Raw genomic sequence first — 144,179 nt, 5'->3', positions numbered from 1 at the left:
TTGTAGGCTCTTATTCATTGTAGGAATCTTTTACCAAGTTGTTGCAAATCTCAAATCAATCTAAGGATCCTAAACTGCAAATTACGTATTTTTAATATCTTGTTCTAATACAAAACCTAGTACTAAATTAACTATGGAAAGGACAAAATTTGAAATTCTAAATAAGTACCAAATTAAGTATGGAAATTCTGTAAATTGAAATTATGAATAAGTACTATATTAGGTAGGAATTCTTTTTTTTAATTATGAATATTGAAACATGTAAAGAAACCAGATTTAAATTTGTTTGAATCTTAGCCCTTAGAAAAATAAATTTGAATTTAATTGTAACATGTTATATTAGAAAATATAAAAATAGAGAAAGTGAATTTAGCAAATCTAAAAACTGGAATAAAACATTAAACAAAATCTGCAATTAAGAAAACTAATTATTTTTTGAATATTACTCTACTATACAAATAAAAATCAGGATGTTACCTGAGTCGAGGGGCCCCTCCTGACCTGGGAACATGCATAGATACTTATATTAGAATAATGTGCAAAGCTTCAACAATTAAATCTTCATTACAATAGTCTCAACTTCAACTTGAAAACAAAAGTTCAAATCTATTGCAAAAGATCAACTCAAAATAATGATAACCTCTATGCGCCCTCCCTCTCTTGCTATGCAGATCTATTCTTTATACTATAATGGAGAGGAAGTGATGGTCCAAAGAATCATATCAAATTCCATAAAACTGTAACTCCCATACTATAATTGAGATAACAAATAATATTTAAAAATGCTCTTCTTATGATTTTGGAATGTATTAGATTATTGTTGGAGATAGAGATGATGCCACTTGGAATTAGTTTTACTTTGATCCAAGTTTGGACATAAATATAAATATAGACCTAACATGTCATAGTTGTTGATGCACATGTGCAGATCAGGTACTCAGTTAAGTACCAAATTTCTATAAAATTCCAAACTGGTACAGAATTAAGCACCGAATTTCTGTAGGTCGAATTTAGGTTTGAATGTAACTTTGAATAATGTCTTGAGCTCCACATGTGAGATAGGTGTGAACATAAATCCATCCATAAACATGTAGTTGCAACCCATGTGATCTTGCAAAGTTCTAATTTGTTAACCTTTACTTAGTTTCAAAACTGACATAAGTAACGAATTCTCAAATTATAGCACTAGAACTTGTTGTTTGGGAACATGAACATATTAGTAAACTTTCATTGTAAAACCGTGATAAAAATTCACTTAATGATAGAAAACACAAGAAATCATTAATAATTGACCAAAAGGTAAAATGAATGCATTTATTGAAAATTGGTAATATAATAGTTACATAATATGTTATAAATGTATGAATATGGCTTGTAAATGAAAGATTTGGATAGCCAATATGATAACATATATAGGGTCCAACATGCCCCGATGCCTAATAATTTGGATGCCCTCATGCAAATAGAATATGGAATAGGAAGGAATGATGGATGGTATAAGGTGATAATGAAGATAATGGCTAAATAAATATGGTCTTGGTAACTTGTAAGACCATTACTTATTTTGTGGTTCTTTTCTTAAATAAGTATCAATGACTTCATCCTTATTGATAACATTTAGATGATGCTTTTGTGAATTCTTTATGATCTACAAGGAGAATACACTATAGATATTCATGTACCAGGGTCATTCTTATGTTCTTTCTAGAATATGCATTAATAGATTTTGAAATTTGGGTTTAATGGTGGTTTAATAAAGGTGAAGAAATAGGAAGTGGTTAATCATCAAGTTTCCTTAAATTTTAATAAGCTAAAGAGCCTTTAAACATGTTTTACCTTAAGCTACACTGGAAGTTGTATGAAGCTGAAGATGAGGCAAAGTAAGGCTCAGAGTCCTAAATGATCTAGAAAAGCTGGAGTTGATGGATGTCAATATGATCTTCTGAAGGAAGCTAAAGAGAATGAATTGAAGATTTTGAAAAGATACCAACAAACATTTCCCCATGCCTAAGGTTTTGCATGTCCTCATACAAAAAAAGTGAGGTACTAAAGAGGTGAGGACGACTTCTCTTAGCCATATCTGTTAGGCCTTTGTAGTTCATAAAGTATCATTTTAAAATTTTGTCTCAAGTTACACATTTTCTTTACCCTATAATGACAAATTTTCAGTTGGTTGATTTGTAGTTTCAATAAGATTCTCTATTTTCTAATGTTTAGCTCCAATAGTGTGATCTATAGTACAATTTGAAAAAAGAGAATTTTCCTCTTCTTATCATACAAAAAGTTATGTCTACTTTTCACCATCATTTGCAAATTAGAATTTGTGGAATATGTAAAAGAAATGGTTGACTCAAACTATTCAACAAAGTGGACAACCCTTTGAAACAAGGAATATATGTAAATGTGATCAAATATCGAATATACCTTCACATTTTCATAGTGACAACAAAAATAAACAATTGGCTCATCTAAAAGGATTTGCAGTTGTCATCTAGACTTATGGTGCATGCTTCAAAACAAAAATCCTTAAAGAAGAAACATTGGGCTTAACATGTGTCCAAGCTTCCTTTCAAGTCATATTCAACACTTCCCTAAGAGGAATGCAATTCTAAATGTAATTTACATAGTTCATTGTTTTAGACTAGAAAGAATGGGTTGCGTTCTTGTAGTTGGTTATTCTTTTATTGACTAGTTCTTTCTTAGGAATACTATTTTGTGGAAGAGCATCCACATTAATGTTGAGTACCATATTTTCTACAAAATAGTTTAGTGCTTCACTAACATACTCCCCACAATTTTTGTGGACATTTTCTTCATAGTAGGGATAATTGTTGCTTAGTAAAATCCTTAAAGGTATTAAAAGGAGCAAAGACATCGCTCTTGTACATGAGAAAGTACACCCAATAGAGACATAAGTCATCATTAAAGGTGAGTGCATACTTAGCCTCTGAAAATGAATGAGTCAAAAATGGGATAATATAATTATGTACGATCTTACAACATTTGATAGAAAACAAGGCGTTAACATTTGGAAAAGGATCTTGATGTAAGAAAATTTAGGAAGACAAAGCACCAAAGTTTGTGGTCTCAACTATTGCAGATACCTACAATTCATATGTCCAAATATTTTATGCAAAAATATGCTCAAGAAATCAACATGTGCAATAATGGAGGAACCTAAATAAGGCTCGAAACTAATGAATGTGTATAACCAATAACTATGATCAACTCTTCCAAAAAAACAATAATTTTTCAATTTTTATTTCCTTAATGACCACATCATGAAGAGAAAAGTGAAAACTCTATTGTCTTCCCATCACCAAAGTGACAAATCTAATAAAAATAGAGTAGATAGGTAGAATTTTTAAGAGTAAAGAGAACATTATTAATCTAGCCACTACCTAACTAGACAATTCCTAAACCTAAAACATCATGTCAAGAAGAATATCCAAGTATAAGCCTATAGAATTCACTAGATAAAAATAAAAATATATTTGATGGAGCTAATCCATTACTCATATAGGAACTTTCCATTGTGTTTGAGTTACATGTCAAGAAGAATATCCAAGTATAAGCCTATAGAATTCACTAGATAGAAATTAAAAAAATATTTAATGGGGCTAATCCATTACAAATGCAAGAACTTTGCATTGTGTTTGAGTAGAAGTGAGTTGCCCGGATTTTCCTCCAGCATTTTATGATAGTAAACTTTTTTACAATCATAAAAAAACATCACTAGTGATTTCTTGATTCCCACCATTAATGTCATATCCTCTAGCTATATACATGCCTTCGTCAACATTCTCCAACAAAATTATGAATTTCACATCATGGGATTCGAACGAGAACCCTCTTTTCCTCGTCGTCTAGGCCTCGAAACTTCATTCTTTCTTTTCAAGATGGATGGGTTTTCACTTCCCATATGATCAACAACTAGAACCCTATGGGTCAGTTTTAAACTCTATGGGGAGATCATATGGAGCTCGCGTTCCAAGTCCTAGGCCCCTGATCCAAAAACAACAAACTTGGACAACAACTTTGCATATTTACAATGGCTGAGGCTAGAATCTGGCTCCATTAGCTTCAGAGTCTTAATCAAGCTCATAATGGGACTAGAAGAGCTTCGGAGCAACATTTTTATAGAGAATAAAAACAAAATCTAGATGAATGAATGCTAATATATTATTAAACTTAGTTCAAAATCATTTTCGTTCATCTAAAAACCAAGGAATATTGTAGTCTCAGATGGAATATTGCTACCAATTTTATCTATTTAAGTTCCATAAATTCACATGACTAGATAGTTATTTCCAGAAAACTTTGTCATCATTTTATAATTGATTCGTAAGAAATGAACATTCAATCGATGGAATTCCTTGGCTCTGTAGTTTCCATTATGAAGCTTGGAATCAAGTGATCTTAAAACTATGTTTCTTTATATTTTTAAAATCATAGTTGACTCCATATGAAGTGTTGTGTTACTTTTATTTGATTTCAGATTGGGGATTTAGTAGAGGCACGAGTGATGCATGGGCAAGTGGAAAATATTTAGAGAAAGATGTGACAGATGATATCGCAGCCTAAGCTCCCTCTTTGGATGCAAGTGTTGTGTTCACCTCCAGTTACTTTAACATAAAGTTTCATTTCAAAAAATTCAATACGTTATTGAATTTAAAAATTCAATTCTGAATGAACACGTTAATCTCATGTGTAACAAAAATATGAACAAAATCAATGAGGTTTTTTAGTGATATTTTGATCATCTATAGTGAATTTTATTAGTGAGGATGAGGTCCAAACTTCACAGATATTAATATAATATTTAAAGAAACATACTAGGATTCTTTTCATTTTATATGCAGTGTGGATATTATTATTTTGGCCACTAAGGATTCCATTCATGATAAAAATTAACTTTGTGATGCTTCACTCTATATATATGTTTATTGAGTAAGTTGAATTCAAATTTTTTTAGCTTTCCATTATTCTCTACTACTCTAACCTATGCTACATCCTTACATTTTTTCTTTTGGAACATCAGGTGTAATTGCTAGTTTATGGAGATGGCCACAATATTCAAGCACGAATTTGGCATATTTGTGTAATAACTCATAATGAGGTAAATAACATATTTACCATCAGTTACTTCTAACCAAAATTTAAGTAATTATTTGAATATGATGTAAATAAATATAATTATCATGAGTTCAACTTAATTTATGTTTGTATTGCTTAGTTTTATGTGAGAGTAAAATTGTAAATGTACAGTCTTACTATAGGTTACTACCTACTAGAATTTATCATAGTACTTGCTCCGTATTAAGTATTTATTTTAGGCATTTCACATCTCAATTTACTAGTTCCTTCAAACCAACATTATAGGATTCTATTCTCCTACTAATCATTGTTAATTTAACATCGACCAGTTTGGGTTATAAATATTAATGGAATTGAACGAACTAACCTACCCTTTGTTTAAATTTATTTTAATATGAAAAGTGTATTATGATTTATCTTGGAAATAAATGTTTGTAATTTTATTAATAAAAACAAAATTACAATACAACATCTCCCATATATTGGCTATATGATGACAAAGTTTACTTTTGTGTGTGTGTTTTTCGTATATATAATTTTTTCCTGACATATAAAAAATGTTCACATACTTTCTTGCATTACACTACACATATCCCCTACACAAAGATGTAAAGCACCTATTGACACAAAAACAAAATTTTAAAACACCCTAGAGTATGCTTCCCTCATAACATTTCTAGTTTACAATTTGCATCTCCATTGGATCTTTAGTAGTGCTACGCAATTATTCTAAAGCTCATTGAATTTCCCATACATGATGCATAAAGTGTGTACCTAAAATAATCCTTCATGCTCCAAATGAATAATATTCCAATCAATAATTTATTATAGTTATATAAATTGTTTTTCAATAATCAAACATGAATTAACTTATGCACATGCATATATATAGCTAATGTAAGCGTGTACACAATTGCTTCAATTTGATTGAGTATCTCGATTAATACATAGAATATGACTTATAATTTCTTACACCTCTCCAATTCTAGTGGGCTCCCTTTTGTCCTCACTTTCAAAAATACATGGTTACCAGCTTGAAGTTCCCTAGATATTTTTCCCTTATCTACATAACACTTTTACATATTTAGGATTCCTTCATAGTTTGTTTGATTTATATAACTTGTTCCTACATTTTCTTAGAATTTCTGGGATAAGAACCACATTTTTTACTTTATGATGCCAACTTACTAATGTGTTAAATTTCCTACCACAAAATGTATCAAATGGGTTATTTTTAATGATGCCTAGAACCCATTATTTTACGCAAATTCAATTAAGCATAAATAATACTCCCATTCAATGGGCTATCTATTACATGATTCTAACCATATCTTTAATAACTTGATTATCACTTTCTATTTTCCCATTTGTTTATGGTTGATAGGCTATAATGAAGTTCAAAAACTTTTCCATCCCCTTAGTAATCCCTTTCAATGATTTGAATTAAATCACAATTCTCTATCTCACACAATACCCTTGTGGAATCCATTCAAAATAACCACTTCTTTCATATATTTTTTTTATTGTTTCTACTACCTTATGATTCATATTAGCTAGAAAAAATGATCTAATTCAGTTAATTTTGTCATTACTACCATGAATCAATAACGTTGCTTTAATATTTTTTGTAATTTAGTGATGAAATTGATGATAATTATCTTCCATTTCCACTTTGAAATGGGATGTAGCTATAGAAAACTAGTTGAATTTCCATGCTCAACTTTCATTTTTTGTCATTCCATACATTTATAGATATAGGTAGCTACATATTTCTATATCATTCACCAAAAATAATGTTTTTTATTGTTGCAAGAATCCTCTAGTAAGTTAGATGTCTATAATAAGGAACGTCTTGAATTTCTTATGAAAGTAAATTTTTTAGCTATTGTCACTTTGGAACATATATTTTAATTATATGCATGAGGATAACATATTCATTCAGCTCATATTATTTTATGCTTCAAATTTAGCTTTCCTTGCTATAGCTCTTCTTTAACTTGCACACTCTTTTAGGCTCCAAAATATTGATTTAAAAATTTGTGCCATACATTATTATGGATATAGCATGAATATCATGTATTTATATGCTAAGTGCATCAAATGCTTACTATTTTTCCTTTGATATGTTTTATCTCAAAATTATATTCATTAGGAAATTATAGCCATCCATATTTCCTTAAATTATGTTCGTTGTTCAAAGAAATAAATCAGATGACTATTGGTTGCTCATAATTCAAGTTTCCTTCCCATGAGGTAGTGGAATAGTCAATGGAAATCATTTGGATAGAATAATCCAATAATGGAATAAAAATTAGGATCTCACTCCCCAAAACTTTTAGGTAATTAGCGAAAATATGCTTGTGGCATTATTGGAACAATTGACGAAAATACGCTAAACTATGAAAGGCGATAGCTTGAGGCTATAATGGGGCATGTGAATAGTTGTTGTAAAAACAAAGAAGAGTAGAAAGAAATTAACCACCTAGAATTTCAAATGAAGTAAAGAATTTTCTTGGAAATTTAGAATATTTCCAATGGATGACTTAAAGAGAATAAAAGGAAGTGTAATTTTTTATTTTAAAAATTATTTATAAGTAACATTATTTATTCCCTATAAATTTTGTAGAATCATGAGGACTACAAGAATTGAAGATCTCGGCAAACTCATATCCATTAAGAAGAAGTGAGGATCATGAATGCAAACATGAGAAATGAAGAGAAATAGTCTAATATGAATAGGGATATGGAAAATCCAATTGACCTAATATATACTTGGAAAATTCTTAGAATGGATGTGTACAAATACAAGGAAGATAATGAGAGGATAAATGGAGACTATGTGATCTAGGAGGATCTTAAAACATTAAATTTAAAGTTCTTAAAAATGTAGTGAAACAAACCTCAAATCGAGGAGCTCATAATTCTGGATCCAATGCTGTAAACAACACCTCAATCCGACATTGTATGAGAAAGTTATGGCCCGCTGAAGTTTCTGGGAAATAACTAAAAAAATTTACAAACAAGACCCACAGGGATTATGGCATGGCAATGAATTCATCATTACAGATGGTGACATTAGACGTATGGTTGCTGACATTAGCAAGGTGACATGGAAATACGATTGGCGAGCATCCAATCAAAAGGTGATAAGTTGCAGGTGGCATCAGCATGATGTCAGAAACCTAGTTAAGGTCCTGGTTGGCAGTACAAATGAATCAGATTGCACCACATGGCACTCAATCAACAATAGGCTAGTTTATTGATGGCGTGAAATTTTACACTTTCGTAGTTGTTGGTTGGAACCAAATTTTCACTAACTTAGTTTGTTTGGTAACCCAAAAAGTTTCATCAAACAGATTTGGTAGTCTTCTAATTTCAAATAGCAATAAAAAAATAAATGATCAGTGGGCCACCAGACCAGCGAATCCTTCGGCCTCGTTTGACCAACATATATGTATTATTAAAAAACGTCAACACAAGTTGAACCCACCACATAGGGTCATCGGCTAGACCGCTGGTAGTGCCAGAAGACCAAAAAAAACATCTAACCACCCGTGCCAATTTATTTTAAACGACGAGCCAAAAGTAAATACAAGTGGGGCATGACGGGGCTTGAACCCCTGACCTTCCCCCAACCAATTATTTATTATATGATCAGTTACCATTAGGCCAATGACCTTTGGTTGGAACTTCCTCCAAGGAAATCCATATAAAATCATACGAATGTCAAGCAAGGGCAAGGGAGGCCGAAGTGGAGATGACATATAGCCCGACCATACCAAAACATACATGCGCGAGGACTGGGACAAGGAATACTCTTTGTTATATTTTGAGAATATTCCTAGAATATTCCTATGAGGGAATCTCGAGGGAATCTAAAGATTTGGTAGAGATCCATAGGTCACTAACACAGAAAATGGTTAAGTGTATACTCATCCAAACTAGAATTTAACCATGAGTCGAGCTCTGCAGTCCATTTCTTCATCTAATTAGTGAATTTTTCACATGTCACCAAGAGAGAATCTTGTGAGGAATCTACAATATTCTCAAGGAGCCCAGATTTGACAAAGGCAGAAATGGGTTGAGTTTATAGTCATTTTTCACAATTTTTCACAAGGAATTAAATGGTGTAATCCATTTCTTCAGTACAGGTGTGAATTTCTAGGCCATCCCTAAATGTAGAGGTATAATATGTCCTTTGAAAATGTATGCAATATTTATTTTCACTGAATATTAATGGAAGAGGCCTCCCCACATCGAGCAAGACTCAGAGACATAACCCACACTGGGTGAGCTCCATTAAACTTGTTGTGCCTTTGTTTCCTCATGGTTACCTTTTATTTCCGCTTCTTTTATGCAATATGTTTTCATGGTTGCATGCTCTTTTATATGTAATTTTTTATGTGCCTTTGAAGTGAAAAGATCTAAATCGAGTTTGGTATCAGAGTGAGTCTTATGTTAATGTGAATTGCAAGTGTATGATAACTAGCAGAAAAATCCAAAAATGTGAAGGAGAACATAATTCCTTTGATCCATAAGTGGGGTGTGAAACACGAAGAATGAAAATGGTAGACAAAGATGCTCGATTGGAGGAGAAGATAAATTATCACAAGGTCTTCTACACCGTGACAGAAAAAGTGGACAATTTTTCTCGACAGTATGAGAAGACAATGGAAAAACTAGAGAAGAGAGAGGGACCAGATGATCATGTCCTAGTGAATCATGAAGGAGGAGGAGAAAAGCATCCTAAACCTCCCTCTCCATCTTCCATTGAAAGTTATTCTTCTTCCTCTTCTCATCATTCTAAAGGTAGAAAAGCTCATAAAAGTCCTTTTTCAAGTTGGATGTCAAGTTCGATTTACCTATGTTTAGTGGAGAATTTAATGCATAAAATATAGATAACTGGGTCAGACAGGTTGAAGTATATTTTCGCATGCATGGAATTACAGAGGATGAGGAGAAGACTTAGTTAGAATCCATTCAATCGAGTGGCACTACTCTCATATGGTGGTAAAGCAAGTTGCAAAAATGTTGTAAGAGTAATCATAAACTTCTTTCATCTTGGTTCAAGTTTGTTTCTTCTTGAAGAGGATAGTTTTACCCATTGGGATATAGACATAAGGCCATGATGGAATGGAAATATTTGAAACAAAGTAAAGGTCAAAATTTCCATAATTTTACAGAAGAGTTTAGGAAACAATATTTAGCATTGAATATTCTATTACACTCTCCTTAGACATTGACTGAACACATTGGCCCTTTGCATAACTATTTTCATAATTCATTATTATTATTTGAACATAAAACCCTTAATGAAGTTTATGTGAAGGATGTACATCTTCAAAGAAGGGGAAACCGTGAGCAAGATGACCAGAAAAAGAGGAAAACAACAAGTAAGAGAATGGAAGAAAATCCCTTTTGTACTCATTATGAGAAAAAAAGGGCATGATGAGGAGCATTGATAGAAGTTGCATCCAGAATTAAGGCGAAAGAGGAATGGAAGAAAGGAGAAGCAGAATATGGTCATAACCGTGCAACAAGACCAAGAATATGAATCAAAGGATGAAGAGAAGGTCACAATTGTGGGATTGGTAGGCGTTGGACCAATCGTCCTAGGATCAAACTCAGGTGTTGAGATGAATATTCAAACTATTAGGATTGCAAATGATGGACCTATTGACTTAGGCTCTGATTTAGATGATGATACAAAGGTTTCAGTAGATGTTGTGTGAAAGATGAGAAGGAAACCAAAGAGTGCATGGCTCTAAGAACTTGAAAAGATCAACCATATCCTTCAAGTGAAGAATTATGAACTAAGGAAACTCGTACGAGAAGCCGGGAGGAGAAACAAAGATCACAATGTCAACTACAAGCTAAGGACGAGGCCTTGGAAAGGTTGCAACATAAAATTCCGAAGGTAAAAAGTGATTCTTCAATTTCATGTTGTCTTTATGATGATGATTTTTCTTCTATTGAGAAACATACTATAGGAATTAGATCAAAATTGATAAATGAAATGGGGTATCAAGGAAAGATCCTTGACTTTAATGGTCAGGGCATTGTGAATTGCATCAAAGTGGAGGAATTGCCTCGCTATGTAGCACTTGATTATGTCAGAAAGGAGGATGGAGAATTCTCCAAGTCAACCAGTGACCAATCAACGACAGATGATGGGAGCACATCAGAACATTCTAGTGATAGTGAGGATTCCACAAGAAGTTCTCCTCATCACAGACACATCAAGAACAAGCATTCAGAGAAGCTCGAAGAAATTCGAGGAGAAAGAATCATTCTAGTCACTACAACAAGGATGAACATCGGAGAGCCACATGTCAATTACTCCACTATATGAAATAATATATGAAGGAACTAAACGATGAAGTTGTTCAACAATACAATTAGCCATAGGGAGGTGAACCATTCACTTTGAGAGATGGTTTTGTTAGATATAGTATCTTGTCATGGCTACATTTTGTAAATCACATGTTGCGAGATATTAATATATGAAGGAACTAAACAATGAAGTTGTTCAATAATACAATTAGCCATAGGGAGGCGAACCATTCACTTTGAGAGATGGTTTTGTTAGATATAGTAGCTTGTCATGGCTACATTTGTAAATCACATGTTGTGAGATATTTGTAATGAAGTGTTTTCCATCACTTATGAAGGCAACATACTGATATTTTGGGGCCTTTTTAATAGTTTGGGTGTTGGATTTTGTTGTGATTCTATTGTAAATTTACCAAAGAATGCGTTATCAACTCTTCGCAAGTATGGGGATATTTGTGTCATGATTGGTCTTGTATGTAATTTTCAAAGAATGTACTACATGTTTGCATATAGTGTAGTTGTTGGTTCATCACTTACAGCTCCAAAGTACAAAGGTGAAGGAGAGGGAAGCTTTGCTTGACAAAGCACTTGTGTAGGGGGAGTGGTAGCAGGCTATAGGTTGTGTTCATGGTTTTGGTGGATCAAAAGTTCCACAGTGGGGAGAAATGATCTCGGAGGATCCTAAAAGGCCAATTTTTTAAAGTCCTTGAAACATAGCAAAACTAATATGAAATCAAATAGCTCATCATTCTGAATCCAATGACATGAACAACAGCTCATTCCATCATCAAATGAGAAGGTTATGGCCTACTGAAGTTTTTGAGAAACAACTAAAAAATTTGTAGGCAAGACCCACAAGGATGATGATGTGGCATTAACATCAGCAGTGTAAATGTTGACGTCACTCATATAGGTGTTGACCTTAGTTGTATGGATGATGATGTGGTGGTATGGTTAGTGAGAAGCTAATAAGAAAGTGAAACGTGACAGGAGACGTGAGCATGACATCAACAACCCAATCAGTGGCCCAGTCAACAATATAGATGAATCAGATTATGCCATGTTGCAACTGGTCAGTAGCCATTCATTTTATTAATGGGGTGCAATTTTTCACCTTCACAGTTGTCGTCGATGAACAAATTGTCACCTACTTAGCTTTTCCGGTAACCACAAAAATTTTGGTGAATGGTTTCAGCGGGCCTATATATTCAAGTAATAAAAAAAAATTAAATTACCGGTGGGGCGCCAGATCAAGGGACCCACAGGCCCCATTTGAACAATATTCTGGCAGTAGTTGAACTTGCATGGTGGGGTCACTGAGCTGACTTCTGATGGTACCGAAATATTGGCACCAAAACCAACCAATGGAGACAATTTATATTAAACTAAGGGCCAAGAAAATACAAGGTGGGGGGGTCATGGGGTTTGAACCCTTGACATTCCCTCAACCAATTCTCTATTATATGATAATCGATCGTTGGGCCAACAACTTTTGGTTGGAAGGTTTTCCCAAGGACATGCATATCAACACATACGAATGTCGAACAAGGGGAGGGGAGGTCGAGGAGGAGTTGACATGGAACCTGACCCTGCAGAAACCTCCAGTCAGGAGGACCGAGATAGCGAATATTCTACAATAAATTCTAAGAATAGTCCTAAAATATTCTTGCGATGGAATCTAAAGATTCTCTAGATCTCAAGTAGTCACAAACATAGAATAGGGTCAAGTTTATAGACATATGACCTAAAAAATTTCCAGGACTCGATCTGCGCACTACATTTCTTCACCCGAGTAACAAATTCGTCACTCGTGATCAGAAGAGAATCTTATGAGCAATCAAAAAGATTCCTAGGGAGCATAGTTTTGACTGAAGTAGAAAGGGGTCAAGTTTAGAATCATCTTTTAGTATTTTCTACCAAGAATTCAATGGTGTGGTCCATTTCTTCATTATAGGTGTACATTTCTAGACCATCCCTGGAAGTGGAGGTATAAGGTGTCTTTTGAAAATGTATGAAATTTTATTTTCACTGAAGGCCAATGGAAGAGGCCTCCTCACATTGAGTAGGGCCTAGAGACATAACCCACGTTGGGTGAACTATTTTATCAACTTGTTGTGCCTTTGTTTCTCATGGTTATCTTTTATGTCCACTTCTTTTATGTGATATGTTTTCAGGGTTACATGATCTTTTCTATGCAATTTTGTATGAATATTTAAAGTGAAAATATATAAATCACTATGAGAAGGAAAATAACATCAACAGTTACGTGCTACAGAGTTTAAACCAAATTCAAAGGGAAGCTTAAATTGGATTAAGTTCAACTTATGGAGAAGGAAAAGCCCATGAAAGAAGAGAGAATTATAGAGAAATGAAATATTCAAGGAGTGATAGTAGGGATCATAGACCACATCATTCACTTCGTTAATTTGTTAGAATATCAAATTCCTTTAAATAATCACGAAGTGACCCAGAGATATCTCCAATCAAGCATCAGAAGAGAAGGCATGGGTTTGAGAATTTACAAGGAGAACTCAGGGACTGCAAGCCACTAATATTTGACGAAGAGAATAATAATTAAGAATAGGTTGAATCTTTGTCACTTAATATTAGGAATTGATTGTAGCTACATAACTATTCATCCATGTTCGAGGATATAAATTTCATCTATCACTTGCAAGGGAAGACTTCTACTTGGTAGGATTAGTCTGTACAAGTTAAGAATCTTAATGAGGAGAAGATTACATGGAATAAGTTTGAGAAGTATTCTCAAATGTAATACCTATTTATGATCCCTCAATGACTCCCTTAATTTTAGAAAAATATAAAAGGACCCCCATTACAATTTTTAAAATCATTATCTTCATTATGGTTTGAATTTACATTTCTTGATTTTAAAGTATGGTTCTTTTCGCTACACAACATTTTTTTTTTTTCATATTTTTTATATTTTTATATTTTATTTTATTTCACATGATATTGTGATTGATTCTTTTAAAGTTTCATAATTTCCCATTTTTTAGGTTTCCATCATTTTCTACTCTTTGAGAATATTTTGGCAATATAAAAGTTTGCTTATTTTGAGCATTGGATGAAAAGTTATGGTCTTAAGAATCTTTTTACTATCACTCCATTTTGATGATGTGGTAGATGATGTGTTTGGTAAGTAAATGTGTAAAATCATTCTAATGAATGTGATGACATGGAAACAGATGTGGTGGATGATATGAATTGATGATGTTTCCTCCAATGTAGAAGTTTTAATCTTAAATTAGTATAATTTTCATTTATTATTTAGTATTTATTTATTTTATAGCTTGTGTGTTTTTCATTTATGTTAGTTTAACTACATTATTATTATTTGTATTACTATTATCATTCAAATTTATTTGGATACATCAAGGAATTTGGGCATCTATACACACACATGTGTGCAATACAATGGCAAATGATCCACATAAGACACCTTCCATAACCTCCTATACAACCTATGATGTGAGGAAATAACAACAAAAAAACCATAAATTTCTTCCCACAATGAACATGGGATATATAATAAATTAATAGATCAATGGTTAATCATTAATTTAAAAATAAAATTAATGGTTATTGAGTGTTGTCTTCTGGGAGCCATATCTTGAGTTGTAGAGCACCAAATCAAGTAAGAAAAGACTTGTTTTAAAGAAAAGAGTATGAAGAACATATCAGAAGATTTTTTTTGAAAAATTTATAGCAAAAATTCTCAAGAAAATTGAAAAAAATCCGTAACTATTTTTTATTTATTTTTTACATTTTATTATTTTTGGTAAATTTATTATCTTCATTTATTATTAATCCTATTTTTTGGATTTATTAATGTATAAGTGTGAATTTAAATTGATACGGAAGTAAACCTAATGGGGGTGGATAATATGAGTGTTAGTGGCACCAATGCTAGCCATCCCACCAACTCCCAAGTCTAATAAAGGAGGTCACAATGTGAAATGACCCCCCCAAGGACCAAACATGTGACAATCAAGTTTAAACTAAGGTGGGTATCACTTGATGTCTCAAGACTTATATTTTCTATTTCCCATAGATGTTAGTGATCTCGTCCATTCAAGGCCGCAAGGGTCAACCTAGTGTAGGCCTTGTAAGATTGGCCTTCAGCCTTTGTGATGGAAACAACTTGGTACATTGGACGTGTTCTACACAAACTCATGGATGGAAAGCTCTCAATAGTAATGCTAGGACCGTAGTGCTATAACAATCTCAAACTCTCAGGATTTATTGGGCACAAAGGAGGCATGGAAAAAGGTTCTTCACTCATTTGTGGGACTACAATAGATCCTTCTTCTTCACAATCAACAGGTTCAACTAGTAAGTCACGGTCCTAGGATGGACTGGTTCTTAGTCTTTGTTCTTGTGTTTTGATAGATTATCTTTGGGTTCTAGCCCCTCTCTCTCTTTTGGATTTTGTTTATTATGGTCTATATTTTTTACTTCAATTAGTCTATATTGTTCTTTTGTGGTTTAGATCTAGTGGTTTTGGCCAGGAATATATGTCACTAGCCCCTAACACTCCTTTTCTTCTTTATACCATCCAACAATATCATATTAGTCTTGGAGGGGCCACAATGTTAGCCTTGATTTGTACCTGTGTATGGGCATGGTGCTTGAACACCCTCTTAATTCTTTAGGATCATGGAAAACCACAACCCATAGAATCCTTTGATGTCAATTATTTTCTCAGATGTTTCTCCTCCACATTGATGCGGGAGGACATTCTCCTAGAACATTCTTGTCAATTTTGTAAATTATGGATATTTTGGTTTTTGGCCAGCCCCACCAAGCCATGAGAGCATGATTGTTCCCATTTTGGGGCTAGTTAATGAGGCTAGTCTAGTAACCGTCACCCTGACGCTCTACCTATGGTGGAGCCAACAACCTTCCAAACAACAAATTCACATAGCATACAACAAGATAATTATCATTAAAAGGGGTCACCTCATAGAAATAAGAAACTATTATCTAAATCTAACCTACTAAGTACGGTACTCATGCTACATAGAAAGTAAAAGACAATACTAAAGCAACTCCTCGCTACATGGCATGATGATCAAAACACATTTATTTATTTCATGGATGACATAAAAAGGAATTAATGCCATATATAGGAAACTGTTGCTTCTCTTAAATAGTTCCAAAGGTGAATTCAAGAAATATTAGAACATTTAGATGACAACTTGGGCCATATGGAGAAAAATGTACATTATGAATTTTATCCTCCAACTATCCTCACCTCTAGCCTAGAGAACCTAAATTTCATAGCTCCATTTTATTCCTAATGGCAATATATGGTGCCTTTGTTCTCATGGACTTTTGATTTTATGTTTGTAACACCCCCATCCACCCCAATGACTATCCTAAGGGGAAAATAAGGCATTATTATCATTCACCCCACCTCCGTAGTCCTATCATGGAAATGGAGCCTTAAAAATTCCTCATGTTTTGACTTTCTTGAGACTCAAAATGAACGCCACCATCGAGTTTGGCTTGTTGATATTTTTATAATGATATAATTTGTAATAAAGCCTAACTCCCACATTAGAATATATGCCCATTTAAAGTTCGTCATTAATCCTTATGACATCAATAGAGTACTACGATGTGGATCCCTTATGGGTCCTACATGGAAACCCTCAACATTACCTATCATGGCTGCATTAGAGTGGTTACATATATTTATTCCCATGTGCCATGTTCCAGGTAATAGTCCCATCTCACCTACATTAAACCATCCCTACATAGGTCAAGCAACCAATCCCCATTATACGAGAACTTAACCTTCAGCCTCACTTCTCTAGTTATCGTGCATTAACAATTATCAAAATTCTAGGGCAGGATGGACTTATGATACCACTAGAAAGGAAGAGCCTCCCATTTATCAGCCTATAAATCTCAAAATCTACTCACGTTAATCCACTACACTACAAGGTTACCCTAAAGTTTGACCCTGAGGTCTCAATACACATAAATATTTTCCACTTGAAGGAGAGACATTCCATCCCTTAGCCCTATCATTCTCTCCTGGATCTCCCTTAGTGCTACTACACATGACACAATAGTTCACTCAAGCTCAAGACCAAGATGACATTATTTACATCTCATGATTAAATATCTCCCCATATACCATCTCCCACATTGCCTTGCTTCATCCCTCTCAAAATTGTGAATGCTACGAACCCTGTGGATTTCTGAGGGACCAATGCCATAAGATGACATCAAACTAATGTCTTCCACCATGTCCTACTCCCTTATTGCAGACCTACGATACTAAGAAAAGCTTGTGTTTTCTTGAGGGAAGATAACCATATACCATATATATATATATATATATATATATATATATATATATATATATATATATAATGAGTTAATATTTCTCATAATGATATGCTTGTAAATTATGGCCCTGAGCTATTCAATTCTTTAGCAGAACTATGCCCTTCTGTGCATGTAATATGAGAAATATTAACTCATTAGCGAAATATTTTTCCTCGTGCCTCTAAGAACGTGGCAATTATATCTGCATCACACTCATTGTTGAACACAACAACATTGACTTCCTATTAACATACTCAGGAAATCAACTTTCTTTGTGATTGGCTTATGTAAAATAACAAAAACATTAGGCATATAAATATATATTACATTCTAGAGATATGGTAAGGAATTATTTCAACATTAATAATAGGAATTCCACCAAAAATATATTTGCATTCATACAAGAAGCCTTGCAGCCATATAGGAAAATCATGCACCTGCACATTCCATGACACCTACTTCAATCTAGTTATATGTTATTAGGAGTGCGTACATAGCCCTCGTTAGGGAATCAAATGTTTTGACTGAACATATGGCATTAAAAATTTAACAACCAATACCATGAATGTCAATAAATACTAATTTTATGGTTGATACCACAAATGATATTCCTCATTGGCATAGACATTTCACAACAACGATAAGAGTATTGCATTCACACCCACGTGAAAATACATTCCTTATTAACTACATATGTATTTAAACCATATCAGTAAGAAGATAAAATGAATTAATATACAGGAATAAGGATTCCTCATCATAGACATAAAAATTTTAATGGTAACAATCAACATTCACATTGTATTCATTTACATAGTAGAATAATAAGCAACTTATCTAGTAGTTATAATACTAGTAACTGAAATTGGAACTACAACTCTCCACCTAACCATAGGTTGAATGAACTATAATATTTCTTATAATCAATGAACCCTCAGGAATTTTCAATTTCTAAGGAGGAATGTTCAAGGAAAATAAACCAAAACAACTAACTTTTATAGGGATTCTAGGGACCACATTGCCTCCACCCCCTTAACTAAGCAAGATTTCCTCTAGTGCTTCCACACAGAAACAGGAATCTAGAACACATTGTCACAACTACATCTATGAAATGAATTGATGAAATAAAGAGGATTCCTTTGTAAGCCATGAATCTATAGGATTTTAGAGCCTCCGCCTAAACCGACAGTGCAAAGAGTTATACTCCTACGCATGAACAATTCCTTCAATAATATTCTACGTGCACCCATAGCATAGTCTTGTGATATGGAGTCTTTTTTTCTACTCCTGTGATTTTACTAATGTGTTATAGCCTCCCCATCCATTATCAAAAATTTACCTGTTGTATGGAATTATTGCATATTTCCTAGTGTCTGTCTCCTCTACTTTCCTCCATAATGTTTTCCATTGACTCATTATATCCACTATTCACATTTGAGGCCCTTCTCTACATTCTTTGATGGACAACACTTCCTACGCATATTTTGTTGAACATTTCATGTTTGTGTTAATCACAATAGAGGGCATCTTTCTAGTGCTCTTCAACCTACAACACGTTTTGTGCCTCCCTCTGAAATTAATTCCCTAAGTGTCCCTTTGCATGCATGAATTCCCTCACCCTCTTTTTGTCAGCTCTATTACTCTTACATTTTGATAGTGGTACCCCCCACCCCCCAATGTAGAAAATAAGTATGGGATTATCCTCCTTGTGGAAACCCATACTCTTTCTTCAAAACAACAATTAATTTTAGTCATATTTATTAAGATCCAACCATCCAAGCCATGGTTGTCATTAATGATAATTTAAAAATTTCCCAAGCACTTTCCTCCTGAAGGAAACTGAACCTTTGTCACTTTATCAACCATTCCATTATGTTCACATTTCGACAATTTAATTATTATAATGACTCATGAATATTTAAAAAAGGGATTCTAATTATAAAAGGATGTCACAAACCCCCACCCCTTAGATGAACATCCTCCTCAATGTTCTATACCTGAACATAATTAATAACATGCTTTAAACAAAGCATAAAAGTTTATGATAAGATTTATATATTCATCTCATTATAATTATACTTTACATCCATAGTTTATTTCCCAAAAACTCAAGGCTATAACATCCCACTAAATCACTCTTTTGGTTCTTAAAATTCATACTGCTTTTTCCACGACACTATGATTTATTTTATGTTGTTTCTATTTTAGTCGCAACTAGCTTCACACACCCATATTGGGAAATTCATTGCTCTTCCCGATTAGAAAACTTTTTCATGAGATTAACCATGCAATTATAATTCAATTTGTATTACAACAAAGCCAAATTAGTTCACAAATTTAAACATTGCAATTTGGAACTTTAAAGCAAAACTAAACCATTGGCATAGCTAGAAGTTTCATTAAATTAAATAGTTGCAGATACATAGCTTTAGTTTCATTTTTTATTTTTTCTCCTATGATCGACACACATTAAGTGATTTATCAAGATATACTAGCACACAATTATGTCCAAACTACCCCACGTAGACCTTTCCTTCTTTGTATTCATTCCAAAAACACTCAATAGTGCTGAGGGGAATTGAAATCAAACCAATTAACCACTAACAAGAATCAAAAACTAGCTTGTCTCTGCCCACATGAACTAGGTCCTACTATCTCCAGTGTATCCACCCAATATTGGGAATCTAGAGAACAATATTGTCCCATTGCGAACCTCATAACCATTGTCACTAGGACACCAAATACTACCCCATCTCCACCCATATGGTCTAGGAAATATTACCTCTAATGTCTCCACCCAATATCAAGAATCCATAGTAAACTAATATACCAAAGTGAATCCCATAGCCATCTCTAATTGGAAATCCAAAGAATACCCCAGGTGAATGCAAGAAGGTGGGTTACAGTTTTCGGCCAAATGTGGTAGTGAAATTTCAAGTTGTTCCTCTTTTATCGAATTCAATCCCTCAAAATTCATATAATCATTATGAATTTTTGTTCAGAGTAAAAAAGAAAATATGTGGATGATTATGTAGTTGTACTAATGATATTTTTTTCAAAAGAAATTATTTTCATATAATCTCTCAATGTTCCACTAAATGAAATACTTGTCCTGGCACATTTTCACACATCTTAAGAGGTATGCATGTGTTCATGTAGCATAACTTAGTCTAAAATCTGTAATTTTAAAAATACATATAAATGAGCATGATATACACAAAGATAACTAAGTTTTACATACTAAAAAATTATTTTTTTATGCAAAATTATATTTTTTGTTACTTTCCGAAGTTGGTGAATAAATACTTCAATTGCATTTTAGATACATGTGTTGATGTAAGATTATTTTCAACTCTTTAGATAAATTGAAAAACCAAGAGTACCCTTTTGAAGAGGACTTGTAAACAAAGAGAGTGGCATTTTCTGAAGAAAAAAAATTACTCTGCATATTTTAAGTTATTGATATTTTATTTAGCCCATTTGAAACCGTCCCAAAAAAATTCAAGTATTATGTTTAAAAAAATAGATGAAAAATATCATATTAATTTGAATGTGTCAAAAACATATGCAATTGGATAGAGGATTCCTTCATGAATCCAATATGATCAATTTCACCACTTAAGGAAAAATTCTTCCCTCAATCTGCTAGGGTACAAAATGGGGTTGAAGATAAATTTGTAGAAAGGGTGCTAAAGTTGTCATTTTTAGGACCTCAGGAGCTCTATGGAGTGTTGAAAACACTTGATGGAGCACTTGATATTGAAATTAAAATAGCATCATCAAGGTTTTACTAAAACTTCGATAGATCCCTTAACATGGTTATAAAGGCTCGATCTATATTTAAAGCTTTATCTAGCCTATAGCTCGATCCAGTTTTAAGGCTAGATCTAGCCTATAACTAGATCTAGATTTAAGGCTAGATGTCACTTTAAGGCTTGATCAAGTCACTTTTTTAATTCCATGACTAGGTTGTATTGGTGGTAAATTTTGAAAGAATTTCTCAATCAATCTCCTAAATAACCTCGGGTTATATTGTTAAAGCCCTCAAACAACTAGATTGAGGGCTCAACGATTGCTCGATCGAGTGCTTAAAATGGCTCAATCAAGCTTTTGTTTGTCACCCAAAATGTGCCCTCTCTTGATAAAAAGTGTAGCCCATCTCCATGCAGTCACCCCCTCATCTCCACCCATATTACTTAGGAAATACTACCTCTAGTGTGTCCACCTAATACTTGGAATCCATAGTACCCTAATGTATTATTAAATAACATATACATAATTGTCACTGGGAATCTAGAGACTACCCGATCTACACCTAGTTGATCCCGGAAATACCACCTCCAATGTCTCCACCCAATAATGGGAATATAGATTACTTTGATATACAAATTCACAACCCATAGTAAACTTTCATTAGGAATCCAAAGACTACTCTGCCTCCACCCATTATTAGGAATCTAGAGTACATTGATTTACCACTATGAATCCCACAATGAATTATCATTTGGAATCCATAAAATACCTTGTATACGTCTATTTAATCTATGAAATACCAACTCAAGTGTCTCAACCCAATCTCAGGAATATTCTTGACACTGATATACCACTACATAACCCATTGTAGACTGAGAAAAATATTATCTCTCTCTAGATACTAGGAGTCTAGAAAGTACAAAGTCTCCACACAATACATAGAATTGAGAGCACTTTACACCTCCATTTATATACCTTGTCCTTGTTGCATTGCATTCTCTCGCAATCCAAATCCTAAGTCTGTGATTCCTACAACTTGTCCATGGTCATCCCAGCATGTTATAGATCATGTTGATCTGAAGATGAGAAAGCCCCAATTTCAAGCAGTCTAATTTCCATCATAACCTTCAACAAGAACTGATCATAAACATGACATAAACGTAAGTGTCATATCACATGAAAATAAAATTATTAATCAACAAAATTCCCTCTTGCTCAATTGATTTGTCACACAACTGGGACTCTCACTAGATAAATTTATTATGTTATTCCAAACATGTAATTCATATATGTATCAAATTCATGAGTATAATCAACAATTCCTCCATAAGAATGATCTTTGATGACAACTTGGCAATAGCAATGGCATTACGTACATTCATTTAATCATTAAAATGTTCATGAATATAACTACACATACGTCAAATAAAATCAAGTTCAAGAGAAACCCCTATATCCATGAAAATAATTTGTTCGTTTGGAACAACATTTTTTGAAATTTAGCCAAGGAATTATTTACCTTCCTTCAATCACCAAGATCATTAGCTGATATTATTGTTGTTGTAATACCTTGCAGTTTATTGGACTAGATATTTATTTACTCATGTTGTTCACACATAGTCAATTTTCAACCTGAATATATTTTTATTTATTCATCCTCAATGCAAAACTCATGAACATCATTAAAACATAATTTTTGGCAATGTCCTTTCCTTCTCACTTATCCAATTGTGTTATATGTTACATAGAACCCATTATATAGTCTAAACATGTTATCCAGACATCAAAATCATTACCTTTGTTTCCATTCCATCACATAGCCATGATTTTTTTTACATGATTAGCTTAAATTTCCATTATGATGATTTTCAACCAAAGTACTATGGGATTGAACAACATATTTTATTCCCTATGTGCATTATAAAACATAGAATGCATATGTATGTACCTTGGCCATGCATTTCTCATTTCCATCCTTTTTCACTTTACACTCATGCTCATTGTAATCCTCATGAACATTATTACAACAAAAATCTCGGTAGTGGCCCATATTTCCCACTTCCCAAACGTGTTCGAAATTATCCAAAACCATCAAATAACCCTACTAGTTTTCTTAACATGGAAATTGTGGTTTCTATTTCTCTATCTTCACATAAGTCATAAATTTTTAAAAAATAAGTTGCTTATCTTCCTACTATGATGGTTCTCAACTATAGCCTTATCAAAGAAGCAAATATTTGTATTCCTTCATTTCCCCATAATGCAAGGAATGCATATATATATACATTAGTCATCTATGTAATAATATATTACTCATCTATGTGATTTTGTGGTTAGAAATTCCACCCTCCCCACCCCCCGTTACTTTTCTTTGTTCCATACTGATTGTTGTCATATTATAATACATTTTATTCTCACCATCCTCGCCAACCTTCTTGCTATTTTGTTACTCTTTTCTTACCTTCCACTACACTTTTATTTATGTACGTGGCTTCACCTAGGTTTTATACTACCTATTGGTTTCCAGTCAGCTCTTCCGCAAAGCTCCATTACTCTTCAACCACACCCAACAAATTTCCAAAGACTGCAAAACATGAAGGGTTACAATAACATAAATTAAGGACAAGAAAAGATGATAATACCAATACAAAAATCACAATCGAAGAAACTGTTGTAGCGCTACAACCACCCTCCAAATTTTTTCCTTAACTTTGTTTTGTAGCCTCCCTACCAACTTTCACAGTAGCATGTCTTGCTTCATCAAGTACACAAGATCCACCGATTTTCTTGCAGAAAGACAACCTGTCGATCAAACCTTGATGCATTCCCCTCACAAGTTATTCATCTGGACTTGGTCGAGTAGTAGGATTGGAAGCTCCTTCAAGAATTTACGCAAATATGGAGGGAAACCAGAATTCCCTCCAGAAATTGCGCAATCCTGACTTGTAGCCTGCTGGGCTGGTCAGCTTAAAATTTGGTCAAATATGGGCAACAATCAGCTGCTCTACCCAGAAATTGTACAAATATTCTAAGCAGCTAGCCCAACTCCCATGTAGAAATGTGCATTTTCTCCAAGTAGTTGAGTAGCCTCTTGCATGTGTAGCTGAGTTGACTGGTTCCCTCCGAGACCAAGAAAAACAAACTTGCTTGCATGGGCTGCTTCTCCCAAGGTAGCATGCAAAGGCATCCCTTGTTTCAGGGATCCATTTTTGGCAATTGGAGGTTACATGCAAGGATCATTTCAGAAACCTCACATCAAGTGTCGCTTTCCCTAGATTTGTGGCATGCGCGTCACAACCTTGATTTTATAAAAGCTCTTCAACTGGATGCTACAGAGCTCATTCCTCATATCAACCTTGCTACTATGACATCGCATGTCGCAACGAGGAGTTGTCAGCACATTCAAATCAGCTGTTTTGGAGTAAGTTCGCTTGTGTTTCACTTCGTATAAGCATTGTCTACTTGACTTCAGTGAGCGCTTGCTATCATTTTGATAGATACTAGCTTTTACTAGGACCGTTTCAGTTTTTATTAACATCTCACTACTATCGCATGCATGAAACCCTTTTTCATGAATGACTGAAGATTCATCAACTCACCTCACCCACATGCATGTTGTTCAAATTTATGAATTTTTCATTCAGTGTTTCCATGCACAATCATTCGCTTATGCTTACAATCAAAATCTCCATGCATTCTCATTCACATTTGCTTTCAGTTGCCCGTCGGCAAGTCTGGGTAGTCTTGACCTGGACTCTGCCTCACCGAGACTGCATTATGCAATCTTGAGAGGGAAGGCTCTACCTTCCTCTCAGGAAATGCACATTTCTACCGAGTGACTATCCTCTAGTCTTTCATTGCACAATTGTGAGGGACAATGACTACTGGCCTAGAAGATTATGCAATGTAGTCACAAAGATTCCGACCATTGCTAGCTAAGATTACGCATTGTGCAATTCCAATAGTTAGCAGCTAGGTCAAACTACGCATTTTCCAGTTCCAATAGTCAGTTAGCCTCCCAGTAGCCCGGACTGTGCTTTGCGCAGTCTTGGCATTCAGTCTCCCGACCTCCTCGAGGAAATTGCACAACCTTCATGATCAGTCACACAGGTATGTTTCAAGTCAGTTCTCAAGTTCATTTTGGTTTTTGACTAACAGATTGCTTTCCATGAGTGTTTCAATGTCTCCGAGTATTGCAGGTGTTCATCTTCCTATCAGCAACAAAGCTACAATGGTTTCCAAGAGAGCAGTGTTGAAGACACTTTTCAGAGCACACTTGGATATGTAGTCGATCAAGTGTCTATGAGATTTCCTACTCATGGAGACATCAAGTTGTTCATATACAAGGACATCAAGATATGATAGCAGCAGCATCACAGTGAGCAACATCATGAAAATCCACTAACGGCAACATACAAGATGCAATGAATGCAAGAAGAAGGTTGTTGAGAACACAGAGATGGAACAAAGTTGCAAGCTCAAGAAGATCCACTGGTGATGAAAGTAACTTTGGAGACTCAGGCTATGACGTGATGGTGTGATTGCACGAAGAGAGAGAATGGAAAAAAGAAGGAGTTTCATGTGTTGAAGCAGCAACTCAACGAAGAACATGAGCTACACAGATAAGAAAATGAGTTGCAGAAGGAAGAGGAATAGCAGGGGGTGCAACATGCACTCACGGATGAAACTCCACCCGTACACGTTATAGATCCATCCCAGTAGGTGGCATGGAGCAGACATGGTGAGTAGTGTTATTGATCGCATGCAAGAGATTCAACAACATGCATGTCATTATGTGCATGCATGCGACCCAACCCATTCAACACACTCACCAAGGTAAAGGCAAGAAGCAAGTTTGACTGGAGCTGAGCATCTAGTTGATAGTTGATGTGCATGAACACCATCAAACACTAGAAGATCAGTACAAGAAGTATGCATTAATGTGTTTTTGGTTTTCTTGCACCATGAAGACCATGTGCATGCTAGCAGACGAGTTGGATGAAGTGGCCACAATAATGCACCTGGACGTAATGGAGGCAAGAGTTTGCTTCAGCAAGATGTCAGCATGGGGTGCATGTGCACCATCACGAATGACCAAGATTGGCATGAGCTCACCACCTTCACCATTAGAAGGATGTCAAAGGGTTGGTCTCACCACAACGTACTAAGTCTTAATGATGCCTTGCATGGCTTTCTCAAGTCATTTTATCTCACATGAGCACATGTGCATTGTAATGTAGCATTCCGTCAACTGGAAGTTCAAGTGTCAATAGTTGGATGTAACAGTCATAGAGTAGATGAAGAGTCATGAGGGTAGATGAACTATTAGAAAGGGGAATGTCAAGGGTCACCCCACTCTTTGCTATAAATAGAACCTCATAACTCATTATAGAGGCTTTTGGTGATGCAAGCTTCCGATAAGACTATCTTGGAGAGAGCTTGGATAGTACTTTAACGAGGCTTGGCTTCTCCACTGCATATAACTAGTACATCTCCTTGGAGGAGTAGGTGGTTGTGGTTGTAACAGTCCACTTTTGGAACTAGTGGTTGGGCATGGATTTGATGTATGACACGAACTTACACTTCTTAATATAACAAGAGCTAGCATGTTTCATGCATATGTTGTATTGTGTTCTATGCTATCTAGTTCACTCTAAATGATATATATATTTTCTTTCTTATGCATGCATGTATAGCCTATTCTGTATAAGTACGTATGAATCTTTCTGAAATGTGCTATTGGTTTAACCATCACTTTCGATTTCTCGCTAAATTGCCTTCCATGTTGTGATATATCCTTTCTCATGTGTTCGCTTCCAAGCTGAGTGCTATCACATGTTTCCAAGGGGCGCACTCACCTCGCCCTTAATGTGTTAGAACCTCTCATGCACCTTCCTTGTCTTAGTATAGCTGTCACACCCTTGCTACCAATAGAGTTATCTTACATGCCTTTGTGCAAAATCGTGGTCAAGGCATTACCATATGACCCACTATTGGAACTCCTACACCAAATGGTCTGAGGTCTAATTGGGACTTCTTACCAGGGAGATCCCCTTACATGTTGGCGGGTCCAGAACTGTCAACATTTTGGTGTTAGAAGGAGGGATAGATGAAAAGCTGAGTCCTCACATCTGTTTTGAATCTCTACATATCTATCATGACTAACTACTAAGTTTCTCTTCCAGAGTGTATGTCTTATGGGAATGATTTCATTATCATGGAAAAGCCCGCGGATAATTTATCTCATAAAACATATGATGGCGGAGACCATGTAGCCTTAGTTAGACATGCGACTGGTATTGTAGGCTCATGCGAAAGACATGGATTCTTTGAAGAATACACAAGTTGCACGTTGTTCGTCTACATGCCTCGAGGGAACCCAATGCACTGGTGTGCCACGCTGCCTGAAAAATATATTCATTCTCTTCCTCATTTGGTCACAGATATAGATCGTGCTTTCAATCAGTTTGACCGTGAAGCACTCAACAAAGGAATTATGAAATTACAAAATGGACCCAATGAATCCATTAAACAGTTGCACACACGCTTTTGTAATCTTTCATATCGATTCCCCGAAGATGATATTGATTGGGAATTTCTCAATGGGAGATTTGAGTATCTTCTTTACATATTTGAAAATCAGAAATTCTTGAAACCACTCGAATCATGCTCATACTCTAGTGATGGAATTGAACAATCACGAGCAAGCACAGTCGCTGTCACAAGTGACTTTCTGCCTTCACCTCATCAAACACATCCACTATCGTAGAGTGATGTCGGAGATCATGCACACACCTCTGTTGAAATATCACATCATTCCACCCCACATGCTCTTGATATCTACATAGATTTGGCTTGCAAGCCTCTTGGTTGTTACGTGGATTCATTCCCTCAACCTCTGTCCTCGAGTTCTATTGATCCTCTGAATTGTACTATCTTGTTCTCTTCCATTCCAAACTCCTCACCTTCTGTGAATGGGGATCAAGTTGTAGATGGAGTTGTTTTTTTGAAACCAACCTGTGCCATCACTCATGATGAGTGTGTGCGGTAATCGAAAGAAGAACCAACGTTGAAGGATTACTCCCTTCCAATTACACCTCATCTACTTTATCCTGATATCCCTTATGATTATGTCACTACTGATTTCCCTTGTGAAAACTCATTTCCAAATATTTCTACTTCTGATCATTCACAAGACATGTTGGATGTTAGTCTTTCATTACAGTGTGGTGAGGACACATCTTCCTCCGAAAATCCGTCCAATATGTCATGTGTCTTTTCTGAAAACACAAAGGTTGAACATATTTGCTTCTCATCTACCCCTTTGACCGATTCACCAAATCATGAGGATGTCGACAAACATCCTAAATTTTCTGATATTGGCTGTCATGATCTCTCTAAGTACTTCTTCATCTGATCACGATGTTGATTCAATCATTGTTAATCTATCTAAGGCACTAGTCTACAATGATCTATCTGTCATGAAGTCGAAACCCCGTAGACTATCAAGGCACTTCAACCCGAGTTGATGGTTATGTTAGGCCGTTACTCTCCTGAGGTTGGTTTCACTTCCGGTCACGAAATTGTTGAAACGCTCAAGGCTCCTCATCACTCTCTCCTTTGCATGGAAGATCAACCAAACTCCTAGATTTCTCTTCCTCCACTCGAACTACACGATACCATTTCTCATGCATTGGAGGAGTCTTTCAGAGCACGCACACATGCACAACATAAGTGGTCTACTTTTCTCACGTTTGTTTGCATGTCATAGTCAAGAGAATGCACACACTCAACATCTACATGCAGTGTAGCACAACACCATGGAAGCTCCACATAGTGCATGTCATGCACTCTCAATCATCTTTGTTATGTGGTCGCTTGTAAACATGGAGTGTAATTGTCTTGATTGTTATATATTTCTTGTTTGTTGGTTCACAGAGATGTCTTGTTCACGAACCATGCCTTCACCAACATGGGTCAACCAATGCGTTAGTGGCTGCAATGGAAGTATCACCTCATGTGAGATGACCCATGCACAATTAGCTTAGGAGTAGGAGTATTGTTTACTTTCAGTTTATTTTCTTGCATGCGTGTTCTCTTACCTTCTTTGTTCATTTGTTCGTTTGCTTGCTTGTTTTATTACTTACTTTGCTTTCACTTTTGCTTCTGCTTCTGCTTTGATCATTTGTTGCTTGTTTTCTTGTTTGGCCGCAGGTTAGATTCGGATAAAACCATGTATGACACTTGAAACAAGCTGGGTATAATACAAGAGGACTTGTACAACTATCAACATTTGGTTATCTGTTGTCCACTCTCTTATGTAAGAACTTTTTGTCCTTAGTCCATGATACATCAATGGAAAAAACGTATTGTTCGAAGTGAACCTTGATGAAAACACAAGTTTTGCACACTCACTAGTATCACCTACTCTAGTCATTTGTTTTTGGGTTAATCCTTGTTAGCTCAGTCAAGTAGAGTAAGGTGAGGGGGAAATCCTTAATAGGCATGTCAGAGATAAAATGAACTACTTGTCTATAATAACAACCTCTTCTACTCTCAATAAGTTAGGATCCCTCTTCTGCCTCTGAAATGAATAAGTGTTATGCACAGTTATGAAGATGAAAAATGAAAAATGAAAAAGGGAAAAAAGTTTGAAAAAATGAAAAATGAATAAGGAAAAATAAGAGAAAGGCTTCCTTTACAGAGAGGTGATGCAAGTAACACCACCGGGGTACTAACCATGCTCACTGGCAGCAGAGCCATGCTTGTGTTCCTGCATGACTCTGTCAAGGTACCATCCAGGCCTCCTAGTAGCGGAGCAACACCAAAGATGAAACTAAGAATATGACAACTATATCCCTGTGCATCAATATACCCCTCAACCTCAATCGAAACAACTGTGTTGACTGGGCTTGGAATGTGCGTCAATTGACCAAGAGATTAGTGGATGCTACATCTTACAATCAAGCAAGTGTGAAACTAATATGAACTAAGAACTGAAAAATACTTCTGGAAGTGTTAGGCTTGCTTTTCACTAACAAGGTCCATTCAAAGAGCAGGAGTTCTACCAGTGTTTCACCAAGTGTTGTAGTGGCTACAACCACCCTCCAAAATTTTACCTTAGCTTCAGTTTGTAGCCTCCCTACCAACCTTCATAGTAGCATGTCTTGCTTCATCAAGTACACAAGCTCTAGTGATTTTCTTGCAAAAATAAAACATGTCGATCAAACCTTAATGCATTCCCCTCATAGGTTGTTCATGCAGACATGGTCCAACAGTAGGCTGAGAAACGCCTTCAATAATTTGCGCAAATCTGGAGGGCAACCAGCCTTCCCTCCAAAAATTGTGCAATCCTGACTGGTAGCCTACTCAGCCCCATAGTTGTGCAATTCTATTGAGCAAGCTTCACTTAGAAGATTGTGCAATTCTTCCCAGCTGGGTTGCTTCACTCCGAGTTTGCACAAATATGGGTAGCAGTTAGCTTCTCTACCCAGAAATTGCACAAATCTTCTAAGCAGCTAGCCCAACTCCTAGCCAGAAATGCACATTTTCTGCCAGCAGTTGAGCAGCCTCTTGCATGTGTAGTTGAGTTGGCCAGTTCCCTGTAGGACTGAGTAAAATAGACTTGCATGCATGGGTTGTTTCTCCCAAGGGATCTATTTTTGGTATTTCGATGCTACATGCAAGGATCATTTCAGAAACCTCCCACCAAGTGTTGCTTTCCCTAGATTTGTGACATACGAGTCACAAATTTGATTTTATCAAAACTCATCAATCGGATGCTCTAGAGCTCATTCCTCACATCAACCTTGCAACTTTGATCCACATAGCATCTAGGAGTTGTCGGCACATTCAGCTTAGTTGTTTTGGGGCAAGCCCATTTTCCATGTCTTGAGCTACATTTTTGGCGCTTTTTGTGTTTCACTTCGTATGAGCACTATCTACTTGATTTCAATGATTATGCGTTGTCGTTTTGATACATACTAACTTGTACTAGCATCGTTTCAGTTTCCATTAACATCTCACTGTTGTCGCATGCATGAAACTATTTTTCACGGTGGCCGATTCGGTGACTCGCCTCACCCATATGCATGTTGTTCCACTTTTTGAATCTATCATTCACCATTTGCATGCACAATCATTTAGTTATGTTTACACCCATAATCTCCATACATTCACATTCACAATCACTTTCAGTTTCCCTTTGGCAAGTCTAGGCAGCCTTGAACCATACTCTGCCTCACTGAGAGTGCATTGCACAATATCAAGAGGGAAGGCTCTCCCTTCCTCTTAGGAAATTCATATTTTTGCCCAGTGACTATCCTCTAATCTTGCATTGTGCAATTCTTAGGGACAATGACTGCTAGTCTTGAAAATTGCACAATGCACTCATTGAGCCTCCAACCACTGCGAGCTGAGATTGTCCATTGCACAATTCCATTAGTCAGTAGCCAAGATAGACTATGCATTATGCAGTTCTAGTAGTTAGTAAACCTACCAATAACCCAGACTGTGCCTTGCATAGTCTCGGCAGTCAGTCTCCTGACCTCCTGGTGGAAATTGTGCAACCTTCATGATTAGTCACATAGGTATGTTGCAAGTCAGTTCTCAGGTTCATTTTGGTTTTTGACTAACATATTTCTTTCCATGAGTGTTTCCATGTCTCCAAGTATCGTAGGTGTTCATATACCTCTCAGTAGCACAGGTACAATGGTTTCCAGGAGAGAAGAGTCGAAGACACCGTTAAGAGCATACTTGGGGATGCAGTTGATCAAGTGTCTACGAGCTTGCCTACTCACGAACACATCAAGTTGTTCGTAGAAAAGGAAATCAATATATGATGGTAGTAGCATCAGAGTGTGAAGGATCATGAACAACAGTTGAAGAAAACATACTCGATGCAATGAGTGCAAGAGGAAAGTTGTTGACAACATGAAGGTGGAACAAAGTTGCAGCTCAAACAAATCCACTAATGATGAAAGAAACTTTGGAGACTCAGGCTATGAGGTGACGACACGATTGCAAAGATAGAGAATGGAAAAAGAATGAGTTGCAGCAGTAACAAGAACGGTAGGGTGCACAACATGAACTCACGGATGAAACTGCGCCCTTACAAGTTATAGATCCATCCCAGAAGCTGGCATAGAGTAGACATGGTGAGTAGTGTTTTCAATTGCATACAAGGGATTCAGAAACATGCATGTCATTATGCGAACGCATGCGATCCAACCCATTCAACACAATCACCAAGGCAAAGACAAGAAGCAAGTCTGACTGGAGCTGAGCACATTGTTGACAGTTGATGCACATGACCACCGGCACACACTGGAAGATCAACATGTATAGTATGCATCAATGTGTTGTCGGTTCGGTTGCACCAAGAATACCATGCGCATGCTAGTAGATGAGTTGGATGAAGGAGCCACACCAATGCACCCGAAGGCAATAGAGGAAAGGGTTTGCTTCAACAAGATGTCACCATGGGGTGCATGTGCACCATCATGGATGACCAAGCTTGGCATTAGCTCACCACCTTCACCATCATAAGCATGTGAAATAATTGGTCTCACCACAATGGACCGATTTCTAGTGATGTCTAGCATGGCTTGCTCAAGCCATTTTGTCTCACATGGGCACATGTGCATTGTAATGTAACATTGTGTCAAGTGGAAGTTCAAGTTTCAATAGCTGGATGTAATAATCATAGAGTAGATGAAGAGTCATGAGGGTATATGAAATATCACAAAGGGGAATATCAAGGGTCATCCCACCCTTTGCTATAAATAGAACCTCATAACTCACTGTAGAGGCTTTTGGTCAGTCAAGCTTCTGATAAGACTATCTTGGAGAGAGCTTGGAAAATATTGTAATGAGCCTTGGCTTCTACACTACGTAGAGATAATACATCTCTTTGGAGGCATAGGCGGTTGTGGCTGTAATGTTCCACTATTGGAACTAGTGGTTGGGCATGGATGTGGTGTATGACTAGAACTTACACTTCTTAATATAACAAGATCCAACATGTTTCATGCATATGTTGTATTATATTCTATGCTATCTGGTTTATGATAAATGATATATGTATTTTATTTCTTACGCATGCATTATAGACTATTTTTTATAAGTATGTATGAATTTTTCTGAAATGTGTTGTTGGTTTAACCATCACTTTGGATTTCTCGCTAACTTTCCTTCCATGTTGTGATGTATCTTTGCTCGCGTGTTCCCTTCCAAGATGAGTGCTATCAAAAGTTTCCAAGGGCGCACTCACCTCAACCTCAGTGTGTTAGAAACTCTCATGCACCTTCCTTGTCTTACTGCAGCTATCACAGCCTTGCTACCAACAAAGTTATCTTACTTGCCTCTGTGCGAAATTGCGGTCAAGGCATTACCATATGACCCACTTCTAAGACTCCTACACCAAATGGTCTGAGGTCTAATTGGAACTTCTTACTAGGTAGATCCCCTTACATGTTGGAGGGTCCAGCACCATCAACAGATTCATGGCCATGCTAACATTCAACAATCAAAGAAACAAGATGTAATAAGAGGAAAACACCAAAGCACAAAACATGTAAAACATTCAATGCTCCCACATCTGACTCAATTCCCATGACTTTTAGTGCTTCAAACATTTTTACACCACTATATTGTTGTTCCTCTTCAATTTATCCAAGGAGGGGCTTTCAATTCTTATGAGAGGGCCTTCGGGGAATTTCCCTTACCCCTTTCCCTTATGCTCCATCATTATACAATACTAATTCAAGTTCCTAATAGCTAACACAAGTTTCTCTCTTCTTGTTGTACCAATTCTTGATGTGATACTATATATACCTGGTTGTTAGTGACTTCAATGCATAAGAATTACCCACTACCACTCAACCATGTTATACTAACCATGTTTCCCTATAGCTACACACACACACACATCTCAAATTTCATATCAATCACATGTGTCAAAACTTGTGACACCAATACTATATATATATATATATATATATATATATATATATATATATATATATATATATATATATATATAATATTTAGAATAATCCCTTTTCATGGCATTATTCAGTTCTAACATCAACCTCTATAACTAGGAAAACACATTAATGAAAATCAGTTTCCTTACCAAAATCAACATGATTAATAAACTTCAACTTATTTAGCAAGGCTAGCAATCATCAATCTAATTTATCCTCTTTACCAAGGCTAGTAACCATGCCACCTAAAATCTAAAAAGGTCAGTTAGAAAAAATTCTAACACATTAGAATTTGTCTTATTTACTTCACAATTATAAATAATTATGGATATGCATGTAATACTCAGTCTTTAATCAACACATAGCCATCAGCCATAATTCTTAGTCCAACACTCACTTGCACAAGTAAGAAATTCATCAATAATGCGCTATAATAGAGTCACAAATATCTCATCTTCCCAAAGGTACATAAAATAACATTTTCCCTACATCAATCTACTCCAAGCATTTAGCTTGGATGCTCTGTCATTACACTATAATGGCATTTCATGATGATATTGTACTACCCTTCAATCCAAACTTTATCTCTGAGGTCCACTGTTAAACATTTTTCTTTCATTCCACTCTATAACACCCCCATCCACCCCATAGAATATCTTAAGGGTAGAAGAGGGAGTTAATATCAATAACTAGAATCCTATGTTCTTGTCATGAAAATGGGGTCTTCAAAATTCCTCATTGTTTGGATTCCTCAGGACTCAAAATAAACACCACCATCATGTCTAGCTCATAAAGAGCTTTCTAGAGATATATTTTGTATAAAAAAATTGACTCTCATATTAGATGATATGGAAGTTAAAAGTATGCCATTAATCCCTTGTCATGTCGAAAATATGCTGCCACATGGCACCAACATGGTCCCCAAGTGGTGCATAAGTGGAAACCCTCAACAAAACTTGTTATTGCCACATCACTTTTTGTATACAAATTTATACCCACATCACATTTCAAAATTCTCTCCTCTTTTTGTACCAATTATCTTATGTTTTGCCATATAGCCTTGGTCGTTACTAGCTCCAATGCATAAGAATTACTAGAAGCCACTTAACAATGTTATACTAAGCATGCTACCATATAGCTACAAACACACACATCTCGAATTTATTATCAGTCACATGTGTCAAAACCTATGACACCAATAATATATATATATATATATTATTTAGAGTCAACCATTTTCATGGCATCATTCATTTTTAACATCAACCTCTCTACGTAAGCCAACACATTCATGAAAATCATTTTCTTTAGCAAAATGAACATCACTAATAAATTTCAACCTATTTACCATGGCTAACAATCATCAATCTAATTCAAGCTCTTTAAAAAGGGTAGTAATCGTGCCACCTAAAATCTAAAAATGTTAGTTAGAATTTTTTTTAACACATTAGCATTTGTCTTCTTTACTTCAAAATTATAAATCACTATGGATATGCATGTAATACTTGAGTTGCAATCACCAAAAGCCATCAATAATAGTGCTTAAGCCAGCACTCACTTTCACAAGAAAGGAATTCATTATAAATAAGACTCTATAATAGAGTCACAACAATCGCATTCTCCCAAAGGTACAACACAGAGAATTTTCCCTACAACCATCCACTCCGAGCATTAAGCATGGATGCTCTATCATCGCACTATAAATGGATTTCATTATGATATTGTATTTCATTTTAGTACATACTTTACCTCTAAGGTATATTGTTTAACCCTTTTCTTTGATACCCCTCTGTAAAAACCTCATCCACACCATAGACTATCCTAAGGGTAGAAGAAGCAATTACTATCATTGACCAAAAGTCCACAGTCCTATCATGAAAAGGGATTCTTAAACATTCCGCAAGGTTTCACTTCCTTAAAAGTCAAAATAAACATAACCATAATGCGTGAGTCTTCAAGAGCTTTCCAGAGATATAATTCTTAAAGAAATATGAATCTTAGATTAGAAGATATGGTTGTTTAAAGCCAACCATTAATCCCTTGCCATGTCAACAAGTTGCTACCATGTGGCACCCACTTGGCCCCACCATGATGTATAAATGGAAACCTATAAAAACACTTTTTTTGGCCACATCATTGTGTCTATACAACTTTATTCTCACATGGCATGTGCTACATCATAATCCCATGTCGATCCCACCAAACTGGACCTACACATTCAAAACCATTCCCTATTATACGAAACCTCAACCGTTGGCCTATCTTAGCTTTCGATGAATTAAAAATTATCAAAAGGTCAAGGTGGGAAAAATTCTTAACACCACTCAGTGGGATGACATTCCTAAATGGGGACCCATCAATCTCACGCTTTCTTATGTTAAGCCATTTTGTTATAGGGTTGCAATGCGATTGAGACCCTGAGGTCAAAATACACATAAATATTTGCCACCTTCCAGAGAGACATTCCATCTCTCAACGCTATCATTGTTTACCAAGTTTCCCCCAATTCTACCACTCAAGGCGCAACATTTCACTCAAGCCTGAGAAAAATATGACAATATTTATGTTTCAAAATAAAATATCTCTTTGTCAACCACCACCCATCTTGCCTCCCCTCACCCATCTCATGAATGTGAACACTATGAAACCTAGTAAGGTCTAAGGGCTTGAGGCCCCAACATGACACTAGGATGAGGTCTCTCAACTTGACCTACTTCATCCTTTTGGAATTTCGATATCAAGGAAAACTCTCATTTTCTTAGGGCGCAATTGGAATCTACCATTATATATGTATATATGAGGAGCTCTCATCTATCAATTCCTAGTTGTGATCCCTCCCTGGCTCTCTTGTATATATATATATATATATATATATATATATATATATATATATATATATATATATATATATATATATATATATATATATATATATATATATATATATATATCAAGGCCTCCCTTGACATATCCAAGTAGCTCACCCCCCCAGGGAGCTTAAATAAATGCTCCAACTAGCTCGTCTATCTATGTAGACATATATATGTTTATATATAGTTAACCATCCTTATTGAGGTTATACATGTGCATAAAGGAAGAGTTCCTCTAAATAACTCAATAAATCGGGGCCATAACTAACAAGCATATACCAATATTAGAACTAATAACTCATTACACAAGTATTCTTCCCTGATGCCTCTCAGACTATGACAAATAGACGTACATCAAAATTATTATTGAATACAATACCATTCATTTCCTATGTACTTACTGAGGAAATTAGTTTTCTTCATCATTGTCATATGTAAAATAACAACAATGGTAGGTCTATACATATATGTTACATTCTAGGAATATGATAATGCATCATTTGACCATTAATCAGAGGATTTCCACCAACAATAATACAAACAATCACATGGGAAGCCTTGTAAACGTATAGGAAAAACATACGCACTCAACTCTCCTTGAGGAATCAAATATTCTAACTAAACATTCGGTGTCACCATGTAATTAGCCACTCACATTCATGTCAATAGATAATAAAATAGTGCACTTGAGACCATACATAATATTCCTCCTCGACATACACATTTATCAAGAACAACAAGCATTGGCATTGAATTCGAATTCACAGGAACATACATTCCTCATTAACTACATATCCATTTCAACCACAGTAATGTTGGCTTCATGGGGCCTGACCCAAGTTCACTGTTTAATTAGCCAAACAAATCCCTACACTATTGGCCCTTTCGGCATCAGCACATGGAGCACAGATTGAAGTCTCACCCGAAGCAATATGGGGGGATGCTAGAACCAAGTTCTTGCACCCTAAGATGGTTATGATGTCGTTTGATTCCATCTATCCCTGCCTTCATGTAGGTCACTTCACTCTAGGGCTTGCAAGACGAGTCCTTTATCTTGTCCTTCAATACCTCAGTGAAAGGGTATGAGCGACCTTCGTGTAGCCCTAGCCCGCTGCTCAGGTACTTTCGTGCTTCTATGGCAGCATGCCATACAAATTCCCCAATTAATCTAAGTGACTTGCTTATCTTATCAGATAATTATATTTAACACTACGTAAGTAAATATCCTTGATCACGTTCAATTATCCAATGTACTTGTATTCATCCGTGCATTATATAAGCATATTAAAGGAAATTCATACATAACATATTAAGATGCAATAACAGATCGAAGACACAAAAATTGCAGAATATATTTCTTTATTAATATCTTCCAAGTGGTTACAAACTCTCTCCACCCTGTGCACACAGCTGTAGGGCTCTCCACACTCAGTTGCAAACTTCTACCCTAGGCCTCTGCGCACTCAGCTATAGAGCCTCTACCTACACTACGACCTAAGACTTAGAATTCTTACTTTAGAGCTACGATTCTTTTACATTATTCTTCATTCTATCTCTCCTTAAAACTACTTAAAGCTTAGCTCTTTTTATACAATCCCATGGTCCGTAGACCATGGGTAGATATCTTACAACCAACTTTAGTTTACAAAACTAAGGGCGGACTACCCTTTATGACACATAATACCTTTTCATTTCGTGACCATAAATTCCAGAGTATTTAAATTTTTATTACAAAATTTGACTCAAACATGGGCTTTTAGACGCAAAATTGCCTTGGGGGATCCCACTCGCAACAGGCCCCCAACACAAACATCGTGACTTGCGCTCAAGTCACTGGGTAGGTGTGGAGATCTTTGAGTGAAGCCCATCCAGCTCAACCCGTGTGACCGCTACCACGGTTGTGCACTGAGTTGCTCCCTGCTTTGCATCTTCCACTGTCTTCTCAGTCACTGCTCTTGCGTTGTCAGCCTGAAGGTTTTGTTGTGTCGCTTGCAGAGTCACAAGCTTTCCTTCAATATTTTCTATGACTGTGTAAGATTCCTCCTTCCAAGGCTTTAGTTATGCCTTCGGCACTGCTTCCTTGTGTAGCGCTATTTCCACCTGTTCCTTTAGCTGCTTGGCCTCCTACAGCTTGGCTAGCCTCTGTCTCAGCGCGACGGTTCACACTATGCCCTTAACTTCATCATAGCATTGTTGTAGCTCATGCACTTCCATATCTAGCCTCTGTACATTTGGGTCCTCCTGCAATCTTGTTAGGACCTCAAATTATGCTTTGAATAGCTGTGTGTAATCTGCTACTACACTTTCCACTGCCGTGACTACCTCTGTGACAGTGGTCACCCACTGTTCCTTTACTTCTGGTGGTGTTGAAGGCTGGGCCCTCAACTACATCTCTGTAATCTATAGGTTCAACTCTAGTTGAATGCAGGCCATCTTAGTTCGAGTGTCATGCACCCCTGTGGCCAATTTGTGGCTGTGGACCTCGACTAGCTCCTCCTCCGGAATGGCCAACTCTGGGACCATTCAGCATGCCTCCTTAATGACTTGCGTGATCTTCTTGCTCTGGTTAGTGGCCTCTATCTCAGTAGCTATGGCAACATTTCTCTCTAGGCCTACTTGTTCATTCTTGATTGAATGTTTGCTGATCACCTAGAGGGCGCGGTTCTCTCAAGCCCTCATTTATGCAATTACTCCATCCTGCAAGAGGTGGAGTACCTCGTGTGGGAGCGCTGCCTAGTTCAGCCAAACTCTATTCAAGGCACTGACACTAGGCCTGTCAGCCTCATTTTCTGTGGGCAGTGATCGATCCAGCACCATTATCGCACTAGAAGCCTTCATGCATAACATATTGGCAGCCTCTGAAGTGCCGACGGTCAAGCTGGTAGACACCATACCAGCCTATGACACATGGTTTTGCAACTCCTGCAACCCAGTTTGGATAGCCCCTAGTACGATCTGCTACAACTGTTCAGATTGTTGTAGGGCCTCCGTGGTGACATCTCTAACTATTTCACCGATATCATGTAAGTTGCCCTTCTTCAATGTGATAGGGTCTAGTGAGGTCTTCATCACCTTGGATTTCTTTCTGGGCCCTCCCTTCTCTAGCTCTCTTAGGTGCTTAATGCGGGAAAATGCCTCCTAAGGGTCCCTGTCGTGTTGTTCTATTTCTTCCTCTTCTATCGCAGGTGAAGGAAATCGCGTGCCTTCATTAGAGCTAAGCTCTGTTCCCCCTATCTACTTACCTACCTGCTTTTCTGCTTGTTCCATCTAGGCCTTCTTAGTGGCTTCCTCTTTCATATTCTTGACAAGCTGCACCATCTTCAGCTTGGCCTCCTCCTTCTTCTTCTATGCGACGGACTTGCTTCCACCCACCGCCAAGTCCGTTGTAGTGCACCACTCCACCGGCCATGGATCGAGCACCACATTGATGCCGTCATTTGTGGCTAGGTACATTAAGTTGTATCGCTTATGTGCAGGGTCCTTCCATGCCCTAATAGATACCTAATGGAAATTTTCTTTAAACTCGGTGTAGCTTTGTAGGTTAGCACACACCATGGGCAGCAATCGCAGCTTGAAATTGACAACCATCCTGATATTCATCTCCATCAAGATCCAGAAGATCTTGTTGTGCCAAACTCACATGCGCATCCTCGGTCGCCCACAACGAAGCATAGTTTTATGCTTTAGGGAGGTCTGGCATGGCGGAAGTGAACTGGTTGTCCTCTAGTAGCTCCCATGCTACCAGCACAATCGACAGCAAGAGCCACGCATAGTGGAAGGCCTTGATCTTCTCTTGTGCTTCGTGGTAGTTTGCCAAGAACTCTCTATGAAGGTAGTCCAACTAGTTAAACTGGACTCATTCCACACACTGTTGTGTGAGCGTGACTACAGGTGTGGACACCTCATTAGCTGGACACTTTCGAATCACCATCCCTATAAGGATATACATTGATACCTTCATAGCAGGTTTCAAATGCTGGAGATATCTTACCTGTGTGACTTCTTCACCAGCTTGAATTTCTCCTTCATTGACTCTGCGAGAAACTACTCGCCACCCTTGCCACCAAAGATCATCATTGGATTCTTGCCTATATATAGCAGGCGCATTATCCAGTGAATCAACATATCTGTGATGGGTATCAGCTCCTCCACTAACAAACACCCATCATGCACCAAGCACAACAACTGCTTGATGACCAAACCTGTCACTGGGGTGTAGTTATAGTGCGACACTAAGAGCAGGTTGAGCAACCCTGCCTTCTCTACTCCTTTGAGCCACCTCTGCGGCTCCAACACAGACATTCTTTTATTTGTGTCTATGATGTGGCGCATCAGCTGCTCAGTCGCCAGGTGTGGGAACTTCTCATGGTCGACCAAGTCCCATTCTTCTAGCTTTAGTATCAACACCCATGCCAAATGTAGACTGCCGAAAGAAATTTCACCCGGTAGCAGAGGGGTTTGTAGTGGAGTCTTACTCTCATCAATGTCCTTTGGGACCTTGGACTTAGGCTTGTGCAGAGGGACATACTCCAGCAATCGTGTAATAGGGTCCACACCCTAGGTTTCAACCTCATCTACTTCAACCTCCACATCCTCATCATCCATCAAAATGCCTTTGATGTCCTCCTCCTCTCCCTCTAAGTTTATAGCCTTGCCTTTCTCCTGTATAGTCGTATTTTGTGGGTTTCACCTTGGTGAGGCACAACACCAACATGGCAGGCTGCTTGCCCTCCTAGTGTCTCCTTGGTTGGGGTTGGCTTCGGTCTCGGCATTCTCGGTGACTTAAGGACCTCTACCAATACTTCAACAACCTTTGGGGAAGCTTCTTTAGCCTCCATATCAATTTCCTACACATTCTCCTCGGTTGCCACTTCTTCGGTGTCTATAGCTTTTGTGCGTGTCAATATGATGCTATTCACTAGTTCCCGTGTCTCCTTTGACAACTATTCAAACGCCAGACTCACTATCGGATCTTGAAATAATTCATGGTTCATGTGCACCTAAGAGCGCAACAACTCAATTCTCAAAATGCCAAGTGTTTTTTGTTGGGCGGCCACTTGTAATTTATAGGGCATTTCTAATTCAAATCTGATCATTGCCCCAAAATCAGTTCATTAATGTCGGATTGGAAGCAAATTTTCAAGGATCTAAGCCATAAATTTCATCTTAAATATCAGTCGCCTGCTGCATTTGGCCTCACTTTCTGGTTGACTTCCTCCATGCTGTCGTGGACCCAATGGCACTTCCTTGCTTCACACCATTTGCCAATCACATTGCTCCCCAACCCGAGGAGTGCAGTTTATATTACTGCACCTCCTTTCAACTGACTTGAGTGTTAAGACTACGCTACCTTCATTTAGTCACATCATTAGACCGCCGGTGTATGGCTTCAAGCGTGCCATTCACCTTTCTTGGGAAGGGTTCTCCATTCAATTTGACTAGCTTTAACGTTTCTCCATTGATAATCTCCTTAATAACATAAGGCCCTAGCTAGTGCATCTTGAACATCCCTGGAAATTTATCAAACTTACTATCATATAACAAAACTAGGTCATTTACCTTAAATGTGTGTAGCCTGATGTGTCGATCATGCCATGCCTTTTTCCGCTACTTTTGGACCTGCCGGTGAAATATAGCTAAAAATATCTCTTCTTCGACCTTTCCAGCTATGCGAGCCTCTCCTCCAGGGCTCCGCGATCCATCATACCTGTGAGCGTTGTTAGGCACAGACTGGGCACAGTATACTCCATAGGCATTAACGTTTCAATGCCATAAAAAAACCTAAAATCTTTTTGTCCACTGAACTTCTTGCATGTCGTTCGATAAGCCCATAATACTGCAGGTATGCATAGGTCCCAATCACTTCTCTGAGAATTATAAACCTTGGTCAGCATGTTTTCGAGCACTTTGTTGAATGCTTCCACCATCCCATTAGCCTGCGGGTGATAAGGCGTGCTCTTTTGGTGGTATACCTGAAATTCCTTCATCAGAACGCTGATCGTCTCATTCAGGAAGTGCGCACCACAATCACTCATCAAGATCTTAGCAAAGCCAAATCACGTCAATACATGCTCAAATAGGAACTTCATAGCAATCGCGCTTGTGTAATCCTTTACCAACTGCACCTTCGCCCAATGAGTCAAATACTCTGTCACGGTGATAATGTACCTTGCTCTTATCTTTCCTTGTGGCTGAAGGGTTGCAACGTCATTTGTGTATTCAAAGGCATCTCATCTCTCCTCGCTGGTCTACCAGTCCTTTGACATAGATCACATGCCTTGCAATATGATTTTGAGTCCTGATGGAGGGTTGGCCACCACAATCCTCCATGTAGAATATTCTGTATGGTCACTTTCCCTGCATAATGTCCTTTCGCGGCACCCCCATGAGTATCGGTAAGGATGCTGCTTCTTTCGAACTCTGGTACATATGGTTGCAATATCTCATCAGTCCCCATTTTGTACAGATGCCCAGTAATGACAAAGAAATCTGCCACGCACACCACTAATTCCTTCTTTTGCTAGACAGTGTATCCGTCCGTTGCAGTACCTTTCATTAGGAACTATATTATATCCTCGGAATGATCATCTGTGATGCGCACTGCAAATAGCTACATGTCAAGCAATCCCTCCAAATTAGTGGGTTCCTCCCTTGTTTCGATGCGCGACAGATGGTCTGGTTCCACGTTCAATCGTCCAGGCTTCACAACAACTTCAAAATCACACTCCTGAAAAAATAAGAGACACCCCCAGATTATCCCCCCCAACATAGGCTTATTGACTAGGTACTTCAGCACGAAGTGATTTGTATACATCTTAAAATGGCCTCCCAGCAAGTAGTGCCTATACTTCTGGAGCACATACACCATAGCTAGCCCTTCACACTCAGTGGTGAAATAGTTCTTCTTCACTTTTGATAATCATCAACTTGCGAACACAATAGGATGGTCCAAGCCTTCTCTGCCAACCTGTGTCATTACTGCTCCCAGTGCTATACATGACGCATCGACATGTACATGACACTCTTTTCTCCAGTTCAGGAAGACTAGAATCGATGCGGTGACCATCTTCTCTTTCAATATATCCAAGCTCTTCTGGTAGTCAGCGTTCCAACAAAATGTGACATCCTTCTTCAACAATTTCTCCACAAGCGTGGTGATCTAGGCATAGCCTTTGATAAACTTTTAGTAATATCCCATATGTCCCAGAGTAGCGCGCAGCTGCTTGACACTCCGTGGCACTTCCAAGTTTAGTATCACCATGATTTTCGTGAGGTCTACCATTAGTCCCTACCTGCAAACCACATGCCCCAACAAGTTTCCAAAAGGAACACAAAACAGACACTTATTGAGATTGAGTGTGATCTGGTATCTTCAACAGGTATCCAAAATCAAGTGAAAGCTTGCTACATGGTGCATAACTAACCAAACATAGTCTAGTCATCAAAGAATACCTCTAGGAATTTATGAATAAATTCCTTGAACACAGCAACAACTACGTGTGAGAAGATCGCAGGTGCATTCTTCAATCCGAACAGCATTACATTGTACTAAAATCAGCCCCACTTAGTCGCGAAGGTTGTATTTCTCCTGTCCTCTAGCACGATTTTGATCTGGTGGCACCCAGACAACCCATTAGTGATGAAGTATGCTTCCTAGTCACCTACATTTTCCAACACTTCATCAATGAACGGAGTAGAGAAAGGATCATGTACACAAGCGTCATTCAAATTTATGAGATCCACGCATATCCTTATTTCATCCTTCTACTTATTTTCCTGTACCACCATTGGACTTACCTAGTCAGATTCTTCCATGGGCTCAATGGTGCCTTCCACAAGCATCTTATCTTGCTCTAAGAGGACCTTCTCCTTATATTTCGGATTGAGACAGTAAGGTCTTTTTGTAACCGACTTCACGTCAGGCTTTAACATAATCTTCATCATTCCTAGGTCCCCGATTATTTCTTTTAGGTCCATAAACTTGGTAGGGAATAAATACTGATATTCATGTAGCAATTCAGCGACCTTATTCACTATCGCGTCATCCCAATAGTCTCCAATCTTCATGAATTTGTGTTCTCCCTTTGTACCAATGTTTATTTGTTTTGTTTTCAATGGTGCGGTTATGTCAAGGTTCTTAATGTACGGTCCTTGAACATCGCGGTGACCTTTTGTTTTTGGAATGTTAATCTTTTATGGATCCTCATCCTCTTCTTTAGCAGTTACATTATAACATTCTAGCGCGTGACTCAGGTGAGTAGCCCATGCAGGCTATATCAGGTCCAAAGAATCCTGTGGTATCCTAAAGATTGCTTCGTTCACTTCTTGTAGTGCTTCATCAATACTATGAAACCCATCCTCAAAACTCAATGTCATCATGAATCTCTCACGCGGGATATCCCATTTACCTATCCCATGATAGAGCTCGGTTTGTACATACCATTTCATTGGGATGATATCCAGGGTGTGATAGAACAAGTGCACCCATTTAGGTTGGGGCTTTTCTCCATATCCTTGGGTCCATTTGGCCAAATGCGTGCATAGATCGTCCTGCCCATCATACTTATTTGTCATTCACATCTTCGGCTTCCCAAACTGAGTACTCATCATTTTCCTGCATTCGCACCAATCATCAAAGCATCCCATGTGCGTACCCCACCATCTTGGGGCGTAGCGCGTAGTGCCTAGTCCAACACCTGGAAGCGCTACTTTTCTAGTACCTCCCTTTCAAATGCATCCAAAAAGATATCTACCTCATTCGGACCATCATAAATAGGTAGATTTCCTATTTCTGAGGACACACAGTGCAGTGATCGGGTCATCATGTTGTAGTTAAGCATAATCACTTCATGCAACCGGTTCTGCCATCATTCTAACTCTTCATCGAAGTCCAAAGTACAGGAACTCTCGCGATCCCATGTAATTCGTCCATCCATGATGGGATTCACCCAATATTTATCTCGCACCGTTCTCTTATAGATATAGTCCAAATCGTCTTCACTCTCATAATCGTGGACTACTTCCATATAGCGCGATCCCTCAACAATATCTAGAGGTACTATTACGCGTAGCGATTTCTTCTCAAAAATCATCTTCTGCTTCTTCAGATTGATTACCCCATTCATATCAATGGCCTAGTCAATTCCTAAGAGTGCATTATAGGGATTTTTGTCATCGACTATCTCTATCACTTGAAAGTCAGCGAGCGCACTCACTCCCTCAATATCTGCAGTCACCCCCTGCAGCCACCCTATGGGGATGATCTTTTGCTGATTGGCAATCCTTAGCTGAATCAGAGACCATTGTAGCGCAGGTCTACCCATTCATTCCCATGTCTGCTTTGGTAGGATTTTCTTGTCTTACCCTAGTTCCAAAATAACATGATCCATCTCATACTCTCCTATCTGCACAGTCAATCTCATGACCCATCCCATCCTTGTTTTGTGGTTGCCAATCTTTTGTACTACACGCAGCTCACCCGATGCGGTTCCAACACATCTATTGATAAGCTCTTATAACCCTTTCATAGACTTATTATCACTCAATAACTTCATACAAGTCTCCAAGAAAGTTGTGAGCATAGAGGTGTCCATCTCCTACTCAGGCTTATCCTTGCTTCCTAAGGTGGAGGCCTCAGCGAAGCTCCTTTTAGCTTCCATGAAGGTTTCATGTGCATGCTCCAAATCGAACTCAACCTCTTTCGCCAGAGCTTTACGAACCCATGTACTATCTTCTGGAATTTTTTCCCTTGTCATCTCCTGTCATGATTCCACTCTTGAGAACTATGTTTACATTTGGATCCTCTTCATGCAGCTCAGACCTCATCATCTACAGGTTCTAAGTTGGCAGAGGTGGTAGTGCCCCTTTGTCACGTATCTTAGCTATCAGTGTAGGACAATTTTTCATTTCATGATCAAACAGCTTGCAATACTTGCATCAAGGACATGTTGGGTTAGTGAAATCATGGGCATAATGTCCCGACCCTTCACAATTGTAGGAAATTAACTGTCCCCGACCTCTACCAGGTCCTTGTCTGCCTCAACGTCTTCCGCGTCCCTGAAATCTTGTCCCCACCATCCCTGCACTTTGCTCAGGGGGAAACGTTTTGATCTGAACCCTATAGGTTGGAGTTCTATCCATCATCAATTCATAGCTCCTGCAGGTATGATCATCACGCCCTACTGACATACAATATTTTCAAAACAGTTTTTGTGGTGTCTGTACAAAATTTTGTAGCAAATTATAACTATCCATGGCATGTTTTCCTACTACCTTATAGATAGCGCACCATAATGCAGGCCCTGCACTAGGTCTTGCTTGAGCTTCTGGCCTTAAAGGCATCAGTGCCCCTCTTGCAATATAGTTCGCAAAGACCAGGCAATGGTCCTTATCATGCCCCTGACTCTTTCATTTCAAGCACCATACCTCCTCGTGCATCTCTGGTCGACCTGTCCTGTCGTGCTTCAGACTTTGCATTTCGAGGCATATATTCTTCAGTTGCGCATGGATCTGCTAAATCCCCAGGTTTGGATCTTCCATCGGAGTCTCATGTAGTCTCATGGAAATCTCCAAAGCCTCTACCTGAGTGGTTATCTTTTGCTGCGATAGTGCAACCCTTAAGTGTGGCAGGAGCGAAGCAACAAACCACTTGTGATGCTATCTGTCTGTTAGGTTCATGTTTGCTTCATGGATTGTACATTTGAACCTCTAATCTATTTCCCAAGGTGTATCACCTAGTTGCATCGTCATTTCTTTGAATCCGACAATCAACTGCGCTTCAAATTTAAGCCTACTGAATTCATAATTTAGTGTTGTCTGGATGTCTGCCATTGCAGCATTCAGGTTATCATTAGAGTACTTAATATACTAGGTTAGCGGGCGATCTTGCAAAGAAATAACCACCATCACCTTCCTTATATGATCATCTGTAACATCTTGAGCTTCCCAGACAACCCTCACAATGAACCATAATTGGTCTGGGTCCGCATTTCCCAAGCCTTTTAACAAGGGAAACTTCACTGTATTTGTCATACTGGACTGCGGTGGACGTGGACGTGGTATGGGTGAAATTGGACTCGATGATGGTGATGTCATAGGTGGTGTGGGTGGATGTCGTATTCATGGGAATCCTTGTCTTATTAACTCAATAGCACTCCACGGAGAAACCTTTTCTATTCCTTCTTCATCACCTGGTGGAGGTGAGATAAATGGACTATACTTCAGACCCTTTTTTCCTTCATTCCTGTAATTTTTTTCGCTTCGTGTAGTTCCGAACAACAATGTGGTTGCATAACCCGTTTTTCGCACATTACCATTTTAATCCAGGTATTCAAAGATTTTACGTACTTACCTCGCGGTCCTTTGAAAAAGCGTCGCTCCACCTCGCTGTAGCTGGCTGAGGTGTCAACCGAAAATTCAGTTACAAATCCTCCTATGGCACAATAGAGCCAATGATCGACAGTGCAGGTGACCTTATTCTCTGATGCTTCCAATTTCTATATTAGCCCCGAGGTCCACATAATAGGACGGTCAAGTTTCCACCTTCCTTAGCTATTTGCTAGCTTTGAAATCCACCCATATAGCTCAATAGGGAAGGAGCAGAAAAACATCTCATAGATCTTTGTATATAGGTATCTGTCCAACCACTGTTCCATTGTCAATCGCAGGTTTTTGTTCTCCTGCGTCGCAAATTTGTGGATCTTCCTATCCAACCAGTCTCCGATCTCCTTCTTAGTTGGATTCCAGTGATACGACATCACAAATCTATTATGCAGATTCCAGTCCCAGCAACGGAACCATTTGTTGTCTTGAGGGTGCCTGACCCAGGTTCCATATTTAATTAGCCAAACAAATCCCTACACTACTAGCCCTTTCAGCATCAGTCTGTGGAGCGCAGACCGAAATCTATCCCGAATCAGTATGGGGTGATGCTGGAACCACGTTTTCGCACCCTGATATGGTTATGATGTCGTTATGATGCCTTTTGATTACAAGACGAGCCCTTTATCCTATCCTTCAATACCTCCACGAAAGGGTATGAATGACCTTTGCGCAGCCCTAGCCTGTTGCTTGGGTACATTCGCACTGCTATGGCAACATGCTGTACAAATTCCACAATTAGTCTAGGTGACATGCTTATGTTATCATACAATTATAGTTAACGCCACGTAAACAGATATCCTTGATCGTGTTCAATTATCCCATGTACTCATATTCATTTGGGCATTATATAAGCATAATAAAGGAAATTCATACATAACATATCAAGATGCAATAACAGAACGAAGACACAGAAATTGCGAAATATCTTTCTTTATTAATATCTTCCAAGTGGTTACAAACTCTATCCACCTTGCACACGTAGCTGCAGGGGTTCGCACACTGAGCTACAAACTTCTACCATAGCCTTTGTGAACTTAGTTGTAGAGCCTCTACCTACTCTACGACCCAAGACTTAGACTTCTTACTTCAGAGCTATGACTCTTTTACATTATTCTTCATTCTATATCTCCTTAAAACTACTTAGAGCTTAGCTCTTTATATTTAATCCCATGTTCTGTGGACCATGTGTAGATCTCTTACAGCCAAGTTTAGTTTACAAAACTAAGGGTGGACTACCCTTTATGACACATAATATGTTTCCGGTCTGTGACCACAAAATGTAGAGTCTTTACATTTTTATTACAAAATTTGACTAAAACATGGGCTTTTAGCCCCAAAACTTCCCTTCGCAAATCCTGCTCCCAACAAGAAATAATTAACTATTTTGAATATATATATATAGGAATAAGCATTCCACGCCACTGACATACACATTTTAATAGTAAAAATAATCATTCACATTGTTTTCATTTACATAATTGTAGCAAAATATGAAACTTATCTAGTCGTTAGAAGACTTCTAAATGAGATTGGTACTACAATATTCCACCCAACATTAGGTTGATTTCACTGCAGTCTTTCTTGTAGTCAAACACCCCTAAGCTATGTTCAATTCCTGAGGAGGAATTCTCAGGGGAAATAAACCAAAACAAATAGGTATTATAGGGATTATAGGGACCACACCGCCTCCACCGTTTTAACCATGCAAGGATGCCTTCAATGCTTCAACCCTGAACAAGGAATCTAGAACACATTGTCGGAACGACATGCCCACAATAAATTCATGAAACATAGAGGAAAAATCTACAAGAGAGGAATCCAAAGGATTGTAGAGTCTCCACAGAAACCAAAACTGCAGAGAGCTATGTTCCTTCATCGTAACAGTTCTTTTGATGCTCATGTGCATTTACCCACAACTTTGTTCGAGACTGTCGAGTCCTTTTTATCCTCCTATGGTATTATTTGATGCATCTATAAGACATATCTCTAAATAACTTTACTCATAGAAGAATATATGCACATATTTTAATTATAATTATTACTTATGAATACTTATGAGAAGGAGTAAAAAAAAGGATTGTCATTATGTTCCTCTCTAGTTTTTGGTTGTCAACTTCTTTTCTCTTAGCGTAATCATTTTTGGAATTCTTATTTTGTCCAAGGAATCTTATGATAATCATGCTTGTAGAATTTTGCAAAACAATAGAAAATGATGTCATACCTCCTTATAAATGAAACAAATTGACTTACAAAAATTGATATAGTTGTAATTTTCATGGAAGAAGAAAGGGAATAAAATCCTAAAACTTCAAAAGAATATTGAGTAGAGAAACATGTAGTGAAAAGAGAAGATCAGTGTTTTATGTTTAATTCAAAAGAAGTATTCTAAAAATTCAACATAGTTTTATAATAAAATCAATTTAAAGAAAATAGGAATAATATCTTTATCTTTATTTCCTAATTCTCTTTTAATTATACAACCTTTCCTAATGAGAGAAGCATTGGAAATCATTATAATAAATCAAACTAATATTTTATATTAGACATTGTGCACAATAATTGAAGACCCAAAATCTTTTGAAGAATCTCTTTTTCACAAACGGAGTGCATGTGACGTATTTTTTATATGCATTTTAACTTTTACATTCCTACTAAATATGAATCTAACCAATTGTTTTTGTTCATGAATGTTAGAGTACCTATTTTGATTCTTAAATAAAAATATGTATATGGTTTAATAATTTACTCAAACTATTTATGAGTTATTAAATTTATTATAACATATTTGATCTTCATCTTGTTACTTACAAAGTTTATTGAGAGGGAGGGGGTGAATTAGTAATTAATGAGAGTTTAAACTTATAAACTGAATTCTTATGCTTCTTTTAGTTTAGTAATTTCTCACGTGAAAACTTACAAAAAAATACATAAATTCAATTTAAATCGTTCACATGAATGTACACAAGATCAATATGTAATTAATACACATATGGACACATGGTTTTAACATGGAAACCCAAATGGGATAAATAATTTCTTTTTTTATTGTTTGTTTGTGATGGCCCACTCACATTAGGCACCAGGCCCCTTAAAAATAGCGAGCCACTACTATACAAGATGCACCAAGATCTTATAGTTGTAGGCCACAACATGCTTTAGCCAACTGTTCTAATTTTCATATGATTTTCAAAGTGAAAAACAAAGGCCTACTTATGCTATATAGAAATACAATGAACATTGTCTATTGTCACACTCAACTCCTTCTCTACTCTGTAGACTCACTTTCCACTACTCTCTTCACTACTTCATCAACTATGCCCTCAACCCTTGTTATGAAACCAGCTCAAGAAAAGATAGAAAAGATAGATCAATGCCTTAGAATTCAGCCTCTTCAAGGGGGCAACCTCCTTTACATTACATAAATGAAAAATTCTTGGATGATACAAATGAAAAGACCTCCTTTCTATATATAGTAGTCTAAGGGGTCATAACATAATCAGAGCCGACATAACAATAATAATGTAAGGGCACAATAATAACAATAGTGGGCTTCTATGAGGTACAATAGTAGCAATATGGGCACTACATGGGTACATCAATATAATAAGTGGGTTATACTAATAACAATAAGGGGTTACACTAGTAGTATAGGGGCCTAACATGCCCCTCACCTTCAAAAAGCGTTGTCCTCAATGCTTGAGTAGTTATTGATGCTTCTATATAAAATTCTTGTCCTCCCATATGGAACATTCAGCGAGTAAGTTCTTCCACTTGATGAGATACTCTGAAATTGATCGATTTCATAGCTGTCGGGTTCTTGTTTCTGTGACTGCTCTAGGTTCCAATATGATTTTTCCTTCCTCTTTAATTTCTAGCAATATTGTTTGAATTGGGATCTTTTTGCAACTTTTGAATAAGTGGCCATACTTCTCCATCCTTCTTCCATTCATCCCTTGCTTTGTTTATCCAATCCAGTTGGATAATAGAAATAGCACAAAACAATTCTTCCACATCCTCATCCTTGAAGAGTCTTCGCATTTGGTAAGGTCACCATTTTTTAAGTGCACGTAGTATTGCCAACATTTCCTTCTCATAAATAGCTTGCTTGAGATGTAGCAGTAAAAATACCCAATCACCTACATCAAAACATTTTTCACTAAAATGTTGATCTACTTGTTGTTTTGTTTGATTTTTCACCGAAGTGGTGTTATCCTTTAAAAGTAGGAGAACTTGTTGTTGATGCTCGATGTGATCTTTCATTGCTTGAACCTTTTTCTTCTTGATATGTCCTTCTATCTCTAGATTTTGAGGAGTGCTAATTTCTTCCAATCCTTTACAAGATATGGTCGGATTCATTTCTTGATGCTCAATGTGATCTTTCACTTCTTGAACATTTTTCTTATTGATATGTCCTTCTATCTTGATAGTTTGAGGAGTGGTAGTTTCAACCAATGGATTACAAGATATGGTTGGATTCATTTCTTCTTTATCGATGTGATCTTTCACTTCTTGCACCTTTTTCTTCTTGATATGTCCTTCTATCTTGAGAGTTTGAGGAGTGGTAATTCCTGCCAATGCTTTACAAGATATCATCTGATTAATTTCCTCTTTCTCTAGGGTTGGGTCCTGGCGTATATCTTCTTCCTTTGATGTTTCATGATCCTTTTCTTCCTCCTCTTCATATTCTATGTAAAATAATTTCTTCTCATCACACTTACGACCTTTAGTGCATTTGATATCACAATTGTAACAAAGCCCTCTTTCACTTTTTTCTTCCAATTGTTGTGGTGTCAACCTTATAGGTTGTGGAAGACTAGGGGCAACAACACTTCCATCTTTATAGTTGTGAGTGGTATGCTTCCTAGTTCCCATAATTTTGCTTTCCATTTTTCTTGCTAACCTGAATGCCTTCTCTAATGAATCAGGTTCCCAAAGGCGAACATCATGTTGGATATTATCCTTTAAAGACCCTATGAACACATCAATCCTATGCTCCTCTGGAATATATTTTACCCTTATGTTCAATTTTTGGAACTCCTCAATGTGCTCCATTACAGAACCCTTTTGTTTGAGACTTATCAATTGGCTAAAAAAAGTGTTGCTTTTTGTATCTTCATAATGTGCTATTAATTCTTCCGTAAAAATTGCCCAAGTGATAAATTGTTTACGAGAGCAAAGCCATTGATACCATACAAACTGATTTGGTTCCAAATATACAGTTTCCATACGTACCTTTTGTGTGTTTTGCACATTATTGAGATCGAAGAACTGCTCCATCTATAATATCCATGTGGCAGGATCCTTGCCATCAAACTTCCTCATATCGATTTTTGGAATATGGTGAGTCTTCAATCCAACATTAGCATCTATGGAACCATGATTAACATTTCTTTTGTTCTCATCATGGGTTTCCTTTAGTACCCTTTCACCCTTAGGGACCATTTCTTGTAGCAACTTATTCATATTTATCTTCAATTCGTCCATGTCTGTCTTCAAATCTATCTTCAAATCATCCATCTTAGCTTCCATGTCAATCATATTAGCTTCTATTCCTTTCTCTAAACAGTCCATCTTAGCCTCTACATCTTTCTTTAAACCATCCATCTTAGATTCTGTTCCTTTTTGTGCAAGGGACAGTTGTTGCACTTGGTCTTGTAATTTTGATATATCATGTTGCATTTCTTCCTCTTCTTCATGAGTCATGCTAGAGATTTCAGGTTCCTTACTAGGTGTTTGCATTTTCTTTCCTCGGGGCATCAGTTACCGATAATAATGCTCTACTATGCCCTTTGAATTCCTTCAAAATAAATTTTCAAACCAAGCTTAAGAAAAAATTTAAGAAAATCTACACACCTTTTTTCACTTTGTAGGAGCTCGATATTGCCTCTGATGTATCTCTGTACTTCCCAATCATCTACTTCTGAATTTGTGAGTAGTAGTAGCCCTCTATGTCCTCTTTCCAATGCCACAAGTCTGACCCAAATTGGATTCTCCAAGGAAGAGTTATGTGAAATCTCCCACAGTGACTTGCGTATAGACTAGTTCAGTAGAGTGAACTTGTATAACGTGCCACGAGTCACTGTTTCGACCTTTGGATTTGAAACATGCATAAAAGAAACTACAGTTTGTCCTCTTTCTGTACATTCTTACTAAATTTCAATCTGATCCCCAGAGAGAAAGTTATGACGATTTTCCCCAGGTCACCTGTTTTGAATGTAATTCAGGAGTCTGCAAAAAGACCAACTTCCTCAGATCATATCTCCATAAATATCGCACGAAAAGATCTGAAATTCACACCCAGGGTTCAGTGAAATTTCTTCTCAAATGGGTTTTTTTATGCAACTTCTGAAACGTCACAGAAAGAAAGTTATAGTGAAAATTCCCCGATGATCTGTTTGGAGCAGCGAAACCCTGGAATCCAAAGCTCTGATACCAAATGTTATGAAACCAGCTCAAGAAAAGATAGAAAAGATAGATCAACACCGTAGAATTCAGCCCCTTCGAGGGGGAAACCTCCTTTACATTACATAAATGAACAATTCTTGGATGATACAAATGAAAAGACCTCCTTTCTATATATAGTAGTCTAAGGGGTCATAACATAATCAAAGCCGACATAACAATAATAATGTAAGGGCACAATAATAACAATAGTGGGCTTCTATGGGGTACAATAGTAACAATATGGGCACTACATGGGTACATCAATATAATAAGTGGGTTATACTAATAACAATAAGGTGTTACACTAGTAGTATAAGGGCCTAACAACCCTCAATTAGTTTGTACAATTATCAACACTCAACAACCAATCTCCTTATGCACACACAATATCTTATTGCAATTCACACATTCACACACAACATACAATACTGCTCAACCTACTACAACTCAGTGTTTCCTAAGGTTTTTATTCAATCAGCAACACAATGAGAAATATAATTTGTGAGCTCATCACCTACAAAATTAAACATAAAATACATCACAGTGGTACTTAATTAATAACATGCATATGGGAATAATTTACTCAACCATTAGGCACAAGCATGTTCTCAAATGCAAATTCATAAGGTTCAACAACTCTAATTGCACATTATCATAGATTTATTTACACAATAGTTGCATCTATAAATTAAGGAACAAAATATAGAGGTTTTTCTATGCTTGAAGATAATTATTAGACCTCCTACACACATAGAGGGTTCAACATTTAAATTTAGCTTTCTTAAATTGTATTTCTCTTGAACACTGAAGATGTACTCTAGTGTGGGATATAGAGATCTTGGTCTGATCTCCATTAATGCCATCAACCCATGTATTTACATCATGCAAGTCAAGCAGTTCTCGACCCATTCATTACCTGAACAAACCAACTACAAAAAACTCTAGATATGTCATAGATTCTATTAGTGTCAGCCTTTCCTGCTTTCCTCCAGTGATCAAACATGCTCTTACAAAGTGATTTTAAGGTGTCAAGGTCAAATTTTATCATTTCAGTGAGTCTTCAAGTAAAATTTGGTCACTAGGCATTAGGTCTAGGGTTTGCTCTTACTCTTGTCAAAGTTGTCCAAATGTCCTTGTCACTGTTCAGCTGAGTGTACAATCATTCAGAAGGCTTTCATTATCATGTCAGGGTCTAATGGGTCATGTTACACCTTGTTCCTGCTTCAGTCGTGCCTAGGTAAGGTTCATTTACCTCTCCTAGGGTTTTGAACGCAATTTATCTTGAATGGTCAAATCATCGGAAAAACTTGTATCCTGATGTTCATATACCTTCCCCTATCCATAATGTACCTTATGAAACACTCCCCATCACAGAGATCCCCCAAATTCCTCATTTTCACATAAACCCTAGTTTCTTGCTACAACTTGACAATTTCCTAGGTTGGGCCTGTGTTTATCCTTTTAGATCGCTTCCCCTCACTCAATATTTGAAATTCCAATTTCCCCTACTTCTTAACATCCCTCCCTACTTCCAAAAATTTTCCCAAGAATTTAGAAGCCCCTTATCCCCTTCATTTCGATTCATTTCGACAAATCCACTTTTCCACACATCGGGGTGGGTTTTACTCAAATGATGTTTTCGAGCAAGAAAAGATGAATTTTAGAAAACTGAGAGAGGTTTTTTTCCAAAATATACCAAGGAAGAAAAATATCCTTCACTTTTTACATAGGCGTCATGGTTTGCGAGAAATGTCAAAAATACCGTTGCCTGAGGGAATTGAATGCACCTTTGGAGTGACCTTAGGAAAATCATCTTTCCTCCTAGCTTGGTTAGGCAAATGACTTTTTTTATGAGTAAAATGATAATTAGACACAAACATATTTCCAATGAGCTATCATGAGCTCAATTTGGAGTTGAGGAAGGCATTCCAAAGTTAACTATAACAGCACTCTGCCTTTAGGCAACCTCATTTGGCACATTTTGACCAGTCTTGGGAAATTTGATTTTTGATAGGCCAAATTAACTCCAAATTGAAAAATTCTAGTTGGGTTGGAAATTACACTCAAGTACCTTTCCAACATGCTATCCTATGCCCAATTTGAACAAAGGAAAGGCCTCCAAACGTCTCCTGCAAAAAGCGCTATGCACAAGCTCTATGCCTGCACCTCAAGCCCAGTGCGTCGCGCCTCCTCCCTGTGCGCCGCGCCATGTGGCGTGTGCTTATCATAGGAGGCTCCAAATGCAAAAAAAAAAATATTTTTGGATTTTTCATGAAAACTCATGACTACTGGTGCATGGCCAAGAAGTTTGGGCTGGTTTTGAGTCCTCAGGAGGTCAAAAACACCCTAAAAATGACCTCTCTGCCCCTAATTTCACACACAGGAAGCAGTCTTGGGAGATTGAGTTTTTGGAGGGGAAAATGGGAAATAAATTTAGAAATTCCACTTGGGTTGGAAAGTAGATAGGCAGGGCTTTCCAACAAGCACACTTGGGCTTAATTTGGACTTCAGGAAGTGCCTCAAACTCAGCCTCAAAGTGGCGTGACGCACAAAGAAATTGGTGCGGTGCACAGAGAATTTTGGCTTGTTTTTTACTGTTCAGCTCAGCAATTCACCCAGTTTTGACTAGTTTTTCTTCTTGAAGTTATTCTTGACTTTTCATGATGTAATATTGGCACGTTTTTACTTGTTCTAGAAGATTCATTCACCAAAAGGTGAAATGTGAGGGAATGAATCAATTTCCTCGCATATAGGGGTAAGTTGTTTGACTACCTAGATTTCAGTTCCTTGTTTAGAATTAGTTCAAACAGCTCCTAGAATGATGAGCTCGACCCCTAGAGGCAAGCGAATAGGTTTGGCTTGTCTATATTATGTAATTTCTAAGTCATTTTCATGGTTGGACTCTTGGGAAAAGCTTGGCACTCTATTGTACATTCTATCTCCGCATTTTTGGCTAAGGAAACACTAAGGTTTTGCAGCACTGTTTGGGATCCATGTGGCTTTATGTTTTCATGGTGTGTCTCTCTGAATAATTGTAAGTTTATCTAGTGTTATTTATATCATTTTCTTGCTTCTTCTTCTGAATTTGAAACAAATGAGTGATTAAGGTGGAATTCATAACTTTTATGCTCTGCCTTTGAATTTGTTTAAATTTCCATGTTTTCATCTATCTACGGAGAAAGCTTGAGACTTTCTTGCTCTCCTTAGCTCCTCACTAGTCTGATCTATCCATCTCACTTGATTTAAAGCATCAAAATGATTTCCTTCCTTGCCCTAATCAAATCTTTCCTGAAACTGTGCCTCATCCCTGAGCCCAAATTTGCCTTTCCCATTTTTTCAACAAAACCCTCAAATACCCAAATCAAATCCCTGCACTTAATACCTAACCTAAGATCAGTTGCAAATTTAGTCATCTCGAGCCTCATTGATTACCTTTTGCCAATATTGACCTGAAGAGAGCCCTCTCCTGTCCTTGTAGGGCTAGATACGAGGCTGAGCGTGGTTTGATGTGGACCTAGAACCCTATCTTTTCAGTCTCAGACAAATCTAGGCCCTAACATAGTGGCGACCATACTGGGGAAGAAATGTTTTGCTTGTTGATGTCATTGGTTTTATAAGTTACAGACGCAACCTGAAGTTATTCCACGAAGCCTTCGAAACGCTTTTGCTTTGCATTAGAGCAAGTAGATAAATGCTGCTTCAATCAATCTCCGGTCTAGCTTGTAAACGTGACATCTAACTTGTTAATTGCCTCGGTACATTTATCATGTTCAGATCTGATTGTTAATGGTGGACAAAAATTAGACATAAGAAGGTTGAGATCATTCACCTGGCGACTCCATTCACTGAAAATTCCATAAATCAGTCCTTCATGGTGACTCCACTGCAGGAAGATCAGTAGCTTTAAGGTTTTGAAGATGGATCAGATTGCAAGAAGATACGCTCCCATGAGCCGAGATCACATCCCAGGTTTTCCAAATGAAATGCCCAAGGTAGATTGGTCAAAAAATTTGCCTATGTTCATAAATGTGGAAGGTAATGATGTTGCTCTTTATCTGGTGAAATTCCACATTCATTTGCATAAATTAAAGATCAATTTTCCTGAAGACTGTTTGATGAAACTATTTATGGCTACTCTGGAAGATGAAGCCCGATCTTGGTATGAAAGTTTGCCACCTGTGTCTATTTATTGTTTAAAAGATTTTCATGCAATATTTTTTGAAAGGTATAAAGAATCATATCCATCCTTGGCTTTAGCTCAGGACTGTTGTAGCCATGTTCATAGTTTTATTGAAGATCTTGAGAATTTTTATGGACATGATGACTTGATGGATAGAGAAATCATGGAAGCCCTATACAAAAATCCATTTCAGCAGCATAAATACGATCATGAAAATTTGCAGCAGGATCAAGATCTTAGTATGGTGGAAGATGAAGGAGTTTTGCATCTTGACAGTCAACAGGAATTACATGAAATGGATCAACAGTATGAGGAAAATTTGTACACTTCTTCACTTGAAATTAATGAAGACAATCACTGTTTGAGCAAGAGAAAACAAAATGTATTATCTCCTCTGTCTGAAGACGAGATAGATCAACTCTTGAATAGTCATGTTCCAGTTCAAGTTAACGCAAATCTGTAGTGTGCACATGGTCAAGAAAGTGATGGTGGAACTTCTTCCTCTTTTGAAAAGGATGACAGTCTTGTAAGTAGCTTTATATATTAGCAGGTTGAAGATTTCCATATGGCTGAAAGTGATGAAAGAGAAAGTGTCATTTCAGATCTGTCCATAAAAGAAGATAGCATGCAAGGAAGTCCAGTTCTAATTTCAGAATGTGATAATGTCAGGACAGCTAATTTAGATCCAGATTTAGATTGTGATGACCAAGACTACCTTGTACTTTATCCCATGAAGGAGAACCCTACTGCTGAAAACATCTGGAATAAAGAAGACAGAGTTATGGATCCAAATGTTCTCATGTCATCAACAAAATGCCTTCATAAAGAGGTCATCCAGTCAGTTCATAAACAACAAGATGGGATTTGCAATCAAGTAAGCAAAGAGGTTTCTCTGGATGAATTGTGGTAGATGATATAAATGATATTGTTGGGTTTCACAAATCATTTGAAGTTTCTTTTCTAATGATTGATGAATGTAAAGACAATCTGGCTATCATATCATAAGAAGATGATCTACAATATATTCAGACTTCATAAAACCAGACCATTCAGGATTCCCTTTCAGATTCTTCTTCATATGTCTCATGTTTTGAAGTGTTCTTTGAAGAGGAAATCTGCTCATCTACTTGTTAAGAATTTTTTGAGGACCAGGACCATACTTTTTCTGAAGTACATTACGAAGGAAGATCAGAATCAAAAGAAAAAGACATCTTGTTTTCTCAGTAGGAGGTGGCAATGGAAAATCTTCATTTTTTTCATGATCCAATGGCAAATCTATTGCAGTCAGCAGTAAAGGTGATTATTGCAGTATTCAGTGATGAAGGAGATCATGGTCAACTATGTTTTTGAATGCCCAGTTACCAATAACAATTGTTGACAAGAAGATTTGATCGGAAGAATCAGTTAAGAAGCCATCTTCTTGAGTGGTTACATTGGCATTTTGATATAGTTTGATGATATATTGTCTTGTAAGAAACACAGGTGGTCAAGTACTGCCACGAAGCTTTAAGTTTTAAGTTCAAGTCTTAGTATTTTGAGTTATTTTTTTAGAGTCAAGTTTTTTCAGTCATTTTAGTATTGCATCGAGTTAGTTTGAGTCAAGTTTCAATCAATAAATGAGTCAAAGTCTTGTGTTGTTTGTCGAGATAATGACTCCATAGCCCAATGGACGAAGGCATTGATCTGCTCTCCCAAAGATTTGTCGTTCTTGGCACCTCCAAGGAGCTACCATCCCCATAGGAGCCAATGTTAGTGTCAGTCTTTCCAGCCTTACTCCAGCGATCAAATATTCTCTTACAAAGTGATTTTAAGGTGTCAAGGTCAAATTTTATCATTTCAGTGAGTCTTCAAGTAAAATTTGGTCACTAGGCATTAGGTCTAGGGTTTGCTCTTACTCTTGTCAAAGTTGTCCAAATTTTAGTCCTTGTCACCGTTCAGCTGAGTGTACCATCATTCAGAAGGTTTTGATTATCATGTCAGGGTCTAATGGGTCATGTTACACCTTGTTCTTGCTTCAGTCGTGCCTAGGTAAGGTTCATTTCCCTCTCCTAGGGTTTTGAAGGCAATTTCTCTTGAATGGTCAAATCATCGGAAAACTTGTATCCTAATGTTCATATACCTTCCCCTATCCATAATGTACCTTATAAAACACTCCCCATCACTGAGATCCCCCAAATTCATCATTTTCACACAAACCCTAGTTTCTTGCTACAACTTGACAATTTCCAAGGTTGGGCCTGTGTTTATCACTTTTAGATCCCTTCCCCTCACTCAATCTTTGAAATTCCACTTTCCCCTACTTCCTAACATCCCTCCCTACTTCCCAAAATTTTTCCAATAATTTAAAAATCCCTTAACCCCTTAATTTCGATTCATTTCGACAAATCCACTTTTCCACACATCGGGGCAGGTTTTACTCAAATTATGTTTTCGAGCAAAAAAATATGAATTTTGGAAACCTAACAGATTTTTTTGTCCAAAATATGCCAAGGAAGAAAAACCTCCTTCACTTTTTGCACAGGTGTCATGGTTTAAGAGAAATGTCAAAAATACCGTTGCCTCAGGGAATTGAATGCACCTTTGGAGTGACCTTCGGAAAATCACGTTTTCTCCTAGCCTGGTAGGCCAAATGACTTTCTTGATGAGTAAAATGATAACTAGATATGAATATATTTCCAATGAGCTATCATGAGCTCAATTTGGAGGTTAGGAAAGCATTAAAAAGTTGACTGTAACAGCACTCTGCCTTTAGGTAGCCTCATTTGGCACATTTTGACCAGTCTTGGGATATTTGATTTTTGACAGGGAAAATGAACTCCAAATTGTAAAATTATAGTTGGTTTGGAAATTAGACTCAAGTACCTTTCCAACTAGCTATCCTATGCCCAATTTGGACACTGGGAAGGCCTCCAAAAGTCTTCTGTAAAAAGCGCTACATACAAGCTGTATGCGCTGCGCCTCAAGCCCAGTGCACCGCGCCTTCTCCCTGTGCACCGTGCCACGTGGCGCACGCTTATGATAGGAGGCTCCAAATGCAAAAATTTTATATTTTTGGATTTTTCATGAAAAATCATGACTGTTGGTGCATGGCCAAGAAGTTTGGGCTGGTTTTGAGTCCTCAGGAGGTCAAAAACACCCTAAAAATGACCTCTCTTCCCCTAATTTCACACACAGGAAGTAGTCTTGGGAGATTAAGGTTTTGGAGGGGAAAATGGGTACAAAATTTAGAAATTCCACTTGGGTTGGAAAGTAGACAGGGAGGGATTTCCAAGAATCACACTTCAGCTCAATTTGAACTTCAGGAAGTGCCTCAAACTCAGCCTCAAAGTGGCATGATGCACAGAAAAATTGGCACAGCGCATAGAGAATTTTGGCTTGTTTTTCACTGTTTAGCTCAGCCATTTGCCCATTTTTTACCAGTTTCGCTCATTGAAGTTATTCTTGACTTTTCATGATCTAATTCGATAACCATGATGTAATACTAGCACATTTTTACTTGTTCTAGAAGATTCATTCACCAAAATGTGAAATGTGAGTGAATGAATCAATTTCCTAGCATGTAGGGGTAAGTTCTTTGACTACCTAGATTTCAGTTTCTTGTTTATAATTAGTTCAGTAGCTCCTAGAATGATGAGCTCGACGCCTAGAGGTAAGGTAATAGGTTTGGCTTGTCTATATGATGTAATTTCTAAGTCATTTTCATGGTTGGACACTTGGGAAAAGCTTGGCACTCTATTGTACATTCTATCTCCGCATTTTGGCTAAGGAAAGACCAGGGTTTTGTAGCACTGTTTGGGATCCATGTGGCTTTATGTTTTGATGGTGTGTCCCTCTGAGTAATTGTAAGTTTATTTAGTGTTATTTGTATCATTTTCTTACTTATTCTTCTGAATTTGAAAAAAATGAGTGATTAAGGTGGAATTCATAACTTTTATGCTCTGCCTTTGAATTTGTTTAAATTTCCATGTTTTCATTCGTTTAAGGAGAAATATTGAGACTTTCTTGCTCTCCTTAGCTCCTCACCAGTTTGATCTATCCATCTCCCTTGCTTTAAAGCATCAAAAATTTTGCCTTCCTTTCCCTAATCAGATCTCTGCAGAAACTGTGCCTCATCCCCGAGCCCAAATTTGCCTTTCCCATTTTTTCAACAAAACCCTCAAAAACCCAAATCAAATCCCTACACTTAATACCTAGCCTAAGATCAGTTGCAAATTTAGTCATCTCGAGCCTCATTGATTACCTTTTTCCGAGATTGACCTGGAGAGAGCCCTCTCCTGTCTTTGTAGGGCTAGCTACGAGGCTGAGTGTGGTTTGATGTGGACCTAGAAGCTTGTCTTTTCAGCCTGAGACAAATCTAGGCTCTAACAGATTCCTATAAAATAACATGGGCCAAAACAATTTTCAACCCATTAAAAACATCTCCTCACTTTCATAGCACATTTCTCAATATGGAATAAGCACCTGTTACACAGTGTTCTGTCACAACTCCTACTCTTCCCTGTGACATACCTTGAAGTGCCCGAAACATGATTATTACTCATTCTACTCATTCATAAATGTAGCTGAGATCCTCCCTAATACATTGATTGGAAAATGCCTTGATCTTCTCCTGACGAAAACAGCTCTAAAACCCTAATTTGAGGGTCATCGCTCTTATAAGGCCAAAAAAATGGAGGATCACCTATTGCACTATACTTTACCGGTGATGGCATTGATCTCTTCACTTGTATACCCATGATGATCCCAAAAAGGAAATTTTCCCAAAGAGGATGAGAAGATTTTTGATGTAGATGCTTCCAGAATGGCAAGCTGGAGGTTGTCTGGAATAGATGAGGTTGAATTCTCCCAACTTGGCCTCTAGATCTTATCCCTATGACCTACCTTCTTGAGATGAGGACCTACTCTTATCTTTTGAGATATCCTAATTACCTTTCCCAGCCTATATATTCATCCTATCCCATTCCCAAATGGTTGGTTTGTTTCCATTTGCACCCTTATTCTAAGATTGTGCCTATATGCTATTCATTTTGTAGGGAGAAGGAGTGATTAGAGGGCTAAGCTTGGACTTGGATATTCATTCAAGGAGAGCCTATGAGCATCAAGGCTTGGTTGTATGCTTCCCCTTATTTTCTATTAATATACAACTACTAGTTCATTTTCCCTAAATTAGTATGCTCATGTATCATTTATCTTAACAAATTACTTGATAAGTTAACTAGGTTTATTTTGAATATACTATTTGTGTTTGTGGGGAGCCTATGATTCTTTCCATTCAATACTTCAACTTGTTTGTGATGAGTTTGACCAACCATCCATTCCCATACTTATTTGATTGTCAGTAACTATTTTCACTTCCTGGTAATTGCTTGAAGTTTTTTAATTTGTGTTGCTCTTTAAGATATATGTGTGTATATATATATTATCTTTCTCGACCATCATGGTTTTGTCCCTTACAATCTCAATGACATTGTGGATATGTTGATTACAGTGGTGATGATCACTGCTTCTATTTTAATCGGTGCAATGATATTAGAAGTTAAAGAAAGTTAGGGTTTGTCTTCTTGTTTTCATTATTTTTCCTTATGTCAATGACTTAACAGTGTGATTTTAGTGTCCTTATCTTGCTTGATATGTTTGCCTGACTGTGATTTCCTCATGATTTGGTTTTAGTTTGTTCGAGGCTTGATTTTCCTTCTAGGGTTTCTAGGACTTCTAGGTCATCCTTCATTCACCCATTGGTCTTCTATTTAGAGATCAATTGCCCTTGTTCAAAGACTATTTTTGTGTTTGGATGTATTTTGCAAATCACTTTTGGTTCTTGGGTATTAAGTTGTTCTCATTAGTGTCGAATTGAGTAGGTCCTTTGAAAGTCACTTTAGTTCCATTTGGAAAGCAATAGATTACAAAATTGTTTGTTTTGATTGAACTGAAAGGAAGTATTTTCTTTGAATTTTGTGTTTCTAAAAGTGAAAGCAAAAGTGTTAATCTTTTAAATAGTTTTCGAAGCATTTATTACATTCAATATCATTAATGTGAAAGAGATTTTCATGATTATTGAGTTGTTTTCAATCTCTTTTTCCCTTTTGCACTAGATTATAATGATTGCATTAAAGTGAAAAAGAAATCATCATTATATCTTAAGATAGATCACTTTAAGATTTTATTTTGGAATTACATTTGCTTATGGAATGAAATATTATATTTCATGTTTTCCATTTAGGATTGTAAAATTTTCATTGATGCATTGTTGCTTGTTTGATGCATGATTTGGGTATTCCTCTTCCCTACATAGGTAGCCTTCATCAAATGAAAGGATTTCAATTTCATCATTTAGCAGCACTTTCGAAACATGTGACATCATTAAGGCCTTGAAATTGAAACATAGTTTAAAGATTAACTTTAAAATATATCAATTAATCTCAGGAGCATTTGAAATGTTAACGTTCATACTTAGTAGTCTAGATTAGAGAGGTGTTCCGACATCTATAAAAATTAGTAATTGTCACTCACTCTTGCATTAGACAACACTAGCACGGAATTGCGCTTCGCATACCATCGATTATATAAAGGGAGACAATCATAGGTGTCAAACCTTTATCCCTCGGAAGTTGAGTATGCCGCCCTGTAAAAGTGATATACCAAACACAACATTCAGCGAGAATGCCTGCATGTACGTCAAGTCCTTGGTAAATTTATTTGTTGAGGTGTATATTGTAGTTCACAGTTACTTGGTACTCCTTTTTTTAGAGTAACTTGAGTTTTCATTTTAATCTTTTCCAAACTCCTTAAATTTGAAAATATCATCAAGCACTTGCCCTTTCAAGCTCATTAAACCAATGAAAGTGACTAGAGTCACCTTTTCATCCTTTTTTCAATTCTTATAACATGAAAAGGAAAAGTTTTTGTTTCCAAAAATAACTGCCCACGATAAACATGTTGAACATAAGCAGTTTCTTCTTCGACCAATATTGAGTAATTCCCTATTAATTTCAAGATTGTTGATAAGCCCTCAACGAATCTCTTTCCGTTTTCTGCTCTTGAGAGAAGGTCATCATGGCTGAACCATTGAGTTCATATCACAGTTCCCCTTCATTGTATGAGACTGAAGGGTCCTCCCAAGGAGTTCACATGGAGCTTCCTAATTGACTTGAAGATCAAGGTTTTAAACTTGGGATTATTTAAGGTATCCAACCCCTATCTTCTCACCCACCTCCATCAGATTCCTTGTCACCTCAAGAATCTAATCCTGAGACCTCAGATAATCCTATACAGACTGCTGAGAGTTCGCGAACCCTTGATAGTCAGCAGAGGCTTGTTATTGATCCGCCTAATCCATTACTTGATTTTGTTGTGATATCTCCTCAGCATCCTTATAGTCCTTATTATCAACCTGGTATTCCTTTGGAGTTATCTCCTCACACATCTCGGATTCCTCAACACTAGTTGCTTCCATCTATGGAGTCAGAGGGTGAAATACCAACCTCTTCTCTGAGTCATTCGAAAGTTTCCGCTACTCATACTCCTCATGTTGATGATGAAAAAGGGCACGAAATTCCTCCAAAAGGCTTTCCTTTTACAGGAAGAGTCCCATCTCTCACACTCCCTGAAACTAGTGGGACCATGTTTCCACCTAGTTATACAACTTTATCCTAGTTAGTTTTACGTACTCCTAGTTCTTAATCTTTGTATCAAAATCCCATTTGGTCTACAAATTCCATGCCTATGTCTGGTGCGTTCATTCAAAACGTGACCTCTCAAACTCCTATACAAATTGTTTTCACGTTAGTTCTCATTTAACCTACAATTCCAACACAACATGTATAATCGTTTCAACCGATCCTTTCGATACAACTAACTATTTCAAGTCATGTTTTAGTTATTTCTTCCACCCCTCCATCGGGTCAATAGAATGTGCCACCGCCTGAGGGACAAAATCTGAATATTCCTCTTGTGTCAGGTGAAACCAATGTGAGTGGATTACAAACTCACATGGTTGGAGTTAATCAACCTTATTTTGGTGGTATTCCTAACCCTTTTGGGCCATCTGATTCAAGTAACATCTAGTGTCAACAACCTTATATGGCTGAGATTCCACTCCAACAAGTTTATGTCCCATATGGTTCACAAGCCTTGGTCAATCCATCTTACATTCCTCAAAAGGAGCTTATATCTAGCCTATTAAATCTGTTGTTCCTGTTGGATATGGTTATATTAATTTCAAAAATTACCAATACCCACAGGGTATATCGCAAGGAACTATCGAACAAACCTTTCAAGAGTAAGGGAAACTATTCCAGCAGCAAGGGCAACCTTTGCAACAGCAGGGGAAACCTTCGCAGTAGCCTCAGCAGCCTGGGCAGTAGCAAACTCAGTTTATTCCACACTCTACTCAACCTTTGTACTCAGAAGGCCAACCTTTGCAACAACAAGGACAACCTTTACAGTAGAAAAGTGAGCCTTTATAGGAGCAAGGTCAACCTGTGCAACAACAAGCTTCATATGTGTATTAACAAGGTTAACCGTTTGCAAGCACAAGGTCAACCCCTGTAGCAGCAAGGGAATTCTCTTCATGTTTATGGTCAACAAGGTCAACAACCTTATAATCCCTACGCCACATATAATGTTTATCAACAACCTATGGTAGGTCAATATCAAACCGACCCTGCAAAAAATCCACCTTATGGTCAAGGTAACCCTTAGTGCTGGAAAAATCAAATCCTCTGTGGATAAAATCCTCCACTGTGGGGGAAAAATCCTTACCAATAATGTTGGAACCCATAGTTTGGGTTTCCTCAAAGGCTCTACACGTTGTTCAATCTGCAATTGCCTTTATTGGCTACATTGGAGCTTCCTGATGTCTCACAACTCACAAATGATACTATTTTTCATTTTCTTTACTGGCCTCTGGTTCCAACTAAAATTCCAAGCGATTTCCCTAAATTCGAAAGAAATTCTAAAGAGGACCCACAAGCTCATGTGATGACATATCACTTATGGTGCTCCTCAAATTCATATGTTGATGATTCTATCCATTTTCACCTCTTTCAGAGAACCTTAATAGGTGCTACCACATAATGGTATATCGAGTTGCCTTGAGTTACCTATGCTGACTTTAACTCCTTGGTTACGACCTTCCTCACCCACTTCCAATTGCCGGTTCAATATGAAACTGAAACTCATTTGCTCACATCCCTTAAGCAAGATACTGTGACCCACATTTCTGATCATATCTATGAATGGAGATGTTGACATCCCCTCATTAGATTCGAGATTTCTGATTAGTTGTGACTCAATGGTTCAAAAAATCATTCATTAACAAGATTTCTAAGGATATAGCTATGGGTGGATGTGTTACTAAAGAATAAGTTGTTGTTCGTGCCTAGTATATAGACTTAATCTATTCACAATTTGGCATGTTATATGAGATGTTGTGTGATGATCCAAGACCATATTTGGATATGGCAGCCTCAAAGTCTCCTGATGTACCACCTGTTGATGGTGTAATTGGTTCAGTGTCTTAGACTTCCACTAAGGCTTCCTCGAAGTAGAAATTTGTTTCAAACACCCATTCCAATAATTCTTCAAATTTTTTGTCAAATCCTGGTAAAACCTCTGAGGTACATGTTGTTCAGTCTACCACAATAGATAGGGCCTTAAAAGCTCAGAAAAGGGGTAAATTTGAAGCCAAAAATGATGCCCTAAAACAGGATCCACCCAAATCATCTATTGATCATGTTTCCAAGGGCAAGCTAAAATATCCTTGCCTCATCTCTGAGGAAGACCATTACACCAAGGATTGAACCTGATGTTCTAAACTTAAATACTTATTGAAAGGGACTCTGGCTATTTTGAAAGAACCTTTTCCATCTTAGTAGATGCAGTTGGTAGACCAACCACAGTCCTCTGCCTCCTCTTGTTCCAAAGTTTTCATGATGCAAGGTTCATCGCCTATCTTGATTGCTACTTGAACAAACGACTGTCAAACCCAACAAAAGTAGGTGGTGGAGAAAGAAGTCATTGATATACCTTCTACTTCTATTCCATCCAGTTCTGATCCACTCCACATTGAGTGCCCTAACAGTGAGTCTGTAATCCAACCACCTCCCAAGGGTGTACTTCAGAAATCATCTTATAATCCAAATGTTAGAGCTGCACAACATTATAATATTGTCTAGGTTTTAACTCAAGCACCTTCGGCGATGTCTGCTTTGGAGGTTCTCCAAACCTATCCAATGTAGAAAAAATCATTGTTGTTTGCTATAGGCACTATTGATCCTGCTAATTCAATTTTAATTACCTTTTATCTTGAAAACTACGTTCCTCATCTTCGACATCAAATTGCGTTTTTAATTCAGGTTATTTTTAAAGGAAAGATGATCTATTAGACTATTATTGATGAAGGTTCTTCCACCTACATCATGTCTATTTTGTGTTGGAAGGCTAGTGGCTCTCCTTCTCTTAATTAGTCCTCGGCCACTTTAGAGCCCTTTGATGGTAGAGGCTCTTGTCCATATGGTATTCTCACAAACTTGCTAATCACGTTGGAAGGAAAGATCATTGAGCTAGAATTGGAAGTTGTAGATGTGAATCTCAACCACAACCTTCTTCTCGGGTGAAGTTGGACCCACGCTATTTTTGTGTGGTTTCTTCCTTCTTCCAAGTGCTTTGCTTTTATCATGAAGGGAAACTTTTTCACCATCAACCAACTGTTCTTTTTTTCTTATGGTACATCGAACGACAATGTCCCATATCTGGGAAATACTGAGATTACTTATGAGAGTGTTGGGGAAGGTATTTTCAAAGACTCCACTTTAATGGGTAATTTTACTCTCCCACCTCTGAATGTCACTTCAATCAATATGATCTTGATTTCTATGGATCCTTGGATTATTCCTACTCTAGATCATGTTGATTCATTTGGCAATTCTATGCCTTTAAGTTCATTAGGGAAAGACTATCAAGAAATTGTCTTGGCTTCAATGGTTGCTTCAGAAAGTCATGTTGTTTTCAGTATGAACCTAGATACTTATGTGCCATCTACCTTGCTTGGTTCTTTGGATTCTCTAGATCCTTTGAACAAGACATTCCCCACCGATGAGAGTATCGTTGAGGTTATGTCTCTGGACAAAACTCGTTAGAATGGTCTCCATCATCATTCTTCATTTCTTCCCAGCCTTGGTGAGATCCATTCATTTCTTGAATTGTTTGTTTCTCATTTTCCAATGCATCCACTTCAAACACCTATCATGGTGCACAAAGTCCTATCTAAGGGTAATCTGGGAAACATTACTAGTACTATGCCTCTTGAAATTTCCATTAAACTTGGAATTGTCCAAAATATTAATATTGGGTGTCCTATTCTCCTGATGAGATCATGGTTTATACTCAACTTTTCAAGGAATTCTGAGATTTATTCTCATGGTGATACTAGGAAATGCCTAGTATTGACCCAGCAATACTGGTGCATGAAATACCAAATTATCCTTGTGCAAAGCCTATTCACCAACAACTTCACCCCATACATCCTCGAAACACTGCTGCTATTAAAGCATAAGTGGAAAATATTTTAAAAGTTGGTTTTATCTACCTAATCCCATTTACAGATTGGGTGTCCAACTTTGTCCCTATTGCTAAAAAGCAGGGTATGATCCATGTATGTGTTGATTACCATGGCATCAATCGTGCATGCCAAAAAGACAATTATCCCACTCCTTTTATTGATCATGTCATTGATGAGTGTGCTGGGAGTGAGATTTTCTCATTTATGGATGATTTTTCTCACTACGACCAAATCAACATCTCATCTGTTGATCAACATAAGACGAAATTTATCTATCCGTGGGGCACTTTTTCCTATAAGAAGCTCCTTTCAGTTTAAAAAATGTTGGTGCTACCTTCCAGAGAGCAGTGTATTATGTGTTTCATAATATTCAACACATTGTTCAGCTTTACCTTGACAAATTACCGACCCATTTTGCTAAGCATCATGACCATTCAAACCACTTAAGATCCACCTTTCTACAATGTCGACATTATAACATCCATCTCAATCCGCACAAGTGCATTTTTGGTGTTTAATGTGATCGGCTCTTGGGTTTTGTGGTGTCTCTCGATAGTATTTGAATTGATCCATTAAAGTTGAGGCTATTGTCAACTTACCCCCCCTACCTCATTGCTGCAATTGTAAATCCTGTAAGGAAAGGATAACTTTCTTCGTCGGTTCATTCCTAACTATGCTGAACTCGCCAAGGGATTTACTTATTTGCTTATGAAGGGATTAGTTTTATTTTGGATGAATTTTCCAAGAAATCCTTTGATGCTTTGAAAGACACGCCTATCAGTGCTCCTTTATTGCATCCCCATGATTATCGACGCAATTATTTCCTATACTTGGTTGCAACTGATACTACCACTATTATGGTGTTAATTCAGGATGATGACAATGAAAACGAACATGTGGTTTATTATTTAAGCTAAAATCTCATTGAAATCGAGTCTCGATATGCCCATGTCTAGAAGCTTGCCTTGGAACTAGTCCATGCTATCCAAAGATTTCGACATTATATCCTTCTATGGAAAACCATGGTGATTTCCAATTACAACCCCATAACCTATAGATTGACTCGTCAATTACTCATGGAAAATACTCCAAATGGATTTTTATCCTGCAAGAGTTTTATTTGGAATTTATTACCGCTAAATCAAAGAAAACACTTTTTTTTTGCTGATTTGATATGTGTCATTCTCTCTGTAAGCACTTCTACTGATTTTACTGAGAAGATTCCCGATGAAACTTTGTTTCTCATCATCACTCTTAACCCATGGTATGGACATATTATCATTTATCTTCAAACCCAAACCTTATGATCTGAGGTGTCTCGATCTAACCGATGCCACATCCGGCATCGGTCCCAACCCTATCAGATTCTTGGTGATACATTGTAACAAGTCGTTGTGGACTCTGTTCTTCACAAATATCTAACACTTGAAGAGGTTGAATGGTTTTGAATGACTTCCACTTTGGTGCGTGTAGTCGTCATATATCTGGCTATGCCACTGCTCAAAAAATCCTCCGTGCTAGTTATTTTTGGCCTTCCATCTTTAAGGATTGTATTCTGGCTGTTTAGAAATGCCATGAATGTCAGATTTTTAATCACAAGAAGCGTGCCCTGCCTGCCCCCTTACACCAAGTAGTTATCATTGGCCCATTTTCTAAATGGGGCATATACTTCATGACATATAACCCTCGCTCGGCCAGGGGGCATGGCTATAGTATTGTCACCATTGACTATTTAATTAAATGGGCTGAGGCAATGCCCACACAAAATTTTGACGGTATCACTGCTACTCATTTCCTCTTCAACCATGTCATAACACTTTTTGGTGTTCTTCAAGGCATTCTAACTGACCATGGATCAAATTTTCATTAGTACATGACGACAGAGCTGACTACTTAGTTAGGCCTTCATCATAATATCTCAACTCCTTAATATCCACAGGCTAATGGCCAAGTCGAAGCAATTAATAAAGTTATGATTATTATTGCTCAACACATCATTGGGAAGCACAAAAAGGATTGGCATTTTATTTTATTCTCAGCTCTCTAGGCTTATATAACTTCTACTAAGATGACCACTATATTCACTCCATTGCAGCTGGTTTATGGTTTAGAGGCAACTCTTCTGATTGAATGTGAGGTCCCTTAGCTCAAATTAGCTATAGAACTCCTTCCTAACACCTCGCTTGAAGAGGAGAGGTTACTCTACCTTGAGAGGCTTGACGAGACCCGTCACTTTGCCATGATTGTAATCGAAGCCCAAAAGAAATGTGTCAAAGCTCATTTTGATCAAACTGTTTCTCCCAACACATTTTTCGAAGGTGACTCGGTCCTCCTTTATGATCAAGCTAACGATAACTTATGCACTAGAAAGTTTGAACCTATGTGGAATGGGCCATATATTGTCAAATGTATTTTGCAGAAAGGCGCCTATGAGCTAGTTGATTATTAAGGAAATGCATTTTCACAACCTCGAAATGGGTTGTATTTGAAAAAGTAGTATGCATGAAATTCATGTAATGACATTTTGTACTTTAGTGTGTGAATTCATTAATGTGCATTTTTTATTTATTTTTGGTGTGTTTTTTTCTTTGCAGACATGTGTTTGTATGCTTACCTTGTGTTCCACTTAGTTTGTAGATGTCGTCAAGTCATTATGTTTGTTTTACTAATGGTGCTTGTCGTAGCACATGGAATCTGTCTTCTGCATCTTGGGCACTCTTTCCCCTTGATGGAGAGTTGATTAAATTACAAGGTATATGCCTCTATCGAACAACTGACAATATTGTTGAATATAGTGTAGTCATTTAACTATTGTCAGAAGCAGTTGCTCTTGCCATTATGGATTTAGTTGTCAAGTTAGATTCACATCTCATTTTGTTACAATTAAACAATCATTATTCAATACGAAATCCACAGATATTGCATATGTATATACGTATTCGATTACTCGAAATAAATTTTGGTTTTATCACATATCAACATATTCCACACAATTTGAACACGTTAACTAATGCATTAGAAAATTATGTTCTTGATAGACATTTGCATCATTTATAAAACTTATTATATTCTGGACACATAAGTAGAAAATAAAGGATGCATATATATATATATATATATATATATATATATATATATATATATATATATATATATATATATATATATATATATATATATATATATATATATATATATATATATAGATATATATCAAGTTTGTCGAAGTTTTAACATCAAAATCTCAAAAAATAAAGTGTTTTGGGACACTTGGATTTCAAAGCCTACAAATGTGTAAAATAGCTAGAAAGGCTATCAGCCTGCACGATGTTCATGGTAGCACGAGACTTCTCTGATCACTCAGCCTAACAGCTGACGTAGTCTTGCAAATACTCCTACTGTGTGTCCCTTCCACTGCAGTGGCACCTCGTCTATAGTAGTATACTCAAAAATCCACGAGTAATCGCTTCTAGGTTGTACTCCATCTCAGTTAAGGGATTTGACCCCTTCATCATAGTCAATGCCCACTATATGATGAGCATAACACCATGCTATTGGTGACATTCCAGGCATTCTTTCGGGTCCCACATCTACACATTTATCATAAGTTGAGTCTCAGTTTACATTTTTACAAAAAAAAAAAAATCATAATACTTGAAAAAATCCAAAAAAAAAGTCTTTACCTACATCAGTCCATTGTTCTCCCATGGTAGAGGTAGATCTAGATCCCGTTGGAAATATGTGAAGCATATGCATAATCATCCACCAGGAGTCATTGGTGCTGCAACAAAGTAAAAAACTGTGGCGGAAAGTGAATTTGCTGACTCGTCCCTCCTCGAGGCATGAGTTGAATCCACCTCACTAAGCTTGGGTCTTGGGGGGAAGGATCTTGTACCTGTGCCCATTGATACTAGAATAGAGGCGCTCGCTGTAGGAAGAAATTCACCAGTATTGAGCCAAACCCAAATTGTCTCAGGTTTCCCGGCTGCTCTTTGGTCAGTTGTCTTTTCATATTCGCCAAAATGTCTCCACACCAGTTCAATATGGTGGTGGTCACACACTCAACTCCCTATTAGAATTGGGATTTTTAACTCTCATGTAAGGCTCGTGTCCCAGACACGTGAGCTATAATGAATAGGATGGTTCGTAAAGGAAGTTTGTTGGTGTTTGCTAAGTACTTGCCATTTTGAACTCATTAAATTAAATGAATTGACGTCACCTCATTATACGTTTACCACATTTTCGAGTTCATATTGACTATTTATGAAAAAGGTACACCTTGATCAAAATGGTCAATAGGTTCTCTTGGATATTGTTTTTTACCTTTTCAAGTTCAAGAGAAAATTACAAAAAGGGACATGATGGAGTTTTCATTTTCATCTCTTTTTCAAACTCTCTAAATATGAAAAAGACAACGAGATATTCATACGTTGGACTCATTAAAATTTTATGATGAAAGACTCGTCACCATGATGAGACCGAGTTTCTCCTTCCTGGGACTCATAGAACTTACTAGGATGGATTTATTCGAAAAATGAACTTACATGACAAGCATATGCTATCCCCTTCAAGATTATGATAAAAATAATTGGGGTACTTGCTAGAAATAGTGGGGAAAAATGATCATGAAACATCCTTTGTATAGGCAACATGTCGCTCTTGAACATGACACTCTTATGATTTCATCTCGAGTTTGGGCTATCCTCACTCAGTCACTTGTCCTCCCAGGTTTGGGTGATCCATTTTTCCTCTCATTTGACTTTTCCATTTTGTCATCATGACCTTTAGTCCTATCTTGAGTCAAATGCTTGCACACTCTAGAGTCGAGTTGCTAGTGTTCATGAGAATTCCTATAAGGAATTATTTACCTATACATTGTCTAACCCATTTTTACAGTCTTGGATCTTATTCATTTCATTCAACTTTATTCCTTGTTTCGTGTCGATGATGGGGGACTCGTCATTTCCCTCCTTTGATGGGTCGCTTCTTGTTGACTTCAACTCATTATCTAGGAAGATTAATTAGAAACTCCATTTTAGTACCTTAGGGCTTGCATGCCCTAATTGAATGTTCTTCAATTCAATGATAGGTCTTCATCATTGGCTTTCGATTGGATGATTCCATGAGTGTTCGACTTTAGTTTCATTATCACATTCACAGATTGTACTGTTGTACCTTGAGAGCCATTGTCACTATTGGTGGTTTCTCTCATACATGTTGACGGTCCACATCATTGGCCGATAATCAGGTGGTTTTCTCTCATGTTCGACTTCAACACATTTATTCGCATGTTATAATTTTTACATTCATTAGGTAGGTTGGAGCGCAAGTCCCTGAGTCTTGTATGATATTACTCAAGTTGCATGGACTTATATGTTATTCATGATTTTACACATGTTTCTTCTATATATATGGCTGTGACCATACCATGGGACTTTACCTTTATGATGATCCTTTTATATCGGATGGCTGTGTCCATACCTTGGATCTTAGATTCACAGATGATCCTTCTCATTTGGATGGTTGTGCTCATACCATGGGTCTTTTCATATAGTCCTTATCATCAGGATGGTTGCATTCATAGCGTGGATTCATGATATCATATATGTATATGTATATGTGCCCTTGATTTGTAGGTCTCCTGATAGTGATTTTCCTCATCCTTGTAAAAGCTCATAAATCTTCTTAGCCATCACTCCTCATCCTATCGTCATGCTTTAGGGGGATATGTCACATAGTATTTTGTCACACCTCCTGCACTTCCCTGTGACATACCCTGAAGTGCCCAAAACATGATCATTATGCAGTGTACTCATTCAAATATGTAGCTCAAATCCTTCCTAAGACATTGATTGGAAAATGCCTTTAGCTTCCCCTGAAGAAAATAACTCGAAAACCCTAATTTGAGGATCATCGCTCTTACGAGGACAAAAATAGTGATGATCACCTGTTGCACTGTACTTGATCCAAGATGGCATCACTCTATTCACTTGTATACGTGCAATGATCCCAAAAAGAAAAGAATTTCCAAAGAGGATGAGAAGCTTCATGATCTAAAAGCTTCCAAAGTGACGAGATGCAGGTTGTTTTGCATAGATGAGGTCGAATTCTCCCAACTTGGCCTCTTGGCCTTATCCCTATGACTTACCTCCTTTATATGAGGACCTACATCTATCTTTGGAGATATCCTAACTCCATCTCCCAACCTATATATTCGTCCTCTCCCATTCCGAAATGATTGGTCTGTGTCTATTTGCACCCTTATGCTAAGATTGTGCCTATATGTTATTCATTTGGATTGGAGAAGGAGTGCTTGGAGAGATTATCTTGGACTTGGATATTCATTCAAGGAGACCCTATCAACATCAAGGCTTGGTTGTATGCTTCCCCTTATTTTCTATTAATATACAACTACTAGTTCATTTTCCCTAAATGTGTATGCTCAAATATCATTTAGCTTAACATTCCTTGATCAGTTAAGTAGGTTTCTTTTGAACATGTTATTTGTGTTTGCATGCCTTGTTGTGCCTTGATCGCTTGTGCAAGTGCATAAATGTTGAGAGTAGCAAGAACGATTCCATGATGCAAGTGATTCAAGGTCTTCAACAAAGGATATTGAGACAACATCAGAATGAGGTAGGCCATATTCTTCATCTCTCTTTTCAATTGAAACTTAGGAAAGTGTCTTGTAGATTTTCACTTTAGTTGCAAAACCCACTCGTTGGGCTACAAGTATTGTCTCTATCCGTAGAGAGGATTTACATAGACAACAACACCAAACATAACACATAGTCCTAAAGATTTGTCGACATGTTCATGTTTACAGGTGTTAATACCCCCTTTTTAAAATCCCAGAGAAATTTTCATTATAATAAGCCCAAAGGCTCATGGTCACAAAACACATGAAAAATCCACACAAATAATACCTTAGTGTGCCTTTCTATGGTTGACAGAACCATCAAATATCTACAATATATATGTCTCTCATATCCATTTCCTTGGAATTTTCATAATGTGCCTCCTCTGATATTTTATTGGGTATAATCCTTTGGGATGATGTGTCATGTGGGACTGTTTTGATCACTTGGCCTAACAATTGATGCAGTCTTGTGGATACTCTTACTATGTGTCTCTGCCAATGTAATGGCACCCCTTTTATAGTAACATACACCGGAACTACCTCAGTAATCGCTTGTAGGTTGCGCCCCATCTTAGTTAAGGGATCCACCACTTCCTCATAGTTAGTGCCCACTATCAGATGGGAAGCCTACCATGCTATTGGTGACATGCGAAATAGTCTTTCAAGTCCCACATTTGTACATTTATCATAAGTTGAGTCCCAGTTTACATTTTTACAAAAAAAAAAAAATTGTAAGGCTTGAAAAAATCCAAAAAACAAGTCTTTACCTACATCAGTCCACTTTTCTCCCGGTGGTAGACGTAAATCTGGATCCCACCAAAAATGTCTGCGAGCATATGCATAGTCATCCACCATGAGTAATTAGCGCTACAACTAAGTTAAAAATTATGGAGGGTAGTGCATTTTCTGACCCGTCCCTCCTCGAGGCATGAGTTGACTCCACCTCACTAACCTTGGGTCTTGGGGGGAAGGAACTAGTACCTCTGCACACTGATACCAGAATAGGGGCACTCACTCTGGGAAGAAAGTCACCAATATTGAACCAAACCAAAATTGTCTCAGGTTTCCCTTCTTCCCTTTGGTCAGCTACCTTTTCATATTCGCCAGAAGGCCTCCACAAAAGTTGAATATGGTGGGGGTCAAACACTCAACTCCATAGTGGAATTGGGATTTTGAACTCTCATGCAGGGCTTTCATCCCAAACACGTGAGCTATGGTGAATATGATGGTTCCTAAAGGAAGGTTTTTGGTGTTCGTGGTTATTTTCACCTTCCCACCCCTCATCATCTCTACACCTAGGCAATGTCTCTTAATCAGAGCATTATTAATCTCACCACCTAGGTGAGATCCGAAGAGTTGGACTCTCTCTCCTTTTCGGGAGAATCTCATGATGAAATAGATTTCTAATTCTTCTATTTCCACTTCCCAGTCTTAGATTATAAATGTATCTCGATACACATCCAAAATACTGATCAAATAGATCAATAATTCCATCTCAGCCCTCAGTGTTGCGGTTCTGAAGAACTTCAGCAACCCACAATTTCTCAAGGCATTGATGCATTCTAGATTCTGGGATGCTTGGCGGTCTTTAGCCTCATCACCTCTTTATTTCCATTCCAGAACCATGATCTCCTACAAAACATCATTTAACACCAATTAAAACCTTTTTCATGGATTGAAATTAAAAAATTTTGCTCAAAGGAAGAGTTTTTCTTCAAAACATTCTACCTCAGCACCATCATGCCTATTTTTAAAGATAGAGTGATGTCATCATGGGCATATTTTAGTTGAAGATTGATTATTGCAGGTTTGATGAACAAAACCGTGATGATCGCCGGCGCTCAAAAATTTGCAAATCCTCCCATTTAAAACACAAAGTTCCATTAAAAATCCATGAAAATCTCATGAAATGCAAGTGCAAGGATAAACCTCTTACCTGCTACAAATGCTTCATGAAATGGTGTTATGAAATCAGCTCACAAAAAGATAGAAAAGATAGTTGAACACCTTAGAATTCAACCTCTTCGAGGGGGAAACCTCCTTTACTTTACACAAATGAAAAATTCTTGGATGATTCAAATGACAAAACCTCATTTCAATATATAGGAGTCTAAGGAGTCACAATATAACCCAGCCGACCTAACAATAATAATATAAAGCCACAAAAATAACAATAGAGGGATTCTATGGGGCACAGTAATAACAATATGGGGACAATAGGGGCACAACATTATTAATAAGGGATAAAACTACAATAGTAATGGGGTAATCACTAGCATTATAGGGACCTAACATGCCCCTCTCCTTCAAAAAAGTGTTGTTCTCAACGCTTGAGTAGTTCTGGATGCTTCTGTATAGAAGGACAAATCAAGAAGAAAAAGGTAATAGTGTTGATTGATTCAAGAAGTACCCACAATTTTATTCATTGTAAGATAGCAAAACAATTGAATTGATTCCTATATCTAGCACCAGAGTGTCAAGTGATGATTGCAAATGGAGGAACAATAAATTGCTCTAATACCAAATGTTATGAAATCAGCTCACAAAAAGATAGAAAATATAGTTGAACGCCTTGGAATTCAGCCTCTTCGACGGGGCAACCTCCTTTACTTTACACAAATGAACAATTCTTGGATGATTCAAATGACAAAACCTCCTTTCTATATATAGGAGTCTAAGGAGTCAGAATATAACCCAGCCAACCTAACAATAATAATATAAAGCCACAAAAATAACAATAGAGGGATTTTATGGGGCACAATAATAACAATATGTGGACAATAGGGGCACAAAAATATTAATAAGGGATACAACTACAATAGTAATGGGGTAATCACTAGTATTATAGGGACCTAACAAATGGTTCCATGAATCTCCCGCAATAGTCACTTGCAAATCGAGAAAATTAGGTCACAAATCCATTTTCAAAACATACTATGGTAAAATGGTTAAAAAATAATGTTAACTTTGGTTATTTATAAGTTTTGAAGTAATTTTTTTTCAATATTTTAATAATATTTTATAACTATTTCTCGATATCGGTGATGCATGTGTTTCTTTTTGTAGTTATAGGTACTTTTGGTGGACAATGATTATTTTTTATTGATTCTCATGATTTTTTGTTCTATCTCTTTTTTAGAATCGTTAAAAATAAACAAAAAAGCAACCCCCATGGAGTCATCTTTAAGCCCTTTTTTGACTCTAAAAGATTGAAAGATCGTTGAGTACTTGTCATTTCGAACTTGTTAAATTAAATGAATTGACATCAGCTCAGTATACGTTTGCCCCTTTCTCGGGCTGAGGTTGACGATTTATGAAAAAGGTACACCTTGATCGACATGGTCAAGAGGTATTCTTAGATATTGTTTTCTACCTTTTTTGGTTTGAGAGACAAATTACAAAGGGAAATGATGGATTTTTATTTTTTTCCTCTTTTTCAAACTCTCTAAATATGAAAAGACACCGAGATATTCTTACATTGGACTCGTTAAAAGTTTACAATGAAAGACTTGTCACCATGATGAGATCGAGTTTCTCCTTCTTGGGACTCGTAAAACTTACTAGGGTGATTCATTCATAGAATGAACTTACATGAAAAGAATTTATTGCTATCCCCTTCAAGCTTGTGTTAAGAATACTTGGGGTACTCACTAGAAATGGTGAGGAAAAATGAAGATGGAACATCCTTTGTATAGACAACATGTCGCTCTCGAACATGACACTCTTCTACTTTCAAGTCAGGTTTGGGCTATCCTCACTCAGTCACTTGTCTTCCCTGGTTTGGGCGATCCACTTTTTCCTCTCATTTGACTTTTCCATTTTGTCATCATGACCTTTAGTCCTATGTTGATTCAAATGCTTCCACGCTCCAGAGTCGTGTTGCTATTGTTGAAGAGAAGTCCTATATGTCTTTATTTACCTATATATTGTCTAACCCATTGTTAGAGTCTTAAATGTTATTCATCTCATTCCACTTTATTCCTTTTTTCATGTCAATTATGGGGGACTCATCATTCCCCTCCTTCGATAGGTCGCCTCCTGTCGACTTCAGCTCATTATCTAGGAAGATAAATTAGAAACTCCTTGTCAGTACCTTAGAGCTTGCATGCCCTAATGGCAAGTTCTTCGCATCCGACGATAGGTCTTCATCATTGGCTTTCAATTGGATGATTCCACAAGTGTTCAAATTTAGTTTCATTATCACATTCACGGATTGTACTGTTGTACCTTGAGAGCCATAATTGGTGGTTTCTCTCGTACTTGCTAATGGTCCACCTCATTAGCCAGTAATCCGATGGTTTTCGCACATGTTCGATTTCAACACATTTATTCGCATGTTAGAATTTGTACTTTTATCAGGTTGGGATGGAGTGCAAGACCCTGACTCTTGTTTGATATGACTCAGGCTGCGTGGAGTTATATGTTATTCATGATTCTACACATGTTTCTTCTATATGGTTGGTTGTAACCATACCATGGGACTTTACATTTATGATGATCCTTTTATATCGGATGGCTACATCCATACCTTAGATCTTAGATTCATGTATGATGCTTCTCATTTGGATGGCTGCGCTCATACCATGGGTCTTTTCATATAGTCCTTATCATCTGGATGGTTGCATCCATATCGTGGATTCATGATATCATATATGTATATGTATATGCAACCTTGATTTGCAGGTCTCCTCACATTGATTGTCCTCATCCTCACAAAATATCATAAAGCATCTCAGTCATCACTCATCGTTCTACCTTCATACTTTAGGGGGCATCTGTTACAGAGTATTTTGTCACACCTCCTACACTTCCCTATGACATACCCTGCAGTACCATAAAAATGATAATTATGTAATGTACTCATTCATATATGTAGCTAAAATCCTTATTAAGACATTGATTTGAAAATTCCTTGAGATTCCCCTGAAGAAAATAGCTTTAAAACCCTAATTTGAGGATCATCGCTCTTATGAGGCCAAAAAAATGATGATTACCTATTGCACTATACTTGACCCATGATGACATTGCTTTGTTCACTTATTTACCCGTGATGATCCCATAAAGGCAATTCTTACAACGAGGATGAGAATATTCGTGATTTAGAAGCTTCCAGAGCGGTGAGCTGGAGATTGTTTGGCATAGATGAGGTCAAATTCTCCCAACTTGGTGTTTTGATCATATCCCTATGACTTATCTCCTTGAGATGAGGACCTAATCCTATCTTTGGAGAGATACTAACACCCTTTCTCAGCCTATATATTCATCCTCCCCCATTCCCAAATGGTTGGTCTATGTCTATTTGCACCCTTATGCTAATATTGTGCTTATATGCTATTCATTTGGCTTGGATAAGGAGTTCTTGGAGAGCTTAGCTTGGACTTGGATATTCAATCAAGGAGATCTTATCAACATCAAGGCTTGGTCGTATGCTTCCCCTTATTTTCTATTAATATCAATTGCTAGTTCATTTTCCCTAAATTTGTATTCTCATGTATCATTTAGCTTAACATTCCTTGATCAGTTAAGTAGGTTTATTTTGAATATGATATTTGTGTTTCCATGGATTTTTGTGTCTTGATTTCTTGTGTAGGTGCATAAACTCTAAGAGTAGGAGGAACAAGCCCATGATGCAAGTGGTTGAAGGTCTTTGACAAAGGAGAACGAGATAGCATCAGAACGAGGTAGGCCATCTTCTTCATCTCTCTTTTAAATTGCAAATTAGGAAAGTGCCTAATAGATTTTCACTTTGTTGTCGACATGTTCATGTTTACAGGTGTGAAGCCACCATTTTTAAAATCCCTAGAGAAATTTTAATTCTAATAAGACCAAAGGCCAATGGTCACAATACACATGAAAACTCCACATAAACAATACCTCAGCGTGCCTTTCTATGACTAAAAGAACCACCAGATGTCTACAATATCTATGTCTCCCATATCCATTTCCTCGTACTTTTCATAATGTGCCTCCTATGATATTTCCTAGGGTATAATCCTTTGGGATGATGTGTCGTGTGGGACTTCTAACCATGCACATTGACCAATCAAAACTTGATAGCATGATCTATTACTTATGGGCCTGCTCCGCTTTCACTACCCCAATCACAACCATTTTTTCCTTGTTGTGTATTCCCGTTGATCTTTTAACCAAGCGCTAAAGTTTGATCCTTTGTAGAAATTATACTAGGATGAGGTGTCTCCCATGCAATCACTAACGAATCACCATGCCTTTTTGCTACTAAATCCTCTTGGGTTTATGTCATTCCAGGTATTCTCTACTACACACAAATTTACATCGTCCAAGGAACCTCCACCGAGGTTACATCTTATATGTGCTCCATCATAAACCAATGAACTCTACTTCCACTACTATGTTTTCATCCATGTGCTTCCAACCTCTTGTCATCCTGACTCTCCCTCAGTTGTGCCTTTTTCGTAACATCTAGGGAAGAACCCCTCTGATTACATGTCTTGGGTGGGACCCATGCTATACCTTTTGAGCTTAAATGTTGCCAAAGGCATTCTTCCACATTTCCCTCATGCAAGCTATGTATGTTGACAATGAAGTGGGGTGCATGTCTACGTCACAAGTTTGAGTTTTTTCCTACTAGTTTTGACCAATCCTAACTTTTAATCCTAGTGGCCCTTTTTGGACTTCAACACACAGTTAGAAATCCTTGTCTAAGCATTATTAAACTATGTTTATTCCAAGAGAATATGAGTTGATATCCTAAGGCAGAAATGCATTCAAATCCTAGGACTCCCAATCACCATAATTATAAGATTTGATAATTATAATTGTACACTAAAGGATTGGTTTAACACGCAAAGTATGGATCCCACTCTCCACATGGTTTATCAGCTACCCTTTAATTACATACATGAAGGGTTTTATTAGTTGTACTACAAAGAGCACCGGGGAGGTTTATTAGTTGTTCCTAACAATAAGCACCATACTGAGCCATTAATCCATCTAAGTTCATTCCCATGGATTCCCCCAGTATTTAAATGATGTATTCCTTAGTCCTAATACCTGGAATCCACTATCCATGTGGTTTATTAGTTGTCTTTTCATAGCAAGCACCACAGGGGTCTGATGTCTACTTTCCTGGTGGTTTATCAACTACTTGAAAAGCACCCCATGACCTAGAATTCCCTATCTAAGTGGTTGGTCAACTGTGCAACAAGAATGATAGTTACTCAATAATCCACTACATTTTCTACTCACCACATAGGCTTAAACAACATAATCCATTTTCCTCACTCATAGTTTCTAGAGAATCGACCCAAAGTTACAAGATATAACTCATGCACAAGGATTTTTGTACTGAGCTGAGGAACCACTGTGTCTCCCACAACCACTTCCCAATAACTCCCATACACTCTAATGATCAACAATTATATCCATTTCTATTCTCTAGTTAGTACTCGAGTAAGATCCCACAACGAAAACTAGTCTAGCTATCACGTTATTCTCTTTGGATATCTCTTTATCTTTCTTCTCACTGTATTTTGCTGCAATTAAGGATATCTCAGCTTATTTATGTGATTTGATATGGGATAGGGAAATATCATCCTAACCATTTCCCCAGTCAAATCTCATAAAATTACTACCATCATGTAGCTTTCCTCCAATTGTATCACATGAATTTAACTATTAGTAAGTGGTTGGATCAAGAATGCAACTGGTAGCTCATTACATAAAAAATTACATTCATGGATGGTTTATTTCCCTTTCAAGCAAGAAACTCCATTAGAAATTTGGATCCAAAGCATTTTATTCTCCTTAAGTTAATAATTAAATTTACATGTTAAAATACAAATGGTATCATCCAGTCATGGATTTGATGCCCACATTGGGATTACATTGTGTTAGGAAAACAAAATGATGCCTTGTGGACAATACAATATATCCCTAGATTAAATGACTTAATCTAGTAATAAATAAACAAAATATTGAATATTTCCATAGGTTCATTCCTATTGAATCATAAGGAAGAGTACTGGAAAATGACATGCATACATTCCAAACAAAATTCCTAATGAAGATCCTTGCTATGGTTTGATGAAGCTTCTCAATACTCAAAATCCAAACCTGCAAACATAGTAAAAACAAAGGATTAGAGGAATATGATATATAATGATTCATAAAACCTAGACTAGTGATCAAGGAGACTAGTACCTGTTGGCATTTTGGCACAGGTGTGGCGCTATGGTACAAGTGATTGTCCTTGATGGCAACTCTCTTTGATGACAGATCCCCGTTCAGACTACAGAATGAAGAGAAATCTTATATACACAGGTTAATCAAATCCAAGTTGCGTATACACGCCGGTGATCTGCATACTAAGTCACGTATACGCAGGTGAGCTATATACTAAGGAGCGTATACACGCAGATGCATGAACAGAAAAGGGCGTATATGTCGGGAATCTTCCCTTTGGTCCGTGGTAGTTAGTCCTCGGTACTTGAGCCTATGTCTTTGGACCAAAGTATCTCGACAGACGTGTTGATCCCTTTTTTTAAGTTGATGGTATTGGATTTCTATGGTTTTGGCTCTTGGTATTGAGCAAGGCCTAAGGCTATATAAGGAGAAGAAGATCATTAGGCAAATATATCTTTTGAAGAGGCTTGAATATCTGAAAAAGGAAGAGATCTGGTATGCAGGTTCTGGGTTGCTTGATCTAAGCTAAGGAGAGATCACATCGGTTGATGGAAGACTAGATCTAAGGATAGATCGGGATCTAATGGTTTGAAATGCACTATTATGATATGGTTGATTATGCGTATTTCTAGATCTGCATACTGACGCAATGTTATGTTCTGGGTCTAACTGATGTCTGGTACAGCTGCAAGTTGAGAGAATTTATTTTTAGATCTGTACGCAGGTTGTCTTCGGTAAAAGCGCGTGTATACGCGGGTTTCTCTCATTGAAGTTGCGTGTATCTTTTGAAGCTTGATTTTGGGGTTGCAGTTGGATCTGACTGCTATTGCAGAGTTCTGTAGTCTGCTCTGTGTTCTTGTGACTGGTGTTGACAGGGTTTCAGTGGTTCAGTGATTCAAAGATTGATGATGCTAGTATTGGTTGTTTTGTGCTTCAATGATCTGTTGTGAAAGTTGAATGAATTGTGGTCTTCAGATTGTAATGTTGTGCTTCAGGAATATCCAGTCTGAAAATGTATGAAAAGTGGTACCTGAAAGAAAGAAGATTGTAGGTCAGCACCTACGTACTAGTATCTTAGCTAGTACAAGAAGCAAAGGGGGTTGGAGCTCCCTTCCAAGGAAGTTTGGAGAACGAGAGAAGGTTGTAGCCTTCTGCAGGTTGTAGCCTGCGTACTGGTATAAGGCTGCACCAGTACAAAAGATTGTAAACTGAAGTTTCATATTAAAGAAAGATAGAGACAACTTGCAGCAGGTGGTTTTCACCCACATTGGGTTTCCACCTTATATCTTGGTGTTCATGTGTGTGGTTTTTGTGTGATGATCTGTTCCGTTATACTGCATCTGTTTTACTATCATGGTTAATAATGTCCTGATGCATTTACTGGAGAAAAACTGCTGAATCATAAGTTTTCTTGTTATACGCTGGTTTATTTAGACACAGTAGCGTGTACACGCAGTTTTACTTAACTGAAGTAGCGTATATGTTTCTGAGCATTGAAAAAGTTTTACAGATCCGATAATACTGATTCACCCCCCCTCTCAGTATTATTTCCAACAATTGGTATCAGAGCAGGTCCTTCAGAGAAGCTTGATCGCTTGAAGGTAGATCATTCATCATGAGCAACTACGAGAGAGAAGCATCAATCAGGCCACCGGTTTTTGATGGGACAAACTTCAATTATTGGAAGGTAAGAGTTACTGCATATCTTCAATCTCTTGGTACAGAAGTTTGGGACATTGTAGAAACAGGCTATGCTTTTCCTTCAGCTACTCCTACAGTTCCAGCTGAGAAAAAGAAGTATGAAACAAATGCAAAAGCAGTCAGTACTCTATTAGGAAGTATATCCCAAACGGAATTCATGAAGGTAATGCACTTCAAATCCGCAAAAGAGATATGGGACAAAATGGTCACAAGCTATGAAGGAGATGAACAGGTAAAGCGTGCTAAACTTCAAACTCTCAGGATTCAGTATGAGACTCTCAAGATGTATAATGATGAAAGTGTGGCTAATTATTTTCTTCGGGTAGATGAGATTGTTAATTGTATGAAAAATTTGGGTGAAGAAATAAAAGAGGCTATAGTAGTTGAAAAGGTTCTAAGATCATTGTCCCCCAAGTTTGAATCTAAAGTATCTGCAATAGAAGAAAAGGAAAATCTACGGATTCTCACTATGTCTCAGCTTCATGGAATTCTAACCGCTTATGAAATGAGAAAGGGAGGTCCATCAGACAGAAGAGAAGCTGCCTTCAAAGCTTCAGGCAAAGAAGATTATTATGAAGCAAATCATGTGCCAGAAGATGAAGAAGAAGAATCAAATTTTGTCAGAAATCTTCAAAGGGGTTCTGGAAGATTCAGAGGTAAGTTACCTTTTAAATGTTTTGCTTGTGGAAGAGTAGGTCATTATGCTGCCAAATGTCCTCACAAAGATAAGAATGACAAGGGAAAGGAACCTGTTAGATGGAACAAGAAACAGAATGAAAAGAAGAAAAGCTATTACACTCATGAGGATAGTGATGGTCTTTCAAATAGTGATGAAGATGAACAAGGTAATAGATATAAACTCTTAATGGCTTTTGAAGATGATGACTACATGGATGCTATAGATGCAGATGGATTTTATGAAGAAATGAATAATCTCAAAGTTTCCTTAGAAGAGAAAAGTGCTATTATTGATTCTCTGCAATTTCAACTGACTGAAAAGGAAAAACATCTTGAAAAATTGGAATGTGAGATTGTTTGTCTTAGAAAAGAGATTGAGAAAACTAAAGCAATTAATCTCAAATTTGTTAAAGGATCTGAAACCTTGGATGAGATTATCAATGTGCAGCGATCTCCTCTGATCAAGACAGGTCTGGGATATAATGGAGAAACATCTCAAGCCTCTACCTCTAAAAACTATCTTGATGCAGCAAGGAGAAGCGAGCAAAGGCCAAATAAAAGTCATCAGGTGAATCAGGGACAATCTACCTCAAGAACAAATAAAGACCATCAAGAAATTCGGGGACAAACTGCCTTAAGGACAAACAGAAGCTACAATCAGCCACAGGTAAAATCTTCCCAATTTGCTCCAAGAATGAATAGAAGCTACAATCGGTTGGATGACAGATCTGATTATCGCAGAAGTTTCTTTAATGGCCAATGCTTTTCTTGCCATAACTTCGGTCACAAAGCAGCTCAATGTGTTGCCTACAAAACGATCATGACTAGAGAAGCTCAAAAGCAAGGGAGAATGACTGGAACCATGAAAAGAACTTATAACACTTTTTCGGTTCTTGAAAATGAAGTTGAATGCTCTATTTGTAATAACTTTGGTCATGAAGACTCTGAATGCAGGAGCAGGTTCCAGAAGACAACTCAGAAGGAACAAACCTCAAATGCTAGAACATGGAGAATAAAAGAATCACAACCAGAAAGATGTGGGATAGCCTTTTATGCAGAAGGTCAAGAAAGTCTATGGTACATTGACAGTGGATGTTCGAAGCATATGACAGGGGACAAAGAAAAGCTTGAGTCATATACCGCATTAGAAAAGGGGAAGAAAGTTTCTTTTGGGAACGATATCTCTGCAGCCATAAAAGGAAAAGGTGTTGCTCCGTTGAAAGAGAAGGTCAAAGCAGGAAATGTCTTATATGTTGATGGACTGAAGCATAATCTTCTGAGTGTTAGTCAGATGTGCGATCAAGGAACCGAGGTAATATTCAGATCAAATGGATGTTGTGTTCGCGATCTTGATACAGGTAAAACAGTCATCAAAGGAAGAAGGACTCCAAATAATCTATATATCTTTGAAGAGAGACAACAATGCTACTTAAGCAAGGATGATGAACATTGGCTATGGCATCGGAGGTTGGGGCATCTAAGCTTTTCACAAATAAGGAAAGCATGCAAATATCAGGCAGTTCGTGGTCTTCCAGATATCAAAATTCCAGACAATACTATATGCAAATCTTGTCAGTTTGGAAAGCAAACCAGAACTAACTTTCCAGAAAAGGAAGGATCAGCTAGCATGCCTCTCGAGCTAGTCCATACAGATGTATGTGGTCCATTTAGGAAGAGGACACCTCGAGGAGAAGAATATCTGATATTATTCATTGATGATTTCTCTAGATTTGTTTGGTTAGGGCTCATGAAGCACAAAGATGAAGCATTCGAAAAATTCAAATCCTTCAAAGCCTTGGTTGAAAATGAATCAGGACACAAAATTAAGTGCCTCAGATCTAACAGAGGTGGGGAGTTTACCTCAAACGAATTTTTCGATTTCTGTGAAGAACATGGGATAAGAAGAGAATTCTCTACAGCTAGAACTCCTCAGCAAAATGGGGTTGTGGAAAGAATGAACAGAACAATCCAACAAATGGCTCGTGCTATGCTTGATGAATCTGGTACTCCCGCAACCTTCTGGGGTGAAGCTGCACATGCTGCGGTTATTATTCTTAACAAAACAAATGTCCGAGTAAACAGCACTCAAACTCCTCATGAGCTCTGGAGTGGTGAGACTCCTTCGGTCAAGCACTTCAAAATCTTTGGGAGCAAATGTTATATTAAGAATACTGATGAGCAACTTGGCAAACTTGAACCAAGAGCAGATGAGGGCATTCTTCTTGGTTATTCTCCACATAGCAAAGCATACAAGTGCTACAATAAAAGACTTGGCAAAATTGTTGACAAAATTGATGTAGTGGTTGATGAGAAGGGATATATTCCTAGGCAAGTTCATCATGAAGACTTTGAAGAAGATGAAGGCTACACTCAAAGGCGGAATGATGAAGAAGAAGAACCTCAAGAACAACCAGAGGAGCAGACAAGAATAGAAGAGAAGACTCCATCCAGATATGTTCAAAAGAATCATCCAGAATCTCAGATTGTGGGGCAGAAAGAAGCAGGAGTACAAACAAGAAGGACACTTGCAGAAGCTTCAAGCTATTTGGCATTACTCTCCTCCACTGAACCAAAAAATGTGAAAGAGGCATGCAAAGATGAATGTTGGGTCAAAGCAATGGATGATGAACTTGAGAAGATCGAAAAGAACAACACTTGGGAATTAGTTCCTAGACCAAAAGATAAGAATGTAATAGGAACAAAATGGGTCTTCAAGAATAAATTGAATGAAAACGGAGAAGTAATTAGAAACAAGGCCAGACTTGTTTGTAAAGGGTATGCGCAGCAAGAAGGAATAGATTTTGAAGAGACCTTTGCTCCTGTGGCAAGACTTGAGGCCATCTGAATGTTCCTTGCTCTCTCAAGCTTTCAAAACTTCAAGGTATTTCAAATGGACGTGAAATCAACCTTCCTGAATGGAGACTTAGAAGAAGAAGTATATATTGAGCAGCCAGATGGTTTCATTCTTGGGAATGATCCAAATCTTGTATGCAGATTGAAAAAGGCTCTCTATGGACTCAAACAAGCTCCAAGGGCTTGGTACTATCGGTTGGACAAATATCTTCACCAACAAGGTTTTTCAAAAGGATCAGCAGATAGCAATCTCTATATAAAAGTTGAAAATAACAAATTGCTAATTCTTGTTGTTTATGTAGATGATATTATCTTTGGCAGCAATGAAGAGACTATGAGTCAAAACTTTGCCTTGGTTATGCAGAAAGAATTCGAAATGTCACTACTTGGAGAATTGACATATTTTCTTGGATTGCAAATCCAACAAAATGAAGGAGGTATCTTCTTGTCTCAAACCAAATACCTCAAGCAGATCTTGAAGAAGTATGGCATGGAAGAGTCAAAGCCAGTATGTACACCCATGGTTACAGGATGCAGCCTCAGTGCAAATGATGAATCAGCAGCAGTTCACCAACCCACTTATAGATCCATGATTGGGAGTTTGCTTTATTTGACAGGTACCCGACCAGATATTACACATGCAGTAGGAATTGTTGGAAGATTTCAAGCCAACCCAAAGGAAACTCATCTTCAGGCAGTCAAAAGAATCTTCAAGTATCTTCAAGGGACCCAAAACTATGGCTTATGGTATCCTAGAAATACAGATCTCACTCTTCATGCTTACACAGATGCAGATTGGGCTGGAAGTGTGGATGATAGGAAAAGCACAAGTGGTGGTGCTTTCTTCATGGGTTCCAGATTAGTATCTTGGTTCAACAAGAAATAGAGTTCGATTGCCTTATCTACAGCTGAAGCAGAATATGTGGCTGCGACATCTTGTTGCACACAACTTCTTTGGATGATGCAGACCTTGCAGGACTTTCAAATCACATGCACTCCACCAGTCTCTATCCTATGTGATAATACAAGTGCAATCAGCATTTCAAAGAATCCAGTCATGCACTCAAAGACCAAGCACATACCAATCAAGTACCATTTTCTTCGGGAACAAGTACTTGAGCAGAAGGTCAAGTTGGAGTATGTTCCTTCTAAGGAACAAGTTGCTGATATTCTCACAAAACCACTGCCTAGGGAAACTTTTGAATATCTCAGACAAAAGCTGGGAGTAGTTGATGCTTCATCCTACTGTTAAAGCTTGTCTGTTCTACAGAAAAGTTGGTATACACAAGTTACGTAAGGGATATCCGCGTATATACGCTGATTTATGCGGGGTAAGTCGCGTGTATGTTGTAGTGTATATTGTACGCTTGTTGCAGAAAGTATATCTGCGTACATACGCTGGTTTATGCAGGATAAATCGCGTATATGGAGTTCTGAACAGCAAGGGCAATCTCTGGTTTGAAAAGGTCTGAGATGGGTATGTCAGAATTCTTCAGGCACAGTTTCAGGGGGTGCAGCAGGCACAGGTTCAGGGGGAGCAGCTTAAAAGTCTCATAAAGCATTGTTGGCATTTAGATGTTTTTGTTGTTGGTTTCAGGAGAAGGAGCTCCGAAAGAAATCCTGGTTGCTGATCTAAAAGATGTTTATCAGATGCTATTGGTGACTTTCATAAGTCTTGGTCTAAGAATCTGTTGTCTCTATGTCATGTATCTCTTTTGTGATATCTCTTTTATGGTGTCAAGGTCATGTAACGGCCTATGTTGGTTTCCCCACTATGCCTGGGATGAATGATGTAATCTAATTGGTTGTTTCTGATGTGTCCCCTCTTGGTAGGGAGTATGGATGTATGTATTGAGTCTTTTGGTAATAGGAAGGTCCCTTATGGTGTATAAGTCTTGGTTCTTGTTGGAGAACATCTTTTGCAGATCTGGTCTACAGTCAGGGGGAGCATGATTTAGCACAGCCAAGCAAAGGTATCAGCATGTCCTCAGGGGGAGCACAGCCCTTTGCCCTTGATGACAAAGGGGGAGAATGATTCTAAGGAGCTTGAGGTTGCCATCAAGTCCAAAGGGGGAGATTGTTGGCATTTTGGCACAGGTGTGGCGCTATGGTACAAGTGATTGTCCTTGATGGCAACTCTCTTTGATGAAAGATCCCCGTTCAGACTACAGAATGAAGAGAAATCTTATATACGCAGGTTAATCAAATCCAAGTTGCGTATACACGCCGGTGATCTGCATACTAAGTCGCATATATGCAGGTGAGCTATATACTAAGGAGCGTATACACGCAGATGCATGAACAGAAAATGGCGTATATGTCGGGAAGCTTCCCTTTGGTCCGTGGTAGTTAGTCCTCGGTACTTGAGCCTATGTCTTTGGACCAAAGTATCTCGACAGACGTGTTGATCCCTTTTTTTTAAGTTGATGGTATTGGATTTCTATGGTTTTGGCTCTTGGTATTGAGCAAGGCCTAAGGCTATATAAGGAGAAGAAGATCGTTAGGCAAATATATCTTTTGAAGAGGCTTGAACATCTGAAAAAGGAAGAGATCTGGTATGCAGGTTCTGGGTTGCTTGATCTAAGCTAAGGAGAGATCACATCGGTTGATGGAAGACTAGATCTAAGGATAGATCGGGATCTAATGGTTTGAAATGCTCTATTATGATATGGTTGATTATGCGTATTTCTAGATCTGCATACTGACGCAATGTTATGTTCTGGGTCTAACTGATGTCTGGTACAGCTGCAAGTTGAAAGAATTTATTTTTAGATCTGTACGCAGGTTGCCTTCGGTAAAAGCGCGTGTATACGCGGGTTTCTCTCATTAAAGTTGCGTGTATCTTTTGAAGCTTGATTTTGGGGTTGCAGTTGGATCTGACTGCTATTGCAGAGTTCTGTAGTCTGCTCTGTGTTCTTGTGACTGGTGTTGACAGGGTTTCAGTGGTTCAGTGATTCAAAGATTGATGATGCTAGTATTGGTTGTTTTGTGCTTCAATGATCTGTTGTGAAAGTTGAATGAATTGTGGTCTTCAGATTGTAATGTTGCGCTTCAGGAATATCCAGTCTGAAAATGTATGAAAAGTGGTACCTGAAAGAAAGAAGATTGTAGGTCAGCACCTACGTACTAGTATCTTAGCTAGTACAAGAAGCAAAGGGGGTTGGAGCTCCCTTCCAAGGAAGTTTGGAGAACGAGAGAAGATTGTGGCCTTCTGCAGGTTGTAGCCTGCGTACTGGTATAAGGCTGCACCAGTAGAAAAGATTGTAAACTGAAGTTTCATATTAAAGAAAGATAGAGACAACTTGCAGCAGGTGGTTTTCACCCACATTGGGTTTCCACCTTATATCTTGGTGTTCATGTGTGTGGTTTTTGTGTGATGATCTGTTCCGTTATACTGCATCTGTTTTACTATCATGGTTAATAATGTCCTGATGCATTTACTGGAGAAAAACTGCTGAATCATAACTTTTCTTGTTATACGCTGGTTTATTTAGACACAGTAGCGTGTACACGCAGTTTTACTTAACTGAAGCAGCGTATATGTTTCTGAGCATTGAAAAAGTTTTACAGATCTGATAATACTGATTCACCCCCCCTCTCAGTATTATTTCCAACAGTACCTAATATAATTCTCAATGGAAAAATGGAAGTAAACACAAAATTCATCAGCTCCATTGAACAACAGAGTGAGAAAGAAATACTCTTTTGTATTATAACTAAATTAAAAGGTGAAATACAACATGAAACTTGATGTTTCAAACCTCCTTCCAATAGTCTCCAATTTTCCCTTATGTGACAAGCTTCCAACCTCAATTTGACAACATAAATTTACATCAAAAAGTGCACCCTTTTCCTCTAGTTTGTGTTGAATTCATAGGGAAAGAGGAAGAGGTCTGAGATCCTCTTCTCAAGGTATGAGATCCATTAAGAGAGGGGTTAGGAATCCACAAAGAGAGTGAGTTTGACACATGAACCAAGGGATGAGGCCCAAGTAGTTAGGGGCTTGAGGGCTTTTAGCTGAGAAATATTCCCCCAACAAAGCTTGTAGAAATTTCTTTTTATTTATACCTATGTTAAGAGGTTGTCGCACCTTTTAGTGGAGAAAAAAACACAGGATTGTGTAGGCCATAATGATCATAAGTGCATTTAAGCAAGTAGTGACTAGGAAAAGTGTGACACTACTTGAGACTAGGTTTTTTAAGCAATGTAATCCAAGATGATTGTTATCATTGAAATTGTTTTTCTTCCAACATTGTATGGGATTTTGTTGGAATACTTCATTGGATAGTGAGAGATCTGGATTGGCAGTAATTTTCCCAATGGTAAAAAAATGACGTGTAAAAAAATGACATTATAAAACTGGAATAAATGAGAGGGTTGTCACAAGAACCTCCAAAATGAATACATGTCTGAGCACTATATGGGAGGAAAATGTGGGAGTTCTTTGATTTTGAGTTAGGAAATATGATAATGAAAGAGTGAAGTTGTAAATTCACTAAATTTTTCATTGTATTAACTTCATAAAGGATGAAAAGCTAAAAATGTAGACATTTGTGAGTGGGTTTCCTATATTTCATGGTGATAAAATTAAATTTGATCAAATGAGGAATTTAGATGAACCTATTAGGTAGGAAGAGTGACTTTATGAGTAGGAGAAAAAAAACTAGCCTTTTACAAAAATGGGGATGACAAGAGAAAAACCAAGGTTGAGTAAAGATAGGAGGCGTTTAAACATTTTCTTTGAGAAAAAATTTCAAGAAAATCAATAAGCTTAGTGAGCATAAAGAAAACCAAAATGGGTTGATCCATTAAGTAAGAGACCAAGGTTTTGTCCCATTAGGTGTTGGGGTTATTGAAGAGAACACATATAGAAGGATTTTCCTCACACAATGGACAAAATGAGGACTATACATCATATTCACGGGCTAATATATTGGAGGACATGGGTAGAATCATGCCCAATATATATGAAGCAACAAAGAATCGGGATGATAATCGTTAGGCACAAATGATTGAAGTTGAAGGTAAGATAAACAACCGACCCATTTCCATTTTAATTTATTTCAGACCTAGTCATGGTTATCTTTATCCTGAACTTTTTGGAAATATTTAACTTAAGAGGATACAAGAATGGGAGGACATGGTTAGTTCAATTAGCTACAAGAGCGAAAAGAAGAGTAACAAAACTTGTAAAAGAATTCCAAATTAATATGAATAGTTGAACATAATTGCATATTTGAAAATCATGTCATCAAGGTCATGTGCTTTCTTGATTGGTACTAATTAGATGGAAAATAACCATGCACTACTATACTTTTATAGTAAATAATTTAGTTTCCTTAATAAGAAAAAAGAAAAGTATAGGGTAATGCAAGACCAATTCTTGGTAAGGAAATATCAACCATGTAGGTAAAGATTTTTTTATAAAATGGTTCCAAATTTCCGCAACTCGCATGGAGGAGATAACCAAGAATTAAATACCACTAGGTACTTAACTAATTTGAAGAGGTATTTTTTAAAAATCCATGTTAACCACCTAAAGGGATATTGACTTCTCTACAAACTTAGTAACTAGAGCTTCCTCATTGTCCAAAACACCATACAATTAGAGAAATTTTGAGGTAAAAAATGGGCCTCAAAACAAAAATGTACAACCAAAATCAACTTTATAAGAACAAATAGAACTAAATATTATGATGTCAACCATGGGGGACGATTCACCATTATTTGAGTAAAAAGGTAAAAATGATTAAAAAAAGAAAAAAACTACTTTTTCAACTTGTATTTTCAACTTATCTCCCTACGATTTTACTCAAATTTATAGTGGGAGCCCATGTTGGATGTCGAATTTAACATTACATCCAAGGAGTACCCATGTTGAATATTTTTCAGTGGATTCAACTACACTAAATATGAGAAATGCATGAAAAAAATTATTGTAATAATGTTTTTTAATGTATTTTTAATTTTTTATGTAGCAGGTTACATCGAATGTATTAAGCATGGGTACTACTTGGATGTGAAATTAAATTCCACATCTAATGAGTGCTCTTGCTCAAAATTTGAGTAAAATCATAGTAATATATGTTAGAAGTACAAGTCGAAAAATAAGTTTTTTCTTCTTTCACTCCAAATTTGATGAGGCAATATAGTCATATTTTATTATTTGCACCATTATTTTGCCCCAATGATATTTGTTAAAAACAAGGACACTAGACTAAGGTTTTCTATTTATTTTCAATAGTTGAACAAAATAATAAAGAAGAAAAAATACCCTTTTCCAAGTGTTATCACAAAAATCCACCCCTGATAGGCTGCTGATCAGGAAGACCTTGTGTAACTATTTCAAACCAATCTTTTAGCTAAGGCTTAGCCTCCTCAGCCTGAGAGGTCTCTCTCAAAGGGTTCATTATATTGATTAAAGATATGGATAGATGGCTAACTCTATGCTTTGTGATTTTATAAGTTTATAGATTGGAAGATGGAGACTTGCTACCATTGGGCTATGGAGTCAGTGACAGAGATAACGATAACAAATAGATCTTCTTATAAAAATGATGCTTCTAAATACTTCAATGAAAGAGTGACACATTAAGGAAAGTCTCAATAACTGGAAGTCCATAGGAGTCAGAGCATGAGTAACCATGAATTCTGAGTAATAAGTATTTAAACATTGAAGAAAAACATCCAAAGATAGGACCCAAGAACTCAATTCACCATAGTTTAACACTTAAAGGAAGTCAGAGCATGTGCCTCCATGAATTCTGAGTAATAACCATTAAGACTATTTAAGTAAATCATATCAAATATAAAAGATGAAGCTCACTAAAGTACACTAAGAATCTCAGCTTCAGAAAAGTCCAACTGCTTCTGTATATATCAGTCCCTGCACAACATTTACAAAAGTAGTATTTTTTTCTAACATTTTCCAACCCTTAATACATTATTTCTTCTCCCATATATAGAGTTCATGTATATTCCTTCCTCTAGAATGATGGGAATTCGAATTCCTAATAATTTGACACCTATTGACACTTAAAACTAACTATTTAATACAAAGGACAGCTAACTAGGAGTCCTAGAGACCTAATACAACTAGGAGTGTAACTCCTTATTATGATTACAAAAACCTTATATAAACATTTAAAACATTATTTGACACCGAAAACTCCATGAAGTCGAATTTGATGGTGCCCATAACCTTCCAGCTGGCCATTGATGATTCATCCTTTTGTTGTTCCTAGAAACTAGGAGACCGTCCCTTGCTCTGTTTTGGCTGAAAGATAGGTCTTGGGACAGAGCTCATAACTTCTCATATAAAATCTATTTGGAAAAATTGAAGGAGGCTTTTATGAACCAATCCATGTTGAACAAAAACCTCTCTTTGTTTTTTGAAACATCTTTCTTACCGCCCAGAATGAGTCTTTGAAAAACAAGTGTTAAACAGGAGAAATATGTTTGTGAAAAACTGCACCTACAGCAATTTCGTAGTGCAAGTTTTGTCATCCATTTCTCCTAGATAATAATGGATTTGAAGAAAATGAAAGAGGTTTTTCTATTTAATTAGGTTAGGAATAAAAACCTCTTTCAATCTTCCAAAATATTCTTTTAGTTGCTCTAGATACCTCCTGAACGTTGACTACTTAAAAGAGTTTTTCTCCTGAAAAAGGCTGCTTCAATGATTTCATAGCACAAGGTTTGGTATGTGTATATGCATTCATTTCTTGAATTTACCTTTTGATTAGGGCTCAAACTTCTCAAGTGATCTTTCTTAGAATTTTGGCACATGTGTGGCCCTATGGTACAAGTGTTGCCCTTGATGGAAACTCACTTTGGTGTCAGACCTCAATTCAGGTGCTCAGAATGAAGGAAATCTTGTATACGTAGGCTCACCTTGCCGAAGATGGGTATACACGCGGGTTATACGTTCAGAAGTCGCGTATGCGTATACATGGACTTTTATGCACAGAAAAGCGCGTACATGGTGGAAAACTTATTTTTGGTCCATGGTTGTTAGTCCTTGGAATTTGAACCTATGGTTTTGGACCAAGGTATCTCGTAAGAAGTGTTGACCCCAGGTTTTGGGCCCTTGGTATTGGTTTATTATGGTTTTGGACCGTGGTATTGTGGAAGGCCTAAAACTATAAAAGAGGAAGGAGATCATGTGACAAGGAATTATCTGAATTATTATTGAATATCTGATAATGTAAGAGATCTGAAATATTAGTGATTAGCATTGTGGAGCAGATCTGGATCTGAATGAAGGAGGAACCTTAGCGAAAAGAAGGATAAGTTCTATTGATGGGTCATAATCTCTTGGCTTGAATGATAATATCTTTGCATGATTTTGATCGGTTTATCTGGCACATGCGTGCTCTATAAATCTGATAATCTGGGTTAATCAGTGCCTGAATACTTGAAAGAGTGAATTATGTTTGTAGATCTGTACATAGGTTCAGTTCAGCTAAGGCGCGTATATGCGCAGGTTCAGTGAAGGAAAACAGCGTATACACAGGTTGTTCCATACATAGAAGTGTATGCACGCATGTTTCAGGCCATTAAAGTAGCGTATACATTTTGAATTCTGTTTTTTCTCCTTCTGTTTATTGCTGCAGTGTTATGGGTTCAGTTTTGGTGTGTGGTACTGTTACTGTGATCTGGGTACAGTCGTCAGAGAGATGTTTATGTTGATTTAGTTTTGGTGAAAAGGTTATTGGTTGATGCAGAAATTCTTGATGGTTGATTGATGTTATTTGTGGATCGAGTCTGAAAATTTATGAAACGTGGTCCTTGAAAGAAAGAGAAGGTTGTAGCCTTTTGTAGGCCAGCACCTACGTACTAGTATCTTGGCTAGTGCAAGAGCTAAGGGGGTTGTAGCTCCCTTCCAGGAGAAGCTGGAAAACAAGAGAGAGTTGTAGCTCTCTGCAGGTTGCAGCCTGCATACTGGTAAAAGGACTGCACCAGTACATTTGTAAAAAATAAGTTTCTAATTAAAGAAAAGATATAGACAAATTGCAGCAGGTGGTTTTCACCCACATTGGGTTTCCACCTTATATCTTTTGTTCTTGTGTGCGATTCTCTTTCTGCTTTACTATTTCTGGTTACTGGTTATTTGCTTCTGAATCACAAATTAATAACTGACATCTGAAAGATAAATCAAATTATAAGTTTGCTTTGTATACGTGGGTTTCTTTATCTATAGTTGCGTATATACATGGTTTTTATTATGAGAAGTAGCGTATATCATCTGGAATTTGAAAAGGAAATATTTGACTTGATAATACTGATTCACCCCGCCCCCCCAAGTATTATTTCCAATAATTGGTATCAGAGTAGGTCCTTCTGAAGAAGCTTGATCGCTTGAAAGAAGATCCTTCATCATGAGCAACTACAAGAGGGAAGCATCAATCAGGCCACTGGTTTTTGATGGGACAAACTTCGTATATTGGAAGGTAAGAGTTACTACCTATCTTCAATAGTTGGGTACAGAAGTCTAGGATATCATAGATACAGGATATACTTTTCCAGCAGCAACTCCTACAGATCCGGCTGAGAAGAAGAAATATGAAACAAATGCAAAGGCGGTCAATACTTTATTGGGATGTCTATCTCAATCAGAATTCGTGAAAGTTATGCAGGTAAAATCAGCAAAAGAAATATGGGACAAGATTGTCCTAAGCTATGAAGGAGATGATCACGTAAAACGAGCAAAACTTCAAACCCTCAGGATTCAGTATGAAAATCTCGAGATGTATAAGGATGAAAGTGTGGCTAACTATTTTCTTCGTGTAGATGAGATTGTTAATTGTATGAAAAATTTGGGTGAAGAAATAAAAGAGGCTGTTGTGGTTGAAAAAGTTCTAAGATCTTTTTCCCCTAGGTTTGAATCTAAAGCTTCTGCAATAGAGGAAAAGGAGAATCTACAAAGCCTTAAAATGTCACAGCTGCACGGTATTCTAACTGCTTATGAAATGAGGAAAGGAGGACCATCAGACAGGAGAGAAGCTGCCTTCAAGGCTTCAGGCAAAGGCGAGTACTATGAGTCAGGACACGTGTCAGAAGAAGAAGAAGAATCAAATTTTGTCAGAAATCTTCAACGGGGTACTGGACGGTTTCGAGGTAAGTTACCTTTCAAATGCTTTGCTTGTGGAAGAGTCGGTCACTATGCTGCCAAATGTCCTCACAAGGATAAGATTGACAAAGGGAAGGAACCTGTTAGATGGAACAAGAAACCAAATGCAAATAAGAAAAGCTATTACACTAATGAAGATAGTGATGGACTTTCAAATAGTGACGAAGATGAACGAGGTAATAAATATAAACTTTTAATGGCTTTTGAAGATGATGACTACATGGATGCTATAGATGTAGAAGGTTTTTCTGAAGACATGACTAATCTCAAAATCTTCTTAGAAGAGAAAAGTGCAATTATTGAGTCTCTACAATATCAACTGGCTGAAAGGGAAAAACATCTTGAAAAATTGGAATGTGAAATTGTTTGTCTTAGAAAGGAGATTGAGAAAACAAAAGCTAATAATCTTAAATTTGCTAAAGGATCTGAAACTCTGGATGAGATTATCAATGTGTAGCGTTCTCCACTAATCAAGACAGGTCTGGGATATAATGGAGAAACATCTCAAGCTTCTACCTCCAAAAGTTATCTTGATGCAGCAAAGAAGAGCGAGCAAAGGCCTAATAGAAATCATCAGGTAAATCAGTGACAGTTTAACTCAAGAACGAATAAAGACTATCAAGAAAATCAGGGACAAGCTACCTTAAGGACAAACAGAAGCTACAATCAGCCACAGGTAAAATCTTCCCAATTTGCCTCAAGAATGGATGTCAGTAGAAACTACAATCGATTGGATGATAGATTTGATAATCGCAGGAGTTTCTTCAATGGCCAATGTTTCTCTTGCCATAATTTTGGTCACAAAGCAGCTCAATGTGTTGCCTATAAGACAATCATGACTAGAGAAGCTCAAAAACAAAGGAATATTAATGGAATCACGAAAAGGACTTATAACAACTTTTCGGCCCTTGAAAATGAAGTTGAATGTTATATTTGTAATAACTTTGGTCATAAAGATTCTGAATGTAGGAGAAGGTTTTGGAAGACAACTCAGAAGGAACATACCTCAAGTGCCAGAACATGGAGAATGAAGGAACCACAACTAGAAAGATGTGGGATAGCCTTCTACGCAGAAGGATAGGAAAATATATGGTATATCGATAGCGGATGTTCAAAGCATATGACAGGGGATAAAGGAAAACTTGAATCATATACTGCAGTAGAAAAGGGGAAGAAGGTGTCTTTTGGAAATGATACCCCTGCAGCCATAAAAGGAAAAGGCACTGCTCAGTTGAAAGAACAGGTCAGAGATGGAAATGTTTTGTATGTTTATGGCTTGAAGCATAATCTACTAAGTGTTAGTCAGATGTGCAATCAAGGAGCCGAGGTAATATTTCGATTAAATGAATGCAGTGTTCGTGATCTTGATACAGGAGAAACAATGATCAAAGGCAGAAGAACTCCAAATAATCTATACATATTTGAAGAAGGACAACAACAATGCTATTTAAGCAAGGATGATGAACACTGGTTATGGCACCGGAGGTTGGGGCATATAAGCTTTTCACAAATAAGGAAAGCATGCAAATACCAGGCAGTTCGTGGTCTTCCAGATATCAAAATTCCAGACAACACCATATGCAAATCATGTCAGTTTGGTAAGCAAACCAGAACTAACTTTCCTGAGAAGGAAGGATCGGCTAGCAGGCCTCTTGAGCTAGTCCATAGAGGTGTATGTGGTCCATTTAGGACAAGGTCACCTCGAGGAGAAGAATACCTTATACTATTCATTGATGACTTCTCCAGGTTTGTTTGGTTAGGACTTATGAAGCACAAAGACGAAGCATTCGAAAAATTCAAATCCTTCAAAGCCTTGGCTGAAAATGAATCAGATTATAAAATTAAGTGCCTCAGGTCCGACAGAGGTGGGGAATTTACCTCAAATGAATTTTTTGATTTCTGTGAAGAACATGGAATAAGAAGGGAATTCTCTACAGCTAGGACTCCTCAGCAAAATGGAGTGGCGGAATGGATGAACAGAACATTCCAACAAATGTCTCGTGCTATGCTTGATGAGTCTGGAACTCCCGCAACCTTTTGGGGTGAAGCTGCATATGCAGCGGCTGTTATTCTCAACAAAACAAATGTCCGAGTGAACAACACTCAAACTCCTCATGAGCTCTTGTATGGTGAAACTCCTTCGGTAAAGCATTTCAAAATTTTTGGGAGCAAATGCTATATTAAGAATACTGATGAGCAGCTTGGCAAGCTTGAACCTAGAGCAGATGAAGGCATTCTCCTTGGTTATTCTCCCTACAACAAAGCATATAAGTGTTACAACAAAAGGCTTGGAAGAATTGTTGACATAATTGATGTAGTGGTTGATGAAAAAGGATACATCCCTTGGGAAGTGAATCATGAAAATATCAATGAGGATGAAGACTACTCTCTAAATCAGACAGATGATGAAGAAGAACCCCAAGAGGCACCAGAGGAACAGATAAGGATAGAAGAAAAGACTCCATCTAGGTACGTTCAGAAGAATCATCCAGAATCTCAAATTTTGGGGTAGAAAGAAGCAGGTATACAAACAAGAAGAACAATAGCAGAAGCTTCAAGCTATTTGGAATTGCTCTCTTCCACTGAACCGCAGAATGTAAAAGAAGCATGCAAAGATGAGTGTTGGGTTAAGGAAATGGATGAAGAGCTTGATTAGATCGAAAAGAATAACACTTGGGAGTTGGTTCCTAGACCAAAAGACAAAAATGTCATAGGAACAAAATGGATCTTCAAAAATAAGTTGAATGAAAATAGGGAAGTGATTAGAGACAAGGCCAGACTTGTTTGCAAAGGGTATGCTCAACAGGAAGGAATAGACTTTGAAGAAACTTTTGCTCTCGTTGCTAGACTTGAGGCCATCAGAATGTTCCTTGCTCTCTCTAGCTTCCAGAAGTTCAAAGTATTTCAAATGGACCTAAAATCAGCCTTTCTGAATGGAGACTTAGAAGAAGAAGTGTACGTAGAGAAACTAGATGGCTTTATCCTTGGGAATGATCCAAATCTTGTATGCAGACTTAAAAAGGCTCTCTATGGGCTTAAACAAGCTCCAAGGGCTTGGTACTATCGTTTGGATAAATATCTTCACCAACAAGGTTTTTCAAAAGGATCAGCAGATAGCAATCTCTATATAAAAATTGAAAATAACAAATTGATAATACTTGTTGTGTATGTAGATGATATTATCTTTGGAAGCAATGAAGAAGCTATGTGTCAAAGCTTTGCCTTGGTGATGCAGAAAGAATTCGAAATTTCCTTGCTTGGAGAACTGACATACTTTCTTGGATTGCAAATTGAACAAAATGAAGGTGGTCTCTTCTTGTCTCAAACCAAGTACCTCAAGCAGATTCCGAAGAAGTATGACATGGAAGATTCAAAAACAGTATGTACCCCCATGGTTACAGGATGCAGCCTCAGTGAAAATGATGAATCAGCAAGAGTGCATCAACCAACCTATAGATCTATGATTGGAAGTATTCTTTATTTGACAAGTACCTGACCAGACATCATGCATGCAGTGGGAATAGTTGGAAGATTTCAGGCAAATCCAAAGGAAACTCATCTTCAGGAAGTCAAGAGAATCTTCAAGTACCTTCAAGGAACTCAAAACTATGGCTTATGGTACCCTAGAGATACAGATCTCACACTTCATGCTTACACAGACGCAGATTGGGCCGGAAGCGTGGATGATAGGAAGAGCACAAGTGGTGGTGCATTCTTTATGGGTTCCAGATTAGTATCTTGGTTCAGCAAGAAACAGAGTTCGATTGCTTTATCTACAGCTGAAGAGGAATATGTGGCTATTGCATCTTGTTGCACTCAACTTCTTTGGATGATGCAAACCTTGCAAGATTTTCAAATCACATGTACTCCACCTGTCTCTATCTTATGTGATAATACAAGTGCAATAAGCATTTCAAAGAATCCTATCATGCATTGAAAGACCAAGCACATACCTATCAAATATCACTTTCTTCGGGAACAAGTGCTTGAGCAAAAAGTCAAGTTGGAGTATGTTCCTTCTAAGGAACAAATTGTCGATATCCTCACCAAACCACTGCCCTGGGAAACTTTTGAATATCTCAGATAGAAGCTGAGAGTAGTTGATGCTTCATCCTGCTGTTGAAGCTTGTCTGTATCAAAGAAAAGTTGGTGTACGCGAGTTGGATGAGGGGAATCCACGTACATACGCCAATTTATGCAGGTGCAGTCGCGTATCTGGAGAAAATCAGCAAGGACAGACTCTGGTTGAAGAGAGTCTAATATGGGTCTGTCAGAGACCATCAGGGACGGGTTCAGGGGGAGCAGATAATCTTCTAATAATGCATTGTTGGCATTACCTTAGAAGCTCTTGGTTCTAGTACTCAAGCTATTTTTGGTTTAGGTGGATCAGCTGCAAAAAGGAGATAAGAAGGAGAACATGGTCGCTGATATATACAGTGATTGTCAGAAGCTGTTGATAGTAATTATTGATCATTTGGATAAGTCTTGATATTTCATCTCTATGTCATGTATATTATTTTATCAAGGTCATGTAACGGCCTATTTTGGTTTCCCCACTATGCCTGGGATGATTGATGTGATTGATTGTCATATGTAAAATTCTGATGTATCCCCACTTGGTTGGGTGGATAATCCCCACTTGGTTGGGTGATGGTTGTATGTATTGAGTCTTTTGGTGATAGGAAGGTCTTTTATGATGTATATGGTTCTTCTTGAAGAACATCTTTTTGCAGATCTTGCATACAGTCAGGGGGAGCATGTTCAACACAACATAGCAGAGATATCAGCATGTACTCAAGAGGAGCATAGCCCTTTGCCCTTGATGACAAAGGGGGAGAATGACTTTGAGGATCGTGGGGTTGCCATCAAGTCCAAAGGGGGAGATTGTTGGCATTTTGGTACAGGTGTGGCCCTATGGTACAGGTGTTGTCCTTGATGGCAACTCACTTTGGTGTCAAACCTCAGTTCAGGCGCTCAGGATGAAGGAAATCTTGTATACGCATGTTCACCTTGCCGAAGACGCGTATACATGCAGGTTATACGTTCAGAAGTCGCGTATGCGTATACACAGACTTTTATGCACAAAAAGCACGTACATGGTGGGAAACTTATTTTTTGTCCATGGTTGTTAGTCCTTGGAATTTGAACCTATGGTTTTGGACCAAGGTATCTCGTCAAAAGTGTTGACCCCAGGTTTTGGGCCCTTGGTATTGGTTTATTATGGTTTTCGACCGTGGTATTGAGGAAGGCCTAAAACTATAAAAGAGGAAGGAGATCATGTGACAAGGAATTATCTGAATTATTATTGAATATCTGATAATGTACGAGATCTGAAATATTAGTGATTAGCATTGTGGAGCAGATCTGGATCTGAATGAAGGATGAACCTTAGTGAAAAGAAGGATAAGTTCTATTGATGGGTCATAATATCTTGGCTTGAATGATAATATCTTTGCATGATTTTGATCTATTATATCTGGCACATGCGTGATCTATAAATCTGATAATATCGGTTAATTAGTGCCTGAATACTTGAAAGAGTGAATTATGTTTGTAGATCTGTACGCAGGTCCAGTTCAGCTAAGGCGCATATATACACAGGTTCAATGAAGGAAAACAGCGTATACGCAGGTTGTTCCATACGCAGAAGCGTATGCACGCATGTTTCAGGCCATTAAAGTAGCGTATACATTTTGAATTGTGTTTTTGCTGCTTCTGTTTATTGCTACAATGTTCTGGGTTCAGTTTTGGTGTGTGGTACTATTACTGTGATCTGGGTACAGTCGTCAGAGAGGTGTTTATGTTGATTTAGTTTTGGTGAAAAGGTGATTGGTTGATGCAAAAATTCTTGATGGTTGATTGATGTTATTTGTGGATCCAGTCTAAAAATTTATGAAATGTGGTCCTTGAAAGAAAGAGAAGGTTGTAGCCTTCCATAGGCCAACACCTATGTACTAGTATCTTGGCTAGTGCAAGAGCTAAGGGGGTTGTAGCTCCCTTCCAGGAGAAGCTGGAGAACGAGAGAGAGTTTTAGCTCTCTACAGGTTGCAGCCTGCGTACTGGTAAAAGGACTGCACCAGTACATTTGTAAAAAGAAGTTTCTAATTAAAGAAAAGATAGAGACGAATTGCAGCAGGTGGTTTTCACCCACATTGGGTTTCCACCTTATATCTTGTGTTCTTGTGTGTGATTGTCTTTCTGCTCTGCTTTACTGTTTTTGGTTACTGGTTATTTGCTTCTGAATCATAGATTAATAACTGACATCTGAAAGATAAATCAAATTATAATTCTGCTTTATATACGCGGGTTTCTTTATCTATAGTTGCGTATATACGCGGTTTTTATTAAGAGAAGTAGCGTATATCATCTGGAATTTGAAAAGGAAATATTTGACTTGATAATACTGATTCACCCCCCCTCTCAGTACTATTTCCAACAATCTTATTACACCTCTAGAGAAACATCCCTTTCAAAATAATCCTCTCTTTCTTTCAAGGTAGATCCTCAAAAGCAAAACTGTCACCTTCAGCAGTTTCATAGCATGCTACGAAACTGTTGTGTGAGTCAAAAACTCATAGTTCTCTTTTTTTAAAATTTTCTTTCTTGGGATTTCAGTGACTGCAGATATAACCTCTAGAGAGATTGGTAATTCAAGCACTCCAACCTTTGAATTAAATCCTGTGAAATTGGAAGAAAATTCTTTGGTGACTTGCATGTGACCTCCTTGAAATTTTTCGCAGAATCTCCAACATCCAACCTGTTTGAAAGCTTGTTCAATATTAGACACCTGCCTAACCTATGATCCTTCTTTTTTGTAAACAACTCCATGGAATTCCTGCAAGATGAAAATTGAAAGAGCCTGCACCATATTAATCTCGATCATTGCCTCGCTTGAAATGAAAAGCGCAGCTACCTCACTTGGACTTCAAAGAGTTTTTATTAAGTACTTGTCAATTTGCTTCTCATAGATGAACCCATAAATAATCATAACTGAAAATACTTGGCTCCTTTTTTGAAATTTGAAAATTGAGTGCACCAAGACACCTAACGAACCTAATGATAAGAATGAGCAATTGAATGTGATAGGCAAGGTGTATGGATTGACAATTGATGATGAAAATCTAACAAATTCTAGTAGATTTGATAGTTGGATGACATTTGACACGGATCTACATGAATCCCTGATTTCGCAGCGTAGCCAGTGCACATTTTGGGTTTTGCGCTACGAAAACTCCCAGACTCGGTTTTGCGCTACGAAAACACTTAGACAATTTTGATGCGCATAAGAACTTTGAAATAGGATTGACATATGGAGCTTAGGTGTGATGTGAGACCAGTGATGGATGAAAACGGAGTGTTGACCTTTATTTAAACATACCAACGAGACTCCTATGACTTAGACACTAAAGCAAACATGGAAAAATTAAACCCAGACTAACACCTAACCTTTACAATCAAACTGATGTGAACAATTTAGAAATTGTTTCCTAAGTGATAATAATCTCAAAAGCAGACCCTAGAAGGCTGCTAACCAGGAAGACCTTAAGTAACTATTTCAAACCTACTTTAGGCTGAGACTTAGCCTCCCCAACCTGAGAGGGATCTCTCAAAGGATTAATGTTTTTGATTATGATCAAGATGACTAAGTCTTGTGAAACAAAGGTAAAAATGTAAGTGGTGGAAACACAACTAAAAAGTGTCAATTGGGCTTATGGAGTCAACATTTTTTCAGTATAACAATGACATCAACCTTACATAGAAGTAAGGGCATTTATGATTCAACACATTTAGAACATACAAGAAACATATAGGACCACACAGTCTATGAATGTATAAAGGAAGTTAGAGCACCATGAGTGATTTCTAAATAATTACACATTCACACTACTGAAAATATTGAGAAAAGAATAATACAACACATTCTGAGCATCGAATCCCTCTTGATTCCTGAGAAGCAAAGCCAATATTGCATTACGAAAACAAAGTCTTTACATAAATCAAAATACCAAAGCTTTTCTGAATAATTTTCCAACCCTTGATACATTAGTTCTTCTCCCATATATAGAGCTCATGTAGATTCCTTCCTCCAGCATGAGGAGAATTCGAATTCCTCCTAATTTGACACCTATTGACACTTAAACTAACTATTTAATACAAAAGACAGCTAACTAGGAGTCGTAAAGACCTAATACAACTAGGAGTGTAACTCCTTATTATGATTACGACAACCTTATATAAAAATTTAAAGCACTCTTTGACACCTATAACTCCATAAGTCGAATTTGATGGTTCTCATAACCTTCTAGCTGGCCCTTTATGACTCATCCTTTTACTGTTCCTAGAAATTAGGAGACTGTCCCTTGCCCTGTTCTGGCTGAAAAACAGGTCTTGGGAAAGAGCTCATAACTTCTCATAAAAAACTTACCTGGAAAAACGGAAGAAGGCTTTTGTGAACCAATCCATGCTGAACAAAAACCTCTCTTGTTTTTTGAAACACCTTTCATACCGCCCATAATGTGTATTTGAAAAATAGGTGTAAAACAGAGAAATATGCTTGTGAAAAACTGCACCTACAACAGTTTTGTAGCGCAAGTTTGGTCCTTCATTTCTCCCAGATCATAATGGATTTGAAGAAAGTAGAAGAGATTTTTGTACTTTAGTATCTTAGGAATGAAAACCTCTTTAACTTTTCAGAGAGGAGTTTTCCACTGCTCAGAAACTCTTCTAGAAGTTGACTGGTAAAAACTAGGAGACAAAGTTCCTCCTTTTTAGAGTTTCATTTTTATTCTTGTCTTCGACCTTCTCCTACTTGTTTTTCCCTTGCTGGATGTTTAAACCTTGTAAATACTCCCTTTTAGAAACCCTTCTTCACAAATATTTACTTTTTGTCTCTCAAAAATGGTCCATCAAGTCATAATATGCAGCTACAGCAGTTTCGTAGCGCACTACGAAACTACTGTGTGAATAAAAAAAACACAGTTTTTTCAAAAAAAATATTCTTCTTGTGATTTCTTCACAACTTAATCTTATGCCAATAGGCCACATATCTTTGACATAATTCATCCATAAACAGCTTCGAAAAGGTAATTTTCTAACCAAAATTGTGTTAAGGATCTAATCACTTACAACCTAGTTCTTTTATGTTAAGATTGTCCTCCTAATTTGCTGAAATGAATTTGCAGGTACTCAATCTCTCTCTCTTACCTCTGGCTCTGCCTCTTGTAATATTCTTAAATGCCTAGTCACAGGCTTTCTTGGCTTTGAAAACAAACTTTGAGACTTGGTCATCAAATTGAAGCTTTTTAGAAGATTTAACGCCTTTGGTTTTGTTCTTGTTGGCTTCAAGTAGCTCTGCTTGGACCAGAGGAGTCTCTTCCATGTAGATGGTGTGAAGGAGATTGTTCAAAATTCCCTTTGAAGCTGGGCTTTCATTAACAATCATTGTCTTCCCATTTTCCTTGGCTAATTTACTTCTAGTTACTCTTCTTTTGACTGTTTTATCAATAGACTGCTCTTGTACCACTTCCTTGATCTGAACCTTCTTCTTCTATGACTGTTTGAATGCTTCTTCAACCTCTCTATTCCTCATGAGAACATCTAAGCCTTCAGGCTTAGGTCTAAGACACTAGCCTGATCTGTGATTTTTCCTTTCTTCAGACATTTCTATGAAATCCCTGCAAGGAAACTTGAAGATAAACCTGCACTGTATTGGTTTGAATACTGCCTTACTTGAATTTGAAACTAAGAGATGCCTTGCTTGATCTTCAAAGAATTGAACATCTGTTAATGTGCTCCTCATGCATGAACCCAAACCTAAATCATAACTGTGAATACTTGGCTCTTTTTGAAACTTGCAACCTAAGCATACCAAGACTCCTAACGACTCTAATAATGAGAATGAATGGCTGCATGTGATAGGGATGGTTCAAGGACTGACACATGGTGATGACAAATTGACGAATTTTGATGGAAAATATAGTTAGACCAAATCTGGCACAAATCCATAATTTCGTAGCACAACCAGTGTAAATTCTGTGTTTTGCGATACGAAATCTCCTAGTTACGAAATTGTCTAGGTGTTTTCGTAGCGCACATAGTGTATTTTTGTGAGTTTGCACTACGAAAAATCCTAGTTGATTTCATAGTGCATGTAATTTTTGAAACAACCTTAACACATAACACTTTGAATAAATGTGGGACCAATGGTGGATAAAACAAGATTGTTGACCATATTTAACAAAGGGAACAAGACTCTATATTATGTTTTAGACTCCTTAAATAAAACAATAGAAATGACTTGACCAAGACTGACTTACAACTTTGAAACCATACAAGTTGTCCAAATTGTTTTTGAAATTTTTCAGTGATAACAGTGGCTCCACTTGGGATAGTGTGCTCCTGTAGTACACTAAGAACTCGCAGGTCCGGTGCTTTATCCTTTTATGATAAATGGAAATTTGTTTGACAAGCATCCCCTTTAAGCTTCTTGGGACTTCACCTTGGGCTTAAGCTTGACGATCAATGTAGGAAAAAGAAATCTATATCTACTGAAAAATTGCTCAGTCAACCTTGAGCTTACTTGCATTTTCCTAGCTACCTACCCTATCAGCTACAATCTTCACTTGTAGCTCAAGGAACATGAAATTTCCAATGAAGCCAGTCATCGATGTGATCTGACACTTGAATCTCTTGACTGCATTCAACCTCAAAATAACCATGATAGTGAGATGACCAAATCAACTTATAATGTATATGATCTTCATAATGCAAATGAAAATGAAATACTGATGTGCAAAACTTTGCCATGTATTCATTTATAGGGTCAAAGAAAACATGGTTATTTTGATAATCATCATAACATTCTATCTCTTTAGACAACTAATCCTTAGCCACACAAAATTCCTTTGATGTGCTATCCAACTGCCTTTTTGCATGATTCCCATAGACAATGTAATTTTCCTCATTATTGTGATCATTCTTTGAAGTAATTTGCTGCAAAGAATTACATAAAATGATCAACCGTTTCCTCTACCTGAGGGTTATAAAAATTTTCTTCCATTATTTCTTCTTGTTGTGTGTAATCATTTTCATCTTCATTATGATTCAAATACTGAGAAGACTGTTGCATCTATAAATCAATATCAGAGGATTGAACATGGTTTTCATAAGTAAACCCCTGCTGATTTTTATGTTGCATTTCATGGGATGTTATACTTTCTTCTTGGTGTTGAAATCTATTGTTATGAAAAGCCTCTAAAATTTCTTCATCCATAAATTCATCATCATCATAACAACCTCCAAGTACTGAATAAGACTTAAAGGATGTCTACAACAATCTTTGAGAAACAATAAGGAAGGATGACATTCTTTATACATCTCATAGAATTCATCATGAAAATTAGCAAGCGAATATATTGAACCATTTTCCAAACTTTTATACCAAGACCATGCTTTTCATTCTAAAGTGGTCATAAACCTCCTCATGAAACAATCTTCAGGGAATTGAACCTTAGGACTGAGTACATGCATATGAAACCTAACCAAATGAAGAGCAGCATTGTCTTTCTTTTCATCTTTGAATATTGGAAGATCCTCTAACCAATCAACCTTTGGCATAAGATTTGGAAAACCAGGGATATGAGATCGCTTCATTGGAGCATACCTAGCATTCATTATCATAGTGGAACTCATCTTGGAACTTCATCAAGCTACTGATCTTCTCGCAGTGGAGTCAATTTCCAATTTTTTATTTGATGTGTGGAGTCGCCAAGGTAGTTTTGCAGCCTCAAAAAGATGTCTGAGCTCCTGCTACCTTCAGAAGTTTAGCCTCTTAATTTCGGGAAAGAATAAGCTTCAGGCTCTCGGGAGATGCACCAAAACATTATCTCAAAATCAGACCCTGGAAGGCTGCTGACCAAGAAGACCTTAAGTAACTATTTCAAACCTACTTTAGGTTGAGACTTAGCCTCCCCAACCTGAGAGGGCTCTCTCAAAGGATTAATGTTTTTGATTATGATCAAGATGACTAACTCTTGTGAAACAAAGGTAAAAATGTAAGTGGTGGAAACAAAACTAAAAAGTATCCATTGGGCTTATGGAGTCAACGTTGTTTCAGTATAACAATGACATCAAACTTACATAGAAGTTAGGGCATTCATGATTCAACACATTTAGAACATACCAGAAACATATAGGACCACACAGTCTATGAATGTATAAAGGAAGTTAGAGCACCATGAGTGATTTCTAAGTAATTACACATTCATACTACTGAAAATATTGAGAAAAGAATAATACAACACATTCTGAGCATCGAATCCCTCTTGATTCCTGAGAAGCAAAGCCAATATTGCATTACTAAAACAAAGTCTTTACATAAAGCCAAATATCAGAGCTTTTCTGAATAATTTTCCAACCCTTGATACATTAGTTCTTCTCCCATATATAGAGTTCATGTAGATTCCTTCCTCTAGCATGAGGGGAATTCAAATTCCTCCTAATTTGACACATATTGACACTTAAACTAACTATTTAATACAAAAGATAGCTAACTAGGAGTCCTAAAGACCTAATACAACTAGGAGTGTAACTCCTTATTATGATTACAACAACCTTATATAAACATTTAAAGCATTATTTGACACCTATAACTCCATGAAGTCGAATTTGATGGTGCTCATAACCTTCCAGCTGGCCCTTGATGACTCATCCTTTTGTTGTTCCTAGAAACTAGGAGACTGTCCCTTGCTCTGTTCTGGCTGAAAAGTAGGTCTTGGAACAGAACTCATATCTTCTCATGAAAAATCTATTTGGAAACACTGAAGGAGGCTTTTGTGAATAAATCCATTCTAAACAAAAAGATCTCTTGGTTTTTTGAAACACCTTTCCTACCACCCAGAATGTGTATTTTAAAAACAGGTGTAAAACAAAGAAATATGCTTGTGAAAAGTTGCAGATACAGCAGTTTCGTAGCGCAAGTTTGGTCCTTCATTTCTCCCATATCATAATGGATTTGAAGAAAGTAGAAGAGGTTTTTGTACTTCAGTATCTTAGGAATGAAAAACTCTTTCACTTTTCAGAGAGGAGCTTTCCACTGCTCAGAAACTCTTCTAGAAGTTCACTGGTAAATGCTAGGAGACAAAGTTCCTCCTTTCTAGAGTTTCATTTTTATTCTTGTCTTCGACCTTCTGCTACTTGTTTTTCCCTTTGTGGATGTTTAAACCTTGTAAATACTCCCTTTCAGAGACCTTTTTTCACAAATATTTACTTTTTGCCTCTCAAAATTGGTCCATCAAGTCATAATATGCAGCTATAGCAGTTTCGTAGTGCACTACGAAACTGCTGTGTGAATAAAAAAAACACAGTTTTTTCAAAAAAAATATTCTTCTTTTCATTTGTTCACAACTTCATCTTATGCCAATAGGCCACATATATTTGACATAATTCATCTATAAACAGCTTCGAAAAGGTAATGTTCTAACCAAAATTGTGTTAAGGCTCTAATCACTTACAACCCAGTTCTTTTATGCTGAGATTGTCCTCCTAGTTTGCTCAAATGAATTTGCAGGTCCTCAATCTGTCTCTCTTACCTATGGCTTTGCCTCTTGTAATCTTATTAAATTCCTAGTCATAGGCCTTCTTGGATTTGAAAACAAACTTTCAGACTTGGTCATCAAACTGAAGCTTTTTAGAAGATTTAACTCCTTTGGTTTTGTTCTTGTTGGCTTCAAGTAGCTCTGCTTGGACCATAGGAGTATCTTCTATGTAGATGGTGTGGAGGAGATCGTTCAAACTTCCCTTTGAAGTTGGGCTTTCATCAACAATCATTGTCTTCCCCTTTTCCTTGGCTAATTGACTTCTAGTTACTCTTCTTTTGACTGTTTTATCAATAGACTGCTCTTGTACCACTTCCTTGATCTGGACCTTCTTCTTCTATGAATGTTTGAATGCTTCTTCAGCCTATCTATTCCTCGTGATAACATCTAAGCCTTCAGGCTCAGGTCTAAGACACTGGCCTGATCTATGATTTTTCCTTTCTTCAGACATGTCTACGAAATCCATGCAAGCAAACTTGAAGATAAACCTGCACTGTATTGGTTTGAACACTGCCTTACTTGAATTTGAAACTAAGAGCTGCCTCGCTTGATCTTCAAAGAATTCAAATTGAACATCTGTCAATGTGCTCCTCATGCATGAACCCAAACCTAAATCATAACTGTGAATACTTGGCTCTTTTTGAAACTTGCAACCTAAGCATACCAATACTCCTAACGACTCTAATAATGAGAATGAATGGGTGCGTGTGATAGGGATGGTTCAAGGACTGACACGTGGTGATGAAAAATTAAAGAATTTTGATGGAAAATACAGTTAGACCAAATCTGGCACAAATCCCTGATTTCGTAGTGCAACCAGTGTAAATTTTGTGCTTTGTGCTACGAAATCTCCTAGTTACGAAACTGTCTAGGTGTTTTCGTAGCGCACATAGTGTATTTTTGTGAGTTTCCACTACGAAAACTCCTAGTTGATTTTGTAGTGCATGTAATTTTTGAAACAACCTTAACACATAACACTTTGAATAAATGTGGAACTAATGGTGGGTAAAACAAGATTATTGACCATATTTAACAAAGGGAACAAGACTCTATCTTATGTTTTAGACTCCTTAAATAAAACAATAGAAATGACTTGGCCAAGACTGACTGACAACTTTGAAACCGTACAAGTTGTCCAAATAGATTTTTGAAATTTTTTCAGTGATAACACCAAGAGTATATGATTTGTTTGATCAACTTATGGGAGCTAAGGTGTTCTCCAAAATTGATCTAAGATGAGGGTATTATAAAGTAAGGATTAAGAAGAAATATATCATTAAGATAAAATTTGAAACTTGATATTAGAATTATGAGTTCGTAGTGGTATCATTTGGGTTATGTAATGCACCAGGTCTATTCATATGCCTTTTGAATGAAAATTTCTAAAACTTTTTGGATAAGATTGTTGTTTTATTTTTGGATTAAATCTTGGTGTATTCCAAATATGTGGAAGGCATGAAAGTCATTGGGGGATGGTGCTAAAGGTATTTAGAGAGAATTACTTTTATTCCAAGGTGCCATAACTATTCATTTTATCAAAATCAACATCATTATTTGGGCCATATAATTTCAGAGGAAGGGATAGCAATAGACCTAGAAAAGATCCAATGAATAAAATATTTTTCAGCACCCAAAATATGATAGAGGTGAGATCCTTCATGGACTTGGTGGGATACTGTAGAATACTTATTAAGGGATTGTAAAAAATATCCCATTCTATCACTTCCTTTCAAACTAAATGTGTGAAGTTTCAATGGTATCCTAAATGTGAAGAGGCCTTTAAACATTTTAAAATATTATTAAAAATTGAACCTTTTTTGAAGATTTTTAATCCAAATGAAGTTTTAATTATGTGCACCGATGCATATAAGGAGGGGCTTGGACAAGTCCTGATGAAAAACATGCATGCGATATGCTATACATAAAGGAAATTGAAAGAGAATTAAAGGAATTATGAAACTCATGATATCGAGTTGGAATCCATTATATATTACCATAAAATGTGGAGCCATTACCTCAAGGGGAAAATGTTTTAATTGAAAATAAAAAACAATGGATTCAAGCACTTGCTTAGACTGCCAAATTTAAATGCTAGAAAATTTGGCTAGAAAATCTATCTAATTATGGCTTTGAAATTAAGCACATAAAACATAAGGAAAATAAGTTGATCGATCCGCTCAGTAGAAGGATTCTTACACTTCATGCTACAAAAATAAGTGTATGCCAATATGATTTAAAGGTTCAAATTTTACAAGTTAAAAATTTAGACCAACAATACATGGAAGTAAAAGGAAATCCACAAGGAGCCAATATATCAACGTATTAAAGGGGTTAATGAATTCGGAAATATGGAATTAATTTTTACAAAGGTAAGATATATGTTTGAAATTCTCAAGAGCTAAAAAATATATGATTGAATGAGATACACAAGGTACCTTATGCTAGACATCAACAATGCAAAAGGAGAATCTCAATAGTTATGAAACAATACTTTTGTCTAGATATGAGAAAAAAGGTGAATAATTATATAGGAAGGTATATAGAATGTCAAAGAATTAAGGTTGAGCATATACATTTAAGTCATTGCCACTGCTCATACCCCTTTCTCATTAGAAATAGGAGGTTATTTCTATTTATTTTATTGCAAACAGACCCAAGACTATGAAGAAAGATGATTCCACTATGGTAGTGGTAGAAAAAATTGTTAAAGCTACCCATTTTATTATAATGAAATAAACACATAAGACATCAAATGTTGCTAATATTTATATCAAGGAAATTTCCAAGCTATCTGGTGTTCCCAAGGAAATCACTTTAGAGAAGGATCCAAAGTTTACATCAAACTTCTCGACAAGTTTATTTAAAGGATTTGGAACTAATTTAAATTTTGGCACAACATACCATCTAGAATTATATGGCCAAACAATAAGATCTTGTCAATTTATTGAATATATGTTGAAGATGTGTGTGATGGAAAAACCATCAAAATTGGAAGAATGTTTGCACCTGGTATAGTTTTCTATAAAAATGAGTGCCAAGCATATGTGAAGATCATACGATTCGAGGTCTTGTATCAAAATAAATCCAACACACCTATCATTTAGGATAATCTATTAGAGAGAGTCATTATTTGTAACAACCCTAATGAAAATTCCATGTAAAAATATATAAATACCACAGATGATGGGTACATATTCCAAGATGAATGTTGGGTTGGACATCCTAGTGGGTGTTCATTTGGTTTTTCATGCCTAAGTAAATTAGCAAAGGGAAAGGCCAAGGCTTTGGAAAGGAAAAATGACATTTTTTTGCACATTTGTTTATGAAAATAATGGAAATTAGTAGAAAAGGGAGGCAAAAGGTCACAATTTGCATGAGAGGAGGAAAATGACGTAAAATAATGGAGAATGAAGAAAATAGAGGCCTCATTCACAAAAAGGGTTATGACGATCAGTTGGAAAGCTTATTTTCTTTTAGTGTTAAGATCTTAGTGAGTGTAAGATCTTAGCTCAAGCTTTGGCTATGGTTATGCATGCGATCAAGAAAGGAAAAGAAGGCAAGAGGAAGGAAGAAACAAGAAAGGAAGAGAAGGATAAAGAAACTACAACATGAGTCCTTGTAGGTATCAATTTGCATGTGTATTTTCCTTACTAGATTTGGCATGCATGGTATTGCATGTGGTTCTTTTTTTGTTATGGCATTGGTTTTTCCAGGTGTAACAGTGGTTTCAGCCTAGCCTTGCCATTTGTAGATAGCGATGATGTGATGGGGTTCTCATGTTTGGTTGATATGGATTGCTGGATGGATTCAAAGTTGTGGAGTGGATCTCTGAAGGATAGAGCACATGGCCTAGTGGTCCCTGAACCAGATTCTGCATCATGGTAAAGCCATTGGCCTAGTGACCCTTGAGCTTGACTATGGGTTACTGTAAAGCCATGATTTTTTTTCCTTGAATGGCCTGGGAATCCTTGTCAGTGAATGGAAGGATATACAGTAAAGCCGAGAGGTGGTTTTCTCTCCATTGGGCCTAGTAATCCTGGGTTTGGGATATGCCGTAAAGCCTGGAGAATGGGTCTCGGTTTAGGTCCTAATGATCTGGGTTTAGATTTTTGTAAATCCTAATAGACTAGGAGACAGGAAAATTCCTCACAATTCAAGTGGAGAAATATGATGGAATCCATGCTTGTTTGGCCTAGTGATCAGGTGGGGAACACAGTAAAGCATGTTATGATGTTTTCATTGTGTTGGCCTAGTGATCCAAGATGGATTATGATCAAGCCTGGTTTATATTGATAAGGGTGAGGAGGTTTAGACTTGGTATTCCCTGATTGCATTCTCTTGGTTTATGTCCCACATTCATGCTTGGAATATGGCACATGGTTGAATGCTTGAAGGGATACTTGGTTCAACCATTCTATAGCTGTGTGGAGCATGGTAGTCCCATCTTCATTTGGTTTATTGCACTCATCAATGAGAAATTTATTCCCTTGATTTTCACGTGAAAATGTAGTGATGTATATATGGATTTTGATGGCTGACATGTTTATCGTAATTATGTTCCTATTATGTTGTTTAGATGCACATTTTATGACAACATCTATGTATGGCTCTCAACATGTTTTTACTTGTATATGAATAGATATTGTGTCTATGAGCTAAGGGATTAATATGAAGTGAATGGCATGAGGGACCAAGAGTTTATAGTGATTTTCAGATGAGTATGAGATACCTACACTTAATAACATTGTTTAAACTTGTAGTTTACATGTGAATGATATTTTTAATGAAATGCTTGTCATGGCTAGTAGGGGTCTTGTTAAGGTATTGATCAATTTCTTTTGCATAATTTTTTCCTTGTACTTTACTTAATCCTGAGCTTTCATTCCATTCTTGGTAGTGGTCTAGGCACTGGGCCTGAAAAAGTGGCTTAAATCCTAGGGTCGCTAATACAAAACTGGAAACTTTGTAGGTTTTAACCTCATACAGAAATTACCTGCATACCAATTCCGAAAATAGAAAATAAACAATGGCGAGAGCATCAAACATAAAATAGATGTACATAAAGGTTTTCCCTTGCATCCCAAAACTGGGACTACTAGGTTAATTTTTCATGATATTCCTTTCAATGTTACATATACATATATATATATATATATATATATATATATATATATATATATATATATATATATATATATATATATACATGTCGAAGAATCCATAAACCTGAATCCATTAACCCTATATTAGAACATAACCATAGCTCCCTTGACCAGATCTATAAAATACCATGGACAGAAAACAATCATTTCCGAAACTGCATGTAAAAACCATGCACAAAACCATAGGTAGGTATTCCCACCTAATATAGGGTCCAAAAATAATTTTCCCTCGGGCGCTGCCCCTGACCCCATAGAGGGGACCTACAGTCCACCTCAAAACCCCCGAAAAGGGGGGCTACTACCCCCATTGTTGCACCTGACACAACAAACATGGGGGACTATCAACCCCCTGTGAGCCCCCCACGCGTGGGGCTACTCATGGAAATAATGTAACACACACCCAACAATCTCCCACTTATTGTTTTCTTTGGATGGAGGGCCACAGGAGAGCTTAGGCGCTGGTCCAGCCCTAGAACACCCATTGCTTCTCTACACCAAGAGAACTTCTTAGTTTTCAAAACATTTTTCAATTCATCTTTGGTATTCTTCAAAGTGTCCACCTTTACCAGCAACACCTTTTTCTCCTCAACCATATCCCTCACAAAATGATACTAAACATCAATGTGCTTTTTCTTTCAATGATAAGCAGGGTTCTTTGCCAAGAAAATTGCACTTTGGCTATCATAGTCTATTCTTATAGCTCACTATACCAACCCCATACTTGAAAAAAATCTCTGCAGCTAAACTGCTTCCATGCTTTCATGAGTAGCTACCATGTATTCTGCATATGTAGTTGAAAGTGCCACTACAGACTGTGTCTTTCTCATCCAACAGACTACACCTCCAAATAGGTTAAATACATACCCAATTTTAGATCTTCCCTTATATAGATATCTAACCTAGTCTCCATCAACAAATCCACAGATGTGAAAAACTCTATCCAACCCTAGTCTTCCTTGGTAACACACACCATAATCACTAGTTCCACACAAATACCTCAAAACGCACTTCACTGTTGTTGATTGCTCCTTCCCTGGTTTGGGAATAAGCCTGCTCAATACTCCCACTACATGTGCAATGTATAGTCTAGTACAGATCATTTCATACATATGGCTATCAATTTTACTTGCATATGGAACACGAGACATGTCCTCTTCCTCTTCTTGTGTATTGGGGCATTGTTCAACAGATAACTTTACACGTATAGGAACAGGAAGCTTCACTAGTTTATTATCTTGCATACTAAGCCTCTGCAATATTTCTTCGAGATACTTCCTCTAGTTCAACTAGGGCTTCCTCTTTGCCTGATCTTGTTTAATTTCCATGCCCAAAATATAGTTTGTAGCACCAATATCTTTCATGTCGAATTTGGAGGACAATTGGGTCTTCAATTCCCAGATAATTTCTTTGTTATTTCAATTCAACAAGATATCATCCACATGCAAGAATAAATAAATAACATGGTCACCAATTAATTTAAAATACATAATGATATTGTTTGCTTCTAGTGAAGCCAAGTCCCTATATATATGTATCAAATTTATGATACCATGTCCTTGGTGATTTTTTTAGCCCATACATAGACTTTTTAAACCTGCATACTAGTTCTTTCTTACCCTTCACCGCAAAGCCTTCATGTTGCTTATGTAGTTATCTCCTTCCAAATCCTGTGAAGAAATGTTGTATTCACATCCATTTGTTCTACCTCAAAATCAAAAGTAGCAGGAACAGATAAAAGTAATATAATAGAAGCTATCTTGGAAATAGGAAAAACAATATCACCAAAATCAATTATTGTCACCTGCGAATAATATTTTTCTACCAACCGAGCATTATATTTCTCCACCTTGCCTTCTACATTCACCTTATTCCTAAACACCCATTCGTTGGCAATGGGTTTCCTTCCAGCCGGAAACTACGCCAGATCCCAAGCCTCATTTTTGTGTAAAGACACCACTACATCAAACAAGGCATGTTTCTAGACTTTTCCATCCTCTGAATCTACTACTTCCCTAATAGTTACGGGATCATCATTGGTAATAGATAAAGAAAAATTTGAACAAAAAGCAGTTGGACTATACCTTTCTGGTTTCCTTCTTTCTCGAACTAATCTTCTCACAGCTTGAGTTTGTGGCTCTTCATGTTATGATTCCTCGTCTGCTGTAGAGTCTGATTCCTCCTCCTTTAGCTCAAATTCTATATTCTCAAGTTCCTTTGGTAGGAATTCATGTTTAATAACATCATTCACCTCTCTAAACACCACATTGTGGTTCTACACAACCTTCATTGCTTTTTCATTGAAAAGCTTATAACCTTTTAAACCACCCTTATACCCAATAAATATGCACCTTTCAGATTTACTATCCAACCTGGTTCTTTTCTCCTTTCCAACATGTACATATGCATCACATCCAAATACCCTCAGATGTGAAAGACAGGTTTTCTTACCACTCCATACCTCTTTTGGATTCTTTTCCTCCAATGATGATGTAGGTTATCTGTCAACCAGGTAACATGCAGTCTCCACCACCTTTGCCCATATTTCCTATCCTGATCTAGCACTACTGAGCATGCTTCTTTGCTTTTCCATCAATGTCCTATTCATTATTTCTACAAATCCATTTTTCTAAGGTGTGTATGGAGTAGTATTATGCCATTCCATACCACACTTCCTACAGAACTCTTCAAATTCATTCTTGCAATAGTCTCCACCGCTATCTATCATCAACACCTTTATCTTCTTCTGGTTTTCCACCGGAGCCTTAAATTCTTTAAACCTATCAAAGACTTAAGATTTATTCCTAAGGAAATATATCCATGTATTCCTTGAGATATCATCTATAAATGATAGATAATACACAAACGTACCCAGTGATGGAACCAACACATGTCCAAACACATCACTATGCAGAAGCTCTAATATTTGTTTCGCCCTCTTAGCACTAAAGGGGAAACTCATCCTATTTTGCTTTCTATATACACAACTTTCAAAATAAAAGAAAAAAATCTAGGGAGAAATTGTACATACCTTATACCATACCATTACCATGAAATGTTAGAAGGCCATTCTCTCTAATATGTCCAAGCCTTTGATGCCATAACATGGTCTTTTCTCTAGAGACCACTAGATTTTCAGCTACACTTTTAGGAACCATATAACTATTACACCCATCAATAACAATGATACCCTGAAGCTTGTACAAATTTCCAATCCTAACTCCCCGCATAATTACCAGTTCTCCCTAGACCATCTTGTAGGTATCTTTCTCAAACACTGTTTTTACACCTGCATCATCTAGTTTTCTTAGAAAAATCATATTTTTGGCGAATGTAGGAATTTGCAGAACATCCAGAAGTGTTATAATCATTCCATATTGCAATTTCAACTTCAGTTTTCCACAACTGATGCTTCTAGCCTTCCTGTCATCGCCTAATAAGACATCACCACCATCATATTTATTATACTCGTAGAACCACTCCATCTGGCGAGTGAAGTGAAAGGATGCACCTGAGTCAATCAACCATGCCTCATGATATACATGTGTACTTGAAGGAGAAGCCAAGTAGACATCCCCACCTTCATCTAAGGTGGTTTTTGCCTTTATAGAAGGATAATCATTAGACCCCTTTCCTTTCTAAGGAGCTTTAGATCTACAGTCCTTTTTGAAGTGCCCTTCGTTTTCACATTTCCAGCACACCTTTACAGGTTTTCCTAGAGATTTAGATCTCCCTCTAGATTTAGATATCCCACTCAAGGATTTATTTGGTTTTTGTTATGGGACTATCCTCATATAGATAAGGCATCACCATTCTAGCCCTCCATATTTTTCTGACTCATATCCTCCAACAAGAAGGATGAGACTATCTCATCAAACTGCAAGGTAGTCACATTGCTACCTATTGTAACAACTAGATGATCCCACAAATCTAGTAGAGCACACAACAAACTGATGCACTTATATTCATCTAAAAAATTTATATCAATAAATAAAAATTGGATTACCACAGTATTAAAGGTGTTTAGATGCTCTGTCACAGATTCTCCATCCTTCGTCCTCTGGTTATACACCATTTTCCATGCGAACAATTTATTCGCTAAAGGCTTAGATTGGTACAAAGTCCCTAACCTGTCCCATAAAGCCTTCCCTGAAGCTTCCCATGATACATTCAAAAATACTGAATCTGTGATACACAACCATATTGTGCTCTTTTCCTTCCAATCCAAGCTCACCTAGGCTTCAGATGGCATTTTCATTGGTTTAGTACCCATATCTACCGTGATCCACATATTTTTATCCACCGGCAGATCCTCCAGCTTGAGTTTCCATAACTAAAAACTATGACCATTAAATTTATCGATCTCTATCTTTCCACTTCTCATCATCTTCCTTCACCACAAGAATTTATCCCATATATCTCCCACTGAACACGATCTACCATAGGCCTTAGTAAACCCCCTCATCAGAAAAGGCATCCATAGCTTACCAACATAGAACAGGGTCAAGTTTATACTCATCTGAACGAGAATTTCACTATGATTCCAGCCATGTACTCCATTTCTTCATCTGTGTAGCAAAATTTTCACCCATCACCAAGAGAGAGTCTAGTGAGGAATCTAAAATATTTACAAGGAGCCCAGATTTGACCGAGGCAGAAAGGGGTCAAGTTTATAGTCATTTTTTCACGATTTTCCATGAGGAATTCAATGGTGCAACCCATTTCTTCAGTAGAGGTGTGCATTTCTATATCATCTTTGAAAGTGGATGTATAAGGTATCCTTTGAAAATGTATGCAATTTGATTTTTCATTGAATATTAATGGAAGAGGCCTCCCCACATTGAGCAAGCCCCAGAGACATAACCCACTGTGGGTGAGCTTTGTTATTAACTTGTTGTGCCTTTGTTTCTCATGGTTACCTTTATTTCCACTTCTTTTATGTGATATGTTTTCATGGTTACATGCTCTTTTCTATGTAATTTTGTATGCATCTTTGAAGTGAAAAGATTTGAATCAAGTTTGGTATCAAAGTGGGTCTTTTGTTGATGTGAATTACAAGTGTATGATAACCAGGGAATAACTATAAAGAGATGAAGGAAAACATAAGTCCTTTGATCTATAAGTGTGGTGTGCAACACAAGGAGGGAAAATGGCAAAGGAAGATGCTTGATTGGAGGAAGACATAAATTATCACAAGGCCTTCTACTTCATGATAGAAAAAGTGGAAAAATTGTTTACAGAGTATGAGAAGACAATGGAAAAACTAGAGAAGATAGAAGGACCAGATGATCATGCCTCAATAAATCATGAAGGCAGAGGAGAAAAGCCTCCCAAAACTCCCTCTCCATCTTCTAGTGAAAGTTCTTCTTCTTCCTCTTCTCATCATTCTATAGGCAGAAAATATCATAAAATGCCCTTTTCCAAGTTGGATGTCAAGTTGGATTACCTATGTTTAGAGGAGAATTTAATGCATAGAGGCTAGATAAGTGGATTAGAGAGGTTGAAGTATATTTTAACATACAATGAATCAAAGAGGATGTGGCTAATATTTAGTTAGCATCCCTTTAATCGAGTGGCCCTACTCCCATATGGTGGGAAAGAAAGCTACAGAAAGGTGGTAAGAGTAATTGTAAAATTCTTTCATCTTGGTCCGAGTTTGTTTTGGCTTTAAGAGGATAGTTTTACCCATTTGGATATAGACATAAGGCCATGATGGAATGGAAATATTTGAAATAAAGTGAAGCACAAAATTTTCATAATTTTACAAAAAAGTTTAGGAAACAAGATTTAGCATTGAATGTTCTATTACACTCTCTTGAGACATTGACTAAATACATTGGCCCTTTGCATAATTATTTGTGTAATTCATTACTATTATTTGAACCTAAAACCCTTGATAAAGATAATGTGAAGGATGCACATATGGAAAGTAGGGGGAAGCATTAGCAAGATGACCGGACAAAGAGGACGATAATAACTAAGATAACAGAAGAAAATCCCTCTTGTACTCATTATGAAAAAGAAGGGAATGATGGGGAACATTGCTAGAAGTTGCATCCAGAATTAAGGGGAAAGAGGAATGGAAGAATGGAGAAGAATAATACAGTCACAACTATGCAACAAGAATAAGAATATGAATCAGAGGATCATGAGAAGGTCACAACTGTGGGATTTGTAGGCATTGGACCAATCGACTTGGGATCAAACTCAAGTGATGAGATAAAAATTACATCTATTGGGATTACAGAAGATGGACCTATTGACTTATGCTTCAAGTCAGGAGATGAGACATAGGTTTCAGCAGATGTTCTGCAAAATATGTGAAGGAAATGAAAGAGTGCATGGCTTTAAGAACTTAAAAATTACAAGCCAAGGATGAGGCCTTGGAAACGTTGTAGCATAACAAGCCTAAGGTAAAAATTGATTCTTCAATTTCATGTTTTCTCTATGATGATGCTTTTCTCATTGTTGAGAAACATACTACAAGAATTGGATTAAAATTGATAAAGAAAATGGGGTGTCAAGGAAAGAGCCTCAAATTAATAGCCAAGGTAATGTGAATGCGATCAAAGTTGAGGAATTGCCTCGCTATGAAGGACATGATTAGGTTAGAAAGGAGGATGGAGAATGCTCCAAGTCAACCAATAACCAATCAACGACAGATGATGGGAGCACATTAGAGAATTCTAGTGATAGTGAGGATTCTAGAGGAATTTCTCATCATTAGGGACTCATTAGGAACAAGAATTTAAGTAAGCTCCACATAAATTGGAGGAGAAAGAATCGTTGTAATGACTACAACAAGGATGAACATGAGAGAGCCACATGTCAGTTACTCCATGATGAGAAAGAATCTATGAAGGAACCAACTGATGGAGTTGTTCAACAAGAAAATAAGCCGTAGGGAGATGAGCCATTCACTGTAAGAGATGGTTTTATTAGATATAGTATCTTGTCACGGTTGCATTTTGTAAATCACATGTTGTGAGGTACTTGTAAAAGTGATAAAGTATTTTCCATCACTTATGAAGGCAACATAGTGATCTTTTGGGCCTTTTAGTTGATTGTTTGGGCATTGGTTTTTGTTGTGATTCTATTGTAAACTTGACCAAAGAATGTGTTATCAACTTCAATCATGACTTTTCTTATATGTAATTTGTGAAGAACGTACTACAAGTTTGCATATAATTCAGGTGTTGGTTCATCATTTATGGATCCAAAGTACAAAGGCAAAGGAGAAGGAAGTGTTGCTTAATAGGGAACTTGCAGATGAGAGAGTGGTAGCAGGTTGGAGATTAGGTTCATGGTTTTGGGCGATAAAACATTCCTTAGTGGGAAGGAATGATCTAGGAGGATCCTAAAAGGCCAAATTTTCAAAGTCCTCTAAATGCAGCAGAGAAAATCTCAAATAGAATATATCGTCATTATGAATCCAACGAAATGAACAACAACTTAATCCATCATCTTATGAGAAAGTCATGGTTTGCTGAACTTTGTGAGAAACAACTAAAACATTTGCAGGAAAGACCCGCAAGGATGATGATGTGGCACTAACATCAGAAGTGCAAATGCTAATGTCAGTCATACAGATGTCGACCTTAGTTTTATGGGTGATGATGTGGTTGTATGATCAACAATAAGCCAATCAGAAAGTGAAATGTGGTAGGTGAGACATGCATGACATCAACAACCTAGTCAGTGGCCTAGTGGATAGAAGAAATAAATCAAATTATGCCATATCACACCTAGTCAGTAGCCGATCGATTTATTAATGGGGTGAAATTTTTCACTATCATGGTTGTTGTTGATGAACAAATTGTCACCTACTTAGCTTGTCAAGTAACACCAAAAATTCTGACGAATGGTTTTGATGGGCTTCTATATTCAAATAATAATAAAAAAATAAATTACTAGTGTTGTGCCAGATTGATGAAACTACTGGCATTGTCTAAACAACATTTCGATAGTACTTGAACCCACATGGGAGGGTCGCTGACCGAACTTCGAGTGGTGAGAAAATATCGGCACCAAGAACTAACAATTGGCACCAATTTATATTCAACGAAGGGGAAAAACAAGTAGAAGTGGGGGGTTCGTGGTGTTTGAACCGTTGATGTACCCCAACTAATTCACTATTATATGATCATCGATCATTGGGCCAACATCTCTTGGTTAGAATAGTTTCTTAAGGACATCCATATAAACTCATATGAATGTCGAGCGAGGGGAGGGGAGGTCAAGGAGGTGATGACATGGAACCCAACCCTGTACAAACTTACATGCACGAGGACCGAGATAGGGAATATTCTTGAGTACATTCCAAGAATATTATTGGAATATTTTTGTGAGGGAATCTAAAGATTCCCTAGATCTCAAGAGGTCACGAACATAGAATAGGAACAAGTTTATGCACATATAACATAAAAATTTACTAGGACTCCATCCGTGCACTCCATTTCTTTGTCTGAGAAACAAATTTTTGACCTGTCACCAAAAGAGAATCTCTTGAGGAATCTAAAATATTCCCTAGGAGCACAGATTTGATTGAGGCAAAAGGGGTTGAGTTTACAATAAAGTTTCACAATTTTCCCCTTGAAATTCAATGGTGTAGTCCATTTATTCATCATAGGTGTACATTTATAAACCATCCCTGGAAGTGGAGTTATAAGGTGTCTTTTGAACATTTATGCAATTTTATTTTTCACCTAACACCAATGGAAGAGGCCTCCCCATGTTGAGTAGGTCCCAGAGACATAACCCATGTTGGGTGAACTCTTTTAGCAACTTGTTGTGCCCTTGTTTCTCATGGTTACCTTTTATGCCTGCTCCTTTTATGTGATATATTTTCATGGTTAAATGCTCTTTTATATGCAATTTTGTATGAATATTTGAAGTGAAAATATCTAAATCACTATGAGAAGGAAAATAACATCAATCATTAAGTACTATAGATTTTAAATCAAATGAAAAGGGAAGGTTAAATGGGATTAAGTTCAACATATGGAGAAGAAGGAATATCCCATGCAACAAGAGAGAATTATAGAGCAACAAAATATTCAAGGAGTGATAGTAGGGATGATATAACACATCATTCACTTCATTAATTTGTTAGAATAGCACATTCCTTTCCAGAACCGTGAAGCGAACTGGAGATATCTCTAATCAAGCATCATAAGAGAAGGCATAAGTTTGAGAATTAACAAGGAGAACTCAGGGAGTGAAAGTCATTAATATTTGATGAGGAGAATAATGATGGATAAGAGGTTGAAGCTTTGTTACTTAATATTAGGAAGTGATTGTAGCTACATAACTATTCATCGATATTCGAGGATAGAAATTTTATCTATCACTTGCAAGGGAAGGCTTCTACTTGCTAGGACTAGTTCGTACAAGTTATGCATTTTACTAAGGAGAAGATTACTTGGAAGAAGTTTGAGAAGTATTATCAAATGTAATACCTATCTATTGAGCCCTCAATGACTCCCTTAATTTCGAAAAAAAATAAAAGGCCCCCCATTGCAATTTTGAAAATCATTATCTTCATTATGGTTTGACTTTACATTTCTCGATTTTAAAGTATGGTTCTTTTGGCTAGACAACTTATTTTTTTCTTTTAGATTTTTTATATTTTTATAGTTTATTTGATTTTGCATGATATTATGGATGATTCTTTTAAAGTTTCATAACTTCCCATTTTTTAGGGTTCCAGCATTTTCTACTCATTGAGAATATTTTGGTGATATAAAATTTTCCTCATTTTGAGCTTTGGATGAAAAGTTATGGTCCTAAGAATTTTTGTACTATCACTTCATTTTGATGATGTGTTAGATGTTGTGTTCCCTAAATACACGTGGAAAATAATTCTAATGAATGGGATGACATGGAGACAAATGTGGTGGATGATATGAATTGGTGATGTTCCCTCCAATTTGGAAGTTTTCATTTATTTATTTTATCGCTTGTGTGTTTTTCATTTATGTAAGTTTAACTACATTACTATTATTATTTATTTTATCGCTTGTGTGTTTTTCATTTATGTAAGTTTAACTACATTACTATTATTATTTATTTTATCGCTTGTGTGTTTTTCATTTATGTAAGTTTAACTACATTACTATTATTATTACTATTATTGTTCAAATTTATTTAGATACATAAAGGAATTTGGACATCTATACACACGCATGTGTGCAATATAGTGGCAAAGGATCCACATAATACACCTTCGATAACTTCTTAAACAACTTATGACGTGAGGAAATAACAATATGTTTAAAACCATAAATGTCTTCCCACAGTGCATGTGGGAAAATGAATAAATGAATTGATCAATAATTCATCATTAATTTAAAAATAAAATTAATAGTTATTGAGTGTTTGCTTCTGGGAGCCATATCTTGAGTTGTAGAGCACCAAATCAAGTAAGAAATGGCTTGTTGTAAAGAAGGGAGTCTAAAGAATATGTTGGAAGATTTTTTTTTTGTCAAATTTATAGCATACGTTCTCAAGAAAATTGAAATAAATCTGTACCTAATTTGTTTTTTTTTTACATTTTATTAGTTTTGATAAATTTACTATCTTCATTTATTATTAATACGATTTTTTTAGATTTATTAATGTATAAGCGTGAATTTAAATTGATACAAAAGTAACCCTAATAGGGGTGGATAATAAGAGTGTTAGTGGCACTAGTGCTAGCCATGCCACTGACTCCCAAGACTCATAAAGGAGGTGGTGGTGTGGCATGAACCCCCCAAGCACCAAACATGTGACAGTCAAGTTTAATTTAAGGTGGGTATCCCTCGATGTCTCAAGCCTTATATTTGCTATTTCCCATTAGTGCTAGTGATCTCGTCCATTCAAGGGTGCAAGGGTCAACTTAGTGTAGGCCATGTAAGATTGGAATTCAACCTTTGTGATGGAAATATCTTGGTACATTGGATGTATTCTACACGAATTCATGGATGGAAAGTGCTCAGTAGTAATGTCTAGAACCCTATCGCTATAAAAATGTCAAACACTCAAGTGTTATTAGGTACAAAGGAGGAATGGAAAAAGTTTCTTCACTCATTCATGGGACTACAACGAATCCTTCCTCTTCACATTAAACAAGTTGAACTAGAAACTCGTAGTCCAAGGATGGAACGGTTCTTAGTCTCTGTTCTTGTGTTTTGATAACTTATCTTTGGTTTCTAGCCCCTCTCTCTCTCTCTTTTGGATGTTTTTTATTATGGTCTACCTATTTTACTTCAATTAGTCTTGTTTGTTCTTTCATGGTTCAGATCTAGTGAGGTTGGCTAGGAATATATGCCACTAGACTCTAACACTCCTTTTCTTTTTTATACCCTCCAACAGTCTCATATTAGTCTTGGAGGGGCCATAGTGTTAGCCCTGATTTGTACCTGCGTATGGACATAGTGCCTACACCACCTCTTAATTCCTTAGGATTGTGAGAAACCTCAACCCATAGAATCCTTTGATGTTAAATATTTTCTCAAATGTTTCTCCTCCACATTGATGCGGGAGGCCCTTCTACTAAAACATTCTTGTGAATTTGTAGATTATGGAGATTTTGGGTTTTGGTCAGCCCCACGAAGCCATGAGAGCGTGATTGTTCCCTTTGGGGGGCTAGTTAGTGAGGTCAGTCTAGCAACCCTCACCCTGAGGCTCTAGCTATGGTGGAAACAACAACCTTCCCAACACCAAATTCGCATATGATGCAACAAGATACTTATCACTAAAAGGGGTTAGCTCATAGAAAAACGAAATTAGTATCTAAATATGACCTACTAAGTGAGGTACTCATCCTGCATAGGAAGAAAAAAACAATACTAAAGCAACTTCTAACTGCATGGCGTTATGGTCAAAACACATTTATTTATTTCATCGATGACACCGAAAGGAACTAATGGCATATATAGGAAAATACAGTTTGTCTTCAACAGTTCCAATGGTGCATGCAAGAAATCCTAGAACATTTAGATGGTCACTTGGGCCATATGGAGAAACATGTAGATTATGAATTTTATCCTCCACCTACCCTTGCCTCTAGCCTAGAGAATCCTTATTTGGTAACTCCATTAGAACCCTAATGGCAATATATGGTGCGTTCGTTTTGATGAAATTTTTATTTTGTGTTTGTAACACCCCCATCCATCCCATAGATTATCCTATGGGGGAAATAAGGCATTATTATCATTCACCCCACCTCCATAATCCTAGCATGGAAATGGAGCCTTAAAAACTCCTCATTGTTTCACTTCCTTGAGACTCAAAATCAATGCCACCATCGAATTTGGATTTGAAGCTTTGCTTCTTTGGCATTTCAGTCACCTGCATATATATTCTCAAGCTTGTCCCATACATTTTTGGTGGTTTTAAAACCCAACACCTTATGATAAGCAGATTCAATAAGTCCATTGATAATAATATTCTTTTCCTTTACATCATTTACCAAATTCTTCTTACCTTGTTCATCCGTTGTTGGTGTAAAGCCATTTTGAACAATCTCCCATACTTCATAACCTTGCGCCGAGGGATAGACTCCATTCTTCCTTTCCAGAGTGCATAATTATTTTCATTGAATAGAGGTACACCATTCTTAGTATGCTCCATGATCTCCTTCCAGTTGTTAAACTACTATTGAAGGAACCAAGATTTGATACCAATTATTGGAAAATACTAAGAGGGGGGTGAATCAGTATTCCTTAGCAATTAGGACTTTTAAATATTTTTAGAGAATTAGTTGATATTCAATTAGTATTAACGTTTATGTGGTAATAACAGTAAATAAAAGAACCCAGGAGGCACAAAGATTTTAGGTGGAAAACCCCCTCCGGGACAAAAACCACTGAATGCTTTTCTAATAGATTCTATAATCTTCAGCCCCAACTTTAATGAAAGAAACAACTTCCTAGAATTCTAGAAAAGAATTCTTCTCCAGCTCCCACTTGATGGATGCTCCAATGCTCGAGATTCTTTAGTAGTCAACTGAATGGATGCCCCAACGCCCAATGAGTTACAACTCACCCTAGCACCACCCTACCACCCTGAAGCTTTCACAGGCTTGAACCTGTTGGTGACTTCATGCACCAGCCTACCACCAGCCTACCACCCTATAGAATAAAAAAGAAGAATGGATTCCTGTACCAGGGAAAATGGTCCATTTTACAATGATTTTGAATGATGTAGAAGAAGACGACACACTAGAGCATAACCCCAACTATGAAACCATCTAATGATGATCCTAGACCTCCCAACACTACCTATTCAACTCTTGGCAGATAGACACTTGTACAACTTTACAAATATGCTTTTATAATGACTTTGTACAATGATACTTTACAATGTGTGTATGTAGTGTTGCCCACTTGAAGACTTCATGTGGTGAACTTCTTGCTGTTGTTTTGCACCTTAATTGTTGCTCTTGTCATGCTACCCTTTCTCATTCTTCAAAATATTAGATTATGCATTGAGTCTTCTCTTGATGAATATATAATACCTACAAAAAGTCTTCAAGGAAATACCCATGACATGATAATAGGAAAAATTACCTCATCCTGCAGAGCATATGTCAGTGCTAAACAAAAACAACAAATTAGAATACAAAGAATCTAATCCAATTAAGAGTTGAACATGCATATACATAAGATACTTACCTAGATCTTACCTCTGATGCATTATTTTGCTGCACCTTGCTCTTTGCTGCCCTAGAAAGTCTGGTCCTTTGCACCCCTTGACAACACTTGATCTAGTTTTTCTTGCCTTCTAGGAGCACAATATTTAATCTAATGTGTCTCTGCAATTTCAGATCCCCAACATGTGATATTCACTCCTATCGAAACCCTCTGAGTCTTCTTTCAAATGCCACAGGTCTGACCCGATTTGGACTCTTCAAGACAAAGTTATGCCCAATCTCTCATAATTACCTAATTATGGACTAGTTCAGTAGAGTGAACTTGTACGACGTGTCACTATTTCCTCCTTTAGCTCTAAAATTAATGCACATAAAACTACAGTCTATGCACTATCGGCCACTTGTTACAAAATTCCAATCCTCTTCCCAGAGAGAGAGTTATGACAATTTTCCTAAGGTCACTTCTTTGCAATGAATTTCGAATAGCCTACAAAACCCTAACTTTCACAGATCATATCTCCAAAAATATATTGAATAAGGACCTAAAATTCAGTCACAACGTTCATCCGGATTGCATATAAAATGGGTTTTAATTTCATAATCTAATACTTCACAAAAATGACGTTATAGCGAAAATAACATGATCACTACGTTTGGAGGATATATGAGATTTCTTTTATAGAGTTGAGAGGGGCTTCTATAGAGAATGTTGGAGGGATTTTAGGAGCTTAAAAAAGCATTAATTAATGACTATTCAATGACCAAAACCAATTATGAATGCCATGCCACAGCCCCATAGGGTTTTAGCCCACTAACTGGGTTACTAACTTCAAACATGAATATCTCTCAAACCGTGAAGAATTACTTGGCATGCCATTTATGAATGGAAACATCTCGACGAGTAGAATCTATCTATAAGATCCTTGAATCAAAATAGCGTAAGTTGTCGAGTCAAAATTATCTTTCAAGATCAAGGTAGCCCCTAATGCTTCTTGGGTTGACATCAATGACAACCTTAGATCATATTTAGATCAACAATCTCCCCCTTTGGCATTGATGGCAACACAAGTAATCCCCCTGCAATCAGGGTGCCTCTTCCTACTGCCTTCTCTCCTCCTTTGACATCAATGGAAAAGGGTAACTCCTCCAGACACACAACCATCCTACAGACTTTTACACACTTCCACTCCCCCTTTATTTTCTAAATAAGGAAAATCTAATGAGAACTTGGGAGAATCACAAGCTTGTGGTGAAGATATTCAAATGTTTCATGAGGTAAAGGTTTAATGAAGATATGAGTGATTTGTTCTTTTATACTAACATATTTAAGTTTGATATTCTTTACAACAAATTGTTCTCTAACAAAATGATATTTTATTGGAATTTGTTTTTTTTTTAATGCATGACAGGATTCTTGGAGATGCCGATGGCACTAGTGTTATTACAGACAATGGGAATATGCTCACTAAATTGTACTTGTAGATCTTGCAAAGTTTGTTTCCTGACTTGATTAAACAAGCTCCTGCTACAATGTATTCTACTCTGTTGTTGATAATGAGATTGAATTTTTCTCTTTGCTCAACCATGATAAGAGACAACCACTAAGATAGAATGATGCTCCACTAGTACTCTTATAATCATCAATGCTTCCTACCCAATCTGCATCTGTAAAGGCTTGAATAATGAGATTGCTTCCCTTGGGATACCACAAGCCATATTATTTTGTGCCCTTTAGATATTGAAGATTTATTTTGACGATAATAATATGTGATTCTTTTGGTGCTACTTGGAATCTTGCTACTTGTCGAAATTCTTGCATAACATTTGGTCGGGAGGTTGTTACATATAGAAGACTACGAATCATACATTTGTACAACCTGTGATCCACATCCTTAGACGAGTCGTCTATGCTCAATTTGCAACCTGTTACCATCGAGGTAAGGACTGGTTTGCAATATTCCATCTATACTTTTGAGAATTTCCTTGGTGTAATGGTTTGATATATGAATATTACTTTATCCTGCTGAGAAATATGAAGCCCCAAAAAGTATGTCAACTCTCCAAGCATAGACATTTCAAACTAACTTTGCATTTATGTGGCACGAGAAACATCCTGATAGCTTCCATTCTACCAATGGGACAAAAATTTTCTTCAAAATTGATTCTTTCAACCTCTGCATATCCTTTTCAAACTAATCTTGCCTTGTTCCTGGTAACTTGTATTCCTTCAACTATTTTTCTCCCCCTGAACATGTAATAAAACTGCCATATTGTTCAAACTACCTATTTGTCAATCGTAGACTTATATCATATACTATTGCATAGACTCCTCATCTTCAAATATCGAGGAGTCCACAAGCTGAATTGTTCAAAATAATGTGTCATTTAACGAATCATCTTAACTTCAGTCATTAACCGAAGCAACTGTTGATTCCTCACAATTTGTTAAGAATCGTGAAAGCATAATTGTTGAGACCTTATTGCCTTCTTTCTTTTCGCGGTCATCTTGTACTTGTTCATCCTGTACCTATTTTCCTTTCCAAACCTTCTTATTCTCATCGTCAAGCATTTCATTCATGGTTGATTCCATCTTGTACCTGCAGTTATGAACTATGTGTCCATAGTTATGATATTTGTAACATTCTATGTTATTAATAGAAGATTCCATTTGGTGTTTATCTCGTGATCCTGTAAATTTGCTTCTAGGTTCTTACCAATAATAGTTTTACATATTAGAACTTCACAATCCCTAGCCATATGTCCAAAATTGCTACATTTGTAACATTTGACATCATCGCTCAAATGATAAAATTTGTGGATATTATGCTGAGTTCTGAAATATCCATTTCTGAGAGATATCGTGGAATTATATTCATTTCAAACATACATGCGACATTCTAAATCTCTATGTCCAAATTTTCCACATGAATGACAATAGCCATGAAAAATATGTTGGTACCTGGATGAAAATCTTCGTCAGGGAATTGTCTCCCAAGGTTGTTCTTGGGAATCTTGTCCAATGAAGTCTACATGCCTGTCAGATCTTATAGGTTTATTGTATTTTTTTGTAGAAGGTCATGCTTCTTCTTCTTTGTAATCGAGGTTGGTTCTATCGTTGTAAGATTCTTAATTGTTGATGAGTTCTTCCAATTCCCTTGAGTTGTTGTCATAGTTTTGGACAGTTTTTCCCTTCCTCACTTCCTTACGCAGTGGGACTACTTCAGCTTCTAACGCTTCCCTTTCTTGGTTGCTTTCTACCAATTTCTTTTGAAGTGACTCTTCAATAGATTTGTGTTCTTCAACTTGAATTTTGAGATCTTGAACTTGTTCTTCAAGAGTATTGGAATGGATCTTCTCAGCCTTGAGCTCTTTTATAAGCTTGATTGCCTCCTTGGAAAATTATTGTATGGTCAACCCTTATTCTTCATTGTTTGATACCTCTTGTTTATTGTGCATGGCCATAAGCAATACTCTCTCATTGGCTTCTTCTTCACTTTCACTATCTTCATCGGATGATGAGCTATCTTCTTTAGAGAGAAAGTTCGTTTTGAATCCTTTCTTCTTGCCTTGATTGCTGAAATTCTTAAAGCCTTTCTTTCTTTTTGAGTTTCCATCACTTATGTTCGGACATTTTGCTACGGAATTCCCAACCTCACCACAACCGAAACATATCAATGGAAGTTTACCTTTGAATTTTCCCTTACAAATTTTTAGTTTTCTTGTAAAGTAAGCATATTCTCCATCTAGAAAACCCTCTTCATCAACTTCCTTTTCTTCACACTTGCAGGTGTAGGGCTTTGCCTTTGAAGGTTGTCTGTCTTTATTGGTTTTCTTAGACGCAGTGAATGTAGTTTCTAGATGCGAAGTACCCTCTTCTTCAGCAAGTCTCGTTTCATGTGGTATGAGAACTCCATGTAATTCCTCTTTTTGAGTTTGTCCAGATTTGCACTCTATTCTAAGACCAATAGCTTTGGGCTGAATCTTCCTGGTAACGTTCTAAGAATATTTCGTATAATTGTATTCTCGTCCACATGCTCTCCCAATCCTTCCAGAGTGTTGGTTATTTCATCAACGTGTTGGAATTACGCAACAATGTTGTCATCTTCTTTCATTATGAGTTGCTCAAATTTTGCTCTGTAGATTTGAAGCTTTGCTTCTTTGACATTTCGGTCACCTGCATATATATTCTCAAGCTTGTCCCATACATTTTTGGTGGTTTTACAACCCAAAACCTTATGATAAGCAGATTCAATAAGTCCATTGATAATAATATTCTTTTCTTTTCCATCATTTACCAAATTCTTCTTACCTTGTTCATCCGTTGTTGGTGTAAATCCATTTTGAACAGTGTCCCATACTTCGTAACCTTGCACCAAGAGATAGACCTCCATTCTTCCTTTCCAGAGTGCATAATTATTTTCATTGAATAGAGGTACACCATTCTCAGTATGCTCCATGATCTCCTTCCAGTTGTTAAACTACTATTGAAGGAACCAAGCTCTGATACCAATTGTTGGAAAATACTGAGAGGGGGGGTGAATCAGTATTCCTTAGAAATTAGGTCTTTTAAATATTTTTAGAGAATTAGTTGATCTTCAATTATTATTAATGTTTATGCAGTAATAACAGTAAATGAAAGAACCCAGGAGGCACAAATATTTTAGGTGGAAAGCCCCTCCAGGACAAAAACCACTGAATGCTTTTCTAATAGATTCTTTAATATTCAACCCCAACTTTAATGAAAGCAACAACTTCCTAGAATTCGAGAAAAGCATTCTTCTCCAGCTCCCACTGGATGGATGCTCCAACACTCGAGATTATTCAGTAATCAATTGAATGGATGCCCTAACACCCAATGAGTTACAACTCACCCTACCACCACCCTACCACCCGAAGCTTTCACAGGCTTGAACCTGTTGGTGACTTCATGCACTAGCCTAGCACCACCCTACCACCCTATAGAAGAACAAAATAAGAATGGATTCCTGTACCAAGGAAAATGGTCCACTTTACAATGATATAGAATGATGTAGAAGAAGAAGACACACTAGAGCATAACCCCAACTATGACACAACCATCTAATGATGAACCTAGACCTCTCGACACTGCCTCTTCAACTCTTGGTAGATAGACACTTGTACAAATTTTACAAAGATGCTTTTACTAACTGTACAATGATACTTTTACAATTTCTGTATGCAGTACTGCCAACTTGAAGACTTTATGTGGTGAACTTCTTGTTGTTGTTCTGCACCTTGATTGCTGCTCTTGTCATGCTACCAATGCTCATGCTTTAGAACATTAGATTATGCATTGATTATTCTCCTGATTAATATATAATACTTGCAAAAAGTCTTCAAGGAAATACCCATGACATGATAATAGAAAAACTTACCTCATCTTGCAGGTCATATGTCAGTGCTAAACAAAAACAACAAATTAGAATACAAAGAACCTAATGCAATTAAGAGATGAACATGCATATACAAAAGATACTTACCTATAGCTTACCTCTGATCCATCATTTTGCAGCACCTTGCTCTTAGCTGCCCTAGAAAGTCTGCTCCTTTGCACCCCTTGACAACACTTGATCTAGTTTTTCTTGCCTTCTACGAGCATGATATTTAATCTGATGTATCTCTATGATTTCAGATCCCCAACATGTGATATTCAGTCCTGTAGAAGCCCTCCAAGTCTTCTTTCCAATGCCACAGGTCTGACTTCATTTTGACTCTTCAAGGCAAAGTTATGTCCAATCTTTCATAATGACCTAATTATGGACTAGTTCAGTAGAGAGAACTTGTATGATGTGCCATGTTTCACTTTTTCCTCCATCTGTTCTGAAATTGATACAATGAAAAACTATAGTTTGTTCAATATCCGCCACTTTTTACATAATTCCAATCCTCTTCTTAGAGAGAGAGTTATGACAATTTTCCCAAGGTCACTTCTTTCAGATGAAATTTGGCAGCCTGCAAAAACCCTAACTTCCACTGATCATATAGCCAAAAATAAAGCGAACCAAGATCTTCAATTCATCCATGACATTCATCAATATTGTGAATCAAATGGGTTTTAATTTTAGAATCTAATACTTCGCAGAAATGACATTATAGTGAAAATGCCACAATCAATACGTTTGGAGGATATATGAGATTTATTTTATAGAGTTGAGAGGGGCTTCTATAGAGAATGTTGGAGGGACTTTAGGAGCTTAAAAAAGTATTAATTAATGACTATTCAACAACTGAAACAAATTATGAATGCCATGCCACAACCCCATAGGGTTTTAGCCCACTAATTAGGTTACTAACTTCAAACATGAATATCTCTCAAACCGTGAAGAGTTACTTGGCATGCCATATATCAATGGAAACATCTTGACGAGTAGAATCTATCTGGAAGATCCTTGAATGAAAATAGTGTAAGTTTTCAAGTCAAAATTATCGTTCAATATCAGGGTAGCACATGGTGCTGCTTGGGTTGACATCAATGACAACCTCAGATCCTCTTTAGATCAACAACAATAAGCAGTCACATTGTATTCATTTACATATTAGAATAATAAGAAACTTATCTAGTAGTTAGAATGCTAGAAACTGAGATTGGGACTGCAACTCTCCACCTAACGTTAGGTTGAATGAACTGTAATATTTCTTATAATCAATGACCCCTCTGTCAGGTTCCATTTCTAAGGAGGAATGTTCAATGAAAATAAACCAAAACAAGTAGATTTTATGGGGATTCTAGGGACCAAGCCTCCACCCTCTTAACTAGGCAATGTTTCGTCTAGTGCTTCCATGTTGAACCAAGAATCTAGAATGCATTCTCACAATTACATGTCTACGATGAATTGATGAAATAAAGAGGATTCCTCTGCAATCCATGAGTCTAAAATATTGTAGAGCCTCTGCGTAAGCCAAAAGTGCAGAGAGTTACACTCCTTCATATGAAAAATTCCTTGAATAGTCTTCTACATGCACCCATAGCATAGTCCAAGGCTATGGAGTCTTATTTTCTCTCCCCACGTTATTACCAATATGTTGCAGCCTCCTTGTGCATTATCAAACATTTCCCTATTGTGTAAAATTCTTGCGTATTTCTTAGTGTTTGTCTCCTCTACTTTTCCTCCACGATGTTATGCATTGACTTATTATATCAAATATTCATATTTGAGGCCTCTTCTCTACATTCTTCCATGGACAACACTTCCTACACATCTTTTATTAAACACTACATGTCTGTGTTAATCAAAATCAAGGGCCTCTTTATAATGCTCTTCAACCTACAATGCTTTATGTTCCTCCCTCTTAAATGCATTCTCTAGGGTTTCCTTTCCATGCATGAATGTCCTCACCCTCTTTCTGTCATCTCTATTACTCTTGCATGTTGACAGTGGCACCCCAGAACCCACCAATGTAGCAAAGAATAATGGGCTTATCCTCCTTGAGGAAGCTTTAAAAACAACAAATAATTTTAGTCATACTTATTAAAATCCAACCATCCAAGCCATGGTTGTCATGAATGATCATTTTAAAATTTCCTAAGCACTTTCCTCCTAAAGGAAACTGAACCTTTCTCACTTTCTCAACCAGTCTATTATGTTCACATTTCGACAATTTAATTATAAATATAAATCATGAATATTTACAAAATGGATTCTAACCAAAAAAGATGTCAAAAGCCCCACCCCCTTGGACGAACATCATCCTTAGTGTTCTATACCTTAAAACAATTAATAAAATGCTTTAAACAAAAGAATAAAAGTTTATTATAAGATTTATATATGCATTCCATTATGATTATACTTTACATCGATAGTTTCTTTCCCAACAACTCAATGGCTATAAAATCCCACTAAGTCACTCATTTGGCTCTTACAATTCATATTACTCTTTCTACAACACTATGAATTCTTTTATGTTGTTGCTATTTTACGTGCAACTAGCTTCACACACCCATAGTGGGAAATTCATTGCTCATCCCCATGAGCAATTTTTTCCATGAGATTAACCATACAATTCTAATTCAATTTGTATTCCAACAAAGCCAAATTAGTTCATCAATTCAAACATTGCAAATCATAACTTTAAAACAAAACTAAACCATTGTCATAGCTAGAAGTTTCGTTTAATTAAATAGTTGATATTTAACTTTAGTTTATTTTTTCTTCTTTCTTCTTTGATCGACACACACTATGTGATTGATCAAGCCATACTAGCACATAATTATGCACACACTACCCCACACATACCTTTCCTTCTTGTATTCGTTCCAAAAACACTCAATAGTGCTCAAGGGAATTGAAATAAAACCAATTAACCATTGAGAAGAATCCAAAACTACCTTGTCTCCAGCCACCTGAACTAGGCCCTACTGCCTCCAGCGTATCCACCCAATATTGGCAATCTAAAGCATTCAGAATTGAATACTTAGAATTAAACACTCCATGTCTATGTTAATCGCAATCGACGGCCTCTTTCTAGTGCTCTTCAACCTAAAACGATTTTTATGCCTCCCTCTCAAATGCCTTCTCTAGTGTTCTCTTTCCATGCATGAATTCCCTCACCCTCTTTCTTTCATCTCTATTACTCTTACATGTTGATAGTGGTACCCCCCCACCCTCCAGTTTAGCAAGGAAGCATGGGATTATCCTCCTTGACGAAGCCCATAATATTTATTTAAAACAACAAATAATTTTAGTCATATTTGTTAAAATCCAACCATCCAAGCCATCGTTGTCATGAATGATCATTTTAAAATTTCCCAAGAACTTTCCTCCTCAAGGGAATTGAAACTTTCTCACTTTCTCAACCACTCTATTATGTTCACATTTCGACAATTTAATTATAATTATAACAAATGAATATTTACAAAAGGGATTCTAGCAAAAAAATGATGTCACAAACCCCACCCCCTTGGAGAAACGTCATCGCCAGTGTTCTATACATGAACACAATTAATAACATGCTTTAAAAAAACATAAAAGTTTATTATAATATTTATATATGCATCCCATTATGATTACACTTTACATACATAGTTTCTTTCCCAACAAATCAATGGCTATAATATCCCACTAAATCACTCATTTAGCTCTTACAATTCATACTACTCTTTCCACAACACTATGATTTATTTTATGTTGTTGCTCTTTTACCTGCACCTAGCTTCACACACGCATAGTGGGAAATTCATTGCTCTTCCCCATTAGCAAATTTTTCCATGAGATTAACCATAAAATTCTAATTCAATCTGTATTACAACTAAACCATTGTCGTAGCTAGAAGATTCATTCAATTAAATAGTTGATACATAACTTTAGTTTTATTTTTTATTTTTTCTTCTTTGATCGACACTCATTAATTCATTTATCAAGCTGGAATAACACATAATTATGCCCATACTACCCCACACAAACCTTTCCTTCTTTGTATTCATTCCAAAAACACTCAATAGTGCTCAAGGGAATTGAAATCAAAACAATTAACCATTGACAAGAATCCAAAACTACCTTGTCTCCATCCACCTGAACTAGGCCATACTACCTCCAGTGTATCCACCCAATATTGGTAATCTAAAGCACTTAGAATTGAATCCACACAATACTTAGAATTGAGAGAACTTACACCTCCACTTGTATACCTTGTCCATGTTGCAATGCATTCTCTCACAACCCAAATCCTAATTCTGTGATTTCTTCAACTTGTCCATGCTCATTCCAGTGTGCTATAGGTCATGTTTATCCCAAGATTAGAAAATGTCCAATTTCAAGCAGTCTAATTTCCATCATAACGTTCAACAACACTTGATCATAAACATATGTGTCATAATCACATGATAATATAAATTTTAATCGGTAAAAATTCCCTCTTTCTCAATTGATTCATCACACAACTAGGAGTCCCATTGGATAAATTTATTATGTTATCCCAAACATGCCATTCATATACACATCAAATTATTGACTATAATAAATCATTCTTCCATAAGAATGACCTTTTATGACAACTTGTCAATAACAATGGCATTACATACGTTCACCATTGACATGTTTATGAATACAAATTTACATATGTCAAAGAAAATTAGGGTCAAAAGAACTGCCTATATCCATGAAAAGAATTTGTTCATTTGGAACAACATTTTTTCAAACTTAGCCAAGGAATTATTGACCCAAATTCTTTATTTTTACCTTTTACCTTGGTGCAATCACCAACATCATTAGCTGATATTATTGTAGTTGCAATACCTAGTAGTTTATTGGACTCAATGTTTCTTTACTCATGTTGTTCAAACATAATCAATTTTCAACCTAAATATATTTTTCTTTATTCATCCTCATTGCAAAGCTCATGAGCATCATTAAAAAATAATTTTTGACAATGGACTTGCCTTACCACTTATCCAATTGTGTTCTACGTTCTCTAGCACCCATTAGATAGTCTCAACATGTTATCCAAACATCGAAATCATTGTCTTTGTTTCCATTCCATTAGATAACCATGATTTGTTTTACATGATTAGCTTATCTTCATATTACGATGGTTCTCAACCAAAGTACTATAGGATTGAACAACATATTTTATTCCCTCTATGAATTATAAAACATATAATTCATAAGGATGTACCTTGGCCATGGAAGGCATCCAT

The sequence above is a fragment of the Pinus tabuliformis genome, chromosome 8 (genome assembly GCF_031772625.1).
Source record: "Pinus tabuliformis cultivar Carrire ecotype Pingquan chromosome 8, CPIR1, whole genome shotgun sequence".
In the NCBI taxonomy this organism is placed as follows: Eukaryota; Viridiplantae; Streptophyta; class Pinopsida; order Pinales; family Pinaceae; genus Pinus; species Pinus tabuliformis.
This window is presented reverse-complemented; position numbering follows the sequence as displayed.